The following is a 144,179-nucleotide window of genomic DNA, read 5'->3' as shown; positions in this document are numbered from 1 at the left end:
ACCCTGTACATCAATAAATAAATAACCCATAATAACGCTTATAATAATCTTCATAATGGACTAGTTTTTGCCAATATGTAATAAGTAAAATAAGCTATAAAACAAATAAATCAATTAATCACTAAAATATTAGTTATTAAATTAAAAATAAAACGTAAAACTCTTTAATCTTTAAAAATGATATATCTAATAAATATGTTGTTTGTCAATTTTAAATTAAGATTCATCTCATAAATCCATCACAATCTGGCAGCGCTGTCGCCATCGCTTGTCACTCAAAGTTGATCACGTGCATCGGAAATTGTTTTGCAATTACTATATTTAAATACATATGTTCTTTATTATTTGTTATTATATTTGTTAGTATATTTATTAAGAATATATAAAAATATAAGTCAAAATAAACAAGATCTAGCGAAATATATTACACCGCATCTTCTTGTCACAGAAGCCATAACTCTTAAACGAAGTAATTAATTTAGCTTTAAGGTTTTTAACACAATAATCCTATTGGACGTAGTAAATAATAAATACTATATCAAGAGATAAATTAATTATGCGACATTAATATACGCTTATAGCGTTATAAGTTTGGAGAATGCAATTAGATTATTAGATAAAATCAGTGTAATTCCGACACCAATCGCACGTTATAACTCATCATGCCGACTAATAAAATGGAAGTTAATATTTATCTTAACGGTTATATCGCGACAAGGCTTTTTTTGGTTTGTGACAAATAGCAGGGTATATTAGTGAGACGAATAAATAATTCCATTAACAAATTATAGCAATAATTTATAGTTTCACGGAAAATAAGTTTATTTCTTCAAGGGTCTTTATTTCTCCTATTAGGTCATATGTCACATTACAGTAAAAAATAATCTGAAATAATTATTTTACTTGGCATCTGAAATCTGAAATAATTATTTAAAAGATATTCATTGAAAGAAAAAGACATTTTACAGTGGAAAGAAAAAAATATTCAAATAAATAACACAACACTGGAAATAGTAGAAGATAGAGATGAGCAAAACTGCGATTTTCCAATCGCAGTTGAAACTGCGATTGTGATTTATAAATCGCTGCGACTGTAACCTGCGATTGCGATTTTGATATTTTTAAATTGGTACGCTGTAATCTGGGAAGCTCAATCCCAAAATTTCTAATAAAAAACAGAATAAATAGCGGAATAATTTTTTTTAATAAAAATTTACAAAGAAACTGTTAGGTGTTTCTGATGCCATGTGCCTTTTTAAAATTTGTAGTGCGTGTTTTTTATGATATTTTGCTGCACACACAATTGCACTTAAAATTTTCATCAATTACCTACCAAAAAAAATCCACAAATAACTTAGTTTCCTTTTTTTAAACATTTTTGATTAGAACAGACCGAATAAATTTAAAAGGGAAATTAAAAATACATAAAATGTTCAAAATATTCGAATGTGCTTTTAGACAGTAGGTATACTAACGAAAAATTTATTATAAAAAAAGTTGCCGCCAACCTTAATTCAGATAAGTAGAAAAAAAAACTGTTTATTTTATCTTGTTTTCTTTTAAAAACATTTTCTTTATATGTAACTCAAAAGAAGCCGACGCCGACGGCTTTGATATGGCCCGTCCAGTGCAAGTGCAAACTTTCGAACTTTTAGATAAATAAAAGGACAATATCACATTTTATATTTAAAATTTCTCTAAAATGAAAAAACTGATTGTAAAGGATGTATTTAAATTAACATAGCAGCGGATCCACAACTGTTAGTATATTCAGAAAATTATATTATATTATGGACTGTTATAAAAATGTTTATAATAATATAATATATAACAAAATATAATAAATAAAAAGGGATGTTTCTTTTCCGTGCTCTATATCTTCTAGTAAATAAAGGATAAAAATAGATAATTTTTTATAATTTGAATCCAAAACTGTCCTTATGAATCATTTTACCTGAATCATTACCTGGGAGCAACTGTAACTATAATTAGTCATAACCGAAAACAAGAATTTTTAACCTTCTCAATCCATAATTATATTATAAATCTAAAACTATTCTCAAAATTTAAAACTAATAAATTATATATATTATGCGGTATATAAACATATATAAGCCTATTTTCCAACGCTTCATAAAAATTACGGGGCTCTGATTGCGAATGTGATTTTGCGATCTAGTCTAGGCCGATGTGTTGGGAGCTGCGAACGAAAATCGCAATCGCCGCTCTTCGTTGGCGTGACCACTCCCGATGCCGCGCCGGTGCCAACGAAAATCGCAATCGCAATGCTGGGATGAGCTGCGATTTTCGTTCAGCTCCTCGTTCGCCTGTCCACTGCCGTGTTGAAGACGCGCCGCCGCCGGCCGGGGCGTACGAGAATCGCAATATTGCGATTTTCGTTCGCAGCTCATCGTTCGGCTTCTCAGTGCCGATGCCGTGTCGATGCAACGCCGGTGCGAACGAAAATCGCAATGCTGTGATTTTCGTTCGCAGCTCTTCGTTCGCGTGCCCACTGCGATTGCAAATCGCAACTGGTGTAATATTGGTTGCCTAAAAATCCAAAATCGGCAGATATATGTTTCAATCGCAAGTCGCAGTTTACTATGGAAAGGAATCACAGGTTGCGATTGCGAATTTACAATCGCTGCGATTAAATCGCAGTTTGCGATTTTCTGCTCATCTCTAGTAGAAGAATATACATTTTTTGGGATACTATCAGAAATTAACAGAAAAATTAAGTTAGCATGGAGCACTTATGGAAGAAACTCAATCATATTCAAATCTAGAAAGCTACTCTATCTAAAGAACAAAACATTCGACCAATGTGTATTACTAGTCATGACCTATGCATGCGAAACCTGGACACTTAAAACGGACATCATAAGGAATCTGCAGGTCACACAACGTTCAATGGAACGAAATATGCTGGGCATAACCAAGAGAGATCGTAAAAGAAGAAAGAGGATACGACAAAAGACCCAGGTAATAGATGTCATCCGCAGAATCTATCCAAATCCCCTTAACTGGCACCTGGTAAGAAGAACGGACATTTAAGAAATAAGCAGGGATAACTTGGGTCCGCATTAGGGTTTCTGGAACGGGAGCTGTTTTTCGAAACCGGGAATTGCGTTACCGCGCCTCTAGGAACCGGGATTTCCCACCCCATTCACTGACTAATTTTTGTTCAATGATTGTGCAGTTCATCAATAAGAAAGCAAGGGATGGTTTTTCAAAGTAAAATGGATAAAAAATTGAGATTTTTAATTAAAATACTATCAAATTATTAAGTAATCAGTCATGAAAAAGTTAACATGAACACAAAAGTTTTGGTTTTGAATTCAAGTAAAGAAAAAAGTATAGGTAACTGAAATTTCACACACTGAAAAAAAGGATCTCTCAGTCGAAATGAATATGACTTTGGCCCAAAAGATTGGCGCTTTTCAATAGGGCCAAGAACGACGTTTCTTTGCCCAAAGCATTAACTATCTTTTCATAAGCTTTAAAAAATTACTTTAGAGAATAGAAGAATCTATCTGTACAAAGTATTTCACTCTTGACCCACAATGAATATGCAAAGACGTTCTTGCTACAAGAACAATAGTCTCTTTGATTCATGCAAAAATTCTTGATTGAAAAGGGACATTTCTTGATTAAAGAGACACTTTTCTTAAACCAATAGCGAATACTATTGACTCAACTAAAATTTATTTTGATCTAAGAGAAGTCTATACATCATATACAGGCATATTACGAGGTATATTATTTTCTGATAAATTTAGGTTTTCCTGGTCTGTAGTAAGTAAAGTGATATTATTTTTCTCGATAGTAGTTATTTCTGCTTCTTCACTCCTTGGTATTTTTGGGGTGGTTCATCACTCTACAAATTACAAAAACATGTTACATCACGATTAATCAAAGTAAAGCAAATAAATTATTAAAATTATAAGCTTTGGTCACATTTTGAATTTTTTAATACGACGACTTGAAATTCTAAAATTTTTGTAATTATTTGCATAAAAAAATCGATACCTATATTCTTATTCTATCTATAGTCACGCATGCATTATCTAAACAGGTGCATTAGGTAAATGTCTCTTACCTTCAAATATAGCAAATAAATGCTAAATTAAAGAATCCATATATTCTAAAATTTGTCCATAAAAAATGACAAATGCATGTTAATAACGATCACTAATTTGTTATACAATATGCGTTTAAAAAACAAATTATGCAAAATTCCAAGTGGAAAATTCCAAGCAACAAAACCCGTGCGCACTATGATGTACGACTTATGAAATTCGACGTACGACTGAACGGACTGCCGACTGATTGTATATACCGTCCTTCGTCATCGTCTTTGTGTGTCGTTATTATTTTTCATCAAAAGAGTATTTAGCTATTGGAAAAATGGCCATGTTTCTTGAATGAAGTATTTCCTAGCGTATTTTTCTTATTATCTTAAAACAAAGTAACTTGCACTTGGTTGAATGAAAATAGATCCAAGGGAAATTCTCGAATTTTTCAAGAGAACCAGTTTTCTTGAGTTAAGAGAGTTTTTCTTCAGGCAAAATATTTTCTTTTACGCTAAAATAAATTATCTTGCCACTAAATTTTTTTTTTTCAAGAACCATGACGACTTTAGTTCAAGTCTATCTTTTTTATCAGTGCATCAAACAACATAATTGAATTTGAGAAAAAAAGCCCTAAAATATTGAATTAAAAATGCAAATATCTATTAAAACATAACATAATATATATTATAGGAACTTCAAAAGAGAAAAGAAGTAAGAACAATAAGAAATAGCATCATTACTTATTTAGAAGAGTTTGATTTCGACCGCTAGAAAGTATCAAGGGACTTTTTCACGTAAAAAAAATAATATTTTAATTATTGTTACTGAGGCCCGGTTCTGTGATGGCCAAAAAGATGTGATTCGTAACTGGTAGTATTAATTAGAGTTTCCGGAACTGTACTAAAATATTATCCTTCAATGATTGTGGAGTTCGTCAATTAGCAAGCAAGGGATGGTTCTCAAAAATAAAACGGATAAAAAATTGAGTTTCAAATGAAAATAATATCAAATTATTAAGTCGTGAGAAAGTAAACATGAACACAAATGTAAAAGAAAAGAGAACACTAGTAGCTTAAAAGTTACATCAAACATCAACCAACCTCGAAACCAACTTAACTAAATTTGAAAAGAAATAAACATTTTCAATTAAAGATGTAAATGCCTATAAAAACATAACACAAAAAAATATAACTAATACATTCAGCAGTATTATATTAAACAATGAAATCTTAATCAATGATATATTGAAACTTTAATAATTGCTAATAAACATTATAGAAACTTCAAAATAACTTTAGAAGTCAGAAGAGTAAGAGATAGCATCACTACTTATTTAGGAGAGTTTGATTTCGACCGCTAGAAAGTATCAAAAGTATTTCGCACGTAACAAAAAATATGTTTTTAACTACTATTACTGAGTACCGAAAGTACCGAAAGAACCGGGAATTAATAATTCGAGTCCCGGTTCTCTGAAGTCTCAAAAGAACCGGGAATTCCCGGTTCTTTCGGTACAGGGATTTTCCGGTTCTGCTCCCTATAGTTCGCATAGCCAATAATAGACAAGAATGGACTCAACTACAAAAAGAGTATGTGAGGGAGGTTACAACATAATTGGAAATGGTTGAATACGCTGAAAATGATCATGATGAATTATTTTAATAGATACAGATACCGATTAGAATTGTGACGTATCAATTCGCATTCGAAACTAATCTGTTTGGTAGATATTCCGGTACATTTCGTTAAAATGCGATAACATTTTCCTATTGGCCAGTGCTATCCCCAACTTTATGTTCCTCTCTGGAAATAGTGGAAATATTGGCTAGTATTGAAATATGCAATGGCGATGTTATTGTATTATATTTTATACCATTAATTTTATTTGTTTGCATATTATAATTCATACACACTTTCTAACAAATATTTTTATTTTTAGCAAATCATTAATGAACATTTAGGTAGATTTAAAGTAACACAATATAAAGTTTACTGGAAATACACACACCGGAAAAATCTAGGGATATCATTTTATTAAAGTTAAAAATAAATGTTTTGAATAAACAACCACATATTTGTAGGCCGATTCTTTCTACTTCGATTGAAACGAAGTAGTCACACTAGTTATTTCTAAATTTGGGATATTCGCAGAAGTGTTTGTGCATTTTTTGTCAAATGTATAAAAAGCACAAAGCATCAATTGTTCGAATTTAACCTGTACTGGCTATGTTTTTATGATAACTGACCAGAATTCATTCAAATAACTCTGTTTAGTATTAAACGACATTATGGAGCGTAGACATCTTAACAGAGACGAAATGCTAAGAGCCATGGGTATTCTCGAAGCTGGAATGCGCCAAATCGACGTAGCTAGAGCATTAAATACAACGCAAAGTGTAATATTGCGATTAAGTGCACTCTACTGTGAAAGTGGTGATGTTGCTGAAAGGCACACAGGGCGACATGGCATTACTACCCCTCAGCAAGATCATTTTTTACAATTAAATGCGCGACGCCGCGCGCCGTCTGACTCTTACAGCACCAGAGCTTAGTTTAATTCTCCAGGAAACACATAATGTAACCGTTAGTCCTGACACTGTTCGCAATAGATTAAGATAGGTCAACTTAAGAAGCAGACGCTCCTGGAGAGCTCAACCCTTAACGAGAGGAAATCGAGAGGTACGATATTTGTGGGCTCAAGATCATGTTCAGTGGTCGAATGAACAATGGGCCAATGTTCTCTTCACGGATGAGTCACGCTTTGGAATTCATTCGGATTCGAGAAGGCTTAGGGTATGGAGAGAACAGGGAAATCTTATTTGGTTGAATCATGTTCAGGAAGTGCACCCTTATCAAGGTGGAACAGTTATGGTCTGGGGAGGAGTCCAGTTAGGCCGAATTTCTAACAGGAATCACATATCGTGATTTAATTCTTGAGCCTGTCGTGTTACCATATGCCAATGATTTTGGGAGAAACTTCATTCTCATGCATGACAATGCAAGGCCTCATACAGCCAGAGTGGTAAGTAAGTTTATCAATGCTCATCAATTAAACATCTTATCCTGGCCGGCACAATCTCCTGACCTCAACCCCATCGAGCACGTATGGGACGCGGTCCAAAGAAGAATTTTGAGAATGGGTATGCCTCGTAAAACACAGTTTAGAATTAAAAAAAAATGTGTGTATTTTTTTGAGTTCAATAAAAATCAAGGTAAATTTGAAAAATTCTGTAAATTTCGCATTTTTATTTCCAATAAGTCCTGTAAACTATTTGTTTATTTTAATTTTATTATATCAGAAATGCTCATAAAATTACTGACGATGGCTGGATAAAATTAAATTAATATTTAAATAGGGTAATATCCCTAGACTTTTCCGGTCTGTGTATTATAGCAATTCCTGATATATTTTCATAAAACACCGCAAGCCTCTGGATATTTTATGAATGAAAGTAGTAATTTTTATGAAAACTGCGTTCTCCTTACCGACGCACCGTTGTTTAAGGTACGTTTGGCAAACTGTAGGTCGTTTTATTAAACGGAATTTCAGTGAAGCTCCGAAAGCGACTTGTGACATCCCGTAAAATAATCAATAACTAGGTAGTACCGCAAATTTCATTGTAATAGACCGTAACTTGGCCTGTCGGTAGGTACTTAATAGACTGCGAGTCTGCGTTATGTACCTGCTAGAAGGTGGTAAATATTGACTGCTTATTACTTAGTTGAGAAGCCAAACAGAATCCATTATTAGTCAGCCTTTTCTCGACCATTTCTGGACATAAGCTTCTATAATTGTTTTCAACAGTACTCTTCTTTGATTGGCTGGAATAGTTACCATCTAGAGAGAAGGCCAGAATAAAAAAAAATATTATAGTTACCGCAAACCGTGAATATATATCATTGCTAGGCGTTCTGTTTTCTAGAAGGTGATGTTCCCTCCATCCTATTTCAGTTTGTTGCAATTCCAAACAGAAAATATATTTGAAATAGGTATATAAAAGGAGGTCCATAAATCTTTATTAGAGGTTTTTGACAAATAATGAAATAATGATATTTCTATTGCTATGAAACTGGAGAGAAAGCTTAGTCCACCACGATTTTATTATATCTACTTATTTATTTATTGCAGGAGGGTTATTTAAATATTATAAAATTTATTTGCCTATTATTAAGATAACAATACAATTTTCAAAGCAACTTTAAAAATAGGAATTCGTAGTTTAGAAAGGTAAGAAAGGATAAGTTTGGTCTATTTTATGGTCGTTAGGTACCCGTTGGACAGACATTAATAAAAATGCTATGTTGCCAGTTGGCATGAAATTATTCTTTGCAAATCTGACATTTGTCATTTTCGATTTTATTATTTTTTTCTAATCGGACATTTGTCATTACATTTTATTTTAACAAATTTAAAATTGTTTTTGCGTTTTGTTTAATTAAAACCACTAAACAGATGGAATCAGCAACTTGTCTCGTCTCTAGTCAATTATTTCGAATAGGAATGGGATCATGGCGAGCCCCTTTGTTTAAACTGCATTAGAGAGGTAAAAAATGATACTGTTTTGCGGCTTTTATTGAAAATACATAGATCTTTCAGCGTATTTCAGCTGCGCTTAATATCAAGCTTACGGACTCTGAGTAGAATCTCAAAAAAAGTGGAGACTAATGATAAGTAATTAGAACCTTGCATGTGTTAGCCTTCATTTAGAACACTTGCAACTAAAGTATTAATACTAAATACTTACAAATTTCATTTAATTAGAATATGGTTGTATAATAAAATTATAGACAAAGTAATAATATAGAAAAATATTTGTAAAGGGTTTACATTACAGTTGGAGGTTGAAACTTTTAATGTTACTTTTAAAATTATGGACGCGATCTTCATTTCATAGCCGTTTTTTTCGATCATACGGTAGATTATAATGGAATTAGAGAGAAGTTCTAAAATAGCCAAAATTTGTTTTTTTCGAAATATCTAGTAAGCCTTGAACTTCTCCGAAAAATCCGAAATGCGCATATTTATGACCCCACAAAACTGCATTTATTCTTTCCCCAAGAGCTACAACAGACTCTCTATCTCCAGTAGTTTCCGAAATACCCATAGAGAACATCGTAGGAAACTCATCCTGTATAGTATGTAGAAACTATTAGAAACGAACTATTATTATTATTTGATTAGATTAATTTGATTAATAAGACTCGATTAATTTAATTTAAAATAAATTTGATCAGTTTTTTTTTCGTATATATTCTACTATCAGAAAACCAAAATTATATGATAACGCACTTTTCAACGAAGTTGAAGGAAAATATAGTGTATCTATCACAATACTTAATAGAATTACTACAATTAGAAGAAAAACAAAAAGAAAAAATACCCAAATACCTTCACCTACTACTCATCTACAAAATAAACTAATATAATCTCTTATAAAAACATTACACAACTACTTCTTGTATTCTACACTGAAAAAATTATCAAACTTACTAATTAATCAAACAAAAAGAAAAAATAACCAAATTATCCTTTCACCTACTACTTAACTACAAAATAAACTATAAAAACACTACTAAGCTATTTCTGGTATTCTACACTAAACATTATAATTAAACTTAATAAAATTAATCTAATTTTACACTACAACCACTACAACTACAAAGAAATAAGAACATATTTTAAAACTAGAAGAAACAGAACTTCGACACGTGCGACCAGTATTAATAGATCAAACGGACAAAGAATATAAAATACTTTAAAAATGTGCATTCAGAAAGAAAAAATATCTCCAAAGTTATCTAGGTAAACAAACATTTTTTTTTCTTATCAGTGAAAAGCATCGACCTCGTCGGCCTTGGGGAATTTGTCGGGTGTTTACAATGGTCGAATTGTATAATTACCAGCTTTTATAGCATATCTAATAGACAAAAAGTATCTGGTCGATTAGTAACCAATTGCACAGTCCGAAAATTATCGATTTTTATTTTCTCTGTTTTTATTGGTCGCTTCAAAATTCAGAGTAACAAAAAATATTTTTCTGTAGTAAAAGACTGTGAAATACGCCCCGCCATCTGGTGCTTTACATCCATAAACGTCTTAGGTTGAGCTACTTTAAAAATTCATATACAAGGGTTATACCAAAGTTGAACTTTGAACCCTGGCAGGTACAGGTTGTACCTGAAATGCTATATTTTTATATCTGTGAAAGGCTGTGAAAGCAGATCCTGTCCCTTAATTTCGCGTAGCAAAATGGATCATTCACCATCTTGGTGTTGGAAAAAATGAATTTTAAAATTTAGTGTTATATTATTATTGTGTAGACATTTTATTGCTGTTTTGGTTCCGATGGTATTGAAGTACACCCCTCATCTATAGCAATAGACGACTAATTGTAATAAAATAAAATTTTGGCTACAGTCTGACAAACGGGTCCGAAATAAAGAGGCCACGGTAAGGAGACAACAGTTTTCTAAAGATGCGGTCGATTTCATTTATAAAATATCCAGGGGCGTGCGGTGTTTTATGAAAAAAATTCGTGTATTAGAAGCAGATTCCACGTCATTCACTTGACACATTTGAATTTGTTTTCACTTGTGAATTTTTTAAAATTGTTTTGAGATGGGGATATTTGTAGTTACTATAGTCCTCGGGACTGTCTTCGTTTATAGCAGCGATCTTTTTAAAGAGACTCGGAAAGCACTATCGTTTTTTAGATAAATCTATTCTACGGTAAGTCGTGATACACATAATAAAATTTTATTTGGCATTGATATATTTTCCTTTTGTACAGGGTGGCGCTGTACGCCGCGTAAGTTTCAAGGAGAACGGTAGTTTATATAGAGAGGAAATTTTGGCAGCATATGTAGGTTAACTGAAGGCATTTTATAAAAATATATAGAATTATACAGGGTGTCCCCAAAAAAGTTAGACATCAAAGTTGTGTTTTTTCTAATGTAACACCCTATATATTAATTGATTTTCGGATTCTAGGAAAAAATAAAGATGAGTTTTATTAAAGAAGCATATACCTAAAACCTAAGGATTTTGACATATTTCGCATTTTATAAAAATGAAGAGTAAATTTTAAATTTCGATAACAGCTACCTAAATTTTAGTTGACCTTGTATAGCCTGATATTTAATTACAGTAACTATTGTATGTTAAACTAAATTGAAATTTGACCCGAAAAGTTATACAGGGTGAGACAAAATTAATATGGAATATTAGTCACTTTTAAAAGCTAGTTTTTCCTTTATTTTAAATGGAACACCTAGTATATTTTTCCGGTGTTCAATGGGGAATTTATATATCTATAAAATTAATTTATTAAGGTTGACGACCCCGCATGAGTAGATTTTTATTATTTGAAAAAATCTAGGTGGCTTTGTGATATACCTGTTGTTAATTTAACAAAAATTAAAGATTGTAGAGTGAATTACTCAACGGTAATAAAAATATACTCCTTTAAAACATATTTTAATTACTACAGAATTAAAACTAGATATAAAGCTATAATTATGTGACAAAAATTAGCTAGATGAAATCAAATGCTCAAAATGCTTCCTTTCCTGTTAACTGCATAAAATGATTGTCTTTTCAAAAGGATCATTTCATTTTAAAAGGCATATGTGGAGTTCTACCTCGAAAAGCAGCTACAATAATTTCTCTCGAGTTGTCGAGAATAGTTGGTCGAGTTTTGTAAACACTGTTTTTAACATATCCCCATAAAAACCCCAGACTAGATAAAATCAGGGGCATTTAAGTATTCTATTAATTGATGAATGCACACTGGGTTCACCAACTAATAGAATCATATCAATTCTTTCTGATGTAGGTAAGTTTACATTTTCGGCAAATTTATCATACTTTTTTTGTTTTAACTGACACAAAATGATAACTAGCTGTTAAAGTTGGACTAATTAGACAGCTATGTTCAAGTAACGCCAGACATATCACAGCCACCTAGATTTTATCAAATAATAAGGATCTACTCAGATCAAATCATGTAAGTGAAAATATCTAGGAAAATCTTTGTTTGAGGGTTAGGCAACCTTAATAGTATTTTGAAGAGACATGAACTTTTCATAGAATATCGGAGTAATATACTGGGTGTTCCATTCAAAATATAAAAGTAACATGCTTTTAAAGGTTAATATTAATGTTCAATATTAATAATTCTCACCCTGTGTAACTTTTTGGATCATGTTTTAATTTGATTTAAAGTACAATAGTTAATTTAACTACATATCAGACTATACCGGGTAAATTCCAATTTAGGTAGCTTTTATTGTAATTTAAAAATTGTTTTTTATTTCTAGAAAATATTAAATATGTCAAAAACGTTACATTTTGTTCATTTGTTTCTCTAATAAAACTCGCTATTATTTTCCTCCCAGAATCCGAAAATCAATTAATATATAGGGTGTTCCATTACAAAAAACACAACTTTGATATGTAACTTTTTTTGGGGACACCCTGTAGAACTCTCTATATTTTTAAAAAATGATCTTAATTAACCTACATATGCTCACAAAATTTTATTTCAATACAAACTGTCGTTCTCCTTGGAGCCTCCGCGGCGTATGAGAGGCGTCACCCTGTACTGTTACCACTGAATTTCTGAATATATATATTTTTTTGTTATAGCGGGATGGGTTTGCAAATATCTAAAAGCTTGCATTATTAAAGCATTTTCCCGGTGTTCGACATTGTTGTAGTTGCCACGATATATTTCATATTTCAAAAATCCCCAAAATTAAAAAGCGAGAAAAAAAAATAAAAATCCGGGAATCAGGGAGGCCATCATATGGCCATGGTCCATTGGTTCCAACTCATTGATATGAGAAATAATAATTTAAATAAAAAATTCTAATATTTTCAAAGTTGTGAGGGGGGCCCCATCTTGCTTAAAGAATATTTCACGTAAATGAAAGATTTACATATAGAGGTAGATAGTTAAGGTTCCCTAATGTATAAAGAATTTATTAGTGGCTCCCAAAATAAAACAAGAGACAGATAGCAGTATGTTTGCTTTTAATAATTCCTTAGTTTCTTTTATTATCAATCATGGCCTACTAATAAATATTATTTTTTAATAAAATTTTTAAATGTTGCAGTAAATAGTGACAATAAATATAGAGTGATATATATTTTTGAGAAGCTTATGGCAAGCCAGATCATATAATAATTTATAAATATACAGGGTGTTCCATTAAAGAAAACATAACTTTAGTTAGTTGATATGTTTACAAATATACTTTTCGTAGAATAACAGAGTGTATTCCAATTGTATTCTACGTAAAAAGTTTTACAACAAACAGCTTTCACCTTCTCGATATCTTTAACACTAACAGAGATACAGGGGGTGTCCCAAAGTGCAAAATTTTCAAAAAGAGCCTGTAGCTCAGAAACGAAGAGGGCTATGAAATTTTGTCTGCGGCATTTTCCGTCTGACAAAAAAGTGGGACTGGTTTGTGCAAACCGCACCCTTCTATCTTCACTAATAACGGAGATACCGTATGATTTCAACCAAAATGGAACACCCTGTACGGTTTTTTTTTCAACAAGGTGCCGTCCTCTGCCGGACACACTGCGACCTGTGAGGCCTATTGTGTTTGTCCCCTTTCTATATCTGCACCCATTCTCCTATCCCTGTGCCCTGCACTAACTTATGCAGGTCCTTGATAGGATGGGACCATAGTTCCTCCGGTTCTAGCCTAGCTTTCCCAAATAAAAAGTCTCGCTGGCGATCCAGAGCCTCGCAGTGACATATTATGTGCTCCGCTGTTTCAGGATCTTTATCGCAGAGTCTGCAGCAAAAACTTCCTTGATACTTTTTTAGGTAACACTTGACAGCCATGTGTCCTGTCAAGAGGTCTGTTGTAATCCGCACTTTATTCCTGCTTAGCATTAGCAGTTCTTTTGCGGTTTTAGAGCTAGGTCCTTGCTGTGCCTGTGCTCCTGTCTGTTTCTCCAGTGGACATTCTGCTTTTCCCTGATCCAGAGTTTTAATGCACTACGGGCCATACATTTGGGTATTCCCAGTACTGGCTCTGGACCAAGATAGGATGCCGATGATCCTTGCCCAGCTAGCTCATCGGCTTTTTCGTTGCCTTGGATGCCGCTGTGGCCCGGCACCTAGAATAATTTAATTCTGTTCCTTCGAGCCAGAGCTCCCAAGTTCATCTAGGCATTCCCTAGGCATTCACCTAGGCATTCCCAGACGAGTCTCGACGATACCATTGGGCTCATAAGCGCGCCAAGTGCCGCCTGACTGTCTGAGCATATATTGATGAGCTTACCTGAATAAGCTCTTCTATTGTTTTCTCTCGCACATTGTACAATGGTGAAGATTTCTGCATGGAATACGGTTGAGTGTTTATCCAAGGAAAAGGATAAACTTACCCTTGGTCTTTCCCCAAATATCCAGCTCCTGTTCCTTCAGCGGTTTTTGATCCGTCTGTATACTAGGTTAGTCCATCCTGAAGGAATGTTATATCTGTCCACATTCCTTGATCCATTTTGTTCACCTCGAATGGTTTGTGGCAGTGATAAAGAGGGGTCTTTGGTCCGATCTCATTTGGAGTAGAGGTCCCCCGATAGAATTTCCCATCGTTGAGTATCCTGTTTCTGTCCTATTTCCCAGAGACAAGACACTTTGTTGTCGATAGAGTCCCATTCTTGCCTCCGCCTGGATCACTATGTGAAGAGGCGGAAGGTCCAGAAGCGCCTCCATTGATGCAGTGGGCGTTGATTTCATCGCCCCTGTTATGCTCAGACAAGCAAGTCTTTGCACCTTGCTGAGGCTGAGCATTGTTGTTTGTTGCATTACCTTAGGCCACCATACCAAGGATACATATGTTACTGAAGGCCTCACCACTCCAGTGTACAGCCAGTGCACCATCTGTGGTTTGAGGCCCCAGATTTTTCCATGAAGTCGTCAGACTACCGCTAGTGTAGTCACCGCCCTCCTTGTGACATTTTCCAAATGTCGGTTCTAGGTCAGTTTGGTATCAAGCGTGATTCCTAGATACTTGACCTCCCCCGAGAGAGGAATTTCATCACCGCAGAGTCTTAGAGGGCCTAGTCCCGCAAGTATTCTGCGCTTGGTGAAGGGGATTATTACGGTCTTTGTAGGACTAATATTTAGTCCCTCCTAATCCCAGAGTGTTGAAACCAGCCCTGTTGAGACTATTAAGAGTATTACCTGTACGGTTAATATGATACGTCTCAAATATCAATTTTACCCTGTGTGGCATTTTATTTTTGTAAACATCTCCAGCACTAAACCCATCTTCGATTAGAAATATACAAATGACATCTCATAGCAACGAAATTGTCGTAAATCGCCAGACTGCGTATAAATTACGCATTCCGCATATTCGGAATTCCGGCGATCTTGCTTTATCAGTCGAGAGAGAATGAAAGCCATAAATTTACTTTCTCCCTAAAAGGCGCGCACCGATGATGATGACCGGCCGCGATGATGAAACGGACATTTTTTTAAAAGGCACGTCACGCACAAAACGGTTGTTTTATCGTGTCCATTTACTGGTCGAATTTGTTTTTGACCTTTTCAGTGTAGATAAATGGGGAAATCCGATTAGGGCGTCTGTCAAAAATAACGCTTTAATTAGCTTATAATATGATTGTTTTTGCATAGTAGATAGACAATGTTTTATTTGCAATAAAAGTTTCTTGAACAAATACTGGATAGTCTAATTTCGTTTTATTTGGAATAGGCCTCAAAAAGTTATTTGCAAAAATTTACCTTCAAATTACTAAAAATTTATAATACGGCCCAGAGAAAGCTACAATAATTAAAATACCAGCAGAAATATGATTTTGTCATTGTCAAATTCGATGTCACATTTTTTTGTTTACAAGAATTTATGTGGTTTGAAAAGGGTGGTTAATTTTTTTTCTGAATTGGAATTAGTTGAAGTGAGAATAGTATTCGCGGCGTACTCGCATAGGGCCTCGCTTATACCAGATACATCCACAATAATTTAACAAATAAAAGAAATATTTTTAACTAAAACTTTTTTCTAATAAACTTTATTAAACTATGCTAATTAATAAAATGTTTACATAATCCCTCATTCACAACCAAACAATACCCCAAATGATTGTGAAATTCACGTCTCACAATACAAAGCTGTTAAGGGGAGAATCTTTAGCATTCCGTAGAGATGTCGTTTTCAGTCCACCTAAATTTCTGTATTTAAATGCCCATAAAGACGGTTTTTGAGTGTGCTCTACAGGAAGAAGTCGTTCGGCGAAAGGTCCTGTGGTATTTTCCTACTGTATCTCCAATAAACAAACCAATGTTGTTTTCTTCCTGTTCAATTATTTTGGTCTTCACACTTCCATGTGCTTAATACCTTAGTGCCTTTAGTTTCAAATATCTGCTTTATTCTTTAAATTGTTGACTTATTAAGTATAAGCTTTTCGGAGACTGAGCTGCGAACATATCTAATACAGTGATAATACTATTTCCAGCAAAATGCTGTTTAACCATCGTAACTTGTTCAGAAGTTGGAAAATTCATAATTATTTATATGTATACAAAATTACTCTATTTGGTACTTTCAAATTTTTGTAAACAAAATGTGACATCGAATTTGCCAATGACACAATCAGATTTTTGCTGGTATTTTAAATGTAGTTTTCCTGGGCCGTATTATAAATTTTACTAATTTGAAGGAAGATTTTTGCAAATAACGTTTAAATGACTATTCCAAATGAAAGGAAATTCTAGACAAAAGTACAACTTTAACGCCTTTTCAAAAAAGCCTAATACAACTTTTTAATATAAATTATCTATACTATTTGATATTTTCAAAATTTTCATGTAATTTCTTTGTCCCGTGCTTCATGTCAAATGTTCCATGCCAAAACCATGACCGACTCTATAAAGGATGACAATCGTCCTATTGCTGCCAAAAGTCACTAACTAACATTTTTCCGAACAACCAAGTTCAATCACTAACTATGTTTTGAAGCGGAGAATCGATTGCAAAAGTCATTAACTACGATTTCTGGCTATTTATGTTTTATTTTATTACCGAATAGTTACTAACTATAACATCTTTATGCAATGCAATTTATTTTTAGACGCATTTTTCTCGGAAGTAATAAAAAGTAAGTTAGTGACTTTTGGCAGCAATGGGACGATATAAATTGAGAACTAAGGTATACTTTCATAAGACTAAAGCTTCATTCAGAACCTCCCAGTTAGTGGAATCAATTAGTGGTTTCAATTACACTTTATACTTTTTAGTTTACGATCATTCACAATGTCTAAAAAACACAATTAAAATTAATAAAATATCCTAGCAACAGCTTGCGGTAGTCTGTTGTATCCATAGAGAAAGCATAATATTTAGCTTATAAAACAATAAACTTTTAATTTCTAACCAAAATTTTTCTTGACGGGTAATAATCAAAGGCCAAAATGACATTCCTCGCAAATAATATAAGTTATAAAGTATAATTAGTGGAAAAGTCAAAAGTTTGTTAGCTTGTTCCACTAATTAATTGAAAATTAAGCTTCATTCAGAACCTCGAAATCAGTGGAATAAATTTGTAGTTTCAATTAGCCGTAGAAGTTTGTTGACCTAATTTTAATGTACCTAAGCATTCAGAACGTCATAATTAGTGGTAGTAATTTTCAATTATTGGAAAAAGTTAACAAACTTTTGACTATTCCACTAATTATACTTCAAAATTTGCGAGGAATATCATTTTGGCCTTTGATTACCAAGTCCACTAATTTATTCCACTAATTGGGAGGTTCTGAATGAAACTTAAGACTTTCATAATTTTATAAGAATATCCATTAATGTATTTGGAAACTAAACTTGTTGATACTAATTAGAGGCGCACATCAAATACAGATAGAAAAAAGAACTGGATAGAGCCGCTTTCACCAGAAGAACTCTGTTTTCGAAAATACAAACAAAATACAGAAACTTCGTTGTTGATGAAAATAGTGGCTCTAGCGAGCTAAAATCTCCAAAATATTTCACAGTTCCAGTTTTCTTGAAAACGACAGATTCTCTGATTCGCGGCGTTGCGTTGTCCGTTTAGTGGAAATCTGACTTTCGAAATGACGTTTGGGGACATTTTATATGTAACATTTAATGGTAAATATCGTTCATCGTTATTTATGTAATTTAATGTCATCTTTTCTTCCATCATGCGGCATTAGAGCAAAGAATGTTCTGACTTTGTAATTGAGCATTAATTTACTGACATTTTACTTTAACTTAAAGTAACATATCTGCCAACTATAGTTGTAATTAAACCTCTTTAATTACCTATTATAGATCAAGATTTAGTAGTAATTTAAATCAACTGTATCCAAATGTGAAAATACTATGTAATCATTTTAATGCATAACAACTGTAAAAAACAAAATAGAACATCAAAATATTTAAGAAATAACTTAATTAATGTAAGGATATAATAATATAATAGGCTATTTGAATATTTATATAACAATATCGTCTAAACACGAGTTTCTAATAAAATAAGCTAATTACGACCATCACAACATGTTTTTATTTCATTAATTAACATTTATTTTTAAATATTATTTTAATCGTAGCTCTTGAATAGTTCATTTCAAACTGGTATAAACGAACCTTCTTTTTTTATGAAATATATAATATCGGAATAAATTACATCTCTCCGAGCAAATATCACTATCTTAGCATTAGTAATTATCTCAAATGGCAAAAAACTTAATGATATGAAAGGAAGTAAAGTTGTGCCTTTCTATTAGATGTTTTTAATCATTGAAATTGATTGGTTTATTTTCCACGATGGACTAAATGTTGATAATGATATCAGTTGTTATTAACATAAATTATTAAGGAAATTAGCAGTATTACTATCACAGTTACCTCATGCAAAAAAAGTGGGAAATTAAGTAATATTAAAGGTTCTTTAGATTTTAAATTGTCGAAATTAAGAATTAAATTTAATTGGTTTTAATAGAGGACGTAATAAAATACAATTTATAGTGTTGTAGCAACCCGTCTTATAAAATATTAAATTAAAGACACTGAAGATGCATTGAAGTCTATCCTATGAGAGGATAAGTGACATTTGTTTGTCATTTTAGTAAAGAGGTAAATTTTATCATTCCTATATTTTTAGGATGCCGTCTATTGTCCTAGGGTGGTCCGAACTGTATTCCGGAAACTTCGGCAGCATATTCTGCAGATAAAAATAAGTAAAAAAGTTCGTATAATTGTATGTCCTAAAATGCTTCGTTTTGGAGATACAGGGTGTAGACGTTTCTTTTTTATTACGATTTTTTCCAAATAATTTATGAAGTAACGTCAATTTTTGATGAAAATTTGTGACTGGGAGTTTTTTGACATGATAAATTTGATTTTGATGTCAATATGACTCCTACTTGTAGGGGAGGCCACCTACATGTGTTTTAACGAGTAATAACTTTTCGTCCGTACCTGTATGAAACTAGTGAGTGAAAAAATATACATTTCCGTGACTTTTTACGTAAAAAGTGTCTCTTGGTAAAAATCACTGCGAGCAACCGTTCTGAAGATATTGGGAACGGAAATAGTCAATACATATGGCATTATTAACAAAAAATAAACACGTTGAGTAGATAGTTATTTGACTAGAATGATAAGTTTGGGCAATTTTTATTTTTTATATTAGTCACGATGACGATAAAACAGTTTCTGTTGAACTTTTGCCACAAAAATATTTAATATTTATGATTTCAGTCTAATAACTCTTTATCATCATGATTAATTTATGTCAGTGATGACAGGTATTGATAATTTCGATTCCAAATATCTCGAGAACCATTACTCGTAGCGATTTTTACCAAGAGACCTTTCTTATGTAAAAAACGTCCTACATGTACATTTTTTTACTCAGTAGTTTTATACAGGTACCGACAAAAAGTTATTATTCTTCAAACAAGTTAAAAAATATGTAGGTGGCGCCCTCTACAAGTAGGAGTCATATTGACATCAAAATCAAATTTCTCATATCAAAAAACTCCCAGACACAAATTTTCATCCAAATATTGAATCCGTTACTTCAGAAATTATTTTGAAAAAATGGAAATAAAAATGAAACTTCTACACCCTATATCTCCGAAACTAAGCATTTTAGGACATACATTTATATGAACTTTCTTATTTATTTTTCTCTCCAGAATATGCTGCCGAAGTTTCCGGAATACAGTTCGGACCACCCTGTATTATGTGTCTTCCGGGAATGCCTATATTTGGGGCATATACCAAAGAAGTGGAGAGAGGTAAAAGTGGTCTTCATACCCAAGGCGGGTAAACGAAGCCACTTTTTACCTAAGGACATCAGAGCTATTAGCCTACCATCATTTCTATTGAAAATACTGGAGAAGCTGATAGATCTACACATTAAGGGGACATTAGTGGTGTTTTTAGACATAGAGGGTGCTTTCAATAATGTAAAGACAGAAACGATAAAAAAAAGCCATGGATGAACTAAAGGTAGAGCAGTTAACCATCGACTGGGTGTTAGATATACTAGAGAACAGGACTATCACATATCACATCGGAGATGGGAAACAGCTCAACCAAAAAGCGCGGAACAAGAGGCATGCAACAAGGAAGAGTATTAGCATCTCTGCTGTAGCTGATTGTAATGAACCCGATTTTTAACTCTCTGACAATTAAGGGAATTAGGATAAAGGCTTATGCAGACGACGTGGAACTGATGATTAGCAAATACTTCCTTACGATCAGTGACATCATGGAACCTGCTCTGAAGAAGCTAACGGAATGGGCAAAAAAGAATGGTTTGGGCATCAACCCAGACAAAACCGAACTCATTCTGTTTACAAGAAAATATAAGATACCCAAGTTTACGCTACCATACTTGAATGAAAGACCTTTACTTTACGAAAGGTACTGTACTTGCCAAGGAAACAAAATATTTAGGAATCATTCTGGACTCGAAGTTTCCTGGTAAAGGAACAGGGAGGAAAGGATGATAAAGGGAATAAATACATTCTATGCATGTAAGGAAATGTTTGGAAGAAGATGGGGTCTTGAACCGTACATTATACACTGGATGTACACTGCTGTAGTTAGACCAATCATCACCTATGGAGCACTAGTATGGTGAGAAGCGGCACTTAAAGAGACTATTAGAAAAAGCATCACAAAAGTACAGCAATTAGCAGCTCTAGGTACAACTGGAGCAAGGAACAACACAGCGCAAGCTAGAAGTAATTCTGGACTTGCAATCAGTCGACTGGCTCGTGAAGGATCTAGCCGCTAAGTGTGCCCTAAGATTAAGGGAATCCAATCTGTGGAACCAGACCAACTAGAGGATATTGCCAATGATAGGGAAAATCATGGCGGACACTTGTCCACATCTGCTAGATCAGCAAATGGACTATATTATGCTCCTTTATTCCGGTGTTCAATGGAGAATTCATATATCTTCAAAATATTATTAAGGTTGCCTACCTCTCAAAGATTTTCCGGGATATTTTAATTTTTATAACTTTTCGTCAGTAGATCTTTATTATTTGAAAAAATCTAGGGGGTGGCGGTGTTAATTTAACTAAAAAAGGATTTTTTAAAATACTGTAATAAAAAGATACATGTTTAAAACATATTTTAACTATTACAAAATTAAAACTAGGTATAAATATATGTAACAAAAACTAGCTAGATGAAATCAAATGTTCAAAATGCTTCATTTCCTGTTTACTGCATAAATCTATTTTCTTTTCAAAAAATATTTTCATATTAAAAGGCATAGGTACGTGGAGTTCTACTTCGAAAAACAGCCACGATCATTTCTCTCATGTTGTTATCAATAGTTGATCGAGTTTTGTAAACACTGTGTTTAACATATCCCTATAAAAAAGCCCAGGCTAGATAAAATCAGGAGCATTTAAGTATTCTCTTAATCGGTGGTTGCATTGTATGTTATTGTATTTGTATCCCATAAGGGCTTTAAGCTCTCCACTATTATAGCTTTTATTGAAATTTAAAAATTGTTCCTTTTTAGAAAATGTTAAATAAGTCAGAAACCTTACATTTCAGTCATATACCTACTTCTCTAATAAAACCCACCTCTATTTTTCTCCTAGAATCCGAAAATCAATTGATATATAGGGTGTTCAGTTACAAAAAACACAATTTTGATGTGTAGGTAACTTTTTTTGGGGACAAAGTGCTCTGAATTTACCTACATATGGGCACAATTTCAATAGAAACTGTCGTTCTCCTTGAAGCCTCGGCCTCGTATGAGGGGCTCTACCCTGTATAATTAATTTACTTTAAGGTATACTAACTAAATATGAAACACTATGTTATATTCCTACAATGTACTGTAAATACACGGAAAGTTCTCACCTACATAATCAATCTCGAATACGGAGAGCATGCAAACTGGGTTATTAAAGGTAAACGGTCTCTTGCAAGAATTAGCATAGAAATATGGATCCGTCACGAAGTGCAAATTAAAAAGTGAAAGAGATACGCGATTGACAGTGCGTGAGAGAGAGAGAGGGGGGGAACGGAAATTATGAAGGGACATAATTGCAGCAACAATAAATAAATATTTATTAACACGTTTTAAGTGTCTCATCATATGGCGTAAAATATCGCCTCACTTGTTAAAGTGGACAGGTGCATTCGCAACTGTCTCGCTGTTTTGATTTATCGATTGGAAAATTATTCAAATATCATAAAATAATATGTTCTTATTGCAAAGACGTCTTTTTTAAGAGTTTGGTAGTGAAATCTTAAAAGCTAACTAACTAATAATTTACAAGTTTTTAGAATTCATTATACAACGATAATACATTAATTGTAGGAAGAGGTTGAGGTTGAAGAAGATATATCATTTCTTTTAAATTGTATTTAATATATTTTAGAACATTTCAAGACTGTCTCTTATACCTTTTCATACTTTTTATAGGTCATGGTTAAAAATTCAAAATAAATTTTTAAATAATGTCCTTATATACTTTTGTAGAAATTTCATTACTAGTGATGGGTGGTTTTGGTCTTGCACAAAAAGCAAGACTAAGACCGATCAGTGCAAGATTTACACAAGGCCAAGAAATTTTTATTTACTTATTTTTTTCCAAACAAGAGACCGTCGCCTGCCGGCTGGGATAGGAGAATGGGTACAGATAGAGAAGGGAGGCAAACACAATAGGCCTCACAGGTCGCAGTATTTCGAACTGTGAGGCCTATTGTGTTTGTCTCCCTTCTATATCTGCACCCATTCTCCTGTCCCTGTGCCCTGCACTAGCTTATGCAGGTCCTTGATAGGATGGGAGCATAGTTCCTCCGGTTCTAGCCTAGCTTTCCCAAATAAAAAATGTCGCTTGCGATCCAGAGCCTCGCAATGACATATTATGTGCTCCGCTGTTTCAGGATCTTTATCGCAGAGTCTGCAGCAAAGACTTCCTTGATACAGGTTGAGTTTGTTCAGGTAACACTTGACAGCCATGTGTCCTGTCAAGAGGCGTGTTGTAATCCGCACTTTATTCCTGCTAAGCATTAGCAGTTCTTTTGCGGTTTTAGAGCTAGGTCCTTGCATAAAAGCCTTGCTGTGCCTGTTGCCCTTGTCTGTTTCTCCAATGGACATTGTAATTTTCCCCGATCCAGAGTTTTAGTGCACTACGGGCCATACATTTGGGTATTCCCAGTACTGGCTCTAGACTAATATAGGATGCCGATGATCCCTGTCTAGCTAGCTCATCGGCTTTTTCGTTGCTTCGAACATCATGCCGCTGGGGCCCGGCACCCAGAATAATTTAATTCTGTTCGTCGTGCCAGAGCTCCCAGTTCACCCAGGCATTCCCAGACGAGAGTCGACGATACCTTTGGGCACATAAGGGCCCTAAGTGCCGCCTGACTGTCTGAGCATATATTGATGAGCTTACCTGAATAAGCTCTTCTATTGTTTTCTCTCGCACATTGCAAGATTTACGCAAGGCCAATAAATTTTTATTTACTTATTACTCTCCCCCTATATTTTATTAAATAATAAAAAAAGTATCTCCGAAATTATTGCCAGCGAACATATGATTTATCGTAGCTGTCAACAATAAGCCATATTCGCACAAAAGTTAAAATTAGTTAAGGCGCTCATGTATTTTGAACTAATCAATTAAATAAATATCATATAAAAAATTACTTGCTCTAAATTATTGTTTTCGTTTATTGCGAATGGTGTTTCCCCGACACACGAAAAAAAATGCGATTATGTTACGTTTTTTGCTTTTTTTAAATTATATGTCACGAAATTTTGCTACCAGACCTCGGATTTGGATTCGGCACTCCAAAAAACTCTAAAGATGAGAGGAATTCAAACTACATCAAAACTTTCCCAGCGCAAAATTACAATTTTATTAGACTCCCTATATCGCTTTATAGTTAGTTCTAAACTAACTTTTATTAGTACTTTAAATTATATTTTACAAGTGGTTTTATTATCAAATATATAAAGTGTGGGACCAGGTTTTGTAATAAAATATCTTTGGTGGTCTCTACCAAAGGCCACGGTATCTTTATGGTTCTAAACCATTTAAGAGGTATTAGAAATAGTATAAGAACACCTTTCTTATCTTTTTTACTGTTATATAGACAACGGTTTTGATTTTTTTTCAATAATGATGGTTTTATACTTTGGTAAACATTTGGAAATCTTTTACAAATATTTTTACATTTTATCAGTTAAAAATAATAATTATGCCAAGCAGGAAGGGCGGCATAAATGGTGTAATCATTTAGGCTGTGGCAATCTAGTATAGATGTGCATCAAGTACATCAGATGGCGTAGGGGCAGGAAGCGGGAAGAATGATTACATTTGTTTCCAATGTGGTGACATTATTTTTTAATGTCACCTTTTAATATCACCGTTTCCTGAAATGTTTCGATGCGGAATTAAAAGGAGGAAATGTTTCGAAACATTTCCTGCAATTTGTGTCCAAGATGTTCCTGTTTTCAGCAGCCACTGTTTCTAAATCTGAGGAAACAAAATACGAAACTAAAATAGTCTATGTCTATGTGTGGATTTCAAGATGAAAACAACCATCAACAATGGCGACCTCCGCCATCATTTTTTTGTTTTAAAATCTTTGTTTTTAGGTTTTTTCACAAAATTGACATGGTGTCGAACACAAATCATCTACATTATATCATATTTGTGTCTAAAAAGAAAGAAACCCGTGTTTCGAAAATGAATCGACAATAAATGGAAACCTTGTTTCCAAAATGTTTCGATTTAGCGCTATCTCTGTAGAAATTTCGAATTAGTCACTTGTCACTTGTCAACAACGCCAATCAAAATTATAAAATCGTTAGCATAAGAAAAATAGCTATATATGTACTCACCATATGTCCTTCCTTCTGCTTTTTTAATTATAGTACTATAAAAACTTGAAGAATGCTTAAATGCAAAAACTGCAGAACAAAATCAAAACAATAAAGTAACGTTATGTTCTCATATATGACAGAATACCATATAAATTATGGAAACTTTTCAGGCACAAAACGGGTACGAGATCTGTAAATGTGAGCCACATCTACACTACATTCTTTCTAAAAATTTCGAGAAATTTGTGACTCTAAGATCTTTATTATTATAGCTTATGTAGCGAAACTATATTGGTAAAATGTTTCGAAACAAAAAGCGATTTATATTAGGAAACATATGTATCAAAAATGTGACGAAACTGTTTCGCAATGTTTCTCAGCAGAGATTTTGTTTCGATTTTGTGTCTAAACACTAAACATGCTACTTAGGATACAGACATAAGTTTGAACTAAAAAGTGTCAAAAAATATTTTTGATTTATATGTATCCTTTAATTTCATTTTTAATTTTTTTAAACTCTATCCCGGATACACGTGGATATCATTTCATTCCAATTTACGTACCTATATTTGTTTAAATATACCTTTAACGTGAGAATTTGGCATACTGTGCTTTTAAGCGAGCATAAATAATCCATCAACGAACATTAAAACACGCGTTAATAATACCTTTAAAATACCAACAGGAAATTTCGACAAGATAGTTATAATATAACAAACGATTATTATAAGTATCGTCTCCATATTTATAATAAGCCCATTTCCATTCCGTCCAATAATAATATTCGTTATTTTTATCGATTTTTTATACGTTCACCGAGCTTTTAACGAAGTAGAAATGAGATGTTGTCGAATATTAGCTTTAATCAACTAACGTATTATTTTAATATCGAACAGAAGTCGTATGCGGACCAGTCATTAACAGGCGACGATGTTTTGCAAGTCAGAATTGTATCTAAACGAGTGTGCAAATTAATAATGTGCCATATTTATTCATGGCATCGATTAAAAAACATATTAAATTCTCGAGGTTGATTTATTGAGTGAGATAAAATGTTAGAAGGAAATTGTCAACTTAACGACATGTCTCTTAATGTACAGGTTGAATGTGTACAGAGTGTGTACTAATTATAAATGTATGCGTATCTCCGCCATCATTTTTTTGTTTTAAAATCTTTGTTTTTAGGTTTTTTCGCAAAATTGACATGGTGTCGGACACAAATCGTCTACATTATATCATATTTGTGTCTAAAAAGAAAGAAACCCGTGTTTCGAAAATGAATCGACAATAAATGGAAACCTTGTTTCCAAAATGTTTCGATTTAGCGCTATCTGTGTAGAAATTTCGAATTAGTCACTTGTCAACAACGCCAATCAAAATTATAAAATCGCATAAGAAAAATAGCTATATTTATACTCACCATATGTCCTTCCTTGCTTTTTTTATTATAGTACTATAAAAACTTGAAGAATGCTTAAATGCAAAAACTGCAGAACAAAATCAAAACAATAAAGTAACATTATGTTCTCATATATGACAGAATACCAAATTAATTATGGAAAATTCTCGAGGTTGATTTATTGAGTGAGATAAAATATTAGAAGGAAATTGTCAATTTAACGACATGTCTCTTAATGTACAGGTTGAATGTGTACAGAGTGTGTACTAATTATAAATGTATGCGTATCTCGAAGAAATAATATTTTTATGGGTTAAGGTGTATATTATACTGTAATAATATTGGCATTTGGGGTTCTATGTAGATTAGATTAAATTTTTAAGGTGATTTTCGGCCTGTTTTACAGCGACCTTTTCAGAACTATTGTGGTCATTTTCTTATTTTTAGGTTGCAAGCTCCAGTCCTATCCTTTCCAAGAAGCCAAATAATTTGGAGACTAAACCCTCAATATAGCTCTTTGTCTGAATGGCCATATCATAAAGCCCAATACAAGAAAACTGCATTTTCCAGGCTGCTGCACTGACATAAAATGTGTTCTGTTTTTAGGGTTCCGTACCCAAAGGGTAAAAACGGGAACCCTATTACTAAGACTTCGCAGTCCGTCCATCCGCGTCAGTCGGTCTGTCACAAAGGTCACATCTTATGAACCGTTATAGCTAGACAGTTGAAATTTTCACAGATAATGTATCTATATTGCCGCTATAAGAACAAATACTAAAAACAAAATTAATTAAATGTTTATAAATAAAAAAGTACTTTCACTAAACATTATCTTTTTAGTAAGAATTTTACATAGAATCTTTCAAGTCCTCGGCTCGGTGGCCGCGTGGTTAAAGCGTTAGGACTTTACGCTGCTATGACGTTGGAGCCGTAGTAAGGCAGGTTCGAATCCTAGTCAAGGCGACTTCTTTTAATCGTTTTTTTTTCATTTTACATATTTATTATTGATTAATACAATTTTTGGTAATGTGTTTCTTCATTTTTTTTTAAATTACTTATACGCCCATTTAAAATTTCAGCTAAATCGGAAAAAAGGTTTATAATAATATAGTGTCTAATGTTGTATAGATAATGAATGGTACGGAAACCAAACCAAACCAAACCAATTTTTTCTTATTCTGATTGTCAATATATGGACATGGCATCGTCCCTCAATGCCATCAGTTTTAGAAGCCTATGTCTAAATTAACTCTAAATTTCGAACAAACAGATGGAGTGAATCTTCGGAGAAATAAAGAAATGTCTACAAGTCCCAACCTAATCCAATTGACTTCGGAAAAATTATAAAAGAATGTTTCTGACAAAAAAACACATTGAGTAAGAGGAATTTCTTCATTGTTTTCGCTATCATACTTAATATTATCACAGATTATACAGATTATACAGTTTTTTCTTTATAGTTTTTCGTGGTTCCAATTTTCGGAATCGGGCACTAGTTAGGTTACATAGGAAATTTTAATCGTTTGCTCATCGTCATAAAAAACAATTTTCGTACCACGAATTAGGGATAAGGTTTTTATCCGTATGTAGTATACCTAATCTGTGATATTATCCTCTACATTAGGATCTTCTTTATCTCAGTCAACTTTCTCAAAACCTTCAACATTATTATAAATAAAAATTGGTTTTCGTTGTGAGATACATAGAGTAGTTTAGCCGATATGTCATTAGTAAGCCCTATTTTTTTGGATTTTTATAGGATCAAAATATATCACCTTTAAAATTAAGATATACATATAACAATACTTCAAGAAGTAGTGTGCATATTTATACACGGTGTGTCAAAATATGCACATGGCATCACCCCTCAGTGTCATCAGCTTTAGATGTCTATTAAACCAGGCCTTGTTATTAGACCCACTACAATTTTGACAGTCTTCATAACGTACAATGCAAGACATTCGCCATTTATTTGAAGATTTTGTAATTGTTTTAAAATTATAACACAACAACTATAAATAGTTTCCAAACAAGTTTGCAAACTTTTTATATATTTTCTGTAATGTTGCTTTAACATTTAACAACGATTTCAAATAGCTTCACTAGTAATCAGCTATCATTAATAAATTTTTCAAAATCCGGAAATAGATTTTTTGAAATATTTTCAGAAATATTTTATGGTGCATTGGAAATGTATGGAAATTTTGGAAACAAACTAGAGACTAAAAACATATAAGAAAAGAAAAATAAAATAAAAGAAACTAAAAATATTTTTACAAACAACAACAAAAAATAAAGTTAATCTGTTATCAGTCGTTTGGCAAAATAACTAATAAGAATTATGCAAAATAAACAATAATGATACTTGCTGTACATTTCTGCAATAGAGATCCCTTGTTTTCAGTTAATCTTCAAAATACCTAAATGAATACTAGTTAGATTGCATAAAATATTTTATGCGGGATTGGTAATCCTAACCTAAATTTATCGAAGCACAACATTTGTTGAACTTCTGTCACAAAACAGTTTAAAGAATATTATATAATATATAACTGTGATAATAGCACAAAATAGTGATGATTCTGTTGATGAGAGTATGGTCAAGGATGATTATTATAAAGAACTAAAATAATTTTATTCTAAAAGACAGCAAAGTTCCACAAAGAAGCAGCCTTAGACACAAAATCGAATTACTTTATTACTAATTAATCGAGTATAATAATTAAATTTGTATTTAATATATTTTGTATTTAAAATTATGTTATTTATAAAAAAAGTCCTTTGTGTCTCGGGTATAGAAACCGACACGTCGTGGAAGTAGCTCGAGACAAAACGAAATTATTCGTGACAACAGAAAGACAACCGAAAGTTTCGCAAAAAAATCACCATACGCCCTTCTCTGCAATTATAGGAGTAGTGTCGAGATGTTTTTAAAAAAATAAGACAAATGGAAACAAGCCGAGACAACCTGAGATAAGTCGAGACAAAGTTAGACAAGGAAACACGGAATAACCGCTTTACTATTAGACCATGATCTACTTTGACCTATTTCGCTCATAGTGTAGAGTATTTATTACCTATCGAATTTTGACCTTTTGTTGAAAATGCCGGTGTTTTATAACATGCCTCGTTTTTTGCAGAATGCCGGATTATTCTATACACCTGCGACATAAATATACAGTTCATACCAAATAAACTTTTAGTCACGTGATAAAGCTTAACCGGCACAGCGTTGCCCACCTTTATATATTTTCTTTTAATCAAAATATTTTAACCTTCAACTGGCGTGGTGGATTTTTGTACAGCTTATGGTTCTGGGGTCCCCAATTGGTATGGACCCCAATTTTTTTCAGTTAAAAATAAATGATTAAGAGATTTTATAAAAATTTTAACACTGTTTACAATATGTTCAGACTTGTGAACAAAAGTTCTCATTCATTTTCAATAAATTAATAAGAACGGTCACAAAAATAAAGTAAAACGCATTTTTTAGGAATTTTTGACAACAGAAGTATAACTTGGCTAAGAAACCCATAGAAATTAAAAACATATATATTTTATGATTTTCCTGTATTATTGAAAGTACAGGCAACTGAAATGTGAAGCTAAAATATTAAACATCATTTATTTTCAACAAAACTGCAAACTCTGAATGTACATAACTTTTTCAAATACAGTTCATTATAACATAGGATCTGCAGTTGCCGTACATGAATCGTGCACATTTGATTCATGAGATTTTTGTTTTTTGTTATTTCTCCGTGGGCATATAGCACATCTCTCTTATTTCTGGTATTGACTATTCAATTTTCTCTCTTCTATGCGTAAGAGATTCAGAATCGGAGTTATGGTTACTCTTCGGAGAGAAATCAATGTCTCCGATGATCTTCATATCACTTAAGTCTCTTTAAGTTCATCAAACCATTCAATTAATGCTTACTCAAAATTAGCGTCCCCATGATGCACACTTTTTGAACTACTAGGAACAATACTTGATAAAAACAAGTGCGCCTTAACAGTTGCATATGGGTACTCTAACTTAAAGGTAAATGGCGTGGCAAGTGTTGTTAAGTTAGTAATGTTAAAAGTAAAAATTTTACAGAAGTTTAAATAGTGCTTGGGGTCCGCTAGACCCCACCACGCCAGTTGAGGGTTAAGGAAACAAAAATAAATTAATTATAAATATACATATAAACAGTTATTATTTATATCAACAAAACTCATTTTCTTAACAGCACTTAAGGGACATAAAGGGCCATTACTACCGCTTTCCCGTTCAAAAACGTTCAAAAATTCGAAGTTGCGTTGAGTTTTTTACGGCTATTAAGCTTATACACTTTGAACTAACTTGCTATCTTATACACTTTGAACTAAAAGAGGTTCTAAAAAGAACAATGTTCGACCGCAAGGTCTGCTACTAAATATTTTTAAGCTTAAAGTTTCACAACACTATTTATTTAAACCAAAAACTCGTAATACAAAACTAAAGTGTCAAAGCGAATGACAATGTCAGGAAATAAGTAAATTAATGAGGTAATTTGACATTTTTTACAGCAGAGCTACCACCTGAATCCCCAGCGCGAAATTTAAATTCCAGTTAGTCAGCAAGGCGCCGAATAAGTCCATGGTTAGCAACAATGAATTTAAACAGATCGCACCCTCGATTACATATCTAAAAGTTTAATTGATATTATATAAACAGGGGGAGTCTTAAATAAGTGCAAATATTTTCAGGGGTGGTATATTTTGACCCCAGGAATATGTCTATGAGGTTTTTTCGCTATAAAAATATGTTGAGAATCGTGCATTTTCTTTTAAATTTCCCTGTATATTTTTCGAAAACTTTTTAGAACTGCCTGTTCACCGCAAATTTTCCGACGGTATAATAAAGTTAATCTCTGATATTACCATAGTTACGGCTTTACTCTATGGTTACGGCAATAAAAGGGATGTAAATATGTAAGAAAAAATCCGGCGGCTCTCAATTTTTTTTTAATTCTCAAACAAAAAAATAGTAAAGAGAAAATATGTTTCTTTTATCGAGATCTACCAGGCCTGAAAATATTTGCACTTATTGAAGACTCGCCCTGTATATTAGAAGAATTTATTGATATTAATATTTTTCTAGTGAGACGGAAGCTGGTTTCTTTAAATTTCATTGGGAAAATCCCACACCGCCCAAAAGTACCATTAGGGTAGACGTTCACCGATTCATGAATAACTCGCATCATTCGAAGATACAACCGTAACCAATCGTTAAATATGCGGCTACCAGAATTCGAATAAAAAAGGCCGAGGGAATAAATTAATTTTTCTCAAAAGCGACTGGCCACTTTTTACGGTCGTAACTCATACGACATATATTTATAACTCTCCGCGTCCTCTAATTTAAATAATATCTTTTTGTCGCTTTTCGGAAAACCGGTTGCCCTCCTAACCATTATGCATATTTTTAGTTTTATACGTTCACACACGTAGATATATTATTATTATTTTTAGTTTCGATATTATTATATTAAAGTATGTATCTACGAGTATGTATCTATTATTCAAAATAAATACAGTGTGCAGTGTACTATAAACAAAAAGAATGGACAAAATTCGATAGGTAATAAATACTCTACACTATGAGCGAGATAGGTCAAAGTAGATCACGGTCTAATAGTAAAGCGGTTATTCCGTGTTTCCTTGTCTAACTTTGTCTCGACTTATCTCAGGTTGTCTCGGCTTGTTTCCATTTGTTTTATTTTTTTAAAAACATCTCGACACTACTCCTATAATTGCGGAGAAGAGCGTATGGTGATTTTTTTGCGAGACTTTCGGTTGTCTTTCTGTTGTCTCGAATAATTTCGTTTTGTCTCGAGCTACTTCCACGACGTGTCGGTTTCTATACCCGAGACAAAGAACTTTTTTTCATAACTCTTAGTGAATTAAGTATACCTAGACTTTTTTCAAATATCTGTTGTTACGATATTATTTTTTTAATTACATCTCGTTTTATGTTAATATATTTTTCACAAGATTAATATCTTTGAACATGCGTTTATAATGGATATTTAAAAACAAAAATTTTCACTTAATCTGCAGGAATATAATTACAATACTTTTATTATTTAATTTTATTATAATTAATTAATTTAATTTTATTTTATAATGAATAATATATACTAATATATAAAATCCTTAAGTGACTGACATACTGATTAATCACGATCCTGCTCAAACCACTCTACGTAAGAAGCTCAATTTTGGCATACAGGTTGATTCTAGGGTGTAGAGTGTAGAGGTTCAATAAGAAGGGATTTTTCGAAATTCCAGTTCCAAGGGGGCGAAACCACCCCTCAAATATTACAATATTTTTTTATTTAAAAAACGGTCGTTTCCGAAAAAACGCTTAAACACGTATACTTTATTTTGTTTTTTTACATATTTTAAGATTTTTTAAAAGTGAATACAGGGTGTTTCGAAAAATCTTGTCATTGATTAATCACGATCCTGCTTAAAGCCCTTGACGTAAAAAGCTGATTTTTGGAAAACGGATTGACTTTAGGGTGTAGAGGTTCGATAAGAAGGGATTTTTCGAAACTCGAATTCTAAGGGGTGAAACCACCCCTCAAATATTAGAATATATTTTATTTAAAAAACGGTGAGTTTTTCGGAAAAACTCTTAAACACGTATACTTTAATTTGTTGTTTTACATATTTTAAGATTTTTTAAAAATGTATACAGGGTCTTTCATAAAATATGACCATTGAGTAATCACGATTCTGCTTAAACTGCTTGACGTTTAAAGCTGATTTTTGACAAACGGATTGACTGTGGGGTGTAGAGGTTCGATAAGGAGGGGTTTCTCGAATCTCAAATTCCAAGGGGTTGAAAAAAAAAACCTCAAACATTACCATATTTACACGCATAATTTATTTTGTTTTTTTGCATATTTTGAATTTTTTTAAAAAATCATACAGGGTGTTCCAAAAAGTTGGGTAATTAATTAATCACGATTCTGCTTAAACTGCTTGACGTAAAAAGCTTATTTTTGGCAAGCAGATTTTTCGAAAGTCAAATTCCAACTAGACGAAACTACCCCTCAAATATTACCAAGTTATATAATAATATCGCCATATTGTTTTTACTCATGCTGGCGTAAATGTGAGAAAATTTTATCCAGTTTGTATGTTAATGGAAATTCTTCCTTTGCTTTATCATCACCATTACAAATAATTAATTCGATGCGAACGAAGTCGCGGGGACACGCTAGTTAGTATATAAAATTGCAAATGCTATGATTGTTTACGGCTTTAATTGATTAATATAACAGTAGAATTGCTTGATGTGCGATACTGATAGCATCATCAATATATCGAGCTGATTGGGAAAATTATTGATTCATCTGATGCTAATAAAACTTTTATTGACATGATAGTCAGACAATAATTATAAACCATATTTTTATTATAAAAGTATGGTCCACGGAGTTTATGCAAGGGCGCCGCCAACATGTATTTTAACTGTTTTGAAGAGTAATCACTTTTCGTCCGTACCTGTATAAAACTACTGAGTAAAAAATGTCTCTTGGTAAAAATCGCTACGGACAACCGTTCTCCAGATATTTAGAAAGCAAATAGTCAATACATTTTAATATTGTCAAAAAATAAACATATGTTTAGTAGATAGTTATTTGATTAAAATGTTAAATTAGGGAACTTTATATTGTTTTAAATTAATCATAAATTTTCCGAAAAAAAGTGTGGTAAAACAGTTCTTGTTGAACTTTTGAAACAAAGACATTTCAAAATTATTTTAGTCTATAATAACTATTTAGTCAACATGTTTAATTTATGTCAATGATTACAGGTATTGCGATTCCAAATATCTCGAGAACCATTACTCGTACCTATTTTTACCAAGAGGCCGTTCTTATGTTAAAAACGTCATAAATGTATATTTTTGTACTCAGTAGTTTTATACGGGTACGGAAGAAAAGTTATTACTCTTCAAATCAGTTAAAAATATGTAGGTGGCGCCCTCTACAAGTAAAAGTTATATTGGCATCAAATTCAAATTACTCATGTCAAATAATTTTGGGACTCCAAATATTCATCCAAATATCGACGGTAGTTCAGAAATTATTTGCGAAAAATCGAAATAAAAATGAAACTTCTACACCCTGTATTTCCGAAACTAAGCATTTTATGACATACATTTATACGAACTTTTTTATTTATTTTTATCTAAACAATATGTCTCGTATAAGTGAACCGCGTAAAATGAGTCACTGACGTCAAACGTGCAAACGCGTATAAGCCAGACCGCGTATTTCACGTAAAAGGGGGGACTTCTGTATTAGTTCAATAAAAAAAAGCAGTTTTGGAAGCATATTCATGTAAGGAAGATAAAAAAGCAGCTGCTAAGGGAATAATAGCTAAAGTTATGATAACAAATTGGGTATTATGAGTTTAAGAAAATCCTACATACATCTGGGTTAGCAAGTAACTCTACTTAGAGCTACTTGCTAACTAAAGAACACTTGTTTCCAATATCATTCATCGATTATTCCATCAACAAATGTAAATAATATCCAGCCTTTTTATCAGAAATGAACCCTACACAAAGATGGCACTACATTATGTTAATCAATGTGTTAAAACAAGAAATTAATAATCCATTAATTACTTCGGCAATATATTCTCCAGATAAAAATAAATAAAAAAAAATCTTATAATTGTATGTCCTAAAATGCTTAGTTTTGGAGATACAGGGTGCGTAGAAGTCTTATTTTTATTTCGATTTTTTCCAAATAATTTCTGAAGTAGCGTCAATATTTGGATGAAAATTCGTAATAGGAGTTCTTTAGTCTTAGTCGATGTGACTCCTATTTGTAGTGGGCGCCACCTACATGTGTTCTAACCATTTTGAAGAGTATAACATACATATGTACATACTGTCATTACTCGCTGACGAGTATTTGGCACGCATCAGAAGATACCGGATACGTGCTGATGTTATCTGTCTACCGCACTCTGCACATTCAAAAATCTCATTGCTTTGTTGCCTCTGTACTTTTTGGTTGTCGCTGTTAACTAAGTTTACAATTGTTCTCCATTCCGTTCTATTGTGAGCTGCTTCTTCCCACTCCTTCTGCATGTTAATCCCCTTTAAGTTTTCGTGGAAAATATCCTTGTATCTCTTGAATTGTCCACCCGACCTCCTCTTCCGTCTACAAGCTCACCGTAAAGCAGATATTTTGGTATGCGGTTTTCTTGCATTCTGCGTACGTGACCAGCCCATCTTAAGCGGGATTTTGTAATCATGACTTCAATACTCTCGCAGTTAGCTTTTTCAAGGACCGATACGTTTGAGACATGATGGAACCATTTGATTCTTAAGAGTTGCCTAAGATGTCTCTGTTGCAACTTGTTTAATGCGTTCATGTGTCGGCGGTACGGCACCCAGGATTCGCTTCCATACAACATGGTGAGAATTATTATTGCTCGGTACACTGCAAGTTTCGTTTTTGTGCTCAAGTCATGATTGTAGAAAATCCTGTCTTTTAAGTTTCAGAATGAGCTCTTGAGGCGCTGCTAATCCTGTGCTGAATTTGAGAGTCGATATTGTCCTTTTCCGAAATCAAACTGCCGAGGTAATTGAATTCCGCTGCATATTCTAATAATTCTTCTCCGATTTTTATAGCATTGTTGTGATCTTCCGGGGGAGTGCACATTATTTTAGTTTTATCAATGTTCAGCTTAAGTTCCAAAGCCTTGTATGTCCAGGTATATGTGTTCAACATTTCTTGCAATTGCTGTAACGTATTTGCAACTAGAGCACAGTCATCAGCGTATTGAAGTTCAGTGATGAATTTTGTACGTGTTTTTGCCTTGAGTCTGTTATATGTTGAACATACTGCCGTCGTATCTGTATCTAATGACCAAACCTCTCTCCTGCAGTTTGCTATAATGGAGAGCTTTGCCATGAATATGTTGAATAGGAGAGGCGCTAAAACACATCCCTGCCTAACTCCTGTGTTTGTTAGGAAGGGATCGCTCAGTGATCCATGATGGTGACACTCTTGACTTGTTGTTCTTATGGAGGCTTTAACACACTGTAAGAAATTTGTTGGGTACTTCGAACTTTCTGAAGAGTAATAACTTTTTGTGCGTACCTACCTGTATAAAACTATGGAGTGAAAAAATATACATTTCCGTGACTTTTTACCTAAAAAATGTCTCTTGATAAAAATCGCTACGAGCAACCGTTCTCAACATACTTGAAAAATTGAATGAAAATAGTCAATACATGTCATTATTGACAAAAAATAAACACATTGAAAAGTCCAACAGAAATTGTTTTATCATCATTTTCGCAGAAAAATTTATGATTAATTTAAAAAAATAAAAATATCCTAAATTTATTATTTCAGTCAAGTAACTATTTATACTTGACTGAAATAATAAATTTAGGATATTTTTATTTTTTTAAATTAATCATAAATTTTTCTGCGAAAATGATGATAAAACAATTTCTGTTGGACTTTTGGCACAAAACATTTCAAATTTATGATTTCAGTCTAATAATTATTTAGTCATGATTAATTTATGCCAATGGTGATAGGTATTGATAATTTCGATTCCAAATATCTCCAGAACCATTATTCGTAGCGATTTTTACCAAGCGACCTTTATTTACGTAGAAAGCTTTGTAAATGTTTATTTTTTTACTCAGTAAGCTTATACAGGTACGGACGAAAAGTTATTACTTTTCAAGCCAGTTAAGAATATGTAGGTGGTGCCCACTACAAGTAGGAGTCATATTGACATCAAAATCAAATTTCTCATGTAAAAAAATTCCCAGGCACCAATTTTCATCCAAATATTGACTTACATCATAAATTATCTGGAAAAAATCGAAAATGAAACTTCTACATCCTGTATCTCCGAAACTAAGCATTTTAGAACATACATTTAGACGAACTTTTTTACTTATTTTTATCTACAGAATATGTTGATGAAGTTTCCGGAATACAGCTCGAACCACGCTGTATATAGTTTATTTTGAAAAATTCATCCAATTGACTAATATTGGGTAAAAAATGTACATATACAGCCAAAATATCATTATACTGCCAAGCGACTGCCAATAACTGCGAAGAAAACTGCCTATGTCTTCCATATAATTATAGTCGACTGCTGCAAGACTGATGCCAGCGACTGCGAAGACAATGTACAGGGTGGGTCAAATTCGACGCTTTTAAATGGAAACACCCTTTTCTAAAGGAGATAGACGAAAATTAATATAGGTATCTGGAGCTCTATTTTCATCAAAACCATGATGGTGAAAACCGCACATCAATATCTGTTACCGTTTCGGAGTTACGAGGTTTTTCAAAAATGTGCATATTTAACAAGTCGCTGTAACTTTTTTGCTATGGAAAATTTTGTATTTCTATGAAAACATTTCCAAAGCACCTTTTTACGTAGAATTTACTGGTTTAACTATAATTTTTTTAAAATTAATAATTTAAGAGTTATCAACAGAAAAATTGATTTTTTATTTGGGACACCCTCTATATTTTCAATTAACTGAAAAGAATTTAAAATTACCTTTCCAAAAATATAGTACACTTGATATTTTGTTATAATCCCCTTCGAAATACAGAATTTTTAAAAGTTCGCCACTTTTAACTTAGTAGGCTTTGGACCCCTTATTGATAATATGCCTTTAATGGAACTCGAAAACATATTTTTCCAGCAAGACTACGCACCTGCCTCTGAACTCTGAAGTTATCAGCAAATTTTTGCAGCCAATTTCAAGAATAATTGAATAGAACTACCAAGATCTCAGCCGTTGGCCGTCGAGGCCGCCTGAGTTAGTGCCCATGGATTTAATCCTATGGATATATTTGCGGAAGAATAAAGGTTCCTTATTCTTCCGTATAATCTAGACAAGATTTAGAAATACTTAGCAGTTATGAGAGGGTATCTTTCACCCCCACTAAGTTAATGAATTCCGCGAGAAATGTTCAAAAACTGCCCCGTCTTTCCATAACAGAAGACGGTTGATATGTCGAACACCTGTAGCAAAATATCATTTCTTGGTTTGCTATTTATTTTTATTGTTATTAGATATAGTTTAAATGTGTTGATGTTGGTTAAATATATTTTAAATTATTATAAAATTCTGCATATCTCTCATAGCAAATATTATTTTCGTTTGAATTGATGCTCACAGCTAGAATTTTTTTGCTTTACAGCCGGTGCCGTTCAAAGCCTACTTATTTAAAGCGGTCGAATTTTTATATACTCTATATCTCGAAGAGGAATCGAGCAAACTGTCAAGTGTGTTATATTTTTGGAAAGGTAATTTTAAATTCTTTTCAATAAATTAAAAATATACCGGGTGTCCCTTATAAAAATTCAAATTTTCTGTTGATAATTCTTAAATTATTAATTTAAAAAAAAATATACTTAAACCATTAAATTCTACGTAAAAAGGTGCTTTGGAAATGTTTTCATAAAAATACAAAATTTTCCATAGCAAAAAAGTTACAGCGATTTGTTAAAAATGCATATTTTTGAAAAACACCCCGAAACGGTAACAGATATCGATATGCGGTTTTCACCATCATGTTTTTGACAAAATTGAGCTCCAGACACCGATATTAGTTTTTGTCTATCTTCTATAGAAAAGGGTGTTTCCATTTAAAAGCGTCGAATTTGACCCACCCTGTACACGTAATTCCAACAGTGAGATACCCTTCGAATTGATTTAAAACCTTTTTGAATTAATTTTCAAAATCTGAGATTAATTCAATCCCCTTCATTAACCTTACTAACCAACTTTCAATTTCATCTCTTCCTTATTACGACCACACATCCAAACTCATCGTTTCCCTCAGTCTCGCCCCCAAATTAAAAATGTATCAATCTAATATCGATAAGGGATTTATAAGGGGCGATGAGCCGCGGCCCGGTCCCGCTTAACGAACCTTCGGGGAATCGCTCGCTCGGGCCCCAAAACGAACGATTCCGCCCCGTTGCCCCTATTATTCCGGGGGCTCGGCCTGGCCGCCGGACCGGAAAATCATTTTGCGACCGCATTGTTGTTGCGACGTTGCGGATTTGCAAGGAACGGCCGTCGAGGGCGATGGAAAGGGAGTGAGTATTCCACACATCTGTGAGGTGTTTACGTGGCTCCGTTGTCTGAGCGAATTGGTTATATTATAGTTCTCTCGATGTTGGATTATGAGGGGGGGTTTATGGGTTTCAGATCGCAAATAATTTATTTAATAAAATATAATAATAGTAATACTTTATTTTGCATGACAATCCTTTACAACAAAAGTAATTTAGAAAAAAAATTAAAACCCTCAACTGGCGTGGTGGGGTCTAGCGGATCCCAAGCTCTATTTAAACTTATATTATGTAAAATGTTTACGTTTAGCATTTAAGCGCCGCGCTACTTACCTAATTTAAGTTAGGGTACCTATATGCAACTGTTAAACGCGCACTCGTTTTTATCAAGTATTGTTCCTACCAGCGGCAGCGGAGGTTAAAGCTGCATTGGGGTCTGTATGGCATCACCACTCCAAGATTGTTTCGTTATTAGCATGGTGGGTAGTTCAAAAGCATGGTGGGTAGTTTGTATTATGGCGACGCTAATTTTGAGGAAACATTTACCGAGTGAACTTATAGAGACTTATGTGATATGAAGATCATCGAGACGATGATTTTTCTCCGAAGAGTAATTATAACTCCGATTCCGAATCTGTTACCTGTAGAATTATTATTAATTACCTGTTTCAGACACTTTATTAATAATAATAATGTTATTATAAATAAAGTGTCTGAAGAACAGGTTTTAAGCTTCCTCAAGAGGATGAAATCTAAGGGAACCGTTGGCCCTGATAAAATTCCATCTTTTCTTCTGCGTGACTGCGCTTGTATTTTTGCTTGTCCTTTAACTAGATTGATCAACTTATGTCTGCATTCGTGTCAGTTTCCAAGCATGTGGAAAATATCGAAAATTACACCAGTGTTTAAAAAAGGCAATAAGAATAATATTGAAAATTACAGACCAATTTCGTTAATGTCAAATTTTGCCAAATGCTTGGAGATGGTTCTTTTTGACATATTCACTTTTGAATATAAGAGTAGTTTGGCATCTCAGCAGCATGGGTTTACTAGGGGTAGATCGACGACCTCAAATCTCATGTTCGCAGTTCATTGCCGACTCTTTTGACCATCGACATCAAGTAGATGTAGTGTATACCGATTTCTCAAAGGCATTTGACAAGCTGGATCACAGCGTTTTGATTTCCCATTTAGAGACTTTGGGGTTTTCCCTCAATTTATTAAATTTTTTAAAATCGTATTTGAGTGACAGGAAATTAATTGTGGAATGCTGTGGTCAAATGTTTTTTGAAGTGAATGCGACCTCTGGGGTTCCCCGGCGGCCAATTTTGGATCCTCTTATATTCAACATTTTTATGAATGGTGTTGTTGAGCGTTCGAATGTCAACATTTTATTGTATGCGGATGACATCAAGATTTATTCACGGGTCAGCTCTGTTGATGATTGTCGTAGGCTTCAGGAATCGCTGGAAATAATCGTGGACTGGTGTACAGATAACAAACTCTCCTTAAATATTGAAAAATGCTCTGTCGTTTCTGACACTTTAAAATAAAACCCAATTTTGTAAAAATATTTATTATATAATGAATAAATTCGACGTGAAAGGACTGTTCGTGATCTTGGAGTTGTGTTTGATTGCAGGCTGTCTTTTGTACCACACATATCGGAGATTGTACAGCGGTCTTTTAGAGCCCTGGGCTTTATTATTAGAAACGCAAAATAATTTTCCAGCCCTGACGCACTTACGCTATTATATTTTACATTTGTTAGGTCTAAACTGGAGTACGCATCTGTTATATGGTCACCATGTTACCAGACACATATAAATAACATCGAAAGTGTCCAGCAACGGTTTCTGAAGTTTATTAGTTTTAAAATAGATGGAAATTATCCTTGTATAGGCTACCCTCATGATGAACTCTTGGAACGTCATTCGTTTTCTTCTTTGGTGGATCGCCGCGGAATATTTGACATTAAGACGCTGTATGGTGTTGTTCATAGTAAAATGGACTGCTCAGATATTCTCAATAGGCTGAATATTTTTGTTCCGAGAGCAGTAGCTCGACACTTCAATATATTTTATGTCGGCGCTTCTAGGACTAACATTAACAAAAACTCACCAGTTAATAGAACGCAACTAGCCTACAATCAACGCCAGAGCAGTTTGGATATATTTTCAAGTTTCAACTTTCAGCTTTAAATACTAGTATCTTTTTTATCAATTTTTTTGTGTCAATTTTGTTGATCTGATCTAACAGTTTGTTTTTTACTTTGTATATATTTTGTTTTGTACCTTTTATTATAATTAATTTGTTTTTATGATCTATAAATTGCTTAATTTTAATTTGTAATTGATACAGTACGACTAGGGGCGCAACTAGACACCGGCTGTTGGGGGGGGCTCAAGCCCCGAGACTTTTAAGGTAATATTGGTTTGAGGATAATACCAATTTTAAAGAAACAGTGATTTTTTGTTCATAATATTTTTTCGTTTTTTATTTAATAATACCATGAAATTAATACTATCTTAATCTTAACCAATCTTTATTATGTACAGGGTGGGTCAAATTGGACGCTTTTAAAGGGAAACACCCTTTTCTATAGGAGATAGACGAAAACTATTGTCGTCTAGAGTCGGTCTCTGGAGCTCAATTTTTTTATCAAAAAGATGATAGTGAAAACCGCATATCGATATCTGTTACTGTTTCGAAGTTACGTTTCTTATTCAAAAATGTGCATTTTTAATAAATCTCTATAACTTTTTTGCTACGGAAAATTTTGTATTTTTATGAAAACATTTCCAAAGTACCATTTTTATGGTTTAAGTATAATTTTTTTAAAATTAATTGGACCCCTTATTTGACGATCTGCCCCTAATGGAACTCGAAAACATATTTTTTTCAGCAAAATGAAGCACCGCCCCAGAACACTGAAGTTATCAGCAAATTTTTGCAGCCAATTCGAGAATAATGAATAGCTAACCAAGGTTCCAGCCGTTGGCCGTCGAGGCCGCTGGACTTAGCGCGTATGGATTTTTCTATTTGCGAAAGAATAAAGGTTTTTATTTTCAAATTGCCTGTATAATCTAGACAAGAATTAGAAGTAATTAGCGGTTATACGAGGGTATCTTTCACCGCGACTGAGTTAATAAATTCTGCGAGAAATGTTTAAAAACGGTCCCGTGTGTCCATAATAAACATCGACATGTCAAACACCTGTAGCAAAATCTCTTGTTTGTTATTTATTTTTATTGTTATTAGATATAGTTTAAATGTGTTGATGTTGAGATGTTGTTAAATATAGTTTAAATTGTTATACAATTCTGCATCTCTCATTGCAAATATTATTTTCGTTTTAATTGCTGTTCACAGCTAGAATTTTTTTCTATCGCAGGCAAAATATCAAGTGTGCTATATTTTTGGAAAGGTAATTTTAAATTATTTTCAATGAATTAAAAATATACAGGGTGTCCCATATAAAAAATGAAATTTTCTGTTGATAACCCTTAACTAATTAATTTAAAAAAAATACGAAAAAAAATTGCATGTTCTATTTAAGTAAAAATTATTTTTTGTGTCTCGCCTGAAATGCCAAATTTTATTCATAATAAAATATTATCAAAAACTTAAAACTAATAAATATCAATAAACTTTGGTGATCAACCATGAGAACCTGACGCTTGTTACTCAGCTTTGCTCGTAGAATCACACTATATCGCGTGGTTTTATTGAACCGCACCAAACATCTGGGAGGGCTAATTTTGGGTCTAGGGGGCTAAGCCCCCCCCCTAGCCCCCCCCCCTAGTTGCGCCACTGAGTACGACCCATTCTGTAATTGGCGCTTGCTGCTGAATGGAATACATCAAATAAAATAAAATAAAAATAAAATAAATAAAGAAGAGAGAATTGAATAATCAATACCAGAAACGACAGAGATGTGATATGTGTCAACGAAAAAATGATTAAAAAAAAATCTCCTGAAACAAATGTGCACCATCCATGTACGGTGCCTGCAGATTGTATGTTAGCAAGAACTGTATTTGAAAAAGTTATATACATTCAGAGTTTGCAGTTTCGTTGAAAATAATGTATGTTTATTAATTTAGCTTCGCAGTTCAGTTGTTTGTACTTTCAATAAATAATACGAGAAAACCAAAAAATATATATATATGTTATTAATTTCTATGGGCTTTTAGCCAACTTATATTTCTGTTGTCAAAAATTCCTAAAAAATGCGTTTTACTTTATTTTTGTGTCCGTTCTTATTAATTTATTTAAAATTAATGACATTATTAATTCACAAGTTTGATTAGTTACAAACTTTTTATAAAATATCTTCGTAATTTATTTTTAACTGCAAAAAGGAATTGGGGTCTATCGGACCCCAGAACGCCATAAGCGGTACAAAATTTCACCACGTCATCGCCACTTGAGAGTTAAGAAGGACATGCAAAAAATGAAATAAAGACAATTAATTTTAGTTAACTTAACAAAAATATGTGTCATGTAGCTATATTGTTTTTTTTTAATATTTTTTAAAAGTAGCTCACTTCTATAACATTTTTATTTTTTCAGATAAAAATCGAGATTTGGTACGTTAGTATATAGATAAACCAGGATTAATTGACATATTCAATTGATTTCGATCACTTCCACTTTCATCGGAAATGACTCCAACTTTAGATTTTTAAATGGCACCCTCTGTATTTTTTTACTTTCTGCGATAAAAAATGACAATCTGAAGAGAACGACATATCCTATGTCACCTATTGACATTTTCGCATATGGTTTATTTGAAATTAGAACATGCGGTTCATAACGACAATTTGACCCAAAATACCAAGCGTGTGATATCAAATCATTCGTTCCATTTGAAAAAAAAATAAGTTGTGATTATAAATACGATTTGAGCTTCATTTAACCGACCAGGAAAATTTACCAAAAACGTTAGACGATCAAATCTATTTTTCTAAGGCTCTTTGATTAAAAATTGGTGTTTTTAACGATTTTTTAACCTGAAAATATCAAAAGTTTACATGTGATATGCCATTCTATTCCGAGTCTGATTTTCTACGAAACAAAGTAAAAAATAACGAGGGTGCCATTTAAAAATTAAAAGTTGTAGCCATTTCCGGTATTATTAGAAAACAATGGAATACGTCAATCAATCCTAAGTCATATACTAACAAACCAAATATCGTTTTTGATATGAAAAAATTAAAAAGTTATAGAGTTGAGCCACTTTTGAGAAACACCCGGTATACATAAGTAAATTATATACAGGGTGTCCCAGAGTAAGTGCTAGTATTTTAAGGGGTGGTAGATCTCGATAAAAGAAACATATTTTCTCTTCATCGTTTTTCAAATAAGTCCAAAATAACGGAGTTATTTTACTTTGAAAATTTCCAAAAAAAAAGATTTTTTGCTAAAATTTTGAGTACCACTGGATCTTTTCTGGATTTTGTTTCTTGTAAATTTAATCTAATACTTATGTTGCCATATTATAAAGAAATTATGTTTTTAAACCAAAAATTCCAAAAAATTTCGAATGTATAATTTTTTTTGGCGAAAAAAAATTCAAAGGCGTGTTTCTACGGTTGAACTATACTACCGCTTAAAATGTACTTATTTCTGGGACATCCTGTATAGTACTTCGATAACTAAAAAAATTATATTTGAAATTCAAAGAAATAAGCATATCGAAAAGTGTTTTAATACGAAAATAATTCGGTGACAAAGAAAAACTAAGAGGGAAGACTGGGAAGAGAACTATCTAGAAAGTTTTTTCAAGTTAATCTTAAATTCAGCAGTCTGACGGTTCATCTTTTCTACAGGTAAACAATAATTATTGTGGAGCTTGGAAATGTTATAGACATCTAGTAAACAACACCACAACACATGGTTTTATGGGATGGTGGAGTAATATTCCATTCAATAAACGTTTTTTCTCTACCAACAAATAAGAGACTGAATGGCATATAATTGACAAACGAACCAGAAAAGCCAGCCTTTGTGCGCTGGTTAATGTGGTCACAATAATAATAGAGATTTTTCAGGAACCGTGTTCCGTAATAATAAAAATTCTAGGTAAAATGTAGAAAGAACAGACAACCATAACCAAGGTAATAAACGGAATACAACCTAAAATTTAACTGATAATAATTATTATACAGTTTAAATTTTTGTCACGGTTACGATTTTCTTAAAGTGAAACTATTATATTAAAATTATTCTTTTAAAACTTTTATTAATTACTTTACTGGAGAACTAGATAATTTAGGTATAGAGGACATGATACTCTGAAAATCAATTTTACCATTATTTGGATTATTTATACAGGGTGTTTCAGAAAATATGTGCCATCTCTCGTGGGGAGATTCCACATGTAAAAATAAGGTTTATTTTTCATATCAACATAGGTCCTATTCTGCTTTGTATCGTAGCTATAGGGTGTTAAACCCTTAATATTTTTCGATTTATTATAAATTTCTTCTAAGTACTTGTAGCGATTCCAATGAAATTTTGAGGGTAAAAGTTACTATATAAATGCTACATATTTTAAAGCTAAAGAAGTGTCGACAGATTCACCAGGGACGTGCACATGGGTTATCACTGAAATATTTTTTTTTAAATATCATGTACGCCACTGACTTTTTTTCTGTTGTTAGCAAAATAGAGTAAACAGTCTGATGCCTATTAAAAGTTGTCTCTTGATATTTTGTTGATTTCGGCCTCCTTGATGAGACAAACGCAATTTTATTAATTTGCCTTGATCCAAGTCTAATAGGTAGCAACCTTTAAAATTTTTTAATATGATTAACCTGCGAAAGTTTTAAATAAGTACTCATTGGTTCCTCATCAAAAAATATGAAGAAAAGTTCCTATAAAAATGGGTAGGGAAATGCATAGTTTTAGAGTAATGTTAAAACTAATAATTAATGTTGTTTAGAGGATGTTAAAACATTTTAAAATTAGGTTTTTTCTAATTATCTTAAATACCATTATTTTTTTATTTGAAATTGCTGTAGGTTGGACTAATAGTAATAATAACTAATAGTAATAATATTTAATAATAAATTAAATAAAATAATTTTTATTTTTATTTTATTAATTGTGATTAATAAAATTAAGGAGGCCGATTGTGTCAAAATATCAAGAGACAAACTTTAATTGTTTAATTGGCATTAAACCGCCTACATAATTTCATACCAAAGGAAAAAATCAGTGGCGCACATGTTTTTTTATAAATATTGCTGTGATAACCCATATGCACGACCCTTTTTTTCCGACTTTTTTAGCATTAAAATACGTAGCACTTATAGTAACTTTTACTCTCAAAATTTCATTCGAATTACTAAAAGTAAGTACTTGGAAGAAAATTATACCTAATAAATCGAAAGATTATTAAGACACCCTGTAGCTGCGAAACAAAGTAGAATTGGACCTATGTTGATATGAAAAATAAATCTTATTTTTACGTGAGGAGTCTCCCCACGGAAGGTGGCACATGTTTTTTGAGACACCCTGTATAACATACAGGGTGTCCCAATATTCCGTGGACATAGAACTACTACGTATTTTTGTAGTCAAAATACAATTTACCTCTATGCAAAAGTGCTTCATTTGTCCGTTCAAGGACATTAAAAAAAATAAACACATTTGTTCAGATATTTCATAAGAACCGTTATTTCGATTTGAATAAGATTTTGGGTGTCTATGTTTTGCTAAGTGCTTTAACATTTGACTTTCACAAAAATCAAGAAAAAGTACGGGAAGGGTAACTACCCCCACCCCTACATAAATTTTAGTATATGTGCAAATATTTTCCAACTGAACCGACGACGACCGATTCATTTTTTGTAAAATGGCCCTTCTATTATTTACTACATTTTTTGTCTCTTGTAAAAAAACGCCATAACACAATTCACACCAATTGCAACCCAATCAAAACTAAAATGCAACAAAACAAAAAAATAAAAATTTATATATCACTGCCATTTTTGACAGACTTATATGCAGTATAGTACAATTCAGCAAAATATTTGAAAAATATAATATATAGCACACTAGAATAGTTGCACACAAAACTCAAAACCTGCTGGAAAAAATTTCACTCAGTTAAAAATAAAAACACCAATGTTAAATATACGAAATACCTTGTAAAGAATACATAGGGCAAACGTCGCATTATTAAAAAAAAGAGAGAATCAAGGGCCATAAATATGACAAAAAAAATAAAACAACCTCAAACCATGAGATATCAAAAAAAATTAAAACCGGAAAAAAATACAAAAAATAGAGAATTTCTAGAAATGATTGGAATTCAAAAAATAAGTCCATAAATGATAAAAAAGACGTTAGCCGTCTAACCGGACTATACATTCCACTAATATAGATATATCAGTTGTCGATCCAGCGTACACAAAATATGTACAATATATAGAACATTTGTACAGATGTAAAAAGAAATTAAATTATTTTAAATGTTAATATAACAAACTACATGTTTAATGTTGTGTTTACAATATGTGACTTATTATGTGGACATGGGTAAGTTTTTATTCCTATATATATGTAATTTTATACTTTATGTATGAATTGTGTTAAATTATTGTAGATAAGATTATGAAAAAGGCCAAAAATAGGCCGAAACTTAATCTCAAATAAAATAAAAATCTCTAATATGCAATATGCAAGACATTTATTAAATTACTAGCGTGTACCCGCGACTTCGTTCGCGTCGAATTAATCATTTGTAATGGTAAAGCAAAGCAAGAATTTCCATTAACATACAAACTGCATCAAATTTTCTCACATTTATGTCAGCATGAGAAAAAACAATATCGCGATATTATTATATAACTTGGTAATATTTGAGGGGTAGTTTCGTCTCGTTGGAATTTGACTTTCGAAAAATCCGTTTGCCAAAAATAAGCTTTTTCGTCAAGCAGTTTAAGTAGAATCGTGATTAATTAACTACCCAACTTTTTGGAACACCCTGTATGATTTTGTAAAAAATTTTAAAATATGCAAAAAAACAAAATAAATTTTGCATGTCCAAGCGTTTTCCCGAGAGACTAACCGTTTTTTAAATAACAAATATTGTAATATTTGAGTAGCGTTTTCAACCCCTTGAAATTTGAGATTCGAGAAACCCCTCCTTATCGAACTTCTACACCCCACAGTCAATCCGTTTGCCAAAAATCAGCTTTAAACGTCAAACAGTTTAAGCAGAATCGTGATTACTCAATGGTCATATTTTATGAAAGACCCTGTATAAATTTTTAAAAAATCTTAAAATATGTAAAACAACAAATTAAAGTATACGTGTTTAAGAGTGTTTCCGAAAAACTCGCCGGTTTTTAAATAAAAATATTCTAATATTTGAGGGGTGGTTTACCCCCTTAGAATTCGAGTTTCGAAAAATCCCTTCTTATCGAATCTCTACACATTAAAGTCAATCCGTTTTCCAAAAATCAGCATTTTACGTCAAGCGCTTTAAGCAGGATCGTTATTAATCAATGACAAGATTTTTCGAAACACCCTGTATTCATTTTTAAAAAATCTTAAAATATGTAAAAAACAAAATAAAATTTACGTGTTTAAGCGTTTTTTCGGAAACTTGACCGTTTTTTAAATAAAAAATATTGTAATATTTGGGGGGTGGTTTCACCCCCATGAAACTGGAATTTCGAAAATTTCCCTTCTTATCGAACCTCTACACCTTAGAATCAACCTTTATGCCAAAATTGAGCTTCTTACGTCGAGTGGTTTGAGCAGGATCGTGATTAATCAGTATGTCAGTCACTTAAGGATTTTATACAGGATGTCCGGAAATTAATGCAACAAAATTTGGTCATGGATTCTTAAAAAAAAAATAGGTGACCCGTATTTTTTATTTTTGTCGGGTGGTTAGGTTAGGTTAGTTTAAAATAATTTATTATTTTCCAAAATCTTGTTTTTATTACCTAAGTGCGAACCTAAATGTTCAAAAACCTAAATTGTCGTTTTTTAAATTTTGCTATGAAAATTTACATTAAAATTTTAGCGATTTGGTCATGTATGAAAATGGTTCTTATTTTTTTTACGCGAAAACGGTGCAGCGTACGAAAAAAAGTCATGAGATCAAATTTGTTTCCAATTTAATGTAGATTTTAAAAATAATTTTTATTTAAAAAAAAACAGTGGCGTACCATTTTTTTCTTCAATAATATTTAGTTTAAATACCGTAGGGACGCCACTGATAAAAATAAAAAAAAAATAATAGCATCAAAAATATCATTTTATGGTAAAACAACGTGTACCAAATATAGTGATTTTCGTCCAACAGGGCCCTGAGATATTAAAAAAAACTCTTTTTAGGGGCGAAATTTAGGGGGCTGTAAATCCGAAAAGGGGGACCACTGGCCAAAAATAAAAAATACGGGTCACCTATTTTTTTTCAAGAATCTATGACCAAATTTTGTTGCTTTAATTTCCGGACACCCCGTATATTAGTATAGATTAACGTACTTGATATTCGAAAACCAAGAAAAATACACAAAAACTTAAATATAAAGTAGGAATAAAAAAAACTAAATAGAAACATATTTTATATCTGAATAGACTTAACTTCTAAAAATTAACGTGATCTTGAATAATTGTATTTGCACATTTTAAATAATTTTGTCTTTTTGTTTTTTTTTCTAAGCGTAACCCCTGAAACGTTACGCATTTTTGTAAAAAATGTAAAAAAAACGACAAGCTGGTTTCAGTTTGGATTCGACTCAGTGGTGTTTACATTTTTTTTTATTTTGTAGATTTTACTTACAGTGGCGAAAACCTGATACTTTTTTCGATAGAGAAGTTTATTAGAAAAATATGGGAAATAAAAGTATATACAGGGTGGTCCGAACTGTATTATGGAAACTTCGGCAGCATATTCTGCAGATAAAAATAGGTAAAAAAAGTTCGTATAAATGTATATCTTAAAATGCTTAGTTTGGGGGATACAGGGTTGCAGTTGCAATTTCATCTTTATTCAATTTTTTCTAAATAATTTCTGAATTAACGTCAATATTTGGATGAAAATTGGTGTCTGGGAGTTTTTTGAGAAATTTGATTTTGAAATCAATACTCCAATTGACTCCTATTTGTAGGGGGCGCCATCTACATGTGTTTTAACTTTTTTTTGAAGATTAATAACATTTCGTCCGTAACTGTATAAAAAAGTATACATTTTCGTGATTTTTTTACGTAAAAAATGTCTCTTGATCTAAAAAAAATGAAAATGAAAATGAATAAATCTCTTCTTAACCCGCCATAACTAACGTGCCTGAGTACCACAACTTTACTAACGTAGGTCTGTAAGACCGATAATATAAAAAACTGGTAATTTGAGTTTTTTTGTGTTAATTTGTATTTTTTTGCTAGAAGAACATAATAAAAAAGACAACAATAAACAAAAGTCATTAAAACCCAAAAGAAAAGTTAACATGAAAATTATACGCTAAAAATAAACTGGGTTTCCTAAAGGGCAACCAAAAAAAATTGTTTTTGTCAAAAAACAGAATTCATTAAAATGTTGATATCTTGATATTTCACTTCGTCATCCGATAAGCTAATGATGATTGTCCTCAATTTCTGAGTCTGTCTCTACTTCTAACAATTTTTGTAAATAAACTTGCGTTTTTTAAAAATCATCTGCCATTAGTGATCCTAGTTTTTAATTCGATAAACGCAAAAAGGCGGGGGAACTTCCCGCACTAGTAGTAAGGGCACGGCGGGTTAATCGCTACGAGCAACGGTTCTCAAGATATGTAGAATGGAAATAGTCAATACATGTCATAATTGACAAAAAATAAACATGTCGAGTAGATATCTCGAGAACCATTAGGTAGGTACTCGTAGCAATTTTTACCAAGAGACCTTTTTTACGTAAAAAAACGTTGTAAATGTATATTTTTTACTCAATAGTTTTATACTGGTACGGACGGAAAGTTATTACTCTTCAAATCCGTTAAAAAATATGTAGGTGGCGCCCTCTACAAGTAGGAGTCATATTGACATCAAAATCAAATTTCTCATGTCAAAAAACTCCCAGACACCAATTTTCATCCAAATATTGAAGTCATTTCAGAAATTATTTGGAAAAAATCGAAATAAAAATAAAACTGCTACATCCTGTATCTCCGAAACTACGCATTTTCAGACATACAATTATAGAAACTTTTTTACTTATTTTTATCTATAGAATATGCTGCCGAAGTTTCCGGAATACAGTTCAGAACACCCTGTATAGTCTACAGAATAAGCGTAAAATTGAATGAAATAGTAGCATCTATAATATATTTATATGTAATTTAATTTACTATACCGGATGCGGTCTCAAAAGTGGCTCACCCCTATAACTTTTTTATTTTTCAGATAAAAAACGAGTTGTGTCATGTTAGTACATGACACAAATTAGGGTTGATTGACGTATTCAATTGTTTTTGGTCACTTCCTGTTTCACCGGAAATGACTACAACTTTTGATTTTTAAATAGCATCCCCGGTTTTTTTACTTTATTCGATAGAAAATGACATTCTAAATAGAATGACATATCATATGTCAACTTTTGACATTCTCCCTTAATAAAATATTGTATTTTAAAATTCAATCTAGAGTGCCATGGCTATGTTAAAAACACTAATTCTTAATCAAGGAGCCTTGGAAAAATAGATTTGGTCGTCTAATGTTTTTAGTGTCTTGTCCTGGCCAGTTAGAAAATGCCCAAATCGTATTTTTTATCATATCTCAATTTTTTCAAATGGATCGAAAGTGGCTCATTAGCATATTTGGAAAAAGCATTTTTTTAATAGTTTGATACCAGACACTTGGTATTTCGAGTCAAATTTTCGTTACGAACCGCAAGTTATAATTTCAAATAAACCTTATACAAAAATGTATGTCAAAAGTTGACATATGATATGTCATCCTAATCAGAATGTCATTTTCTATCGAATAAAGTAAAAAAATACCGAAGGTGCCATTTAAAAATCAAAAATTTTAGTGATTTCCGGTGAAACAGGAAGTGACCGAAAACAATTGAATACGTTAATCAATCCTAATTTATGTCATATACTAACATACCCAATCTCGTTTTTTTAACTGCAAAAATAAAAAAGTTATAGGAGTGAGCCACTTTTGAGACGCACCCGGTATATTAGGACTTATTTTTTAATAATATGTATTTACTTAGAGGGAAATCTGAAATTATAAATGCTAATTAAAAAAATCAGTTCGAAGTTCTGATGGAACGAGTATCGACACCAGTGATTTTTATTCGTCGAAGTTGGATTTAAGGCTTTAGGCTTCGTAAAAACACAACTTAATCCGATTTTCTTAACGTAGTTTTCTTGTAATTAAGTCGAACCGTGCTTAAATAAAAAAATAGATAAGAGGAGTCTTGTATTAATCAATTAAGTTCCATGCAGCAATCCTGTCGACGTTATTTTTTTAGATAAAAAGTTGAAAAATGTAAATAGGGATTTTTGCTATAAAATTAATATCTCTAAGCAATAAGCTTATAGAGAAATAACTTTGTATTTTTTTAAGTTGAAGATTGATTTCTCTAAGAAGTGTTTCTTGGACAAACATGTGCAAATAATATCAAAATATATCTACCTGTACAAAATATTTATATGTAGTGCCAGTGGCGTGCATATAATGTAGGCCTTGATATAGGTCTTGGGTAGGCACTGCGTACCACCTAACCGTGACAAAATAAAAATACTTTTTCGTATTATTACATTAGAACTCATTACTAATCCAACAAATATTCGCAATAAGTATTTTGTAGCTTATTTTAGTTCTATAAGAGATTACATAAGATATACAGGGTGAGTCTTAAATAAGTGCAATTTTACCGGATCGTAAATGTTTACATTACTTGCCAATGAATCATACTATTTTCTCTAATCGACTTTAAAATAGAGTGTTTTAGCATTACTAGATAAATAAATAGAGAGTTTCCGAATTATAAAACCATTATTATAACCAACTTATTTTCCAAGTTTTACATTTAGGAAAATAGACTCAGATGCAAAAAAAAACGCTGCGGAGAAATTTTTGGTCAAATTTTTAGTGTTATATTTTTGTTATTTTTAGCCCTACTTTCATAATTTTTTTAGCAAGCTGTATATAATTATATCAATTTTAATTCGTAAACTCAGCTTTTTATAAACTTTAGTATTTGGAATATTATACAGGGTTAACTTTAAAACGCCCTGTGTAATAATTCCGTTTGTAAATTTTCCTAAAATATAATTTTGCAGTCGGAACCATAACTCCTGAGCATTTTGTTTTTTTATTCATGTCAAAACATGCTTTGGTTAATTTTTAAGAGTGAAATGGACTGATAACGATCAATTTGCATTTTTTATCATTACTTTTTGATATAATTTTTTAATATGACGAGATGGTTTTTGTGACTATTTTCGTAACGTCATATTACGCTGCATTGAATACTCTATACTAAATTAAAATCTGTATCTGTACTAAATTTAAAAAAAAAACGTTAAAGACTAACGATCTAGTCCGGGTTTTAATAAACATTAATAACCGATAACACTAACTATAGATGTTAGATAATAACGTTAGTTATTATCTAACATCTGTAATACTCAAGTATACAAACAGAAAAAAAATTGTAAAAAACCTAATACATTGGATTGACGCCCTTGGCTGCTACAACTGCCTGTATATGCCGATGCCGGTTCGTACTGCCATTGAGGCTGAATATATCATATTATGTTATATTTTAATTTATCTTTAAGTATCAAGCGAAGTTCATTTAATGAAGCTGGTACTGCTTCGCGACCTCTAACCCTCCTGCCAAGCATTTGCCAAACGCCGAACATGATGGGCAGTTGTTTGCAAATTGTTGGTGGCAAGCTCATTTCGCTCTTAAAAATTAACTAAGGCATGATTTATTGACATGATCTAAAAAACAAAATGCTCAGAAGACATGGTTCTGACCGTAAAATTAAATTTTAGGAAAGTTTACATACGAAATCATTGCACAGGGTGTTTTAAAGTTAAGGTAAAAAACAACCACTCGATTAACCCTGTAAAATATGCCAAATATCACAATTAAACAACTGACTAAAATTATAATTCGTTAAACTGACTAAAATTTATGTATGCAAATAACTATAGAAAGCTACAATTATTACTATTTTTTACATTTACACCAAGCATTAATTTAGAACCAGTTCCAGCTGTAGAAAATATATACATAAAAAGGGATGTTTTGCAAGGCAGTTTATTAGTTACTTCCAAACTAATTGATCTCATTTATTTTTTGACGTAGCCTGGTTATGTAAATCATCCGCGTTTACCAGTAATAAAACTATCGACCTTTCTTCAGGGTCGGTGACAATAGGGGTTATATAATGAACAAAATTATTAATAATTCCGATCTAAATTCTCGGTTCGATGGTGGTAGGCAGTGCCTCGATCAATTCTTCCGACAGGAATTGCTTTCGAGTCGATTAATTGGATGACACAGGTGTGGAGTTCGGTCTCTTAGACAAGGTGTTCTGTGAAAACGTGGCCGTTTTTATGAGCCGTTTTTGTTTGAATATCATTCAGTAGTCTTATACAAGGCATAAAATATAGTTTAGCAAATTTCAGTTGGTGATGTTGCAGATAAATATAAAAGAAAATGTGCCTATGAGCATATGCCCGATGCGCGAGATTTTTTAATTTTAAGTAGTTCAGATTTTCATAAATATATTTTGAACACCCTGTAGCATATAATTAATATATCTTTACATACCTATATCTTGTTCTTTATCTTTATAAATTTCTCCTACCAAATTTTAGTTGTCCAGCTTCAGAAACAATGGCATCACTGACAATTTTTGACCACACTGAAATCTAACATTTGTTGAAACAAGATGAAATATTACAAAAACTATTAATTTTAGGTGTATAATATTATACACAAGAAAGTTATAGAATTTTACGCAAATCTAAAGATAAGATAAACAATAGGGTGTTGCGTTTAAAAAAATATATGTTATATCCGCCACACTTTTTTGAAGCACGCTGTATATTCTATAATGATTTTAAAATGTGTATCTTAACCTTCCTTCTTACAGGGTGAGTCAACAATAAAGTCCATTATTTCATTTGTTTGAGGTTTATAAAAAAAATGTTTAATATAAAAGTTATAAATAAATATATATAATAAATATAATAATATATAAAATATATAATAATAAAATTATTATAGAGTATACAGGGTGCTTCAAAAAAATGTGGCAGATACTTATAACTATGTTTTTTTTTAAATGCAACACCCTCTTTTTTATTTTATTTTTAGATTCTGCGTAAAATTCCATAAGTTTTTTATATATAAGTGTTAATACCTAAAATTAATAGTTTTTGTAATATTTAAATTTGTTTAAACAAATTAGATTACTTAATTGTTGACGACTAGTGATATACGAATTTTCTTCGACATTATAGAGTGAATTTTTTTCATAGTAATTCTGTTTTATAAGTCATTTCGTAAAGCCAATATACTGCCGTTAAACCGTCCCGTTACCTATACTGTGAAAATAATATAATACAAATATGAAAATGTTTTCTAGATAATCTACATCTATTCTTATAGTACTTAGCAAAGTACTATATTATTATATACTTATAGTACTGAACCAAAAAATATGTTTATCTTGGCTTGTTTGTGTATATCAGCACCGAATAATCGGTGATATCAGTCATTGACTAATTCTTTTTCAGGGAATTCTGTAACTATTATCTCTACCTTTTTCTACCATTCATACTTATTGTTACTTACTTTTACTATTACAATTTATACTTATACATGTTATAGCGTAATTTCATTAAAGATGTGGGTAAAAAGAGAAAAAAATTGGAATAAATCGCAAACTATTAAGAATGGGTATATGACATACTTAATAAAAGTTGAAGAGCTTTGCAAAATCTATATGAGTTAAAATGAAAATATATAGGGTGTACCATTTAAAAAATTAGTGATTTTTTAATTTTAAGTAGTTGATATTCATAAATATATTTTGAACAACCTGTAGCATTTAACTAGCATATCTTTACATATATTTTTTTTACATCTCTATAAAACTCATACCAAATTTTGGTATTCCAACTTCAGAAACAATGGTATCACTGTCAATTTTTTATACCACACTGCAATTTAACATTTGTTTAAACAAATTTAAATATTACAAAAACTATTAATTTTAGGTATATAACATTATATATAAAAAAGTTATGGAACTTTACGCAGAATCTAAAAATAAAATAAAAAAGAGGGTGTTGCATTTAATAAAAAAACATTATGTTATATCCGCCACACTTTTTTGAAGCATCCTGTAATCTCTATAATCATTTTAAAATGTGTATCTTAACCTTCCCTATATATTTTAAAAAAATTTGTAAACCTCGAAACAAATGAGATAATGGAATTTACTCTATCGTTGACTCACCTTGTACAGTATGATAATAAAAACGGCATCAAAGAGGGCTGGGGAATTAAAAAGGATGATAATTTTAGCTGGGTCAATTTCTAGCCGACATATGTACTAAAAAATTACATAAAACTTGTCAAAAATAAGCACTAATTATAGAAATATTAAAAAAGGATAGAACAACTTCCAGACAAATAAATTTATTTCCACAAATTACACCATTTAAAGATCATTTTTATACAATATGAAATATAGATAACGTTCCATTGAAACATAAATTTCTACGCCAAGTAAATAACATCTAGGGCTTGACCTCGCTAAAATTATCATCGATTCTCATTCCCTAGCCGTCCTTGACGTCGTTTTTTTTATCGCATGCAACAAAAGAATATCATAATGAAACAAAATCACATATCCACAGTTTTGTGAATAAGGTTGATTTTTTTAATTTTTATCCGGTTTTATGCTACGAGTCAGCAACTCTAGTCGGCCTAAAAACGCCACCATAAAGCAATTTTATTTTTCTGCAGCGATGCTATCAGAAAATAACGACAAAAAACAAGAAAGGGGCTTTAAATCAAGGAGTCCTAAAAAACAGTGGCCGGTCGTCGCTTTAGGGCTTAAGCGATCGAAAAAAACATGACAATAAATCACAACAAACTTCGCATCGTGACCCTTTTTACTCCACCCTCCCCTGCACAGATTTTCCACCCCCTCTTTCATTCCAGTGACGACTCGTAAGCGATTTCTAATTTATGATTTTGCCTCGCTTTTCATAGTTACCTATGTCTTTTTGCAATTTCTAAAGTAGTATATAATAATTTTTTTTAGTAAATAATAATTTTAAGTTAACCGTCTTCTTATTTCTGTTGGGGCTAATCTGGACGGGGCCTACTTTAATTACGAGGAGTTCGAACCGCGGTCCTCACGATGTAAGGGTCTACCAATTTAGAGAGTTTGTAAATCTACTTTGTGTGTACTTCAAGTACTTCAGTTTTTGGGGGATAGTTTTAGTTAGGTTGTGTATTTTTAGGGAATACATTGGTGAGTGGCTATTTTTCTAAAGAGTGGTTATTTAAGAAGATTAATTTATATAGAGACGCTAGTTTTTAAAGGCGTTATTTCTAGGGCACATTATAGGCGTTAGTTTCTGAGGGAATGGTTTTTTAACGAGGTGCTTCTTGAGAACAGGGATTTCAGCGAGTAGTTTTTGGGGGGTGTCTTTTTCCTTGCATTTTGGAATTTTCTCAATGTTCCATATTCAACACTAAAACAGCAGCCAATTTTCTTTGTTAATAGAGACGCCATATTTATTTTTTTCTGTTTAACGTCGCTTAAAATTGGTGATTGATTAGAAGCACTGAAAAAAATATAACGGTTTATTTGGAGAATAGTTCTTAGTATTAAAAAATATTATTTATTCCCTCTTCAGTAAAGTTTCAATGTTTCATATACAGGGTCCGGCAATAAAGTGTCGGGCATTTGTAGCTCCTAGAATAAAAAACTTTCAACCTTCCTTAACGTTTTTTTTAATGAAGGTTGAAAAATGTATATTTTTTATTTATTTACTACTGTCTCTGAAATTATCGAAATATATTTACTCATATCTTAGTGTTGTGTAAAGTGATCTGAACGTAATAAACCAAAAATGCACTAATATGCAGGGTGTTCCATTTAAAAATTATCCCGATCCACTCACTTTTTTGAGCTGCCCTATAAAAGTTAAAACATTTTCCTGAAATACATCCACGGACATACCTACTTTAGGTTTGTACCTACTTAAACAAAATTCTAAAAAAAATTATTCTAGGAGCTACAGAGGCCCGACGCACTATTGCCAGTCCCTGTAGGTATAACATCTTTTGTATTACCAAACTATACAGGGTGAGTCCTAAATAAGTGCAAATATTTTAGGGGTAGCATATATTTCCACCCCAGAAACACTATTATGAGTTTTTTGCGCGAAAAAAAGATCTTGAAAATTTGGAATTTTTTGAAAAAAAATTTGAAAATTTTTTTAGTTTTTAGTTAAAAATATACTTTGTTGATAATATGGCAATATAGATAGTAGATTAAATTTACAAGAAAGAAAATCCAGTGGTTATCAAAATTTTAAATGTCAAAAAATGACAGCAAAATGTCATTTACATATTTATTTCTGAACTAGAATGACAGACAGCAACTGTTACTATCATGTATCCTCTTGGTAATATTTTTAAACCAGTTTTTTTTTAATGTAATTATACTTCAATGAGTTTTTAATAATTATTTTTTTGGTATTATCTTAAAACATATTTTGAAAACTTTAATATCTTTACACTGTACAATTTTTTTAAAAAAATACATATTTTCATAATAATTGTATAAGCCCTGTGTATTTTACTAAAGATAGGTATCTCTGTATTTTTTACAATTTTCTCATAAAATTTATTTTTTGAGAATCTGGTTATCATAACCCCCAATATGATGACAAATGAAAAAGGACTAAAATTGTTGTGAACACATATATGTCATGTATTACTGATGGAATTTAAATAAATATTCATTAAGTGAAATAATTTATATAGTCTGTCTCGGCATAAAAATACTTGGCAATTGTTTTGACAATTTAATTTAAATGTAAATTTTTTTGTCAATTTCTGGATGCCATCAAATATGTGTTTTACACTTTTCATTCTAGCATTTTTTGACAAAATTGTGTTATAAAGTATATATTTTCCTCATTTCTCTATTTTACGTCAAAATTTGATTCTTGGTTACATCAAGCAAACTAAGTACACATTAAACGTTTTTATTTCGGTATTCATTAACAAGGACAAACATAAACACAACAAAGGAGTATATTTCATAATGTCTACATTTTTGTCAGTTTTACTACTTAATAATGATGATTAAAAAAATATATCTACTGGTCGCTACTGTTTAAAAATCGGTAAAAATAAATAATATATGAATATGTATGTATGTATACTTTGGCGTAACTTTAACTATACGCGATTACGCCACTGTCAAATGTTATCTCTCTACTCTACTATCATCCGGCAACGAATAAAAAAACGACAATAAAAAAGCCAAACAATGAAAAGAAGGAAGAATAATACATACACACATCGAACTGGCGGACAAAAGGACAGATCCACGAAAAGAATTGCCCGTAGTAGTAGACGACGACCGCCGCTTCCAAACGTCAGCTTGTTTTATTGACAAGCACGACGTACCCACCGTACGTATAAATAAAAAACAATCAACGACCCAGCAGCTGCCAGTGCGGTGGGAGACCAGCACCCTAATGACGTAGCCGGCGCGTGTTGGGGGCGTGACCCGCGACTCCTCCCACAGCTGTCTATTGGCGCCGATCCTTCTCCCCACTATCTCAACAATGACCCGCCCACCGACGAGGGGGCACTTGGTTTTGGAGGGGGTTTGACGAGGTCCAAAGGCAGAAGAGGCCGCAGAGGCTGTTCTGTGTTTATTGTATGGACGGAAAATAACTGTTGCGGTAATTTTCGAACGAGTTTGACGTTTGCTGTTAGCGAGAGGAAGGGAGGAAAAGTTGTAATTAATGAAGTGGTTGAATGTATTTTCGAGCAGAAACGGGTTGTTTATGTTTTATGGAGTTTGAAAGGAGTTAGGAAAAGCGGAAATTTTTAATTTTAACACGTTTTCATTAAATATATGATTGTTGTTTATGTTTCAAATCATCTTTTTTGATCATTTAAAATATTTATCCCTCGTAACGTTAAACATAAATACCTTATTTGAACAAATGAAAATTTGACTTCGAAATAACCATACTAGGGCTCAAGTTTCGTTTACTTGAAATCAGTTATGTAAGAAATATTTGTTTATTTAGTATTTGGAAGCCTTTTGGAATAGTAGGTATTTCACTAAACTATTTCTACGGAAATGCAACTTTTACGAATTTTCAACGTTAGAATATAGCTGAAATCACGGCTACTTTTTCTACTTTACTTGAAATCAGTTATGTAAGAAATATTTGTTTATTTAGTATTTGGAAGCCTTGCATTTCATACATTTTTTTGCGGAAATCCATCCTTTCGAGTTTTTCAAGTTTAGAATAGCTGAAATCAGAGCTACTTTCGTTTACTTGAAATCAGTTATGTAAGAAATATTTGTTTATTTAGTATTTGGAAGCCTTGCATTTCATACATTTTTTTGCGGAAATCCATCCTTTCGAGTTTTTCAAGTTTAGAATAGCTGAAATCAGAGCTACTTTCATTTACTTGAAATCAGTTATGTAAGAAATATTTGTTTGTTTAGTATTTGGAAGCCTTTTCAGGAAGCCTTGCATGTCATACATTTTTTTTGCGGAAATCCATTCTTTCGAGTCTTTCAAATTTAGTACAGGCAGTCCTCGTACTTACGGCAGGTTAGGTTCTTCAAAATAGCGCCTTAAGTCGAAACGACGTAAGTCGAATCTTATTTTGTCATAAGATCCTATAGAAAATGGAGAAGTTAGGTACTTTTGTAAGATAAAAATTCGATAAAACAAAGAGATGTGCGTTTGTCTATATTAATATTATGGTATTTTTAAATAATTGGGGTATGAGAAACAGTGTATTGTAATGTAGTTAAACTTATAATAATACAAGAAACAAAAAAAAACAAAAAAAAAACAAAAACATACATATAATAGTAAATACAGGGTGGCCCATCGAAAACGTTCCGCAAGGCATAACGGCCAGGGTAATTTTTCTTTCAGAAAATTCATAAACACGTCAATTTTGTTTGTGAGGGGGACAACTTTTGCCCCAAAAATTATTGAAAAATCTTCAACCCCCTAAGCGGGGGTGTCATCCCCCGCTTTTTTTCAAATGGGAAGGGGGGTCAAGTGGTACCGCAATAAAAAGGGCTTTCTATTCTCTATACTTTCCTGCTTCGTTTTTGAAGATCGGTCAAGTCGCTGGGAAAATATGAAGGATGGAAATTTGAAAAGTTTATTTAAACATTTATCAGAGTAAATGATAAGGATAAATTCCTTTGACCAATTTGCTGTTTTTTCTTATTATTTCTAGATGTTTGCAAACGGGTTGCGCAGATATTCAATGAACACCTTTATGGCAAAATTGTTCGCCAGTTAGTAGCAAAATTTCGCGAAACTGGTTCCGTTATGAATAAAAAGAGGCAGAGGGAAAATCCTGTAGTAAATGAAGCTATGGAGGTATTCGTATTGGGCCAAGTTGCCATGGACAGTATTCTGAGTACAAGAAAATTTGCCAATGAGACAGGCGGGAATCGTACAAGTTTACAAAGGATATTAAAAAAACACAAGTTCCACCCGTACAAAATTCAGTTGGTACAAGAACTCAACGAAGACGATTTTGATCGTTGCTTGCAATTTTGTGAAGCTATGAGTGAACGAGTGGCGAATGATAATAATTTCCTATTTAATGTGTGTTTTTCGGATGAGCGTACTTTCTTTTTGAACGGTGTAGTAATTGGCACAACTGTCGGTACTGGGCTGAGGACAACCCCAGGGTTTTTCACGAGGTGCACACAAAAAACCCTCAGAAATTGAACGTGTGGGCTGGTATTTTTGGAAATTCTATTGTGGGTCAGTTTAACGATATCGAGAAGAACTTCAACGTACAAGTGACAGAATAGCTATCTAGCAACTACCGCACGTGATCATTCAACGTTGTGACAAGTGAAAAAATGCGTAAACATCTAGAAATAATAAGAAAAAACAGCGAATTGGTCGAATTTATCCTTAATTATCATTTACTCTGATAAATGCTTAAATAAACTTTTCAAATTTCAATCCTTCATATTTTCTCAATGCCTCGACCGATTTTCAAAAACGAAGCGGAGAAATATAGAGAATAGAAAGCTCTTTTCACTGCGGTGCCACTTGACCCCCCGTTCCATTTGAAAAAAGTTGGGGGATGACACCCCGCTTAGAGGGTTGAATATTTTGCAATCATTTTTGGGACAAAAGTTGTCCCCCTCACAAAAAAAATTGACGTGTTTTTGGATTTTTTGAAAAAATAAATACCCTGGCCGTTATGCCTTGCGGAACGTTTTCGATGGGCCACCCTGTATAATACATATACTAATATGGCAACTACAGAAATACCAGAGAGTAAAAGAAAGTATATATTTATTTTTTTTGGTTGGAACTTTTATTGTGGTTATCGTCAAAATCGTAATAGTTGCTAATTAAGTAATGATCAACACTGTCCCGCTTTTTCATTACGAGGATCTGTCAACCCTGCTTGTATGTTACTAAAATTTTATTGTTTATGTCCAGACTTCTTTTAAAATTTGGATCGTTCTTTTCAAAAAATGACGTAACTCGAAGCAGTGGGACGTAACTTTGAGGAATAGTGAAAAAAAAATTGTTCGACGTAATTCGAAACGACGTAACACGAAACGACGTAAATCGAGGACTGCCTGTATAGCTGAAATCAGAGCTACTTTCGTTTACTCGAAATAAGTTATGTAAGAAATATTTGTTTATTTAGTATTTGGAAGTAGGTATGTAAACTTTAGTTACTTATATGGACTCGTTACTACTAGTTACTTTTGGTAATAGGACTCGTTACTTTGGACTCGTTACTTTGGATTCGTTACTTTGGACTCGTTATTTTGGACTCGTTACTTTGGACTCGTTACTTTAGTTACTCGTTACTTTGGTACTTAGTATCGTTATTTTATAATCGTTGTTTTGTGTACAGGTTGGAAGACTTGGGCTTGACTTGGAACTTCGTTACTTATTGTGAGTCGCTTGGTTTAACCTTTACTTTCTTCTAGTGTAAGGGTTTAATAGAATAATTTCAATACTCGGTATTCAAGTACTGAATAATATGTTTTTAATAATATGTATAATATTTTTATAATGATATGTTATCACTATGTACTAATAAAATTAAAAATAAAAGAAAACAAATCAAAGAAAGAAAATATGTGTATAATATAAAGTTCTTTTTTCTCTGTCTCTTTGTATTTTACATTAATAATTTGCAAAAATTAAAGAGTAAAAATAAAAAAATGTATATATTTTTGATAAAATGTAAAAATATTTAAAATATGTCTATTCCTCTTCCTTGACGGATTCATCTCTTCAAAAAAGTCCTTTGGATTAACGCAGCATTGTTTGGTTTGGTTTGGTTTACTAAAAATTACTATTTTTATTTTGTAGATTTTCTTATAGTGTAAGTGGCGAAATTATAACGTGAGTTTATTTTCCCAATAATATTTCTTTTAATTTCTTTTTTCTTTAATTTTTCTTTTTTTTTATAATATCTATTCTTTTTTGAAGAGGAAAAATATTTGCTCTGCTTTTTCAGATGTTAACATTTTTTGTGAATAACGTGAATCCATTTTTAATTAATATCTAAGACATATTAATCTAAATAAACAATTCTATTCTTTGCCCACCGAGCAACTATAGTTTTTCAACGTTAGAATATAGCTGAAATCAGAGCTACTTTCATTTACTTGAAATCAGTTATGTAAGAAATATTTGTTTATTTAGTATTTGGAAGCCTTTTTGAATAGTATGTCACAAACATTTTTCTGCGGAAATGCATAATTTTCAGTTTTTCAACTTTAGAATAGCTGAAATCAGTTACATGTAAACACGTTTCTGTTTTTCATTCTAGAAATTTTTCTAAACATAGACACGCAAAAAAAACTTCTTGCGGTAGTGTACCATTTTTATTTATTGATCAACGATTGTAAAATATAGCAAGATTTGAAAAGTACTCGGTAATTGGAATTCGTAAACAGACGCGTTTTCGCTTACAGCAGCGTGTTTTGGTTGCTTTGGTTAGGTTTGTTGGTTCATTTTTGTTTATTTTCGTTTTTTCTCGGTACAGTATTGATGTGTAAATTACAGTATCTACTAGATTAAGTTCGTACCTACACAAGAAAAGTGTTTAGAATGTAAAGCAGGAACACGTTTTCATGTAACTGATTTCAGTTATTCTAAAGTCGGAAAAAAAGAAAAAAGAGAATGAGAAATTTTTATGATTTTGTGTTTGGGGAGGCTTCTATATACTGGATGCTTTGTTATTTTTTTTATAAGTAATTTCATGTAAAAATCTTCACCCCATACTAGCCCTGGTTGCTTTATTTCTGTGGTCTGTACTTTAATGTATACGGTAATAATAGGTAATAAAAAAATATAGAGGGTAATATAGTAAATATAGATAATAAAAATGAGATAACAAATGCTTATTTGTTGAATTAGTAATGAGTAATGAGTAATATTATCAAAAAAAATATATTTTATGATTTTGTCTGGGGATGCCTTATTTTTCTCTCATTATATACACGCCCCAAGTGTCCTCTCCCAGTGACCTAAATCCTGAAAAAGGTTCAAGGTTATCAAATAAGCCACTCAACAGTTTCGGCTAAACAAATTCGTCGGAAATAAGAAAGACTAAGCCCGAAATCGTAATAGAGATTGAAAATAATCCCGGCCAGTCAGCGATCCCATAGCGCGCAAGGCAAACAAGCGCCGAGAGGAATTATTCGGGATAATCAGGATAAACTAGTGTTAATGTACACAACTAGGTAACTAAAGAAGCACAAAGGCACGTGATACGTCCTCGATGGCGGCAGAAATCCTCTTAGACGGCAGCAAATTTATGAATTGAGTGACTCTTTAAATTGCATTAGTTCGATGCGGCACGGGAGTTTAATGGAGGCTAAGCGGAGTTAAGCGGATAATTCTGCGGAAACATCGTTATATAGATATTTATCTTTTTCTTTCGTTTGTGTATTCGTTAATTTACCTACTTTCAATGATAGGTATCAGGATTCTGGGAAGGACAATTGATGAAAGAAAGACCACTGCTAGACTGTTTTACCAGAGAAGAACAATCGTAGAGAGACGACAAAACGAATCCCGCCTAAAATTTGGAGTGGGAGGTAAACCGGTTAACTGTCATTCCAACGTGTTTTTGGAATACGACCAGCGTTGCCATTGTTAATGATAAAGTTCTGAAATCTTACTATTTTTTTATTTGTGCACATACCTAATTTATTTTTTTGAATTAATTAATCTATATTTTATCCTTACATTATAATAGGTAGTACTTAAAGAAAGAAACTTTCAGAACTAAATATTATTAAAACTTAAAATAGATGCAGATTTGATAGCGTTTAATAAAAAATAATTAGAAAATTAAAACTATTAGCAAATGAAATATTTTATCGCATATACCTACAGGGTGGTCCGAACTGTATTCCGGAAACTTCGGCAGCACATCCTACAGATAAAAATAAGTAAAAAAGTTCGTATAAATGTATGTCCTAAAATGCTTAGTTTCGAAGATACAGGGTGCAGAAGTTTCATTTTTATTTGGATTTTTTCCGAATAATTTATGAAGTAACGTAAATATTTGGATGAAAATTGGTGTCTGGCAGAAATTTGATTTTGATGTCAATATGACTCCCACTTGTAGAGGGCGCCACCTACATGTGTTTTAATTGTTTTGAAGAGTAATAACTATTCTCTCTCATCCGTACCTGTATAAAATTATGGAGTGAAAAAATATACATTTCCATGATTTTTTCCGTAAAAAATGTCTCTTGGTAAAAATCGCTACGAGCAACCGCTCTCAAGATATTTAGAATGAAAATAGTCAATAGTGTAGCGCGGGGCAATAAGAGCCACCTAAGGAAAACCTGAAATAAAATCAGTATCAGTTCTCTGTTTTAGATAAACATTACTGGTATGCAAAAAAAAACTAAAACCTATCATTGGCTCTCATTACCCATAACAGTGGGGAAATCGGAGCCACTTTATTTTACATATTTAAATATGTTAAGAACATTGTCAAACAAAATTTGAATTATTTTAGGTAAAACACAAGAGAAAAATACATATGTCTGAAATATTTTAAAATAAAAATTCAAGTTATTTCAGTTGATATATTATATATTCCACTCTGGCTCCGATTACCCCGTTTGTTTACATATTTGCAAGTTAAAAATAACAAAATTAAATGCGCTAACAGAAGCAAAACAACTGCGCAGATCGAACTTTCATCTAATGAAATCGAATGCTTCAGTAGATTTCGTTTAACACCGCTATTTTGTTCTAAAGCAAAATATAAATACAACTTACCACTAATTTTTTAAAACGTGCACTGTATAAGGAAGTCCCGTAAACACGATGCGTTTTCTACAGACTTGGAATCGTACTAAAACAAAGCGGTGGTTGCTTTAGGAAACATTTAATGGGGGATCCCGCGTATAGCAACTGTCAGTGCTCAGATCAGGGCGCGTTATTCAAAATTACACAATGGCTCCCATTACTCAATGGCTCCCAATACCCCGCGGTACCCTACATGTCATTATTGACAAAAAATAAACACGTTGAGTAGATAGTTACTTGACTGAAATAATAAATTTGTGAAATTATTATTTTTTTAAATTCATCATAAACTTTTCTGGGAAAAAATGATGATACAACAGTTTCTGTTGAACTTTTGGCACAAAAACATTTCAAATTTATGATTTCAGTCTACTAACTATTTAGTCGACATGTTTAATTTATGTCAATTATGATAGGTATTGATAATTTCGATTCTAAATATCTCGAGAGCCATTATTTGTAGCGATTTTTACCAAGAGACATTTTTTACGTAAAAAACTTTGTAAATGTATATTTTTTTACTCAGGAGTTTTATACAGGTAGGTACGGACGAAAAGTTATTACTCTTCAAACCAGTTAAAAAATATGTAGGTGGCGCCCTCTGCAAGTAGGAGTCATATTGACATCAAAATCAAATTTCTCATATCAAAAAACTCCCAGACACCAATTTTCATACAAATATTGACTTTACTTCATAAATAATTATTTTGACAAAATCGAAATAAGAATGAAACTTCTACACCCTGTATTTCCGAAACTAAGCATTTTAGGACGTACATTTATACGAACTTTTTTACTTATTTTTATTTGCAGAATATGCTGCCGAAGTCTCAAGAATACAATAATTCGGACCACCCTGTATAATATATTAGCGACGCTAATTTGAGTTGTGTTATCTTTAATATAGGTAATATATTATTTTATGTAAAATATGTTTTTTTAATATACAGGGTGAGACCTAAATAAGTGCAAATATTTTCAGGGCTGGTAGATCTCGATAAATGAAGCATATTTTCTCTTTACCGTTTTTCAAATTAGTCCAGAATAACCGAGATTCTTTGAAAGTTAAAAAAAATGCTCACATTTTCAGAACCGCTGAACCGTTTTCTTTCTAGTAAATTAAATCTACCACCTTTTGTTTGTTTTGTTTGTTTTAATCATCTTAGTTTTAATCATCTGCTGGTGCACTGCAGTAGTAAAGTGTTTTGGTGCTCTAGCAATCGAAACATGCTGTAATTTAATTCGATTTGGCAGTAAATATATTACTTTTTGTTATTTTATTAAAAACTTCGCAATATAAAAAACGAAAAAATAAAAAACGTTAAGCATTTTTTTGTCCATTAGGCAAATTTGTTTATTAGTAAACCACTGCTGACCATCAGTCTCTGTTGGATTAACGCAGCAGTGTTTAAAAAAAATAACTATTTTATTTTGTAGATTTTCTTACAGTGGCGAAATGCCTATAAACCCATAGTACTTTTTTGGAGAGATGAATCCGCCACAGAGGTATAGACATTTTGTGGCAATATAGTTGTAAATGCTTTAATTCCAAAACCATAACAAATGACACTACAAAATTCACTTTTAATAAAATTTCTCAAACAGACAATATACCGAGACAATATTAATTTTATGTCCGTTCGTGGAAGTGAAGTGCCGCCAGTAGCCAATTTATTTTTATATTACGCCTTTCTTCTGACTCGTTTATTAGCATCATTTTTAAAATTTTATGGGGATGTTAGGATAAAATTCGAGCAGAACTAATTTTGACTATTATTATTTTTTGACTAACGTTACCGGTTTGAATATAGTCTCCTGTGGCGGGTATAAAATTTGTAGTATGACTTCTCTAATTATACTAATGTAGGTAAATCAAGTTGTAAACTTTACAAGTACCTTATTGGGGAATTTCTATCCATGACTTTACATAATTCTTTTTAAACTTGATTTAAACTTTACAACTTAATAAATAAAATTAAGTTGTAAACTGATTGTCTAGACTTTCTATACAATCGTAGTAATACTCTTCTTTTAAGTTATTGTTTAATTTTTCTGAGAAGAATATTAACAATACCTTTTTCCTTTGTGTATTACCTACCTGAAATAATTATAGTATAATTTTAAATAAATCCAGCAGGGTTTCTTTGAAATTATTTTAGTATCACAGCTAGCACAGTTTTTGTATGAGACTTAAGCTACGTATAGACTTGAATGTTGCACCGAACAACAAACGCAATGGCAAATGGAGGCGAAAAGTTTAAAATTTATTTTATTAAAAAGTTTAGATATTATTAATATATAATACGATTTGGACATCTTTTAACCGCCCAGGATAAGACACTAAAAACATTAGACGATCAAATCTATTTTTTCAAGGCTTCTTGAATAAAAATTAGTGTTTTTAACACAACCATGGCACTCTAGATTGAAATTTAAAATATAATTTTGTTTTAAGCGAAAATGTCAAAAGTTGATAATATATCAACATATCAATATGTCAATCTATTCAGAGTGTCATTTTCTATCAAATAAAGTAAAAAAAATAACTAGGATGCAATTTAAAAATCAAAAGTTTTAGTCATTTCCGGTGAAACAGGAAGTGGTCAAAAAGAGTTGAATACGTCAATCAATCCTAATTTATATCATATACTAACATACCAAATCTCGTTTTTTTATCTGAAAAAATAAAAAAGTTATAGGGGTGAGTCACTTTTGAGACGTACCCGGTATGCTATGAGAGGATAAAATATAATTTGCAATATTAATGGTATACTTTTAATCAACTTATAGCGAAACTTATGCCCACTTATTACATTAGCCCCAATTTGGCCTCACTAGCAAAACCGATTATTAAAACTATGCTCGCTACCGCAGTTGAACTCATCTAAAAGGTTTTTTAACTGAAATAATAAATTATAATACAAGTAGACCTTCTGAAGATATCAAAATATTTGCTTTTTTAGTTTTATTTTTATAATTTTCACAATTTATACTTCCACACTTCTTCCAACACTTCGTATAGTTGCTATTTAAACCCGTGTATTTGTATACGCTAGTTTTTTACGATATTCTCCGATGGTGGCAAACACCGGCGGAGAATGCACCAAGCCTTTCGTTTGAATATTAAAATGTATCTATGATACTAAATTTCAGGAAAAATGATTAGTGGCTGTTCTTCAGAAAAAAAAATAAATATATATCTGTGTTTATGTTTAAATGTAGCTGAGTATACCGGGTGCGTATTTTCTCAGATAAAAAACGAGATTTGGTATGTTAGTATATAACATAAATTAGGATTGATTGACGTATTCGGTTGTTTTTGGTCACTTCCTGTTTCATCGAAAATGACTACAACTTTTGATTTTTAAATGACACCTTCGGTATTTTTTTACTTTATTCGATGAAAAATGATATTCTGGATAGAATGACATATATCATATATCAACTTTTGACATTCTGGCTTCATAAAAAATCGTATTTTAAATTTGAATGTAGAGTGTCATGGCTATGTTAAAAACACTAATTTTTAATCAAGGAGCATTGGAAAAATAAATTTGATTGTCTAATGTTCTTAGTGTCTTGTAATGGTCGGTTAAAAGATGCTCAAATCCTATTTTTAATCATATCTCCATTTTTTCAAATGGAACGAGAGTGGCTCATTAACATATTTGGAAAAAGCATTTCTTACGAATAATTTGATACCACACACTTAATATTTCGAGTCAAATTTGCGTTATCAACCGCATGCTATTATTTCAAATAAACCATATACGAAAATGTCAAAAATTGACATATGATATTCATTCTATTCAGTGCTATTTTCTATTGAATAAAGTAAAAAAATACCGAGGGTGCTATTTAAAAATCAAAAGTTGTAGTCATTTCCAATGAAACAGGAAGTGACCGAAAATAATTGAATACGTCGATCAATCCTAATTAAGGTCATATACTAACATACCAAATCTCGTTTTTTTAATTGAAAAAATAAAAAGTTATAGGGGTGAGCCACTTTTGAGACGCACCCGGCACTTTTTTCCGACACAGACACGTCTTTTAACACCGTTGACATAACACCGTTGTGATTAATATATTAATAACTAGCATTTTACCAAAAATAACTAGAAAAAAGACGTTATAACACAAATGTTAAAGACAAAGGTACTGCAGGGTTGCCACCGTTCAAAAAAAATAGAGAACAAAAAGAGGGTAAATAAGCGCCGCGCAGGCGTAACATTTTTTTTTAAACTTAGCCCAAATGTTAAGAATTTACCCGAAAGTTATGTAAACGTTATACGGTTGATATTCCTTCATACTTTCTTATAAATATTTATACTCAAAACTTTAAAAACCATCAAAATATATCAAACGATTTTCTACAAAAAAAATTACATAAGCTAAGAGTAAGTAAACATAAAAAAGCTAAACATGCTTCCACAAATGCCGTATGATCGAGAAAAAAAACGGCATCCAGTTGGCTTGGAAATGAACATAGATGACATTTCCCATATAATTTTACACTCGATTTTACCTTTAAAATGACAGCAATCTTCACTTCATAGCCGTCGCTGACGCCGTTTTTTTCGATCATATTGTGTTTCTTGAACGTAAATATTTATTTTCTGTACGAACGAATAGGAGTAACCGAAAGACACATTGTTTCCAAATTAATAATTTTATTAAGAATTTTGGCGATAAATATAATAATATATATAATATAAATAAATATAATAATAAAAAATAATATAAATATTTTTATATTTTAGGGAACTGAGTGTGTAACAAGAGAACTTTTTCGATACGTAACGTAAGAGAACAGTACCACCACAGTACAATCAAAAAGAGGAGTGACCTCTGGAATAAAGGATAGTTGGCAACCCAAGGTCAAGGTTATTAAAAGATAAGGTTGTCTCGTAACTCGATCCGCCATTATCGAAAACGTCATCTACTACGTCATAGGAATGACACCGCTCATAGATAAAGGGATATAAACTGCCCACAGTCCGACAGTGCATTTCCGAAACGATATTCATTGTGTACTTTATTGTTTATAGTGTATGGCGTCAATAGTTTTCAGTTGTTTGATATGTGTTTTATTTATTGTATTGTCCATTTATCTCTCTTTGTCGGTTGCATTTTATTTTCTATTCTTTTTATCTATGATTTTATACGTTCTATCTACGTCAGAGTGATGATATTCCGCTTCGCTCCTATTGGTCCAAAAGTTACGAGACAACCTTACCTTTTAATAACCTTGCCCAGGGTACAGACAGTAGACATTATTTGCCCGTAAAAATGTCACCGTATCGAGACAGTCAGACTTTTATTAATATATTACCATTTACCAATATTAAAACTATTGAATCTTTCATAGAATGCGATGCTATGAATAACACTCAGGTAGTCCAAGATGACCAAACCTCATTCTAGATAACAAGCCAATAATAAATTGCAAAAATATTCTCCCCCCGCCCTAAATTTTCTTGTAACCTTTCCGATAGGTACATTTGTTTCCTCGCTGTTCTATCCTATTAATAACTGTATACATTTTTCTGTTACTATGACTCCATCTGACCATCCCTTGATAGTCAGGTCACCACCCCCTCACTATTCCCTTGCCAATATCTCTTGATCTACCTGCTTAGTAAGGGCTGTTTGACGTTCATAGTTACCTTCGAGTTCTTCAGTTCTCTTTGCATCGCTTCGGGATAAGCTGGCTTTAGTTCTCTCTGTGGTGTTCCGAATTCTTCGATATTTTACGCCAAATACTTTTTCTTGTTTTGGTGTTCAAAACAGTTCGCTCAATTTAACATTTTTCGCGAGTGCTGGTACTGTGCTAAAAACAATTTTCAATTTGTAAGCTGCTAAGGAGGGTAGGAGAAGAATTTTGGGGCTTAACAAGGTAAGATTAGATGTCTTTATGACTAACATAGTTTTGAAATGAAATATTTTGTCTGTACTGGCATTGTGTTTAATTTTGAAACTAACACCATGTATCAACTACTATATGTTTCACAAATTGTTATCAAGTACAACCAGCATACTATCAAGATTTACTTGACAATGGCTCGTGATTTGGGTTCAGAACCGGGACTCGTAATTATTAATTCCCGGTACTTTCGGGACTCGGTAATAATAATTAAAAACATATTTTTTGTTATACGTGCGAAACGCTTTTTATATTTTCTAGCGGTGGAAATCCAACTCTTCTAAATAAGTAGTGATACTATCTCTTGCTGTTCTTACTTCTGAAGTTATTTTGAAGTTCCTATAATGCTTATTAGCAATTATTGAAGTTTAAATATGTTATTTTATTATTTAGTATAATATTGCTAAATGTATTGGTTATATTTTTTGTGTTATGTTTTTATAGGCATTTGCATCTTTAATTGAAAATGTAATTTTTTTTTCAGATTTAGTTAAGTTGATTTCGAGTGTGGTTTATGTTGTTTGATGTAATTTTTAAGCTACCTATAATGTTTTTTCGTTTTTCTTTTTCGCTTGTGTTCATTTGCGTACATGTTTACTTTATCATGACTTAACAATTTTATATTATTTTCATTTGAAACTCAATTTTTTATCGGTTTTACTTTTGCGAACCATCCCCTGCTTCCTGATTCGATTCTGCTGCTTGACGAACTCCACAATCATTGAACGGGAACGAAATTCCGGAAACTCTAATTAATACTACCAATTACAGTTCAAATCTTTTTGGCCATCGCAATTCCCGGTTCGTTCGGGACTCGGTAACAATAATTCAAAAAATATTTTCTGTTACGTGAGAAAGTCCTTTGATACTTTCTAGCGGTCGAAATGAAACTCTTCTAGATAAGTAATAATACTATTTCTTATTGTTCTTGCTTCTTTTCAGTTTTGAAGTTTTTATTATATTTATTATGTTATGTTTTAATAGATATTTGCATTTTTAATTCAATATTTTAGGGCTTTTGTCTCAAATTCAGTTAAGTTGGTTTATGTTGTTTGATGTGTGAGATTTAAGTCACCTATATTTGTTTCTTTACTTGTGTTCATGTTAATTTACTCATGACTGATTACTTAATAATTTGATATTAATTTTATTAAAAATCTTAATTTCTTGTCCATTTTACTTTGAAAAACCATCCCTTGTTTTCTCATTGATGAACTGCTCCACCATTTAACAAAAATTAGTCAGTAGGTACCGAAAGTACCGAAAAAAACGGGAAATCCCGGTTCCTAAGAGGTGCGGTACCGAAATTCCCGGTTCCGAAATACAGCTCCGATTCTGGAAACCCTATACTTATGATTGATACAAGTCGAAACGTTGTATATCGTTTCAAAATTAAAGGCATGGTCAGCCCAAGAAGATATATTGTTTGAAAATTCGAATCTCGAGAAAGCGAAACGCGAAACTCATGAATCTGGAATATCTATCCGCAACCTGGAATGGGAATCCTCCAACGCTTTAAGACACTCGAAGAACTTTCTCAGAACTACGACCGAGAAAAATCAAAGATTTTTCTTGATTTAAGTAAAAACAATCTTCGGATTGTCGCGGGGTTTGTCAACAGGATACTGTCCCCTCAACGAACAGTTCAGTGAATTGAAGCTAAGAAGCAACGGCGAATGCAAATTCTTTGGGGAAAATGGAAATCGGGGAAGTTAGCAACTCATTGAAAGCAGGAATTATAAAATATCCGATCCTGTTTGGGCTGCTACAATCCTGCTTTATCCTAGGGGGCGCCAAATCATAATATAATATCACAGAATATCTAGCTACGCAAATAATATGGTTGAAAATAAAAAAAAATGCTCCACAAAGCGCCTAGTATGCACCTTACGTTCTTCTATCAAGTATTCATTTTATTTTAAAACGCCTAGTTAGTTTTTAAACACATTCTAAAGTTTCATTTAGAACCTCGCAATTAGTGTAATAAATTAGCGGTTTCAATAATTACGCTTTTTACTTTTTAGTTTACGATCATTCCCAATGTTTAAAAAACACAATTAAAATTAATAGAATATCCTAACAACAGCTTGCGGTAGTCAGTTGTATCCATAAAGAAAGCCAAATATTTAGCTTATAAAACAATAAACTTTTGATTTCTAACCATGATTTCTCTTGACGGATGCTAATCAATGGCCAAAATGACATTTCCCGCAAAATTTGAAGTATATTTAGTGGAAAACTTAAAAAGTTTGTTTACTTTTTCTACTAATTGAATATGACTACCAATAATTTAGACGTTCTGAATGCTTACATTGAAATTAAAGGAACAAATTTCTACGCTAATTGAAACCACTAATTTATTCCACTAATTCGGAGGTTCCGAATGAAGCTTAAGGGCTAATTCTGTCCCGTTTACGAAAAATGTCTACCTATATCTAGATATTTGTAAGTTTTTTAAATTAATTTATTGCAAACGCTGGAGAGAGGGGGCGCTATAATCAATTTTTTGCCCCGGTTCACAAAAATTTTTGATCCGGGGCCTCACCTGTAAAATGGGGAAACACCAGAACACCTGATCACTTAGTGCTCCGAGACGATAACTATTCGTACCATGAACTTTGGCATGACTGATATCGGAGATGGGGAACTAACCTTTGTAAAACCGTCTCAGACACTGATGGCTTTTGTCAAAGCTCTGAGATTGTACGATGAGTTATAACGCAAGAAAGGGGGACACAATAGATCTAAGGTCGCGGTGACTAACCCCCTCCCATACATTTTAGTACAACTAGTTGAAAAAATGAAGGTATGAAAAAACACTTAAAATAGTCTGTTTCCCAACTAATTGCTTACTTATTAACTTGCTTACTTACAACTAGTTGCTTACTTATTATAAATATATTATACTTATTTTTTTCAATAAAACATTTTTTCCGACATTTTCGAAACATTTTCTCTAATTAATTAACAATCAGCTCAAACCTCTATTGATACAACCACCAATTATTTATCCAATATAAGCCCCTTTTCTTGACCGATGGAAACGAGACAACGCTGAAAGACAGCAGGCCTTCGTTCAAAAAAAAACACGCCACAAACGTAAAGTAACTACGGCTTTCCTCCTCGACGACAAATCTGCTTAACAAGTCAAAATATTTCCGAGAAAATCGAAAACCAACGATCGAAAATCTAATCCCACAAAGGGAAATGTACCGACCGAAGAAAAAAAAATAAATGTAAAAGACGAAACCGCCAAAATAAGAAACTATTTTGCTTGTTACCTTTCTAGGTCCTAATCTGTGTGCATTGAAAGTTGGGGTGTACCGAGAAAGGTAGCCAAGCGTAAGAAGTAATTTCTGTAAATCTGATTAAGTGCCGGGAAGGTACAAAGATGGACGGCGGGAGGTTAAACGAGAGGTGGAAGGTGAATTGTTGTGTTTTCAGTGCAACCGTTGAGTAAAGCAAAGCAAATATTAAATAAACGTACTGGCCGAAGATTCGTTTCTTTAATTACCACTACCATCCTTTTCTCGAAGGTATTAGCGGCACTTTTGACCACCCTGTAACTTCGTTGTGGATAAAGCAAGAATATTAATTTTCACTACACATGAAGACATAATATAGCCTAGCTAGGTTACCCAAATATCTATATAATAATTATACCTCATAGTTTATGAATTATCGCTTCTCAAGTTTCTTTAATTTCGACATTGACTCACTGACATCATCAAAATTCTAAGGCACTTCTAGAAGAGTTACAAACTTCAAATTTTGAATTTTAGGTAGCTTTAAGCTTATAACCCAAGGAAAAAATGAAAAATCTCAAAATATCCTTATGGATTAAAACTTTGCTGTCTAGCCGCTAGCGGTAATTGACTTTAAAGTCGAGAAAAAGGTAGAAAACTAGAATTAATCGAAGCGGTCTATTCTGATTTTATTTGTATATGAATGTACCAACAATAATTGAAAGGTTATGAATTTTTTCTAGTCAAACTTTAACTCTGCCAGTGACTCACTCGCCCTCATCAGAATTCTAAAATATTTCTAGAAGTGTTACAAACTTCTAAATTTGAATTTTAGGTAGCATTAAGTTTATAATGGAAGGAAAAAATTAAAAATCTCGAAATATCCTTATGGATCAATAGTTAGCTGTCTAGCCGCTAACGGTAACCGAATTTCCGGCGATGGTAATAGGAGGACCGGTGATAGGATTGTTTTGAAAATTTGAATTTTATTCAAATCAATTTTCAAAATCAAAATTTTATCAGCGTTACCAGTGTTGCCGGATCATTTAAAAAGTGGTAGCATCTTTGTTATTTAAATGGAACACCCAGTATATTATTAAATTTTTGGAAACTACTCTCATATTTCATAATTTTTCTATTATACTAACCTATACCTATCTTTTATAGTTTTTGAGACAAAAAATAAAATATGTAATGTAAAATTGACAAAAACATGATTTTGAATAAGCATTGGTAAAATCACGAATTGGACATTTTTAAAGGTGACATTTTGGTTAGAATGAAAGTCGGAAACACAAGTCGATAGAAAATTAAAATTAATCCATTTGAGATTTATGACTTTATACGATAATTCAAAGTATGAATTATTGCCCCCCCCCCCTTTTCGCTAACCATCATCAGCAGATGATCGGATTGAGAAATAAGCATCTAATGTAAAAAGTAAATTGTTCTGGCGTGTTGTGGTGAATTGGCGTTTTATTTTACCTAGTATAGTTTTTAGTTTTAATTAAGTTATATTGAATGTTCACAAAGAATCTGAGAGTTAGTGGGGTGGCAGTCGGAAGGGTTTGGACTGCATTAATACACTTTGTTAATTGCCAAGCTTTCGGAATTTATCTGTTTCATCCTTAGGAGATTAACGTGGTAGAACCTTCTATAAAAACTACATTAAAAAATTGGCTTAGCGGACACATTAACGACTTCACAGCAAAAAGATCACTAACTAATCAACCACATTGTGGGTGATAATCGGGTGATTAAATGGCGCTAAAACGCGTTTAATTTTTTAATGCAGTTTTTATAGTACGACATATCTATATAGTCGATATGTCCTACTACCATGATCCAGAGAAAGATCTGAGAAGCTAAATAAACAGAGCAACGGCCATGTCAGGATGTCTGAAGCAAATAGTGTGGTCAAACCAATTCATCACAAGACAGCAAAATTAAAATTTATAAGACCTGCATCAGACCAATTATAATATATGGCATAAAAAGAGAAAACAAACAAAACCAAAAGCATGTTAGAGTCCCTGAAATGAAGAACCTAAGAACCATAATGGGGAAGACTAGAAGAGGTAAAATTAGAAATACAAATATCAGACAACAATGGGGTAGGCAAAGAAAAAGACAATGGTTCGCATACGTAAAACGCATGGAAGAAAACAGGCTACCACTCATAGCTCTTGATGGGAAACCCATGGGTAAGAGACAGCCGTTAAGACCTCCAAAAAGATAGAAAGACAGTTGCCAGTCCATCTCCCAAGAACTCCTACAGAGGCAACCTTAAAACTAATAGATCGATTAGATCTTAAATAAGTAGAAGAGAAAGTTTTCTAGAAGGTGTTACCACGTTGATGTCCTGAGGATGGAATAAATAAATTCCAATAGCTTGACAATTAACAAAGTCTGATGTTCAATTCAGTTTCCGACTGCAACCCCACTAGCTCTTAGAGTCTTTTTTCTCACTAGTCATCAGTCGTTACTACGGTCTGCTTAAATTTTTGCTGTATAATATTTTAGAAACTTCAAATGTACATATTTTGTTTGATTTTTTTTAGTTGAATTATTATCTTTGAGATTCTTAATTCAATAAAATGTTGTCGCGTAGGCTTTACGTAAATCATTAATATTTATTTTTCTTTTTCAGTGAAAAATACAGGCTTCAAAATTACGCAGCTGGAGCAGCCAGGCCAGAGTGGGTGCTCTATACAGCACCCAGCGGTCGCCTCAGCTGGGCATAACAGCCTGTACGACCACCAGCAGCAGCAAGTGCATCAGCAACAACAACAGTGCCTCAGGGCAAATGGACTAGTTAACGGAGTAGCCAAGGGCATACCTCACGCTAGCCCGCTCGCAACCGCTGCTCCCACTCACAGTTTCTTTCCGCAGTTTAATATGGCGGCTGCCTGGCCAAATTACCATTCCCTAAGACTGCACCCGTTCGGCAACATACCAACAGTGTCAGCATATCCGCCAGGTAAATACAACTTTTCCTATTACAATACAGTACAACTAGTTCCAAACTGGAAAATCGGGTTACCTACTGGTTATAAAAAAATACTTAGATTAGCAAACTTTGAAAATGATATATCACGCAATTGTTGAAAGTCACATTAGATACGATATAGTATTCTGTATTCTATAGTAGTTGTGGTGATATTGAGAAATTCTCAGATGCAAAAAAACGGGCCTGATGATGGGAATAGTTTAAATTATGCCCCCTTGCTTTTTTAAGCATTAAAATTTAAATTAAACAACTTAAAGATTATGAGTTATTGTCCTTTTACCCGCCTTGAAAGGTTTTGCTTTGATGTTACATTTTTGTTATATTTAGCCCTATTTTTATGAATTTTTTAGCAAACTGTGTATAATTATATCAACATTAATTCGTAAACTAAGTTTTTTTATATACTTTAGTATTTGGCATATTATACAGGGTTAGTCGAGGGGTCGTTTTTTTACCCTAACTTTAAAACACCCTGTGCAATAATTGCGTTTAAATTTTCCGAAAATATAATTTTACTGTCAGAACCATGACTCCTGAGCATTTTGTTTGTTGATTCGTATCAATATATCCTTTGGTTAATTTTTAAGAGCGAAATGAACTGATCACGATCAATTTGTAATTTTTTCAATTATCATTACTTTTTGATTTAATTTTTTAATATAACGAGATGGTTTTGGTGACAATTGTCGTAATGTCATATTACGCTGCCATTTGATACGTTACTAAATAAAAAAAAAATGTTAAAGACTAACGATACAGTCCTGGATTTAATAAGCACTAATAACGATAACAGAACTAACGATATTAAACAAAGCATTTGTAATACTTAAGTATACAAACAGATAAAAAAGTAAAAGTACCCTAATACTTTGCGTTGCTTCCCTTGGCTGCTATAACTGCCCGTATACGTCCGTTGTTGACAGTATGTCATTGAGACTGCATATATCATATTGCGTTATACTTTCCCATTCTTCTTTAAGAACCAAGCGAAGTTCATTTAATGAAGCTGGAAGCGACCTCTAACCCTCCTGCCAAGCATGTCCCAAACGTCGAACATGATGGGCAGTTCATAGTAGTATACAGTTCACAATAATCACCATAACCGGCTTGTCATATTGAAAAATAACTTCAAAAAGAAATGATCATTGAAAAAATTACAAATTGATGGTGTCAAGTTCATTTCGCTCTTCAAAATTAATAAAAGCATATTTTGACATGATCCAAAAAACAAAATGCTTAGGGGACATGGTTCTGATCGCAAAATTATATTTCAGGAAAATTTACACATGAAATTATTGCACAGGGTCTTAACTCGATTAACCCTGTATAATATGCCAAATACTAAAGTGTATAAAAAACTGAGTTTACGAATTAAAGTTGATAAAATTATATACAGGTTGCTAAAAAATTCACACTTTAAATTTGACCAAAAATTTTTCCGTTGCGTTTTTTTGCATCTGAGTGTATGTCAAAAAAGGCATTTCGTATTATGCTAAAAGTACAAGTAAAGTAAAGATTTCAGTTAACGTCTCCTTTTTGCTGCCAGGGCTAATCTGGACGGGGCCTACTTTGTTTATGCGGAATCCGAACCGCGGTCCTCGGCCATATCATGGTCAGTGGTCTACCGACTTAGGAAGTGTCTAAATTAACTCTTACTCACGATATATCCGATCTCATCCGGCCTCGAACCGGCGTGAATGAGCAGTGTGTATCAATAGATTTCACACATTTTCCCTTGGACAACAGCATGATACAGAGTTTCGAACCGGTCACCCGTCCATTCACCAGTATCGCCTTACGTCGCTTAACTTCGGTGTTCTAATGGGAACCGGTGTTTCAACGTAGCTAGACCGTTGCCCGTATTATGCTAAATCTTAAAATAAACGCTGTATTTTGCCGACTTAACTCACAAATTAATACCAATTACCATATAACGCCTTAAAACGCCTTAAATTACATTATATTGATTTAAGTCTTTACGAAAATGACTAGACTTGAAAGAAAATGACTTAAGTCAAAGACTTAAGATCATTTAAACTTTATGACTTAAAGTTAAAGTTGACTTAATATTTAAATAATTTTGATTTTAAAAATTTCTTAAGATTTAAGATTTTAGTTATAGTTACAGATTTATTGACAGTATTAGGATTAAGACATATTTATATTTTATTGTTTTCATCAAACGAAACGACGTTGGACTATGTGCCATCTTGTTGTACATTGTCAAAACATTTGACCAAATCAGTCCTTCTAGTATTTACTACATTTTTTGTCTATTGTAAAAAAACAAAAAAATGACGAGTCATGCTACATAAACTGGGGTGTTTCGTCCAAAGATTTTTTCATCAAGCGTATTACATATATTACACATTTTAATATGGCAACACTGTCGCTTTCAGTTCCATACAGTCTTCGATTTGCCTTCGCTAGCCGAGTTAGAGAAAATAAATGTTTTGTGCGTTGGCCGCAGAACGAGTAGAGGCTCCACCGTACAGCATTTGAGACGTAAGGGGAAATCAAATCAGCCTTGTCACGAATTCGCCCATTAGGCTGCGTATCTTTCCAATTCTTTCAATCAACGGTTCAATTCTCTACAAGAATATGTTTCTACCCAAAAAGTCAAAAATCTCGTTAAACAGTTAAAACATTCTAAAGTTGGAAAAAATAGTCCCATGTTAATCAAATGGAAACTTTTACAGTAGGTATTTTCTTCGTCATTTCCAAAAACATGTTCGATATACACTCAGATGCAAAAAAACGCAACGGAGGAATTTTTGGTCAAATTTAAAGTGTTATATTTTTGTTATTTTTAGCCCTATTTTCATTAATTTTTTATCAACCTATACATAATTATATCAACTTGTACATAATTATATCAACTTTAATTTGTAAACTCAGTTTTTTTTAAACTTTAGTATTTGGCATATTATACAGGGTTAATCGAGGAGTTTTTTTTTGTACCTTAACTTTAAAACACCCTGTGCAATAATTTCGTGTGTAAAAATTTCCTTAAAATATAATTTTACGGTCAGAACCATGTCTCCTGAGCATTTTGTTTTTTGGATCATGTCAATATATGCCTTGGTTAATTTTTAACTACCAATTTGCAATTTTTTCAATTATCATTTTTTTTTGAAGTTATTTTTCAATATGACAAGGCGGCTTTGGTGATTATTATGAACTATATACTACTATAAACTGACCATCATGTTCGACGTTTGGGTCATGCTTGGCAGGAGGGTTAGAAGCGGTACCATTGCAGCTTCATTAAATGAACTTCGCTTGGTTCTTAAAGAAGAATGGGAAAAGCATAACGTAATATGATATATGCAGCCTCAATGACAGTATGAACGGACGTATACAGGCAGTTATAGCAGCAAAGAGAAGCAATGCAATTAGGATATTTTTTACAATTTTTTTTTCTGTTTGTATACTTGTGTATTACAGGTGTTTTCTTTAATACCATTAGTTCTGTTATCATTATTAATGTTTATTATAACCCGGACTGTATCGTTAGTCTTTAACGCTTTTTTAATTATTTATGCATTTTTGATTATCTAATGCACTGTAATATGACGTTACGACAATAGTCACCAAAACCATTTCGCAAAAAATTACATCAAAAAGTAATGATAATTGAAAAAATTGCAAATTGATCGTGATCGGTTCATTTCGCTCTTAAAAAGTAACCAAAGGATGTATTGACATGAATTAAAAAACAAAATGCTCAGGACTCAGGAGTCATGGTTCTGACGGTAAGAATATATTTTAGGAAAATTTACACACGAAATTATTGCACAGGGTATTTTAAAGTAAGGGTAAAAAAACAATCCCTCGATTAACCCTGTATAATATGCCAAATACCAAAGTTTATTAAAAACTTAGTTTACGAATTAAAGTTGATATAATTATACACAGTTTGCTAAAAAAATCATAAAAATAGGGCTAAAAATAACAAAAATAAAACACCTTAAATGTGACCAATAATTTCTCCGTAGCGTTTTTTGCATCTGAGTGTAATTAAGAAAAGAAAAATATTTTTTTTTAAAACAGTCTATTATATAATAGAAAAAATGAAATTTGACGAAACGTACAAGTCGAGGGACTTCCCTGGTGGTGTACCGAGGGCTCCAGAAAGTGCACGTCGCGGCTTTCGGCTATAATCCCCGATAAATGTCGGGAGAGAAAGGGGGATTGCAGCTGGTTAACAAGGCCGGGCCTAATCCCCTGAAACACGCACATAAAGACCAAAAATTGTTGGCTGCAGCAGCCTCTGTCCCGCTGCCCCGCCAGCTCGCGCACCAGCTACCGGTGTTGAGTTTTATGTGAATCCTCCAGATACAGGTCTATAAATTTCGGTCGTTGTTCGTTTATTAATGTCGCATCGGTTTCTTTTTTGGTCGGTTGGTCGGTCGTATTTGGTCCTGCTGATGCTGCTGCGTCGTTATGGACCGTGTCAAGAGTAATCAAAGAACGAAATCGAAAAGAATAAAGTTTATTTAAAATTACAAAAAAAAAACATTTATTAATCTGTATTTTATTTTTCATATATGAAATTATTAGTGTTAGTATTAAGAATTTTCTGTGTCCTAAAGCCGCGTACAGACTTGAGCGCGAATGTGTTGAGCACGTATGTTTAAAGTACGTCTACTGGATCTGTACCTATGAAAGGAATGCTGACAAAAACATTTAAATAAACTGCAATATATTTTATAAAGCGCTACCTAAATAGAAGCGGAAGAGGGTCCACGTGGACTTGACGAGTATATCACCACAAAACACTCCTCCCACTCATTTCATTGGCTACTTGCAAATTTGTCGAATTTTTATTGATGGGAATCGTCGTCTATTTTTTTACGAGAAACATCTAGAGAATGGCGTTTCCCCCCTTACGGACGCCCCATAGCTACAGAACAGGTAGACGTACTGTACGCGTGCGCTCACAAATCACGTGTGCTCATTTCATGTGAAAGAAAGCACATACACACGCATGCGTGTGTACTCAGATTATTCCCATATTTTGTTCTTCTGAAAAAACTACTTGTATATGGTCAAGTCAGTATTTTGATAAAGGAAATGTATAAGTAGTGATATAAAGGGTAATATTACCGCAAGACCGCTTTACTCTTTCCCTTTATTTTTGTGAAAACAAGATGGAACTGCTTTGTTACTTGTATAAAAAGCTTTTTGGGCACTAAACGCTCATTAAACACACTCACACACAGAGTTGATTATAACCCAGATATTTCTTTCTGATGTTCTTTCACCAAACACTGTAAGTCTTCTATACTGCCAAACGAATTTTGGCTACAAATACAAGCAACTTATAACTTGTTTAAACCAATCTCTAAGTGGATACCGATTTTTGAAGCTAACGGACTAACAATCTCAAAAGATTTATCCGTTGCTATGTCGGAAAATAAGAAAATGTGTGCATTCTGAAAAAAACGGGCAAGGAAATGTTTAACACCAGCTCATCTTTTTGCCTACTTATTATAACCAAATCTACGCATCAAATATTTAACTGAAGCTGAATATTTAATTGCAACGGAGATCATCTATGAAACTGCAAGGCATCATCCAAAGATTTTTTCACAAATAGATTTCATTATGGAAGCACTGACTGGCACAATACAAAATTAGAGGTAATATTTTTGCTAAAAAGTTCGCCCTTTCCAGTGAAAAATCTATGTCGGGGCCGGTTTAGTCATGGGCAGAAATTTGCTCCAACTCTAAAATAAGCAAGTTGACTATAGACAATTTAAATTTACCATTGTAAACAGCCCCTCAACCGAAATAACCTTTAGTACTTATGGATTTGTCACTCAGCTAAGAAGAAACAAACTTATCTATTATATGAAAGGGCCGGAAAACTTACTTATATTGCTCATAATTATAATTTACTAATTGGAGAAGCACATCCTATAATGGTACAGGCTGCTGAGAAAGAAATGGAAGAAGGATATATCGATTTCAAAGTAATAGACTTCAATTAACGAAACAGAAAGAAGAACCATATGACAATATTGAGTATAATTTACCATTGTCCTCTATAAAGACACACTATAATGTACTATAACATAGGCCACTCTATCTCTGACTATCTTAAAAAACGTTCTTGCCTTTTGTTGTAATGGTTTTACAGTTTTGAAATAAAGAAAATAATATTATTTAAAAAGCTGCTTTTGGTATAAAATACAAATGTTACCGTAATATTACCGATTTATAAATTACCCTTACATCACTATGCATAGGCATTCGTAAGTAGGTAGATGTAGATAGTATATGAGGGGCAAGTTAATCACTGCGAACTTCAAGATCTAGTATGTCCCCTTTTCATGAGTTATTACTCATTTATTTATTATACTTTGAGAAAAGCCATTACCTGGAACGGTTTTACAGAAGTTAGTTCTCCATCTCCGACATCAATCGTACCAAAGTTTATCACACGAATGGTAGTCGTCTCGGCACCCTCAGGGATGAAGTGAGTTTATAAATGTTCTGGTGTTTCGACACAGACCATTTTCCCCACACCGAGATTTTTTCTACCGAGGTGTTAGGAGGCAGAGTCCTGTTAAAAACCCCGTGGCAATCCAAATATTGTTTTTACTTAAATCAAGGAAAATCTTTGTTTTTTCTCGGTCGTAAGTTCTGAGAAATTTCGTCGAGTCTCTTAGACCGTTGGAGGATTCCCATTCCGGGTTACGGATGGAATCTTCCAGGTTCTTGAGTTCCGCTTTAAGTTGATTTCCACTTGCGAATCAGAACGGTTCTGGTCCAGTTAGTGGAGTGTTCGCTTCTTTTCTAGCTAGATCATTTGTTTTTTCATTGCCTTCTATTCCTTGGTGGGCTAGCACCGAGGCTAACACCCATAGTCGGAGGACTTTATTTTCTTTGCCTAATTTGTTCAGCTTCTCTAAGCATTGTTTGACCAACTTCAAATTGATGGTTTCCTAACTAGATACTGATCGCCTAGATGTAATTTAAAGAAAGTGAGTTTAAACGGACTCCTTATGTGATTCTGAAGGACAATTTTGCAAGAGATGTCTATACTTTAAAAATGCGAATTTAGTACCCTATGATGTAAGAAACACAACTGCTCAAAAAGAATAGGCTTTTGATAAACTTGGGATCACTGGATAATAAGATCAGAGCTTGTCACAAAAGATCGAAGCATGTTAAAAGCATAAATGACTCAGTTATATTTATATTTATTTACGATCAACTACCAACTACATTACAATAAATATAACTTCATAACTTTTCTACATAAATATTTCAAAAAGTAATATTAAGAAATTTATCAAATTTAATAAATACCACCTTTATCGTTATTTAACAAGAATACAAAAAACTCACTATACAATTGCCTTTTCCGTTTTACTACTGGAAAGAGCTCGGGACTGGCGCTATCTCATCCACGTCGCTGTAAGCAATCGGTCGCCATAGCTACGCAACGTACTACATATCTATCAACGAAAAACAGGCAGCGGTCGTCATGGTAACGGGGCGCCCAACCACCCCGGTAATCGGCTCAGGCGACGTGAAGGCTCCGCGTCTCAGGAAGGAAGGCAGGAAGAGAAAGATGCAGTAATGGAGAGAGTGGAGAGTTCGGTTGTTGTTACGGTGACGAGGGTCTCCACGGTGGTGGAGAGAACGTTGGGAAACGACCGGTAGTTTTGGACAACAAGGAAAATGGAGAGGAACTAGGACAGAAAAGTTGGGGGAAGATCATTTTGAGTTTTAAGTCATTTCCACCAATGTTATAAATTAAAACTAAATGAAGAATAACTCCAAAAAAATCCTATATGGGTATTTCGCCACTGCAAGAAAATCTACAAAATAAAATAGTTATTTTTTGTAAACACTGCTGCGTTAATCCAACGGAGGCTACTTGCCAGCAGTTCGGTTTGCTGATAAACAAATTTGCATAACGAACAAAAAAATGCTTAACGTTTCTGAAAGTTTATCTCTTTCCGAAAAATTACAACGAATAAAGAAAAATAACAATTTAAAATATTTAAATGCAACTATTCCAGAACACTTTAGTTTTTAAAACAGATACGTCTACAAAAACCGTTGACGTTCTGTTAAAATGACATTATATCAAGTTAAACTTCAAAATTAACAATTACTACCTGATAACAATTACTGATTAATGAGGTAAAACCAAAAAACCTCAAACTTTCTGTACCTATGATTATTTTTAATTTGTTTTTAATTTTTACGTATGCTATGTTCTTTAAAATAAAAGAAGCGATTGCTATACATTACTAAAATCTTCAGATGCATAAGCAATACGTTTATTTTTATTAGATTGTATTAAAAAGGACTCTTTTATATTTCTTTTGGAGGCTATCGCTTCTTTCATTATAATTTTGGCGTTGTTAAAATTTATACTGTGTCCTGTGTAGGAAAAAAAATCTAAAATACTAAGCAATGCAAATTATACACAGTAGCGGCACGTGGTTCAGTACCCCGGAGGTGCACAAACTTCGAAACAAAGTTGTCAAATCAAAACACCAATACAAGACTGCAAAAAATCTTATTTTATTAAAAACACGTCTACTAAAATTTATTGTCTCTAAATATTGCATGCTAATGTCATTTTTGGTCTTAAATAGAATCAAAAGTCTCTTAATCGGACGGTGATAATTCCAATCGCGAAATGCAAGCACATGAATTATATACAGGGCAGCCCATTAGTGCGAAAAAAATCCTATATCGCCGCTGTTGACAAAGATATAAAAAAAGTTATATATAGATGTTTCATTGTTTCTAATGGAGCATATTCTAAAAATATTTGATTGTATACAGAGTGTCCTAAAAAAGTTATGATAGAGCTTAAAGGTTTTTTAAATTGCACCCTCCATTTTTCTGTACATAAATGGATTCAACATAGAATTCTGCATATAGCATAAAATTCTGTACACCATTTTTATTTGAAGAACTATGCGGTGTTGCCATTCTATTTCTTATTTACTAAAACTTTAGTACAAGACGCTATATACGAAAAGTGGTTATAAACTGGAGTGAATATAACTTATATCATGCCTAGATAAATTTTGTCAAACGCAAGATACCATCAACAAAATTTTCAACCTCTCGCAATCTCATTCATTTTTGAGCTACTATTTCTGAGGGTCTTTGCAAAAATTTTGCAATTTGGGATCCCCCTGTATCTCTGTTATTGTTAAAGATATCGAGAAAGTGAAAACTGTTTATTGTAGAACGTTTTACGTAGAATACAGTGGCGTAGTCTGTTATTCTACGAAAAAAATATTTTTAACCGCTAAACCTTTTAAAATACTTTAAAAAACAAAAAAAATATTTTTAATTCCCTAAAAGTTTTGTTTTCTAAAAGAAAAACAATACACAGGGTGTTGCATTGTTGGCGGCACCATAAAAATTACTCCGTATAAGATAATGTAAACTATCCTTTGCAGGCTTATTTTCCTATCCTTGTTGTTTAAGAAAATATAGCTAATTATTAATAAAGTTGAATTCACTCTAGTTTTTAATCGTTTTTTATATATAGTGTTTAACCAAAGTTTCAGTAAATATGAAATAGAATGGCAACACTGCAGAGTGCTCAAAATAAAAATTGCGTACTGTATGCAGAATTTTATGCTGAATTCAAATCTGAACAGAAAAAATCGGAGTGCAATTTAAAAAAAACTTAATAAATATGATCATAAAAATTTTTGGGATGGTTAGACTTCAAGAATTACAAAACTAAAATTTAAATATATTTTTAAAACATCCTGAAGAATGAATTCTCTAAATAATTATGCTGTATTTTATAAAGTTAAAGTCCTCAAATAAAATATATTATTATGCTCTGCGGCACTGTTAGCTCTTGCTCTTTCCCCTTGATACTTTTTCTCAGTCGTTGCTCCCATGAATAAAAGCAGAGCACTAATAGATTTGTAAATATTGGACGTATCCTGTCCCTAAGGGGGTATCATGTGTATTTTCGGGGGTGGAAATTTGATAGCGTTACATTCAATTATTTATATAAGCTAAAGGACACGAAGTGAATGCTATTACATGCCTTTTATTTATTCTCTTTGACACGAAAAGTGTATTAAACAAATTAATTGTTATTGAGCATCAAATAAAAAGGGTGTAACAGATTTTAATTCACTTATTTAGCTAGAGGCTGAGAGCTTATAGCTAGAGGTGTTTCAGTTAATGCATTTGCTCAATTATTTCAATAAGTAAGACTATATGCTGTGTTACAAAATAACTCTGCAATTTCTGTTATGTTTTAAGGTAAAAATATTTACTGAATAAAACTGTTTAATTTTTTGCAACTTCTAAGTGAATGAATATGCCTGTGATTAATTGCTAGCGATGATTGAAGAAATAAGAAGATGCGCAACCTTATGGGCGATTTCGTGGTGCAAAACATGTCCGAGATGTAGCTGGCGTTACCGTCGGCCTGTCCGAGATTTAGTTTAGCTCTCCGCCGTTGCGCGCTGATAGTCGTTTACAGCGCAGCAGATAAAGAATACTGTACCGTAGTTCTGCTTTCAGTCGATAGAGTGGGTGGTTGCCGGAAACAGTATTGCCAGAACTATGGATTAATTCTTAGATTTACGTATTTTACTTTTCTCGGTTTAATTTGGCGCTATTATCGCTATAATTTTTTTTTGTGCAATCGACATGATTTTTTGACATCAAACATTTATGATTATTAAAAATTAGGATTATAAACACTAACAGAAATATCAAAGATTCATAGTTTTATAACATAATATAACACTGATTACAAATCATGTGTAAGGAAAAGAGGGACATCCTGTATACAGGGTGGCATCTCTCATACGACGCGGAGGCTCCAATATAACGAGAGCACTTTTCAAAAATATAGAGAATTCTACAGGGTGTTCCCAAAAAAGTTATACATCAAGGATGTATTTTTTGTAATGGAACACTCTATATATTAATTGATTTTTGGATTCTAGGTAAAAAATAAAGGTGAGTTTTATTAGAGATATAATTAAAATATAAGGGTTTTGACTTGTTTTTGAAACATTTTCTAAAAATGAAGCACAATTTTTAAATTTCAATAAAAGCTACTTAAATTGGAAATACCCAGTATAGCCTAATACGTAGTTAAAATACCTATAGTACTTTAAATCAAGTTAAAACTTGACGCAAAAAGTTATACAGGGTGGGACAAAATTAATGTTGAACATTGGTCACCTCTAAAAGTAAGTTACTCTTTTATTTTAAATGGAACACCCAGTATATTATTCCGATATTCAATGGGGAATTCATGTCTCTCCAAAATACTATTAAAGTTGCCTACCCCTCAAAACAAAGATTTTCCTAGATATCTTTATTTTTATGATTTAGTGTCAGTAGATCTTTATTATTTGATAAAATCTAGGTGACTGTGATATGTCTAACGTTACTTACTACAACATAGCTGTCTAATTAGTATTTTGTGTCAGTCAAAAGAAAAAAAATTCTCAGAAATTTGCCGAAAATGCAAACTTATCTTACATCAGAGAGAATTCATACGATTCTTCTATTAGTTGCAGTGTGCATTCTCCAACCAATTCTCCAACCGAAATTAATAGAATAGTTAAATGCTCATGATTTTATCTAGTTTGGTTTTTTTATGGGGATATTGTTAAAGACAGTGTTGACAAAACTTTACAAGACAATAATTGTAGCTGCATTTCGAAGTAGAACTGCACATATGCCTATAGAATGAAAAGATTTTTTGACAAGAGAATCATTTTATGTAATCTAGCTAATTTTTGTCACATAATAATAGGTTTTAATTCTGTATTAATTAAAATATGTTTTAACGTGTTTTCTTTTACCTTTGAGTATTTTACTCTACATCCTTTAATTTTTGTTAAATTAACAAAAGGTACATCACAGCCACCTAGATTATCTCAAGTAATAAAGATCTACTGACGCAAAAACATAAAAATTAAAATATCTCGGAGAATCTTTGGCTGAGAGGGAGGGAACCTTAATAATATTTTGAAGATTATATATGAATTTCCCATTGAACACAAGAATAATATTGGGCTTTCCATTTAAAATAAAGGAGTAACTTGCTTTTAAAATTGACTAATGTTCCATAATAATTTTGTGTCACCTTTTATAACTTTTCGGGTCAAATATTAATTTGGTTTAACATTTAACATACAATGGTTATTGTAATGAAACATCAGGTTATACTGGGTAAATTAGGTAGCTGTTATTGAAATTTACTCTTCATTTTCACAAAATGTGAAATATGTCAAAATCCTTACAGTTTAGTTATATGCTTCTTTAATAAAACTCACCTTTATTTTTTTCTAGAATCCGAAAATCAGATAATATATAGGGACACTATAGACTTTTTTGTAGACACCCTGTATAAATCTATATATTTTTTATAAAACGCTTTCAATTAACTTACATATGTTCCCAAAATTTTATTTCGACTACCGTTCTCCTTGGAGCCTCCGCGTCGTATGAGAGGCGCTACCTTGCATACTACAGTTAACACTCGATACGTTAAAAAATCACTTTGGAAACAAAGCAACGCATGTTTTTAATCCCAATGCATCCGCTACTGTTTACCGCCCCCCAATTTGTAAGCCCTAACAAGACAAGAGAGAGATAGGCCGATATAAACACAACTCCGGGGAATCAAATCGAACGGAAGTGCGGCCCGTTGCGCCACTTTAGTGCGTTTCCGTGTATTAACACTTTCGGTTGTTTGTTTTTTGGCCCGTCCTCAGGACCGGAGGGTGTTTGCGGACACCGTTTCGCGTTCGAGGCATTGCCGATATGTTTTCTTTCGGGGCACGTGACTTTTAAGTGGCCGAGGGACGATGAGACAAGTGCTGTAGTAAATTGGCGGAGGCAAATTGCTATACCTATAGCAAAATCAATAAAACTTGGCGTGCACGTCATCAAAATATGTGACGAATATTCGTTGCAATGTTGTCACGGCTACTTTTTTTAAACTAAGCAGGATATAAAGATTATTAGAAAAAGGAAAAAGTGTTCGATCGGTGTCATTTTGTATGTAAAATTATACGGGTGAATGTCATTGATCGTCATTTTCAAGCCGATCGACGGTTGTCTCGACATCATTCATGACATATATTTATTTCATTTTTACCTTTGGCTATCTTGTTTCAAATCTATTTATATAGTCTGTTATATAAAAGAATATGTTGTCTGGCTCATATCAGATCTACAAAGCAGCAAACCACAAAATTGTAAGTTTTCAGAAGTAGAAAAATAATTGTAGATTCATGCCCACATAAGAAAGTCGATTTGAAAACTAGCTTCGCTTCAACTTGTGATATTAATCTGTATGAACTTTTTTCTCTGAGTCCGCTTTTATTATTACTCGTGTACTTGACAAACACTTGCTTTTGGCATATACTTGCCATGTTTTGTGAGTGGTTTACTTGTGCAATTATTTGCCACTTGTCACGTCTTGTGAGCGCCAAAATTTCTAATGTTTATAAAATGGTATACTTGCCAAGTACGCGAATATTGATGTATTTGCCAAGAATCACAAGTCGTCTGAGTCCGGCTTCACATGTTTTTAGAAATAAAGTATCTGATATTTATGGTGCAATATTCAATCACATACATACTACTTTAGATAATCATACTGCCCTACTATTGATTATAATATATAGTTCATATCAAATAAATTTTTAGTCGCGTGATAGCTTGACCGGCACAGTGTTGCCCACTTTTACATATTTTCAATCAAAAGTAGTAAACAAAAATAAATTAATTATAAATATATCAAGAATAGTTCAATTTCTTTCACAAAAAGTATTTTCTATTTATTAATCTTATATTTGACTGTAGTAGACAAATATACTCAAGGTCGTTATCTTCCTTAGGTGGCGACTCGCTGGTCGCTCTATTCTATAATATAATATAATAAATATATATATTTTATCTAAATAAATACAGCCACCAGGTTGGGCACCAAACTGCAACTCGTAACTTGTAATTTTTTAAACAATTAGTTTTTTGGCGAATTGAAAGTTAATATTGAGAATCTGACAACAATCGAATGCGTTATGCTGTAAAATCTCCCTATTGGTTCAAACGCATTAATACAACGTTTGTAAAAAATCCCTTATTAAGCCTTGCTTTTGTTGGAGAAAAAAATTACAATTTTTTAAATTTCGAGCTGGATTAATCGTGGCGGTGGTATTTATTGTTTTGTGTTCGGCGGTTTTTAATGAATGGAACATGCAAAAATCAGGCCTAAATGCAATTGAGTGAAAACATATAACATATTTTGGGCAAAAATGTATAGATTGATACCAAATGAACTTTTTTTCCAATTTAGAGTTGGAGATGAGAACTGCAATTATAATTTCTATTAAAAAAACATAAATATAAGTATGACATTCCTCATTTACTTTCAACTCCATCTACGGTTACGTAGGTGAAGCAATCTTAAGTATGATCTATTTAAACAAGCTTTTAAAATTGGTTATTGCCCTATTTTTTTAAATATATTTAATTTTTGATATTTATTTTGGTATGTATTAAAAATTTTTGTCGTGGTTTTTGAAGATTTTTTTCGAATGCTCTTTGTTGTTCTAATTGCTGATTTTCCCAAGATCTTTTATTTATTTTTTAGTTCTCAGTTTAACTTCTTTCTTCAGTTCTCAAAGATCATGTGCTAATACTGTCGCGACCTAGCTGGGGGTTGTTTGCTAGGGTCGCTATACCAGGTTCTCTCTCTCAATCAAAACAACCATTGAACAAAATACACATTTATTTAACATAAAGTTCACAGTATAATACAATTTTGGGGAGCGCCAAGACTTAATGGTTTAGTTAACTAAGTACTTACAGGAACATCTTCAGTCTGCGCTGTCTTCTGCTAATGGACTGATGACGCGAATTACTAACTGTATAATACGACTCACATCGATGGACTAACCTCCTCGACTCTCTTCAGCATACATTTTTATATTTTCTATCCCTCGTGGTCATCGCCGGTTACGTCGTTCAATCTGTTTTCATCTAATTACATTCACCCGGCTATGACCATGAGGAAATCGAACTTTGGTAGCCTGCGTTTGACTATCGACCCGAGATTGTTGTATTTTAATTGTGTAATTATCAATGTTATTTAAAAACATATCTGTGTCGATGTCATGCAGGTAACCGATCTCTTGGGCCTATATCAAATTGGTTTACTCGAATTATATTTTATTTACTAGGATTATATTATTTGTGTTTTTTCCCCAATTTGATCTAAACCCAAGTTGACATCTATTTAAGTCTTGACAATACTATATTGTTGACTGATGTCTTTCTTCAATTTCATTCTTATACTCCTTATATTTCAGTATTTCCTCAGTATATATTCAACAGTAGATGATTCCTGATGCAAAACATTAAATTTTTCTTCTTACAATGTCCTAAATCAGCAATTTATTTAATTTGATCTCTAATACCAAGTATCTGCGCTATATAAAAAGTGTATTTTTACCCCTAATTGAACATACTATTTTTTTAAACATTACAAATATTTTTTTAATCAATTTCAAATATTGCAAATAATGTAAACTGTAATCGAGCAACAGTTTGTACACTCGTTGAATTTGACACTTAATATCAGTTTAATAATATATTTTTGTACTTTTGTGCTTAGGCATAACAGTACTTTACTTTTATGTCTACGGGTTAAAATGACAAATATTAATACTTTTGAGACGTTTGAAAAAAAAATCCTTTTGATCTGAAGCGAACGACTTTTTTTGCGAAATATATTGGTGACCGATGTGGAAAAATCACACGCCCCGTAGAATTGTTAATGTTATCGGTATCGGGGTATAGATTTAGCCATTTAGGATAGGACTTTAGTTGGAAATAAATCCTAGTCATTTGGAAATCCGATTTAAATATTGTTTTGAATTAAAATCAAAAAAATCTGATTTAAATAAAAAAAATAAGATTTTTTTGATTTTTTCCAACCCTGTTTCGATTTCATTCTTTAATAGATTGTTAAATGCTACCGAAAGGATGATAATAGTTATTGGAAAATGTGATACTTTAATAACAGCAAAAAATATGACGTTAATCAAAATTAATAACAACCATCAATCAAAGAATGGAATCGAAATTATATTACCATAGAAACGCCTTTTGATTTTTGGGACTTAGAAAAATACAATAATATTATCATATATTTTTTATTTTTTTCTAAAACGGTTTTGTTACACGGCGTATAAACATGTCGCTTATTACGAGGAACTCCTGCATCTATAGCCAGCTATTTACAATTTATATAATTATACTCAAGAATGCCTGGACCGATTTGCATGAACTCTGATTTGTTGGATTCATCCCCCGCCCCGAATAGCAGAATAACTATTACAATATATGAAAAAGTCGAAAATAATAATATACAGCAAATTATATTTTAAATAAACTTCGTTTGAAACTCCGCCAATAGAGCTGAGGTCGCACACATCATAGCTTATTTCAATAAGACATTACAAGAGTAGCAATCGAACGGGAAGTAGTGAGAAAATAGCTTATTCAAATCTATAGAAAGATATTTAAATAAGTATATAGAAAATGCTTAAATCGAAATGTGAACAAAAATATCAATCAACTGTCAAATCGATTGGTCTAATCATTCCAGATAATTGATCGAATCAATTAGTCATCCGTATCATAATATCGACAAAAAAAAGAATATTTTACTTCACTGTTAAGCTTCATACTCACTATGTGTTAATTCATCGATTTGGTACATAGTGAGTATGATGTGGTTCGTCGGTGCGATTCAATTTTTAGTTTAGAATTCGTCCATTGTGTTCGTGATATTTCTTTTGATGGTTCTCCCAAAAACCGACATTCCGCCCGAACACATCGCATCAACGCATTGGTGCATTAAAGCGATGCATTGACGAATCGTATCGACGAACCACGTCAACGAATAGTGAGTATGGGGCTTTAGGTGGTACAAAGTTAGCCGGATTATTGTTAATGCCTATGTAATTAAAAATAAGTTTTATATAAGGTTTCAATAATTTCAATGAGTCAACTTGTATCCAGTACAAACCTCATTCGTTTCAGTCTCCTCTTTAATTCTTATTTCGGCCTTCCCGATGTCCTCCGCTGCCGTCGCGTCCGACGGTATGAATAAAAACTCCATTTAAAAATCTAATTTTAAGCTTGAGCTAGCCTATATATCAGAATTTTCTGACAACGGGCTCTACGTTGATTTGCATTTCGGTAGCCGGCGAGGTGTAAAAAAACCGAAAGAAAAAACGAAAATATTAAAGGTTCAAGTTAACAAATCATCGGACGGGGGAACGGTTTTCTTCAGACGTGTCCGTTTAAATGCCGGAGACAATTATTATTTATGCGTCTTGGCGGTGTACGTCCGTATCGAATAAACGCAGTAGCGTAGGACGAGATTCTTTGCCGCTTTGATATTAATAAATAATTATAAAAAGAATCGTCGTAAATCACGAGCTTCCTTATACGAATGACGTGTTTCTTTTTCGAATATTATTAATTATGTTTTTGTTTATAGCCTGGGCAAACTCGTTTTTGGAAATGGAATGTATAAAGTTATATATGAATTTGCTGGTTTATTGATTGGAATAAATTATTCGTTTCGTATATTTAAATTTAAATGAATATACATAAATGGACTGGAATGTTATAATCCACGAATAATTCTCTTTATTGTTTGACTAGCTGATCAGGCTTAGTTCGTACCGCCTAATAGTAAAGTGAGAGTTTTTTTTTGTCAATCAGTCTGGTGGTATAAATAACGGATTGACCGAATCTGGAATGATTGAGACATTTCGACTTAAATATTTTCTGGATATACTGTGACATAGAAACTGTAACACTCGGTAAATGTTAATATATTTTATTAATATTTTGGGTTAAATAGTTCGGATAAATATGATGTAGAATGTTTAGGAGGGGAGTTAATCACCGCGACCTTATAGATCTATTGTGTGTTGCCCTTTCTTGAGTTATAACGAGTTATAACTCATCATACAGTCTCAGGGCTTTAACAAAAGCCAGTATCAGAGACGGCTCCACAGAGGTCAGCTCTCCGTCCTCGACATCAGCCGTACCAAAGTTCATGGCACGAATGGTCATCGTCTCGGCGCACTCAGTGATAAGGTGTTCTGGTGTTTCCCCATTTTCCCCACATAATCTGCATTCGTCGTTGTTTCTCAGCTTCAGCCTACTGAGGTGTTCGTTGAGGAGACGGACTCCTGTTAGAAACCCCATGACAATCCGAAGATTGTTTTTACTTAAATCAAGGAACACTTTTGATTTTTCTCGGTCGTAAGTTCTGAAGAACTTTTTCGAGTGTCTTAGACCGTTGGAGGACATCCATTCCAGGTTACGGATGGAGTCTTCTAGATTCTTCAGTTCCGCTTTCAGTTGGTTCCCGCTTGGAAAACAGAACGGTTCTGGTCCAATTAGTGGAGTGTTCGTTCCTTTTCGAGCTAGATCATTTGCTTTTTCATTGCCTTCTATCCCTTCGTGAGCAGGCACCCAGAGTAGGAGGACTTTATTTTTATGCCTAATTTGCTGTAGTATATGATACTATTCAATGACATTTTCAAACAAATTTATTGAAAATAATTCTTAACATGAGTAAGTTTTACTTCCAACTAAATTTTGACATTTTGATGATCGATATCTTCCTGTGGTAGGTTTTCCCAGGCTAGTGTTACCTCGTGACGTAGACCTTGTACATCCTAAAAGATATGGCAACCGACTCAGCCTTCTACCTCTCACATCCCAGACATGCGTAATAGGCGACAATTTTCATGACTATGCGGGCGTCGGAAGAAGGGTTACCTTAGCTTGTCGGAGGAAGTTTCTAGTAACTGCAGCGGTTTCTGTTCTGGCATTGTCTTGCTGGAAAATTGGATCTTGCAGTTACTGAATGTACGACAACGTAACATGTAGCACTTTATTAATGTAGGAAATCACCATCTGTAAAATTGTCACAGTGAAATAAAAATGATTTAATTTGATGATTTTTTTTGAAAATTGCATTTAAATTTTATAAAAACGGAAATAATTTTTTTATCTCCCTGTTTGATATCCATTCGGTTGATTTAGACAGGTATAATATGTCGCATTCCCTTATCCCTTATCGAACTTATAAACCAAGTATCAGCTTTCAATATGCTGAATTTATGATTTTTTCCATAGCAACTGTTAAAATTGCCTTATATCTATCAAAAATTTAATAAAATACCATTTTATCGTCTTGTATAAAAAATATCTATAACCAACGCCTATTCAAAATCATGTATTTGTAAATTTAACACGTTTTATTTTTTATTTCACAAACTGTTAAGAATAGGTATAGGTTAGCATAATAGAATAATTATGAGTTATAAAATTATTTTCGAAAAATCTTATACCGGTTCTCTATAAACGTCCAACATACCATGGCCGTGAATCACCCTGTATTTTACACATTTTACTGTATTTAATTCCAACAGATCGAAGAATGTAGACGATACATACTTGAAAACCTCAAAAGTGCGCTGGATACTGTGTCCAAATAAATGGCTTCTTAGCGTAAGGTAACTGATACCCGTAGGGTGTCGGAAACAGGTTGATATCCAATTTTCAATCGATTATCGATTGCTGCCATAGAATGTGTGCTCCTTGTTTTTAGTTCAACAACAGAAACCCTAATTATTTTACCTTTACACAACAGTACATTTTAATCTTTTAATATATTTTATTATGCAATAAGGAAAATGAAGTGGTAATCATATATTTATTAATTATGTAATACTAGCTAGACTTGAATTGAGAGATTTTCGGTTTCCCATCGATTTTCGGAAATCGCCCATAAGGATGCGCATCTTCATATTTCTTTAATCAACGGTTATATATTTAGATTCAGTCATATTTAAGTGCTGCAGTGCCGCTACTGAGTTTTCTAGCATCGTTTAAACACCATAATTTTATAGATTTCTACCGATTTAAATAACTCAAAATTACAAATTATTATTTAATGTTAATTATTTTAGTTTTTTCGTATAATTAATATAATTTCTCTTGCTTAGTGTAAGATGCGATAATGACGATCATACCTAACCTAAAAAAGTAGTATTAAAAAAGACCGAGATAATAAATTTATATTCGCTTCTTGATTACTAATCGGATTACTAATCTTATTAAAAGTCATCGATCATTTTTCGCCTCAAGGCGTATGAAAAATTAGGTTTTTCATTATAAAACTTTTTTTAAAGTGTTTTTTTTTAAACTTTGCCAAAACAGCAAAATTAATTTTCTAATCCGACGTTTCGAATTCCGGAGACCAGTATCAACTTACTTAATTTAAATACGGGTCTAGATTTTATCTTTGACGCTTTCAATATCCTTAACTGTAATATAAATTATTTGATTTTTTTGAGAAAAAGCAGCTTTATTTGGAAGATTTAGAAATAACACCATCTAGTGAGCACTATGCAAGTCATTATGGTCCTCTATATGAGTGGAGAATTTTTGATTTTGTGTTTTCTTATTTCTTCTTCTTTGATATTTCAAGTTTTTTTACTTTCAAACTTGAAAATCATTTACAGCAATTTCTCTTGGCGGATTTATTTATTTTTTCCATAACAACTGTTACACTTGCCTCATATTTATCAAAAATAGTAGATAAAATAGTACTTTAACCGCAAGGGTAGATTAAATGATACTTTAACAGCGACGATAGGTTAAAAACTTTATTTCTTCTCGCACGTTTTTTAATTGCTTCCATTTTTGAAAATTTTTGTATTCGTTTTCATAAGTTATTCGGTATTTAAATGGAAGTAGTTTGAATATGGCATTTGTCACCTCAGCCGGAATATCTGTTGGTAATTTCCTTATTTCGTTTTGAGCCATTTCTGGCTCCAATTCAATCAGCAATCGACACGAAAGAGAATTAAAAAGTATTGACTCAAAGCTGACAACTAAAGAGACAGCTTTATTTATTTGTCAAATTACATAGAAACCAATGCCAACCCAGCACAATATTTTCCTACTCGTAATAAATTCCTTGAAATAATAATTTCTGAAAATTTTTTAAAACGTAACTCGCTATGGAAAAAAATATTGTTTTATATTCATTCAAAATCTTTTCGGTCGACGATAAAATACCATTTTATCGTCTTTTATAAAAAATAACTATTATCCACCATACAATAATTCGGGTTTCATCCACTCATATGGAACATTTAAAGTGATATTTTATCCACTAGTGGGATAAAGTTATTTTTTTCGTTCTTTAGACTTCGCAGTCAGTAAATGGGTGGTTCCTTCTTGAGCTTATGCACCAGTTGCTGCAGGAATACCATCATTACCTTCTTGCATTTTCCATGGTTTTTAAAAAACCTTTGCAAATTCTTATGGCACAAGCTCCAAATTTTACTTTTATTAATGACTATTACTTACTTACTAAAATTGATACAAACATTCTAAAACACATAGTTACCATAACAACAAACGCTATACTCTGTTTCTAAAAGCGTTATACCACAAGACCCTCATTATAAATACAAAAGGCGTTTTCTTGTGTACAGTGTGACATGCCAAAAGATGGGACCAATAATTTCATTTTCAGACAACTTTGACACGTTTGAAGATGGACTTCGCAATATATTTATAATTAGTCTGCGTCCTTTCCCGGAAGCGATTTTCAAATCAGCCGATAATCCTTCTAAAAATGTTTCACGAGTATTGTGTTGCCAGATTTGTTTACCAGAATCCTTCCAAAATCCTTCATTCAGCCCAGTTTCATCTAGGTAGAAGATAGATTTTCCTTCCCTGCGTTATTTACAAATGTCCTTTAGATATTGCCTTCTCCAAAAAATTATATCTTCCGTGTCAATGAGTTCAATCACTTCGGGTTTGACTTTTCCTACGAGAAATCATCTCCTTTAAAGTTGTCCAAAGTTTTTTTCTTCCCATGACCGGCAAGTTTTCGTCTTCATTTACAACTTTCTGAACTTTATGAAGAGTTGTTTAAGGAAAAGGCGTGCAGATGTCTTCTTTATGCTCTCGAACAGTCATCAACAATCAGTTCTACTTTTTCTGTCTTTCAGAACGCAAGTAATGCACGCAATTTTTAAATATATTTTTACAGGTATCTATAAATCGGGAGGGGGGGTTCTTAACCTTAATGTGATCAGGTAGCTATTATACCACAAAATAACTGCAGAACAACATAATAAAAAGCCAACGTAATAAAAAGCGAACCATTTTATTGCTGCAATCTATTGCGGGCTATTCAAAAGTGAGCAATTTATTTTATTAAATAAGAAAATCGGCTGATGGAATTTATAAAAGTTGTAGCGCCTATGGTTTATGATGTTTTATGGCCCTGGCCCTTCTCGCTGTGCTATCAGGCAGCTTTTTCTGTCTTTCAGAACTCTATAAATCGTAGCTTCTCCAACTCCCGTATTATTTGAACATTTCGTAACTAGACTTTTCACAGTAGCTGAGGAAAAAGTATATTTTTCGCTCTTAAATTAAGAATACCTTTTATCTTGCTTGGAATAAATTTCTCCATGTTTGCAAATCAACACCGCAAGTAATGCACGTAATTTTTAAATGTATTTTTACAGGTACCTACAAATTGGGGTAGGTTTGGTTAGGTATATTAGAATATATAGTTTTATAGTAGAATTTTGAACATTCTGTATGATTTAAGATTACGATATTTATAGAAAAGTACAGAATATCTAAAATAAATACCTAATATAGTTTTGATATAGGGGCTGTTCTTGTATTTTTAATATATATATTTTTTATATATATTTTTATTTACTGTCGAAACATATTTACCCATATCTTATGATTATGTAAAGTTATCTGAAAGGAAAGCCAAAAATGCAATATTATAAAGGTTGTTCCATTTAAAAATCCCCCGATCCACTCACTTTTTTGAGCCATCCTGTAGATGTTAAAATATTTTCCTAAAATACATCCCAGAACATACTTTAGGTTTGTACTTAAACAAAATTCCCAGGTTTTTCTTTATTCTAGGACCTACAGATGCCCGACGCACTATTGCCGGACTCTGTATAAAATCTTGCGTGGATAAGATGTTCTCTAAAACACATATAATAAATAAATATTATTTAGTTAACAGTTAAACAACTAACAGTTACAGACGATGTCCACTATTATTGGAATTTTGAACATAACCGTGGATGTTATTATCCTCATATCGTTAGATACAAAATAAAATTTGAAACTTCTGACATCTGTCTAATAATAATACTAAAAGACTCTAAATGATAATAAGACTTTGCTACGGAGCTATATTAGAATCGTCTATGTATATATCTTGTTTGATAAGGAAAGATGAATTATTACTTTTTAGTGACTGAGTTTATTTTATAAAGAAAAAAATCACCGTTCCCTCTACAAATACCCGACGTTCTCTACATCTCCCTCGTTTTCTAGTGAAAGATAACATCAACACAGCCGACTGTGCCCATGTACACATACTATCGACACCCCTAGCCTCTCTAAAGGGGGGAAAACCGCATTATTTGCGCCCCCCGAACTAAAAATTTCGGTGGGAACCAGTCAGCTGCCGGCCAATGAACGAGAAGGCGCGCTGCCGCAGTTCGTGGGGTGTCAAATTCAATCAGCGCCGTTTTATTGGGGTACTTTAACCGTGAATTTTCACAGCCCCTGGTGTTGTGCAATGCGCGAAATGTAAACTATTAAGGGCTGGGACGGTTGGATTCGTTCCCCTTATTTTCTCAGAGGGTGCTTCCGCGTTAAGAGTGACGATTTTCTTAAGTTTTGTTTGTTTTAAATGTGCGTTTCCATTAGTTTTTGTTTCCCAATTTTGAGGAATGGTTAGAGTAGATTAAATTTTTGAGGTAGCTGCCTGCTCCACTGTGATCTTTTCAGATCTATTGTAGTTCTTCTGATCTCTTAGATTGCATTCTCCAGTCTATCATTTTCAAAAAAGTCTTCTAGTAAAAAGAACTGCACATTTGCCAGGCTGTTGCACTGACTGAAAATTTATTATGTGGTCTTCTTCTGATTGAAATGAACTCTTTCGCCTAGGCGATTTGTTGGTCACCCTCTGATTTGTCGCCATTCTTGTGACTGCTTTTGCAACGCCGCAGAAGGGTTCTGGACTTAAATTAGATTAGCTATTTTTCGATATATTTGGACAATTGGTATTTTATCTACTAATGTTTACCAAATATCTCTGTTGTATACCGGGTGCGTCTCGAAAGTGGCTTGCCCCTATAATTCGTTCATTTTTGCAGATAAAAAACAAGATTTGGTGTGTTAGTATTTGACATAAATTAGGATTGATTGTTGTATTTCAGTTGTTTTGGGTCACCGGAAATGACTACAACTTTTGATTTTTAAATGGCACCCTCGGTATATTTCTACTTTATTCCATAGAAAATGACACCCTGAATAAAATTACATATCATATGTCAACTTTTGATATTTTTATTTAAAAAAAATCGTATTTTAAATTTCAATCTAGAGTGCCATGGCTGTGTTAAAAACACTAATTTTTAATCAAGGAGCTTTGGAAAAAAAATTTTGATTGTCTAATGTTTTTTGTGTTTTGTCCTGGCCGGTTTAAAGAAGCCCAAATCGTATTTTAAATCATATCTCAATTTTTTCAAAGGGAACAAGGGTGGCTCATTAGCATATTTGGAAAAAGCTTTTTTTACGAATAATTTGGTACCACACTTTTGGTATTTCGAGTTAAATTGTAGTTATAAACCTCATAATACAATTTCAAATAAACCATATGCGAAAATGTCAAAAATTGACATATGTGTCATTCTATTCAGAGTGTCATTTTCTATCCAATAAAGTAAAAAAATACCGAGGGTGTCATTTAAGAATCAAAAGTTGTAGTAATTTCCGGTTAAACAGGAAGTGACCAAAAACAATTGAATACATCAATCAATCCTAATTTATGTCATATACTAACTTAAAAAATCTCGTTTTATCTGAATAAATAAAAAAGTTATATGGATGAGCCACTTTTGAGACGCATTCGGTATAGTATGGTTGATATTTATGGATGTGCAGTAAATCATTAAACAGAGCTACTACAGAATACCGAAACACATATACATAGTACTTATTTTTTTGTTTTAGTTAAAATGTTACCATACAAATATCAAACGTCAAGCTAAGTAAAATAACTGCGATTTAGGAAAGCATTATTAATTAGTTTAGGTTTTATTTAAATTGGGCATTCTGTATGTTTTCAAATATAAAAAAAATATTTTTTTAGTCTGTCTTTTGTCAAATTGAACATATTATTTGTTTTTCTAAAACATCCCAGTGAGCATTTTATTCCTTTAAGGAAAATGTGTTGTAGGTGACATCGTTGTTACGTTATCAGGCCGTAATGTTATCAGATACGTAACTGTTCCCTAATGTCACCTAAATGTGACAAAACTTTGCTCACTGGGATTGCAAGTTCGACATTTGTTATTTCAGTGGATTTATATTGGAATCTGGAATGTCATATACTAAATTAGAATAGATATTATATTACAACATCGATTTCCATATCGCTCAGATTATCTGAGCTGTTTCGTAGTCTTCGCATGTCATTCTCTAGCGATCTTGGTCTGGTACCTACTACCTAGCGATCAGACCCGAACAATACCGCTGTTTTTATAGACTTAAGCTGGCAGCATCCGAATCATTTAAATAGAATGGTAGTTCAACATGTAAATAATAAAATCGATCAACGGTACGAACGGTAGCGAACCAACGGTACCAATTTTCTTTCTTAAACCTTAGAAAACCATGTCATGTCCCTTGGATTGTATAGTAAACAAACGTATTATGTCTTATGTCATTATTATTTCAAGTCACATTCATATATTTTTATACACGAAAAACTCCATGAATTATAATTTAGTTATTTTATTATTTAACGACGGAATTTATTTAGCTTAAATGTATACAGGACGAGTTTCCTACGATGTTCTCTATGGGTATCTCGGAAACTACTGGAGATAGAGAGTCGGTTATATGGGGAAAGAATTGCAGTTTTGTGGGATCATAAATATGCGCCTTTCAGCTTTTCGAAAAAGTGCATGGCTTACTAGATATTTCCAAAAAAAACAAATTTCGACTATTTTGAAAATTGTCCCTAATTCCATTATAATCTATTTTAGACAAAACGTTTTCAGATAAAAGTTGTAGATAATCACATCCTTAATGAGATTGTGTTCTTTGTTTTTTTCTAAAGTCTGTCATTTTTGACATATGACACAAACATATGTTTTTTAAATGGAAACCATAGTTAGCTATGACTTTATAAAAAGCGCCATATTTTAAGCTTTTCAGCGATATAAGCTATAATATGTTTTCTTCAAAAAATTACTGAGTTATAGCCAATTCTTATAATTTTTAAACAATTTCACTTAGTTAGCCATGGAAACAAGTTCAATCGCCGTTGCTCTCAGAAATGTGAAGCTGTCACATCCAAACTTTGTAAATTAAAATAAACAAAAATTGTAAATATGAATTTTTCAAATGAAGAAAAGCGTGTAGATACTCGCGCATCAATAGAGTGGTTCCAACTTGACTTTCATTATGACCCTCCCTAAAATGAAAGAAATGTTAAACATTATTTATATCATAATTATTTAGACTCAGGGAAGAAAGAGGTGGACCAATTGCATGGGACTCGATTACCTAACCTATCCATTTTAGATTTTTTTTATGCGGTATGGTTAACGAGAAGGTTTACAAAAAACTAAAAAAATTTATGAATTAAGAGAGGCACTCGAAGTGGCGGTACGAGAGAAGTTTAATTAAGTCGACCGGTCCTTCTGTGAGAATAGGTAGTAATTCAGTTTTAAAAAGATTCAACTAAAAACAATGGCGGATTTTTTTGAACATTTTCTAATATAACTTGAAGTGTATGTAGTGATATTATTTTTTTAAGTTTTAGTTCGTGTAATGTACATTGTAAAGAACCGTTTAATAAGATATTCTGACATTTATAAGTTATAAATTATAACAGAATAAGAATACCATGCAATCTAAGTGAAATTAGTCAAGAAAGATAAGAATTGGCTATAACTAATTTAACCTTTCTAATATGTCTTGAAAACCTTTCTCTAAAAAACGCAACATTCACCGGTCAACGTATCCTCGAAAATGTATGGTCAAGAAAAGTTAAACCAATAATAATCCTACACACATTTCCTCAGTTGAAAAATTGATATTTACAATTTTTGTTTATTTTAACTTACAAAGTTTGGATGTGACAGTTTGATATTTCTTAGAGCAACGACGATTGAACTTGTTTCCATGGCTAACTATGTGAAATTGTTTAAAAATTATAAGAATTAGCTATAACTCAGTAATTTTTCGAAGAAAACATATTATAGCTTATATCGCCGAAAAGCTTAAAAAATGGCGCTTTTTATGAAGTCATGGCCAACTTTGGTTTGTGTCATATGTCAAAAATTACAGGCTTTAGAGAAAAACGGAGGACACAATCTCATTAAGGATGTGATTATCTACAACTTTTAACTGAAAACTTTTTGTCTAAAATAGCTTATAATGGAATTAGGGACAATTTTTAAAATAGCCGAAATTTGTTTTTTTCGAAATATCTATTATGTAAGCCATGAATTTCTTCAAAAATCTGAAAGGCGCATATTTATGACCCCACAAAACTGCAATTCTTTCCCCATTTAACCGACTCTCTATCTCCAGTAGTTTCCGAGATACCCATAGAGAACATCGTAGGAAACTCGCCCTGTATATATGTTTGTTGCTATAACAGAACGTTATACAGATCTATAACAAAACATCGAAAAATTTCACTTTAACGGTTTCTTATAATACTAAGACGAGTGGATCAGTTTAAATTTGGAGGTGATTCAATGCTCTTTAATGTTTTATTCTAAGTGCCATCAACACCCCCTAATTGTATGTACAATGAAGTAACGTTTACTGAAAACTTTTAGTAAATTTTATCCGCACTAGAAAAATGCTATCTAGATGTAGAATTTTTTCAAAATGTTTAGTTGAAGAACAGCCAGAGACGCTGTGTATACGATTTCATTTTTATCTCCATATAATAATGTTTCTTACTCTGTCGGTACTGTCGCCATTGTACTGAGACTGATTTCGTTGTTTGTGGGGTCCGAGTAATCCGGATTTAAAGCGAGCTGCGCGGTGGTTCTACGGGACCCAGACATGGTACTGGACCCGCCGTGATGGCGGTACCATGAATCGATGACACTCCTTAAGGCACACACATATTTCTCGGATCGGTTTATGAAATATGTATGGCGCACGGCGCGCGGCGGGCTTCTATGGAAATAGAGATCTAATTATTTGGAATTGAAGCTTGGCAGATTGATAGATTACGATACTGGGGTGTTGTGTGGGTGGTTTTTAGATAAGCTCAAGATAAGTCAAAGTGGCATAATATCTTTTGTGTGTTTATACGGAGAGATTCAAAAAGATTGAAATAGTTGGCTATTCTGATTATGCGCATTTGGTTGTCAACGAGCTTGGCAATAAATTTAAAAAAAAACGATTATTTCTCAGCTGTTTTCGCTAGTACAAACTAAAAGTTTTAATGAAACGGTTACATTTTTAATGTTAGTTAAATTAGTTTTCCATAATAGTGACGAGATGAGAACTAAATGGGTTTAACTTGGAGATTTTCTAATTTAATATTTTTAAAACTCTGTCTTCTATCATATCTCATCATTTTTCTATTATACTAAGCTGTATCTATCTCTAATAGTTTTCGAGATAAAAAACAAAACATGTGCAAAATTGATAAAAACATGATCTTAAATAAGCATTGTTTAAATCATGAATTGAAGGTTTCTAAAGTTGAAATTCGGGACATTTATTAACAAAAGTCGATATATTGATCTGTCTATATCAACCGATTGGATATTAACACAGGGAGAGCAACAACATTAATTAAAAATGTAATAAATATCCAGGATGTTTCGATTGACGCTAATAAGGATGTTACCACTTAGTAGGAACCAGCAACACTGTAACGCTAAAAATAATTTAGATACCTAGATGGAGTAGGTTCCTGTATCTAAAAATTCAAAATTTCAAAAAAAAAATGACCAGTTTTCCATAAACGTATAACCACAGTATAACCCACCATCGCCATGAATCACCCTATATAATAGATAAGTTACGTGCTCATAATCATCATCATTGCTATCATTTTCAGCTTATTAAACCATTTCCAATTATGTTGTAGCCTCTCTCACATATTTAGATACTCTGTTTATAATTGGGCCTATTATTGTCCATTGTTAGCTATGCGGGCGCAAGTTATCTCTGGTAATTTCCTAATATCATTGTTACATCTCAAGTTTGGTCTTCCTCTAGGTCTCTTAATTCCTCGTGGGTACCATTCTGTCATTTTTGTGATCCATCTGTTGTCTGTCCTTCTTGCCAGGTGTCCTATCCATTGCTACTTGAGGGATTTGATTCTGTGGATGACATCTGTTACCTGGGTCTTTTGTCGTATCCACTCTATTCTTTTACGGCCTTCTTGGTTATTCTCAGCATATTCTTTTCCATTGAGCATTTTGCAACCTGCAGTTTTCTTATAACGTCCGTCTTAAGTGTCCAGGTTTCACATACATAGGTCATGACTAGTACACATTGGTCGAATGTTCTCTTCTTCAGATAAAGTGGCGTTTTAGATTTTAATATATTTCAGTTTCTTCCATGCTCATAATAAATTTTGGTAATAAAAAGCATATTAAGGTACCATAAACTAGTATATTACAAATAATTTGTTAGGTGTCCAACATACAGTATGATATATTTGAAATTAGATAATGGTAAAGAGTTCTACATATTTATATATTTTTTTTATATGGGCTTATTATATTGTTATATCTTCTGTTGGTACTTCCTGGTAACTGTGCTCACAAATTACTTACTTGTACTGGCTATTGGATGCTTATGTCCAATTTCTAACCTTGCTTTGAATACCGGGACGAAATAAAGCCTCTATTTTCTAAGTATTCCGTTTCAATATTGAGAAATAAGACGATTTTACAAATAGCATAGTTAAAACTTTCAAGAAGAAAAAGAAAAGTTTACAAAATTGACTTGAATTGACATAATTTGCTAAAGTTTCTTGATCGGAAATTTGGAAATCATTGGGATTTCTCCGTACAATCGAAGATCAATATTAATGAAATTTTGAACCTCTAAATATAATAAATGTGTCCAAAAATTTGAAATGGAGTGAATAAAGGAACTAAATCTAGTTAATATCATATATGACTTCAGAACAAGAAACTGGGTTGACCTTGAGATTTTAAAAGATTTTAATACCTACTCGTTTTCGTGACTCTTTCATTATTAGACTTAAGGTAGTATCAGACACAGCTATAACGTTTGTTGCGCAGTTTTTATGCAGCAGCTGCCTAAAAAAGTTGCAGGTCGACACTACATGCTTTTCATATGTTCACATCAAAGCGCTACTTTTGCAACATATTTTGGTAGCCGCAGCCTTGGAGGGGCAACATTCAACAGTACACCACCCACAGCTCAAGGTATCGTGTGTGTACCTTTTGGGAGACGGTTGCGTTTTTTTTTAAATGGATGAGTGGATGTGTGGATGAGTGGATGAAATGGATGAGACAGAAGCAGCGACAAAAAAAACAAGAGTGTGGGCCGGGGAATGGATAAGAAAGCGCGAACAGTTGGGTGCATTCAATAATTTACTTACTGAATTGCATGCTCAAGACGAGTGGCACTTTAAAAATTCTATTAAACATTTTACTTGTTCTCTGTTCCAAATCGCTTGTTTTGACTACGACGACATCGCAATTGGTCGGTTAATTCTTTACTAAATACCTACATATAAATCCTGGAGTTAACTGAAAAAAAGTGTATACATTTCGGGCATAGAATACCAATAGATATATTGCTGATACATATACCAACAGAATACTGTACCGATGTCCGCAGTAAAAGTTTCAACTAATTAGTAATCTATTGCTGCACTTGCAACCTTCCTCAACAACTGTTCACACACGGCTATTTCTTAAACTGAGCGCCACAAAAAAGTAGCCTATGCAACCAAGCTGCGATCGTAACGTTGCAGGTTGCCTAGGTATTCAGTATCCACACTTGCAGCAGATCAAGTTGCACAGTTTTTTAATGTGCTGCGCAACAAAGGTAGCTATGTCTGTTACTACCTTTATACTATTCAATTCAATGTGAAACCAGCATAGAAACGTAGTGGGTATCTAATTAACTATTTGATCATATTATCTACATTTGCTACTGGCTCTATAATAATCAATAGTATGTTCGTATTTTCCAGCCGTTGCGGCAAGAAAACAGAGGCGGGAGCGGACCACTTATAGCAAGGAGCAGCTACAAGTCTTGGAAATTTTGTTCGACAAGACCAGGTACCCCGACATTTTTATGAGGGAAGAAGTTGCCGCTAAAATTGGGGTAGCAGAATCCAGGGTGCAGGTAAATACCGAAATATTATAGATGATAATAATAAAACTAAAGGGACTTAAGGCACGTTTTCACGAGCCAAGTGAACTGTTGAAGTCGCAGGAATTCAACTTACTGGAAAGAATGTTCGGCTTAAGCTGAAAATTTCTTTCCCTAATTTTGTATTTCGGATTCTGTGTGTTCCATATATCCTCATATTTTTCATTAATATTAAAAAAAACTCCACAGAATTTTCTTCTGCCTATCTACCAGTTATGGTATCAGTAAGTTATATATGCATTATCTATACAGGTGCATTAGGTAAATGTCTCTTACCTTCAAATATACCAAATAAATGCTCTAATTTTCATTTTTTTAGAAACTCCTTTAAAGAATCCATATATCCTAAAATTTGTCCATAAAAAATGACAAATGCGTGTTAATAACGATCACTAATTTGTTATACGATATGTGTTTAAAAAGCAAATTATACAAAATTCCAAGCAACAAAACCCATGCGTACTATGATGTGCGATCTGTGAAATGCGACGTGAGACTGATCGGACTGCCGACTGATTGTATATACCGTCCTTCGTCATCGTCATTGCGTGTCGTTATTATTTTTCATCAAAAGAGTATTTAGCTATTGGAAAAATGGCCATGTTTCTTGAATGAAGTACTTCCTAGCGTATTTTTGTTATTATCTAAAACAAAGTAACTTGCACTTGGTTGAATGAAAATAGATTCAAGAGACATTTTCGAATTTTTCAAGAGAACAAGTTTTCTTGAGTTAAGAGAATTTTTCTTCAGGCAAAATATTTTCTTTTACGCTAAAATAAATACTCTTGCCACTAATTTTTTTTTTCAAGAATGATGACGACTTTAGTTCAAGTCTATCTTTTTTATCAGTGTGCGTAACGCTATTTCTGCTCGGCTTAAGCTAAACATTTCTTTCCTTAATTTTATATTTCGGATTCTGTGTGTTCCATATACACTCATATTTTCCTTTAATATTAAAAAAAATCACAGAATTTTCTTCTGCCTATCTACCATTTATCATCTCCATTATAAAAACACCACTAGAACACCAAAAGTCCCCGCCTTATCTAGTCAACTGAGACATGAATCAACTCATTTGAACAATTTTTATAATGTTACTTGGTTCACGAAAACGCGCCTTTAGTTAAAGAAATTCTTGTTAAAGGAAACATATTATATGTCATTATATTGAGAGAGTCATTTTCTATCGAAGTGACCGAAAACAATTGAATACTATGTAAATCAATCCTAATTTATGTCATAAACCTATTAACAATGTCAACTTTTGACATTTTTGCTTAAAACAAAATTGTATTTTAAATTTCAATCTAGAGTGCAATGGCTGTGTTAAAAACACTAATTTTTAATCGAGAAGCCTTGGAAAATTATATTTAATCGCCTAATGTTTTTAGTGTAATGTTTTTAGTATAAGTCTTTAGTGTTGCCCTGGCCGGTTAAAATATGTCCAAATCTTATTTTTTTATCATATCTCAATTTTTTAAAATGGGGGTGGCTCATTAACATATTTGGAAAAATCATTTTTTGCGAATAATTTGGTACCACACACTTGGTATTTCGAATCAAATTGTCGTTACGAATCGCATGTATTTTCAAATAAACCATTTTCGACAATGTCAAAAGTTAACATTTGATATGCCACTCTATTCATTTGAACCACACACCATCACTGGTTTGAACTGAAAATGCTGGATATTTTGATATCACCGAAAAAAAAACTTAAAATACACACAAACCTTTCAGTGGTTTTTGAAAAACAAATTTGCAATGTATCACACTAAAAGATATAAATAAGGAAAGAAAAATCTCAGCGTCACTCTCACAAAAGCGAATCGAATCTCCGAAAGTGTCAGCTGGACAAAGGCCTGTTTATGATTATTGTGATGATTCGGTACAGACCGGGCAAACTAAAAACGCATATGTTACACACATCTATCTCCCTTCTTTCCTCTCCGTCCCTGTAACGGTGCTTTATTGCGGCGTGTCGATGACAATGCCATAATGCCAAGGGCGGTATATTTGCTCTGCCATCGGTAATGATTCAATTTAGTGCCTGGTTAGTCTTTTCAGAGAGACGTGCAGCTGCCTGCTTGCTGCCTCTCTCTCTATGTCGTGACGTTTGTGCAATGTATGGGGGGCGACGGTGTAGCTATAGAGCTATTCATCATCGGAATCGTACAACAAAACAAATAAGAACGGGGTAGAAAAATTCATAAGTTTGGGTTGATACATGGTAGGAATTATCCACTAAATTATACTATAGATATCAGAAGTCCTAATAATGTTACGCATTAATTGCATCTGTCACCGTTTAATAGGTTGATGGAAGTTCGAGCCATTTTTTTCTAAAAAATTACAATTAATAGACAAAAAACACAATGAGAAATTAAGTTTTTCTATTTAACCAATAATGATCTACATTTGAGTATTTAAAATAATACACCTTTTGGTTTACGATTTTAAACTTCATTTGATTAATTTGATTTTTCTTCTGATGATAGGAAATATATTTAAATCTACCTATAATCTGTTAAATTAATAGCAAATGAAAAAATCATCAGATTTAAATCATTTCATTTTAATTTTTTCTGGTGGTTTCAGAAATAAATATAATTTATCTACATCATACAATAATGGTAGTTTTATCTATTCATATCAAGAGTTTAAAGCAACGACTGAAGAATCCAAGGACATATAACACCCGAGACCAAATTGTTACCATGGCTCCAAACAGTGCCGTGGCCATATATTTTTCTTAACTTAGCTGCTTAAAGGGATATTTATATTTTTGATAAATGTTTTAACTAGGCCTATGGTGTAGGCGGTGGTATCTTACTAATTAATTACGAAAAAAAACTATTAAAATGTTCAAAAATAAAACTAACAAAAGGTTCAAAACTAGTATCGACGATTAGCACATATCAAGTATATATAGTATCAGAAAAATAATTAGCAAATTCAATAAGAAAACGCTAAAAAGGCGGAGTGGACTGTTTATTTACTTCTGAAACGCAACTCCTGGCTGTTTCTTATCATTGCGGCTTTTACACTTGAAAGCTGAACACATCACCATTGTAATAAAGTTTAAACAAAGTTCACTACACACAAAAATTATTAAAAATCGCTAAAATTGTCGCCGTTGACGAGGTGGTGACTCATCCGTAGGCTCTATTATGATGGCGTCTAACGTAACAAATTCTGCTGCAGCTCCTATATGGGCGTTACATATCCTGGTATTTTTTAGTCATTGGTTAAAGTAATTTTATTTAGGCTTCCAAAAAAGCTTTATATTACGTTTTTGGTTGAATGATAAAGTACAGTCTGAAAATATTTTTGGCAATATACAGTATGTCCCTGGATTGTCTTGACAAGAGGAAAAACTTTTTTAATACTGACATGTATTTTTAGTAAAGAATTTTGCTTGTTATACTTGCGTTTATAGTTTTCCTTGTTTTTATAATAATTTCCTTGTTTTTTATAAGTTTCCATACCGTTTTAGAGGAAATTAAAAAAAAAAACATGGAAATATTTAAAAAATTTCCTAAAAATCAAAAGGCGTTTCTATGGTATTATTATTTCGATTTCATTCTTTGATAGATAGGTACTAAAATATATATATATCCCTTTTAAAATTCTAAATTCGAAAGAATTTTAAAAATTTTTAACAGGAAAGTACCCACTGAAAAGGAAGTACCTACTGTATAATAGTGTCTTCTTCAAAATTCGGTCTACCAAAATTTGCAATCTTGTTTGATATATACAGGGCGAATCAAAACTAAATGTTGTATTTTTCTCCACTATTTTAAAAACATAAGGTTTATAAGGTTTTGATTATTTTGTTTGTGTTTTATTCAGCACTTCCTATACCTAAAATCGATATTTAATGAGAAATTTTTTTTTGGCATATATAAAACAATATCTGACTTTCGCTCTTTCAATAAGACAATATCTGAGTTTATCATTTATAGTGTCATACCTATTTACTACAGTGTGGACTATCTGTCACATAATATTGAATATTACGCCTATTTAGTAATCCATTACCTTTAAAGTTGGCTTCATAGCAAAATATGATTTTAGTTAAATGCCCCAATCTTCATGAACTGTATTAAGTATATGCATTGCGGAATTAATTCTATTCATAGTCATTTAGACCTTGATGTAGTTCCAATTGATAAAGATTGCAACCCTACTCTGAGAAACGTCGGTTTGAGCCGATGTTTCTGGAGAGGAAGCATTACGATTTTCTTTTCCTAATAATAATAGTACATTCAGCTTACTCTCTTCTTTTATACAACATCTAATATATTTTAGTATAATCCACATTGCCTGTACTATCAAATCTTTGTTTTGATTTTTTGAGTACGGATACTTGTGGTGCCCTTAAATCTGGATATCTTTGATGATAACTTCTTCTCGCTTAAAAAATATTTTAAGCTACTCCAATATAATAAATAATATTTATTAATTTGTCACGTTTAAAATTGATTATTGGATTAATTAAAAGGTGTTTCTACTTTGTTAAAAAACCTTACTTTGTTGTAGTTTTAATAATAAACGCTATCTATTCAAAAAATGTTCTAATAAAATATCGGTTTGAAAAATATTTCCAAAATGTGCGTTACCATTGCTCCCATACTCTACAAAAATTGAAATGAAATTGAAAACCAAAAACCTCTTACAGAGCTTTTTCGGAAGCTTGAATCACCCTGTTTATGTTTCACTCGAGGAATACTGAAATTAGAAATACGAAATTTTTAATCATATTTCCCAGTATCATCTATGTTTTTGTAGACTTATAAAGCAGCTTTTAACATTGAATAATTTGACCACATGGACGAAATTACGATTTTTTTCTTGATATTTAAAAAATACGACCACATAACATCTTCATAGTTGCTTCTTGACCTAACCTAACTTCCTTTCTTGAGGAATACCATCATCATATTCTTGCATTTTCCGTGTTTTTTTTTTAAAAAAACCTTTGAAATAATTTTACTTTTGTCAAGCTTTTGTTTATATCAATACTGTATAATATGCTGTATAACAACATGGTTGCCATAACAACAAACGCTATCTTTAATTCCATTTTTATAAATACCTAATGCTTTCTGCTAATTTTGCCTATCAAATTTTTATAATTTTAACTAAATTTTATAAGTTTATAAGTTTTTGGATAAAACTTTGTATTAGATTTGTCTTTTAGTTCCACTTAGACTCAAGATATCATAATGTTATGTTAAAAATAAGGGAAACATTGCAAATAATTTCTGTAGTTCGATGTCAGATGCTATATTTTCGAAAGTTCATTGGACAATACAATCGAAAAATAAAGCCCAATAACAAAACCCGGATTATATATACAGGAAAAAATAAAAAGCTGCAACTAGGTGGATGGACGTTAAGGGACCCGGCACAAAAATATTGCCCTCCCTTAAGGAACCAATTCGATTGCAATCATCCCTTCTTTCGAACGTCGAAATGGAACATTTCAAATTTTGAAGTAGAAAAAGAAAGAAAAAAACGGGCAGAAGTTAATCCCTTGCTTTTATAAAAAATCGACCACCCTCTTTACTTCACCTTCTTCGCAGGCCCATCTATCTAGGGATTCAAAAATATACAGGATATTTATCAAATAATACAGTGTAATTGTGTCAAATTGTAAATAAAAAAAGGTATCGGCCATCGATGAGAATAAAAATTAAGAACAATAATAATAAATATGAGATGCTGACAACGTTATCAAGGAACATGGCAATGTTAGAAAACACTCAAAAAATATTTCATCTGTAAAACTTAACGTTTTAACATAAATAGCTATACACATTCACCGGCACGAAAATCCCACCTTAAAATTTCCATGTATTTTAAAGTTTTTAGCCGATTTTGATTATATTTTTGAGCAATATGTAGCTAAGTTATTTGACTTTTTATTATCTCATTATAAATTAAAAATAATTAAAAATAAAATTTTTCATCTATCGATTATACGAGAGAGCAAACAAAATGTTGATATTTTGGTGAAAGTTTGAAACACCCTGTGGAATATATTAAGACAGCAAGGAATTTAAAACTTCTTTTATACATCCTTTCTCGATAGTTCTTTTTTGTTCATCTCAATAGCTTTATTTTTGTGGGAGTTATTCTTTTGAAGAAGACACTAACACTTTTTCGTAATTTTACATTAAAACTATGCCTTTGCTTTTGGTCCTAGTCAACAGACTTAGTAAATTGTGGTCCCGAAGCAGGCCTTCTTGACATAAGATTTGCTTCGTTGAATTTTCTTTTTGCAGTCTGTTCACTTACATGTACGTTCCTTAAGTGCAATTCATTATAAATTTGGAAAACTAGAAAACGGCGGGTTATCTAAACTTACGATTAGTCGATCGTCTCGATTCGAAGTTCTCAAACGAAGGTTCCTGGATGTGTAGCAAGTGAACTTGTATCGAGGAAGTGACTGCACTGTACTTCGTGCATACTGGCCAGTTAGAAAATGCTCAAATCGTATTTTTAATCATATCTCAGTTTTTCCAAATAGAACGAGGGTAGCTCATTAGCATATTTGGAAAAAGCATTTTTTTACGAATAATTTGATACCACACACTTGGTATTTCAAGTCAAATTTTCGTTACGAACCGCAAGTTGTAATTTCAAATAAATCATATGCGAAAATGTCAAAAGTTGACACATGATATGTCATTCTATTCAGAGTGACATTTTCTATCGAATAAAGTAATAAAATACCGGGGGTGCTATTTAAAAATCAAAAGTTGTAGTCATTTCCGGTGAAACCGGAAGTGACCGAAAACAATTGAATACGTCAATCAATCCTAATTTATATCATATACTAACATACCAAATCTCGTTTTTTTAACTAAAAAAATAAAAAGGTTATAGGGGTGAGCCACTTTTGAGACGCACCCGGTATATTAAATTTTAAAATAAATCAAAATTTTAAGGTGCCCGTTTTTCGTGCCGGCGAGTGTACGACGGTACTATGACACTTATACTCATTAAGTTTAAAATATTTATTCTGAATAATTCAGTACTGGTCCCGTTTCCAGCTGGGCAGGTAGAATGTCTACTCCATAGTTTCCCCATTTTTCAGAATCTATATAGGCACTTAACTTTCTATTTTCGAGAATACACGCAATCGTGTTTACTAAGGTTTCCAGAACCGGAACTGTTTCTCTGAACCGGAAATTTCGCTACCACCCCTTTAAGGAACCTCGCCAAAATTATCATCGATGTGTGTAGGTATCGTATAACTAATACATTGAACATTATTACACTAAATATTCCCGATGTCGCTGATGTTGGCTTCTGCTGCTTCCTCTAGTCCCTCCAATAAACCTTGCCCTGAAGCGTCCGTATTCCAGTATCAGACAGTGGCACAGCAGGTGCTCTATGGTTTCTTCTTCCTCTCCGCATTCTCTGCAGTAGTCGTCGATGGAAATCTTCCATCTTACAAGGTTTACCCCCGTAGGGCAGTTTCCAGTGATGACACCTACAATTGTGCGACTAGGTTCTTTTAGTGCTCGACTAGTTTTTTTGTCTTTTTACGATCTACCACTGGCCACAGTCTTCGAGCTGTAGCGCAGTCCTCACGGTGTTGCCACGTCTCTTGCAGCTTCGCCTTGATGGTAGTTCCTATAGCTTCCTTCACTGTGTTGATCGTCACAAGCAAGTGGTGGGTCATCTGCCATGGCCTCTCCCCTGGCCCCCTCACTCTTTGGCGAGTCTATCTGCTTCTTGACTGTTCACAACATTGCTGGGGTCTGGCACCAGCACAAAGTAGCCCGACTTGGCGCAGCTTCTCGGCGCGGTCCATCACAGTTTTCGATCTCACTGATTGCATGGTGATTTTTCGACAAAATTCGGCTTGAACAAATATGTAAAGAGTTTTCGTTATTTTCCTAATTATTATCTAAGAAAAATGAGATGTAGATAAAAAAAACCGCAAAAATGCAAGGCTATATATTATAGACCAGCTCATAACAACTATTGACACGCATTATAGTACTACTGATACCAAATGAACTTTTAGTTACGGCATCGAGGGCGCGATTATTAAATTCATTGGTACATATTCGGTGCCAGGCTGACTAACTGGAATTTAAATCTCTCGCTGGCGATGCAGGTGGTAGTTCCGCTGTAAAAAATGTCATATTTATTTACTGATATTTTGAATAGTTTAAATATTGTACTATAGATGTATTTGCTTAAAATTTTGTACTAGCACTCAAAAATTGTTCTGTTTAGAAGAGCTTATAGTGCGAAGCGTACAAGATGCTAAAGCAGCTTAACGGCCGCTGTAAAAAACTCATCGCATCCTTACTAGAATATTTCGAACGGAAACGCGGTAATAATGGTCCTTTGCGTTGCTTATGTGCTGTTAGGAAGGTGAGTTTTGTTGATGTAAATAAAAACTGCTTATATATTTACAATTAATTAATTTTTGTTTCCTAAAATATTTTAATTAAAAGGAAATATGTAAAAGTTGGCAACCGGCAACGCTGTGCCGGTCAAGCTTAATCACGTGACTAAAATGTTATTTGGTATGATCATATACATATAACTAAATATACTCAGTCTAATCTCTAAAAAGTGAAGCCCAAACAGTGAAAGAGAAGTATGGACTTCTGCATAAGTCTATTTCACCCGGATATTCATTTAACTGCACCTGCACATGCAGAAGAAGCACTTACATGAAGAAGTTTTCATTGGTCGGTGTTTTTAAAGGGAAGTGGTTGACTGACATTTTACCTAACCTTTTTTTTTCTTAAATTTTATTTATATTTTTATTATTTATAACACATTATCATGGAGTTGGAAAAATATCAGAAAATAGTTGGAAACAATAAACTAAACAAAATTACTATTTTACGCGCACAAATCAAAAGTAATCCAAACAGAACTAAAATAACAATCAATCGGAATTTGGCGCAATCACAATTCAATCGATATATGGGTGAAATAGACTTATGTAGCATTAATATGAAGCTGAGTTATGTTTCACGGGGTTAAATAGGGAACACTGAGTATATTTAGTTATATGTATATGGATATGATCTATAGGTATGACAAATAAATGAGAGGCCACCTTTGTATAGAACATAGTACTGTGAGAAGACGAGAAGTTAAAGCAATTATAACAAACGAAAAATTGTATGTAACAAAATTATTGCTAAAGCAACCTTCGCCACGTATAGGCAATAGCTTTTGTGCTATTGTGTCTCGCAAAGTCTTCCACTAGCGACGACAGCTTTTATTTTGCGAAACGCGCTGTATAAGGACCGCTCTTCGGTCCCCTGTTTCAATCGGGGCCGGGATAACTGTATATATTTTATTCAATACAATAACACAATGAGTCGGAACGGACCGGTGCCGGGGTTGTTTTCCATTAGCGCTGCGGATTAACAGGGGTCGTTTCACCCCGCCTCCTCGCTTGTTCGTTCGCTCGCTCCCCCTATGAAATAACTATTATATACAGGGGGAATGGCAAAGGGCGGCGCGGCGCGGCGCGGGGCCAAGTATTACGGAGTTAGTCCGCGCTAATCTCGGCTTAGAGTCGTTTTTTTCCTCCTTCCGGCATCTTTGACTTTTTAAGATGATGACGACGATGAGTCGCGGTGGTCGGTATGTTTGTTTATGGGATGAATTTTGGGGTTAGGTTAAGTTATACAGACAATTCCAGAACACGTGACTTTGACAGATCCGCCATTTTCGCTGGCAGGCATACAACTGTATATAAACCATTGGTTTGCATTCATCTTATTGCGTTTTTAGTCTTTTTTAGCGTTATACTAAGGGCTGGCAAAGGTTAGTCTTGGGTCGAGATTTCCGTATGTAAGAAGAGTACAATGCGTTTATAATGTACTGAAAAAAGAGAGGACAGTAAACACGTTGCCAAACGTATGAAATAAACCGAGAAACTGTGCACATCGCTAAGAGACGTGGAAGGGGATATAGCAGATTTGTCGAGAAGTGTCTAGCCCTAGCAGTCAACTATTAAGCTTGACCAATCAGGTTGGTCAGCGTGGTTATTTGAAGGGTGTTAATTCATTTGTGTTTGTCAAAAACTCTAACGTGATTGGTCGGGTTTAATAGTTGCTTGCTAGGGCTAGACACAAGTGATTTGTCGCAGTTGACCGGTCGACCGGTCGACCGCAATCACTTGTAATCAATATCTCTGTCAGTACGTAAAGTTCTAGGGAAAGGTGTACGTCATGCGTTCAGCTTCACGATTTAATTACGTCTCGTGATACTTAATATGTTTATTTTTTAACGAGTTGTTGTAATTTTTCCTATAGCTTGATTTTTTTAAGTGCAAGCTAGAAACACTTGCATTTTTGGTAAAAATAAGTGGAATTGAGTAGGTGTTTGATAGTGGTCGCGCTATTAGAACTCTGAATTCAAAAATCGATATCTCGAAATCTATTACAAATAATAGATTGTAGTTTTTTCAAGAACTTTGTTAATATTTCTGCTTTATTTTCTTTGTAGACAGTATGTGAAAATCTTTATCAATAAAAAAATTACACGATTGCTGAAAATTGCTATGCTCTAAAAGTAAATGGATGGATTGTTTACAATTTTTGAATGGAAAAAACAGCCTTATCGAATTTTTCTTATGTAAACATATTGTAAAATATCCGATCTTGAAAATAAAAAAAGTTTCAATATCTAAGTGGTTCTTGAGTTATGGCCGGTTATGTGTTAAAAAGTTGAGTTTTTAAATTATCGCGATTACTGAGGTTTTCTCGTTTTAAAAAAAATGACACCCTAACGATATCCTTATAATTCCATTTCAGATGCTCAGAAACATGTCTAATGATTTTATCTAGTTATCTCTTGAAAAAAATAAGTCTTTTAAAAATAAGCGGTTTGCGATCGTGATTTTACTTTACTTGATAGGGAAAGGCGTATCGGCAACGCCGCAACAGCACACCGTCGCGCGTCGCGTCGGTCGGTCGCATTTCTCTCACTCCGACTTAATAAGATCCCTATGCGATTTACTTCCACACATGTAAATGCCGACCCAAAAGTAACAGTTGCCAGCACGGTAGACATATTTTCTTTAATTCTTAATTTCCTTTAAATCTCAATTTCCTTTAATTGTCAATTTTAATTGTCCTAGAATCAGTAGAAGATAAACCAATTAAGGGGTTTGTAGAATGTAGAATTTTTAGGAGACGAGTTAATCACCGCTACCTTAAAGATCTATCGTGTGTTCCCCTTTCTTCAGTTATAACGAGTTATAACTCATCAAAGAGTCTCAGGGCTTTAACAAAAGCCAGTATCTGAGACGGCTCCACAGGGGCCAGTTCTCCGTCTTAGACATCAGCCGTACCAAAGTTCATGGCGAACGGTCGTCGTCTCGGCGCAGTCAGTGATAAGACGTTCTGGTGTTTACCCATTTTCCCCACAGAATCTGCATTCGCCGTCGTTCCTCAGCTTCAGCGTACTGAGGTGTTCGTTGAGGAGACAGTGTCCTGTTAGAAACCCCGTGACAATCCGAAGAAAAAAAATTAAGTCGTAAGTTCTGACGAACTTTTTCGAGTGTCTTAGGTTGGAGGACTCCTATTCCAGGTTACGGATGGAGTCTTCTAGGTTCTTCAGTTCCGCCTTTAGTTGGTTTCCGCTTGGAAAACAGAATGGTTCTGGTCCAGTTAGTGGAGTGTGCGCTCCTTTTCTAGCTAGATCATTTGCTTTTTCATTGTCTTCTATCGCTTGGTGAGCGGGCACCCAGAGTAGGAGGACTTTATTTTCTTTGTCTATTTTGTTCAGCTTCCTTAATTAAGGGGTATTTTTATGAGGCAGAATTGAGGCAGAATTACAGATGACAAAGTCTCCTGGTATTGATCTAGTTGAAGTAATACTAGATCACTGGTAGAAAAATAATATTAAACAGTTTTATGTGAAGTGGTTATGCTTTTCATCCAGGTTTAACTCATGGATTGATGTTTCACATATTATTTAAAATTTATAATATTTAAACTTTATAAATGAAGAGTTATACAATTCAAAATATTTTTTTTAAATCGTATTATATTTAAATAAACTTACATTTATTAGTATATATTTTATATGACACTGGCTGGTCTTCCAGAAGTGCAATCCTCGTCATATATTTAGGCTTATGGTCTTCTATCTCAGATTATTTAAATTGAATAAAATTGATTAATGATTGGAGGATTATGAAAATTCATTAGTCGATTTTCATCTTTTATAGCAACATGCGCTAATTGTAAACTCAATAAATTATAATTTTGAGAAACGGACTCACCAGTGCCTCGAACTCGTTTGTTTTTAAAATCGCTTTCATACAGGGGCCTTCGTTTTAAGCATTTACCCCTTTTAGCTACTCTTCTCTTTGAACTTTAGATAAATCATTTAAATTATCTCCTCTGTTAGTCAAATCAGCAGGAATTTGGACAAATAAGACATTATCACGCATTGAACACTTAATAACAGAACAAAAATGAGGCTGTTTTAACTTCGTTTGAACCTTGGAATAAGATGTTTACATATGGACAACGTGAAAATGAATTATTTTGTGTGCCTCCCAGCAAATATGGCCGACCTGTCAGTGACTGTCATTCTGGAATAGTCTATAGGAAAAGAGAAGTCCTTTTAATTTTATATTAATATTAGCTGACCCGGCTAACTACGCACCGCCTTACACTAAAGAGTTTTTCCTTTTATCAATCTTGTTGTACGGTTGACTAATTCAAGTATTTTCTATATATTTAAATCTCTTCCTAGATTTGAACTTCCTGTAATTTTCCTTCTATTTTCCGTTAAATTTCTATTCTACAATGTCTAGTATGTCACTGATTTACAGTGTTATCAATTGCGGAAGATGGTGGATTTCCAAACCTAATTTGTTTATAAATAAATTTTTTCTATAATTTTTTTCCGTGAATTTTTCCGATATTTTAATAGTTATTCGGTCAACAAATCAGAAAATATTAATATTGGTCCAGTTTTTGAGTTATGAATGATATGACTAACCGTAACGTTTGATTTTACTCTTTCTCATTATTATTTTATGATCTTTGTTCCATCAATGTTGAAATATTTTTTAAAATAATTTATATATATATATATATATATATATTCTTTAATATGAATATTTGAAAACCTAAATATTTGGCTAATATTGTCAAGACTTTTCAATTTATGCCGACTTTCGCTTATGCGCCAATTTGAAAGGGGTAAGGGATCAGTTACCTGCATGACGTCTATTTAGATGTGTTTTTAAAAAACATTAATAATTAAACAATTAAAACATAACAATCAGGTCGACGAAATCAGACGCATGTCACTGAAAGGTGAATTCATCACGGTCATCGCCGGGTGAGTGGAATAAACCGTTAGTGCGCTTGCGCACACACCGGCAAAATCGGTGCCGGATCCGGCGCCGGATTTGCACAAGTTCCGAGAGTTGTATTTAATTATATTGCATTTGCCGTCCGCAGGACTATTTTACTGGATTGGAGTGTATGTGAAGGAGCTAATTTATTTATATTGTAATCGATTTCAGCATCGACACCGGCACCGATTTTGCCATTGTGTGTGAAAGCGCTCTTAGACGACATGACCGTCGACGATCACCATGAGTCAGAATCTTAACGAGTTGTTAATGAGTCGATCAGTTAGACAGTCAATGAGTTGATAGTTGATCGCGCACAGTCAAAATATGTTGGCTAAACTGTAATTAGTTCAGCATACACTTTGTTTTACCTTTTCCCAAATTGTCATAAAATCAGGTCTGCATAAATTGAAGTTTTAATAATATTACAACTAATATATTTTTTGTCGTTTTGTATTTGATGGTTTTCTTTGAGGTGGAATATGAATTTATGACCAGGCGGATTTTACTTTGACAGATATAAACAATTCTAATAGAATTTTCCATAGTAATTGTTTATCTTTTATCCCGCTTATCACACTTGACGATGAAACTTTTGGATAAAACTTTTACTTTTTAATAATACATCGTACTACCGAAAAATTTATGACCAAGCGGATTTGACTTTAACAGATATAAACAATTCTCATGGTATTTTCCACAGTAATTGTTTATCTTTTTTCACGCTAATCACACTTGATCATAAAGCTTTTGGATAAAACCGTTACCTTTTAACAAATAACAATACATCGTACTACCGAATATTTTATGGCCAGGCGGATTAGACTTTGACAGATAAAAACAATTCTTATGGAATTTTCCATAGTAATTGTTTATCTTTTATCCCGCTTATCACACTTGACGATGAAACTTTTGGATAAAACTTTTACTTTTTAACAATACATCGTACTACCGAAAAATTTATGACCAAGCGGATTTGACTTTAACAGATATAAACAATTCTCATGGTATTTTCCACAGTAATTGTTTATCTTTTTTCACGCTAATCACACTTGATCATAAAGCTTTTGGATAAAACCGTTACCTTTTAACAAATAACAATACATCGTACTACCGAATATTTTATGGCCAGGCGGATTAGACTTTGACAGATAAAAACAATTCTTATGGAATTTTCCTTAGTAATTGTTTGTCTTTTACCACGCTAATCACGCCTGATCACGAAACTTTTGGATAAAGCTTTCAGCTATTAATAACTATATTTTTTTATTTATATTTTTTATCTAATATAAATTTGAATTACCCTGTACATATAATATAATTCATATTTATTGCCTCGATGCTTACGAGTATTCTTTATCAGTTAGACAGTTAACGAGTTGATAGTTGATCGCGCACAGTCAAGATATGTTGGCTAAACTGTAAATAGTTCAGCATCAAAGACATTATAAATATAGACCGAACATCTCATTCATAAATACTCGTTGGTAGTGTATCAAACATTCCAATGTGTCAAACAAGGACAGAAGAGACAGAGAAGTCTAAAATTTTCGACCCCGGCAACTAGGCTCATTTGGATTGTTTTAATGGCCAGTGGCGTATCGTTTTTTGGAACGAATTTAATTAGTAAAGTAAAAGTAAAGTAATTAGTAAAATGTTTACTCCATATTAATATACTACATTAACACTTTTTCGTCAGGTGAGTTTTGTTATAAGGTCTAATATAATAATATAATTAATATCCCACATATACTTATGTTGAAACGTTAGTAGGTCGTTTTCGAAAATCGCTCCAACGTCGATTTTCAATTTAAACTTTCAGTTAATTCTATATAAACTTTCAGTTACTTTTGAATATTTACAGGGTGACTCAGGCTTCCGAAACAGTTCTATATTAGGTTTGTGGTTGGTGACTTTTCTTTCAATTTTTTTTTCAGAATATGGAGGCAATGGTAAAGCACGTTTTAGACATTTTTGTAAACATAGATGGCCGGAACATATTTTCAAACCAAAGTTGTAGATTTGCCATTAAATTTCCATTCCAGAAATACCTAGGGTTGCCACCTGTCCTTTTTTGAAAAGGACAGTCCTTTTTTGGAATAACTTGTCCTTTTGACTTTTTTTGACTTAAAAAGTCATTTTTATTTACGTATTTTCCCTGAGAAAATTACCTACAACAAACAGAAATATTATTTTCGTCTAAATTTAATTAGAGATGTTATAAAACTTATAAATAATTTTTTCTTGTTTAAAATAGGCAACATTATTTAGAACTTCCCATTTAATCTCAAATGATAATTTAGGTTTTAGTTTTACCTTTTTTGATCTTAAAAAGAACTTTTTAAAATTAGTAATTAGTAACGATTTAGTTAGTTCGCAATCGATAGCTACCTGTAAAGTACTGTGTAATAGATGTTTATTATTAATAACTTTCTATACCCAAAATCAATATTTAATGAGAAAATTGTGTTTTTTTAAAAATATAAGACAAGATTTAACTTTCGGTCTTCTTCTTGTATTATGATGGCCCTGATACGAGGCAATTACCTTTTAGTCTCTCAATAGAAGGCATTTATCATTAAAAGTATCAAATCTGTGTGCTACAGTATGGGATTTCTGTCGCATAATAATGAATATTACGTTTATTTACAAATCCATTACTTTTAAAGGTAGCTTCATCAGACAATCAAATTTTAGTTAAATGTCCCAATCTTCATGAACTGTATTAAGCATATGTATTGCGGTTTGAATCACCCTGTATGTTGACAAAAATATTTTGAAAATGTGCGTTACAATGGCCCCGATTTTATGTAAAAAAATGGAATAAAAACCAAAAACGTAATAGGTATAAAGCTTTTTTGGGGGCCTGGGTCACACTGTATATAGGTATGTATAAAACTAGTAGCCTAAGAATTGTTTACAGTTCGTCCCATTCTAAAAAAGGTAAACACACCGTACAAATAACTCTAGGAGAGGTATTTGTACGGTGGTAAAAAATTGTTTAAACGAGGCCGAAGGGGCAGATAATGCAATAAAATGTAAAAAAAGGGCGGGTAAACACCTTTGTTTATTTGTTGAGCAAAATTCCTTTAGAATATCGTATATAATGACCAAAATATGACGCAATTTTAAGAAAAAAAAAAATGTCACTTTCTGGCTTATAATAAAGTTTCAAATGCAACGTTTATATTCAAATTTGTTATGATCTACAAGAGTTAAGTAGTAATTGAGACGAATTATAATTCAATTACCGGCTACTACGTTCTTGTTTTAATAGCTCAAAATTCAACAAATATAATTAGAAATTATTTTAATTGTGAGAGGCTCCCTTGTGAGACGCCTATGTATGGCGATTACGGCGCGGCGGAAACAATACCTACCTGTGAAAAGACAAATTCGGGTAATTTGAGCTTATTTTTCCACACATTTGACACTGTCGTACCATATTGAAAATTCGCAGATTCAAAAGTACGTTAAACAAAAGCAAAAACTACTGAAAAACACTGAAAAGTTCACTTCGAACTTGATTCCGACTTCAAACATACCGTAAGCTAAACGTAGTACGCTATAACGGACCAAGGGCCGTCGCGAGGGGTGGTGGGACGGACGGCTCATTTCATTCTGTAAGACTAGCAGCGACGTTGCCAATAGTTCTAGACGTTTCAGCACATTAAACAGTAAACATGTCCTTTAATAGTAACGCATATATCCTCTGGTTAATAACATATTATTACGCATGCTTCTTTAAAAATAAACTATTAATTTAATTAAAAAATTGAGATTTATTGATATCCGGTGAAGGTTTTAAAGTCACCTTTTCTGCAAATCAAACTAAGTAGACAGGCGCAAATTTGAGATGTGGCAATGTCGCTTTCTCTATCTCAGTTGGTTTTTACAGTACGTAGTCAACCTCCGATTGTTTGATCGGGTTAAAATGCAAAATGTGATATCTGTTCTTCCTAAATCTATGTTCAGCATACACTTTGTCTTACCTTTTCCCAAATTGTCATAAATTAAGGTCTGCATAAATTGAAGTTTTAATAATATTACAACTAATATATTTTTTGTCGTTTTGTATTTGATGGTTTTCTTTGAGGTGGAATATGAATCTATGTGTATTTTGTGGCTATACTTGAACAGCATATTACATAGTATTAGCATTAGTATCTCTATAAAACGATCTTAAATCAGTCAACATTTTATTTCTTTTTACATAGTGTCTTTAGTTATGTTTAGCTCTAGATTTCATTAAATGTTTCTATAGTCTTTAAGAATCCATCTAAATAGTGTGTTTTCTTTCAGGTATGGTTTAAGAACCGACGAGCCAAAGCCCGTACGCAACAGCAGCAACACGAGGCAGAGAGGAACAAGCCGAAGAAAATGCGACGCCCTTCCGCATCATCGGCAACATCATCTTTGTCGCAACCGTCGACTTCTGTGTCTCAACCGTCCACTTCCGCTTCTTTGCCACAACCGCAACAAGAAGCCTCGATAGTAGCCTCAACTGCCATACTACCGAAAAAACTTTCGCCCCCGTCAAATATGCTGACGCCGACAAGCAGCATATCGTCCCCTCCGGGATCAAGTTTAAAAACAGATTTACCTGGCCAATCTGTTTTAGAAAAGATGACGGAGGTGTATGGTTGCAGCCCTGACCTACCGACAACGGGGAGTCCATTCATTCAACAAAACTCCTCATCGCCATTCGGACATGCGACACAAGGCTCACCGACTACGCAGGTCTCCCAGATTTCGCCTCAGTCATGCGTGTCACATCTAAGCAATACTATTCAAAATTTTACCCTGGGAAGTAGTGCGGGGAGCGTAAGCCCATCCCCGCCTACGACACCGGGAATGGCTGTGTACAACCACGCTCCGAATGTTGTGCCAACGAACTATCCCCACGCACATACTCAAACCTACCAAACTGATTTAAACAACCATAATGCTTGGTATGCGAACCAGGTCGCTCAGACCAATTATTATCAAAATAACCAGAACCACGGGTCGTATCCTAATCAGGTTCTGAATGTAGATTATCATCACTATCAAGCTTACCCTTATCCAAACGGAAACCACTGGGGTAATATTCACCCACACCCGGGGTACAGCGTGCCACCCAGCACCTCACAATGCTATCCCAACTTTGATAACCAAAATCACATGCAGCATTAGTGAATGGATAGTATTTTTGTCTGACGCAACGTGATTGATAGAACACTGACAAAAGCTGATTGTCATTTTTAATAGTAATATTTTGTATCATATGTATATAGGATGAAACGAACGGAAAAATCCGTTTATTTTTGTAAATATTACAGTGTCTATAGCAATTAGGTACCACACGACACCAAAATATTATATGATCAAATATGCTTTGACTAAGACAGTTAAAAAACCGCTGTCATTTTGAGAAGCATGTTTCGTCATAAATCATTTTGACCATTTTTTCAATTTGTAATTTTGTTTATATATTTTTTGTTTACATCAGTTTATTTCATACATTTTATTAAAATTTCTGTTCTTTCTACTGCATAGTCTAAAATCTTGACTCGTACATAATCCTGAAAAGTTTGGATTATTCAGATATACAGGGTGACCCAGAAATAAGTGCAAGTATTTTAAGGGGTGGTAGATCTCGATAAAATAAACATATTTTCTCTTTATCGTTTTTCAAATAAGTCCAAAATATCGGAGTTATTTTACTTTGAAAATTTTCAAAAAAAAAATATTTTTTACTAAAATTTTGAGAACCACTGGATCTTTTCTGGATTTTCTTTCTTGTAAATTTAATCTACTACTTATGTTGCCATATTATCAAGAAATTATTTTTTTTTAAATAAAAACAAAAAAAATTTCAAAGTTTTCAAAAAAAAGTTCGCGAAAAAACCTCATAGGCGTGTTTTTGGGGTTCAACTGTACTACCTGTTAAAATACTTACACTTATTTCTGGGACACCCTGTATATTTAAAAAAAAATAGCCCAGTAAATGCTGCTTTCTCATTTTAATAGTAAGCTTTAAAATCTGAAATATTCAGCATTACAGTTTTTTATTTGACTTTGACAGATATAAACAATTCTCATGGAATTTTCCATAGTAAATATTTATCTTTTATCACGCTAATCACGCCTGATCATGAACATTTGGATGGCATTTTCAGTTTTTAATAATACACCGTACTACCGAAAAATTTATGACCAAGCGGATTTGATCTTTAACAGATTAAAATAATCCTCATGAAATTCTCCATATTAATGGTTTATTTTTATCACGCTAATCGCGCCTGATCATGAACATTTGAATGAAATTTTCAGCTTTAAACAATACAACGTACTACCGCAAATTTTATAACCAGGCGGATTTGACTTTGCCGGATAAATACAATTCTTATGGAATTTTCTATAGTAATTATTTGCCTTTTATCACGGTAATCACACTTGATCATGAAACCTTTGGATAAAACTTTTACCTTTTAACAATACATCGTACTACCGGAAAATTTATGACCAGGCGGATTTGACTTTGACAGATATAAACAATTCTCATGGTATTTTCCATAGTAATTGTTTATCTTTTATCACGTTAATCACACTTGATCATGAAACTTTTGTATAAAACCTTTACCTTTTAATAATACATCGTACTACCGAAAATTTTATGACCAGGCGGATTAGACTTTGACAGATAAAAACAATTCTTATGGAATTTTCCATAGTAATTGTTTGTCTTTTATCACGCTAATCACGCCTGATCACGAAACTTTTGGATAAAGCTTTCAGCTATTAATAACCATATTTTTTTATTTATATTTTTTATCTAATATAAATTTGAATGACCCTGTACATAATATAATTCATATTTATTGCCTCGATGCTTACGAGTATTCTTTATCTATATACAAAAACATTTTATAATATTTTACTTAAAGTTTTGTTCCTAAGTCTATTTGACTATGCGTAGTAAGAACTAGACTAAAAATTAGTAGGTTATTGGAATTCATCCACTAAAAAGAAACGATCACCCGGTTAATCTTTTGTACATACAATTTGTAAATTTCTCCAATTTAATAGTGGCCTTTAAAATCTAAAGCGTGTAACATGTTTGTGTTTCTCCCGAAATAACATTTAACCAATATAACATTAAATTGAATTTTTAAAACGTAAAACGTTACATTACTCTCTCCATTCTTTTTGGTTTTAACATCTGGAACGTTTAACGTTACATCTTTTAATATCACTAGAATCTGTGAAATTAAAACTCTTTATGATCAACGGCTTTGATCTGACAAATAAAAAGTTGTCATGTAATTTTTCATAAGAATTGTTTATGTTATCATATTAATCACGCTTGATCATAAAGAGTTTTCATCATGTATATAACAATGTAAATAATATATGTACATATCATTTTAGGCCATGGGAAAGTAAAAAATACAAAACTGTCGATAATCCGGAATTGTCGTCTATTACAAAATATTTATTGTCTGTGCTTAACAATTTAAAAATATTTTTTAAATGCAATGATTTGTCCAGATAAAAACGTTAGAGGAAAAATTAAGAAGTTGAAGAACATCAGATGAATATATGTTCACCAAGAAAATGTATTAGCTCATATCTACATAGATATAGCCGTTTTTGTCAAAGACCAACGATTGATGTTTTTAGTTTTTACACCAAATAACAGATCAAGTTAGTCAAGGTTATATACTCAAACAAAAATAACTGCTTTTAGAAACAGAATTAAACATTAAACATAACGCAGTGACATGTACATGAGAGGTTTAGAACAATGATCAAATCAAATCTTTTTATTAGGCTCCAATATACAAAATATACAAAATACAAACCATACTTTGGCTGACTAATAGTCTAATAGCCTAATAAGGAGTGCACCGTGATTATAAAACCGATTCACTGATTGCCAAAGGCATCAGTGTCACACACTCCCTGTAAAAGATAACTAAACAGAAATATCAGAATTTCATTTTTAATACAATAATATACCTACAACAAATAAACCCGTAAGAAAAACGGAGGACCACAGGCAAAGCAAAAAGAAACCCCGAACGCACATGATGCGTATATGATCATCATATGATGAAAAATTATGATTTGCCTTAAATTATAGGCTCTAATTAATCTGATGATGATCAGATATTCCTTTTTTTTAAGTTTTTTTTTCTGGGTTTTAATGTCAAGCTCTGTACAGAGCGTAGCCAAGACCTCTCGATGGGCGCACTAATTAACATTTTAGATAAACGTATTTCTTTAAATAAAGAAAGCCACTGTTCGGAATCATCAGATCCGAAATCAGAGTTAAAATAGTAAAGTGTCAAAAATAGTGGTCCTTCCAGGGTAACCTAAAAGGTTTTATTTTATAGGCTATGTTCCGGTAACTTAAAGGCTACTTATTTAGATTTAGATAAGTAAAGTTTGTGACCAAACTAATATGTTTATGTTAAAAATTAGGTTCGTAACTGGCTAAATTGATCTGTTTTTTGGATATTTAACTAAATGGTGTGCATACAGTGGTGTGCGATTTTCTGGTTAGAACAATAAACTTTAAACTGCGAAACATCATGATTCTTTGCCCACGGGAAATCATGATTTTTAAACAAGAAATCCAAAAAATATATTTTATCTTTGAAGACAAGCAACACAAAGTAAAGTAGGAATAAAGTATGCGAGTAATGTGGAATAATACGAGTAATCTTAAGAGAGTGTAATAACAGATAACAGTTATTATTACTATATTATTATACAGGGTGTAAATAAATGAATTAAAAATAAGTTTTAAGAACCGTAGAGCTAAAGTATGTACTCAACAACAGCAACACGAAGCAGAGGATGGAAACATTAAATCTAAGAAAATGAGACGCTTTTCCTCATCATCAGCGACTTCTTCTTTGTCCCAACCATCGATTTTTTTGTCTTAACAGTCAGCTTCCACCTCTTTGCCACAAGAGCCACAAGACGCATCGATAGTATGGACTCCGATACTACCCAAAAAGCTTTCACCTCCGTCAAATATGCTGAGCCTCTCCTACTACGCAAGTGTCGTAGATATCCCCTCAGACGTGCGTATCTCAACTGAGTAATATCATTCACAATTTCACTCTGGGAAGCAGCGCATCTAGCGTAACCCCCTCCCCGCCAAACGCACCTGGAATGGTCGCGTACAAACATGCGCCGAATAACGTCGTTGCAACTAACGATCCGCACCACATACACACTCATACCGAACCATAAATATTATTCATAATAATTATTATATTGTCATTGTTTAAATGCATTCGGCATGGGTGTGAATGTGGATGCGACCATTCCAGGTGTGTTTGGCGGGCAACAATGATCATCATATGATGAAAAATTATGATTTGCCTGTAAATTATAGGCTCTAATTAACCTGATGATGATCAGATATTCCCTTTTTTAAAGTTTTTTTTTCTGGGTTTAATGTCATGCTCTTTACAGAGCGCAGCCAAGACCTCTCGATTGTCGCACTAATTAAAATTTTAGATAAACGTATTTCTTTAAATAAATAAAGATTATGCTAGATGTACAGCTTCTCAGTGTGAAACTGTGAATATTACTACTCAGTTGGAACACACACGACTGAGGGGAAATCTGCGACACTTACGTAATATGAGAGGCTCAGTATATTTGACGGTAGTGAAAGCCTTTCAGGTAGTGTCGGAATCGATACTCTCGATGGTTCTTGTGGCTGTTGTGAGAAAGAACCGGAACTTGACAGTTGAGACCTAGAAGTCGATGCCGATGGTTGAGACAAAGAGGACGTCGCTGACGCTGCAGAAGGGCAGAAGTAATTGACTTAAGTATTTGATAGTAATCAAAGCAAGCAGAATCGCATATTCTTATCAAGTGTTAAACATAGACTACCACCACTATTATTGCTCTTGAAGTAGACAACATATACGTTACAACAACATACTCAGACATACATACAACGACTCAGACTACATATACTCAAGCAAAATTCCTCGTCACCGTCGGGCATGCTACTCAAACATCACCGACTACGCAAGTGTCCCAGATTTCCCCTCAGTCGTGCTTGTCTGAACTGAGTAAAACTATTCACAATTTCACACTGGGAAGTAGTGCGGGAAGCGTGAGCCCGTCCCCGCCAAATACACCTGGAACGGCACTCTCCGAACGTCGTTCCAACGAACTATCCCCATGCGCATCCTCAATCCTACCAAACAGACTTAAATAACCACAATACTTGGTATGCGAATCAGGTCGCTCAGACCAATTACTATCAAAGCAACCAGAGCCACGCGTCCTATCCTAATCAGGTTCTAAACGTAGATTACCATGACTACCAGACATACCCTTATCAAAACGGAAGCCACTGGGGCAATCAGTACCCACACCCGGGGTACAGCGTTCCTACCCAGCAGCTCACAATCAGACAAACTCCAACAAGTAGCATATACCGGAGTACGGATCACCTGTTTGAAACAAATGACTCGTCACCGTTCGGACCTTAACAGTCATTATTTGACATGTAACTACACAGAATTGTCCCAGATCTCAGCCTCATTTCGTGCGTGTCTCATTTCACAATTTCACACTGGGAAGTAGTGCGGAAAGCGTAAGCGTAAGCCCATCCCCGCCACCTGGAATGGTAATTCCAGGTTGTTTTGATAATGGCAATGGGCTTATACTTTCCGCATTACTTCCCAGTGTGAAATTGTGAATATTATTACTTAAATGAGACACGCACGACTGAGGCGAGATCTGGGACACTTGCGTAGTCGGTGATTCTTGAGTTGCATGTCCGAATGGTGACGAGGAGTTTTGTTGAATAAATGGACTCCCCGTAATCAGAAGGTTAGGCGAACAGTATACCTCCGTCATCTTTTCCAAAGCAGATTGTCCAGGTACCTCTGTTTTTAAACTTATTCCCGGAGGGAACAATATGCTACTTGTTGGAGTTTGTCTGATTGTGAGCTGCTGGGTAGGAACGCTGTACCCCGGGTGTGGGTACTGATTGCCCCAGTGGCTACCGTTTTGATAAGGGTATGCCTGGTAGTGATGGTAATCTACGTTTAGAACCTGATTAGGATAGGACGCGTGGCTCTGGTTGCTTTGATAGTAATTGGTCTGAGCGACCTGATTCGCATACCAAGTATTGTGGTTATTTAAGTCCGTTTCGTAGGACTGAGGATGCGAATGGGGATAGTTCGTTGGAACGACATTCGGAGCGTTCCATTCCAGGTGTATTTGGCGGGGATAGGCTTGCGCTTCCCGCACTACTTCCCAGTGTGAAATTGTGAATAGTATTACTTAAGTGTGACAAGCAGGACTGAGGCGAAATGTGGGACACTTGCGTAGTTAGTGATTCTTGAGTTGCATGTTCTCGTTGCCTTTCGGACAGGCTTGTCAAGTCTCTCCTACTGCGCAATCTCTAAGTGTCTCTAATATCTCCCCAGTCATATGTGTGCCTCAATTGAGTACCAATATTCACATTTCACTCTGGGAAGCAGCGCAACTAGCATAACGCTTCCACCAGTCACACCGAATGGTCGCTTACAATCCTGCTGTGAATAATGTCTTCTCAGCTAATTATCCACATCTACATTCATACCAAACGGAGTGAATTGTGATGCCACCCAACTATTTACAATACTTTCCAAACTTTGATATAATCGAAATCACTTGCAACATTAGCTGAACGGCTAGTATTTTTATTCTGTCCGACTGACGCGTGAAGCGACGATAGAAAATTTATTATATGTGGCTGATGAGATCTTTTCTACAATTTGGGTTCCTAGATGGCTAAATTTATCTGCTTTTTTTGATTATTTAACTAAATGGCTGTGCGATTTTCCGGTTAGGAGACTGAACTTGAAGCGGTGAAAAATCATACGATTCTTGGTCTGTTAGATATCATGATTTTTAAGACAGAAACCTAAAAAATTATATATGTTATCTTTAAAGACAAACCTAACATAAAACTAAGGAAGAATACAGTATGCGAATAATATTAAATAATACGAATAGTCTTTTATTATTGCTATATATTATTCTTATTATACTTCTTGAATTTATTTATTTACACCCTGTATTATAACGAACATTTCTGGATTTATTAACTTGAGTTTTTTAATTAGTATTGTATACCCTGTGTAACAAATATTACGTATTGTAAATTTATTTACTACTGGATAGCTATTTTTTGGGATTTCTTGTGCCTTTTTCTAACCATTCGATTCTAACATAAATGTTAATTCTTTGTTTAGTCTATCTAGTTTAATAATAGTAGGTTGAATAAAGAATCATTGAATTACCAGATTTGTTTAATTTAACAAAACATAAACTTGTTGTTTGTAATTTACTCACAACCTAACCCCCCCCCCCTCTTCGTTAAATCCTAATGCAGTTCCAAAAATTCCTAGTGTAGTGTCATGTGGGCAAGCATTTTATTTGGTGGCACATTTAACTGGATATTACTTTTTTTTCTTTTTGTAGATATAACATTCATTAAGAAACAAACTTTAGGATTTTTTAGAATTTTTATTTCTTATTAAAATACAATAAAAAATATAATACTCTGTCAAATGTCACAGTTATAGAGTTATAGTATAATCTCTCTATTATTCTTAAGTTGAATACTATGTATGTTAGAAGTATATCAGATAGCACAATTATTTTTACTCAGTTCTAAAATATATATCGCACATGCCCTAAATATCTTTTTAAGTCTTATTTAAATTTGATAAAAAATGTGTAAAAATTGTGTACCCTCCTATCTAAAACAATCTGTCATCTGTCTCAAACTAACATACTTATACAGGACGTCCCATTAAAAAATATCATTTAACCGATAAATGTGAAACTTGACAGGGTACGACATTTTTGGTAATATGCTATAAAACTTGACTGAAAACCTTACGATTAGTCTTTTTAAGGACCATTGTATCTTCAAAGATAATGAATAATGTTGGAGAAAATAAAGTTTTATTTTGGCGTTTTATCATGAAGTAAATCGAAGACTTCTTTAAAAATTACCATTTTTAATATTGAAGTTTTCCTTAACATCCTCCCCATTAAAAATATTTAACTTTATGCTGTGTTGGACATTCTCCCTAGTAAAAATATATAGAGTATAAAATATATACGGTATAATTTTGGATATAAGTACTTCTTTCTCGTGACTTTACAGAAAATAATAAATGTAAGAATCTATCTTTTGTGATTTTTTTCGAAAGAAATAAAAAATATTGTATAGATATATAAAACATATACTAATTTTGTTGCGTATTAGAATTTGAATGTTTTTTCTTTATGCATCTATATTTATATTTTGGAATCTGTATATAATGGGTTAGCGTCAGAATTTATGTATAGTGTAAAGAATTTATAGATATTAATATTACTTGACGAAATTTTTTATGTATATAATATAAATTTTCTTTATAAAAATTACTATGGACTTTTCCTATTATTATTGATATTAAATAAAATTAAAAATAAACACGTTAGTATTTTTTTTTTGCCCTATCCAAAAATTTCATCTTAAACTGGTGACACATTGAGCGTTTTTACGGTGCCGTTGAAACTCATCCTTTTTTATTGCCGCCGCACCAATCATAATATACAATACACAGGGCGCCGGTACTGCGACAGTATCGCATAATGTGCCATGTCTCATAGTCTCATATAACACTCTATAATGTATGTGTTGTCGCCATCTCTGCGTTTCTGCAGCAATTGCAAAAACGCACAGTGTGCCACAGCGCTTATTGTTAATTTGGTTTGTTAGTCAAAATGATAAAGAATGTTTTTTTTTAAATCTATAAAAACAGTAAAATCTAGGTATACACAAATAGAGAGGTACATTATCAATCTCAATAATATGCAAAAAAATAATCAAGGCAACTCGAAAATTTTATAGATTCTTAAGGCAAAGATATTATGGCACGTATACTTTGGTGCGCTGCGCCGCGAACACGCGGCGCGCGCGCAACGATTCGCCTCTATTGGTACGTGTTTTCAAGTTGCGCGCAAACAGCTAGCCGCGAACCATCTCCAGTCGGTTTTTCGACGCTCCGCTTTGTTTGTTCGTTGTTCAATTGGGACGGCCGGTGAAGACACCGCGCGCATTTATCAGTGACTATGTGTGTTTTCTTTGAATAAATTCACTTTTTTTTGTTTTTCTTTGAATATTATTTATTAATGGAGTGTTTAAAGAATCGCACTAGTCATGATTAAAATTGCGTAGTTCTTCTCGGACGATAGAGACATGATTAACGACTAGACGAATGTTCGCGGGATGTTCGTTAGAACAATAAAAGTAACGCGCGAACAACGCTCTGCGCGTTCGTTGCAGGCATCACGTTGCAGCTTTTATTTCTATCAGAAGATCTCCAAAATTAGTTAAATATGCTTGATTTTATACGAAAATAGCGAACAAGTTTGGTGGTAATTCTCGGAATTTGTGTCAGAGAATATTCAGATGGTACTCGTTGAAATTTAAATTAAAAATTAAAATTATTACAAATTGTAGCACTACTAACTATATTTTTTGATACAATTTGCTGTTACTACATTTTGCTGTTATAAAATATACAGGGAGTTTTGAGATTCCATGGACATAGAATAACTAGGTATTTTTTGAAACAAAATAAATTAATTGCATATAATTTACCTTTATACAAAAGTGCTTTGTTTACCCATTAGAGGACATTAATCAAAAATGAACCCGAACGTTAATTAATTTAAAATTTATTAATTTTTTAAGCTTTTTATGAAGCTTATTGTCAAATATAATTTGTGATATCAACATAAAATTCCATATTTTTGCCAACTGTATTATTAAGAGCAAAAAATATTTTATGCGCCCCCATGTATGTGACAAAAAAACCATTTTTTTGGAAGTCAGCTTCGGAAAATATTTTTTTTCCTCAAAAAGTATACGCGGTGACGTTTTTTTTACAAGAGACAAAAAATGTAGTAAATAAAAAAATAAATCGGTCGTCGGTTGAATTGAAAAACATCTTCTACTTTTACTTATTAGAGATCTAGTCGATCTGTTAATTTTAAGGTTGCCTCTTTAGGAGTTCTTGGGAGATGGACTGCCAACTGTCTTCCCATCTTTTTGGAGGTATTCCCGGTCTCTCTTACCCATGGGTTTCCCTTCAAGAGCTATGCGTGGTAGCCTGTTTTCTTCCATGCGTTTTACGTGTACGAACTATTGTCTTTTTTTTTGCCTACCCCATCTCACTACGTCCTGTATTCCATATTGTTGTCTGATATTTGTGTTTCTAATTCTGTCTCTTCTAGTCTTCCCCATTATGGTTCTTAGGTTCTTCATTTCAGCGACTCTTAACATGCTTTTGGTCTTGTTTGTTTCCTCTCGGATTTCTATGCCATATGTCATTATTGGTCTGATGCAGGTCTTATAAATTTTAATTTTGATGTCTGTTCGCATGAAGGTGTTTGTCCACACTATTTGCTTCAGATATCCTGACATGGCCGTTGTTCTGTTTATCTGGCTTCTCAGATCTTTCTCTGGATCATGGTAGTGCGACATATCTGTTCTAGGTATCTGAACTGTGATACTTGCTCAATAATTTTGTTCTCTACTAGATACCAGTCTGCATCTTACCGACTCTTTAGAGAAAGTTAAGCATTTAGTTTTTTTCTGTAGAGATAATCATATTTAATTCTCGGCTAACTTGAAAAAAATTTATGATATAAAATATATATTATAAAATTTATTTATGTCTCTGTCTCCGCGATAATGACTGCATCATCGTAACACACCATGCTAACTCTGTTGTGTCCTATTCGATAACCGATATTCATCGAGGTCACCTTTTCTATGATGATGTCCATTAAGAGATTGAATAAGAAGGGACTAAGGCTGTCTCCTTGTCTAATGCCTCCTGGTGTTGGTATGTCTCGTGTTAGATTATTCCTTGCTTTCACTTGAGTTGTGTTATTGATATTTAGCTTTCTGATGATTTTCACAATATTATCAGGCACTTTTAGTATTGAAAATACTTCTGGCCGCGTTTATATGGGATCCATCTTTGAAAAAACGACATGCTAGAAGCAACATGGGTTCAATAACCTGCCTGTCAACAAATACTTTAGTCGATAGAGCCGGCATTGATGAGGGCAAGGCCGTTCAAATCTGGACCGGCGGATAAAGAAAGCGATATTATTTTAAAAGAAAATATGTCAAGGCATGGGTTGTTAGGTACAGTTTGGCTATTTTAATCTAACTATTTCCGTAAGGGGCAAATTATACGAGAAAGAGCAGAATCACATAAATAATAAATTTAGACTAATTGCCATATTTTTTTATATGATTATTACTTTTTAATTAACAACTTAGGACAAAGAAAAAGCTTGCATGGTTTCCACCGCCAACAGGTGTTAAAACAAATGAATCCAAGGCGTTGTCAAATATTTATTGGAATAAGTTGATAAGTTTTTACCGTTTGAATATTTTTGTAAATAATAATTATTATTATTTAATTAGTGCTAACTTATCAAAGTTCACAACACGGCGAAATTTCAATAAAATCGGCCAACGGATCTTTGAGATATTAATAAAAAAATGTCTATTAGGAAACATCTTCACACCCTGTATCTTTAAAATTATGCATTTCCGGACACATGTTTAAATTAACTTTTTACCTTAAAAACACTCAAAGAATCACCTCCTGAAGTTGGCCAGATACTATTTAATTAACACCCTGTATTTAAAAATGGCTAGCTTATTTTAATAGAAAAAAAAAATACATTTCATAAAAAATAAACAAATCCATAATTCAATTTCTATACACTAATTAATTAACTTTAAATATATCTAAATAGGCACTTTAATAATTGAAAAATGAACATGAGCACTTCATAGAGTATACCAAATATGATAAAAAAATTCCAATAAAAATCGACAAATGGCACATTAAAATCTGCATTATCTGAAATCAAATTATAGGTACCTAAACGGCCAATCAGCCAGACAACAGTGACAAGACGCCGACATCGATAACGCGATGAGCAGTTTTTAATAATTATTTCGAGTTAATACTTCAAGTAGCATTCCTTCAAATAAAATTTAATTTAAGTATTGTTAACATAGTCATATTAATGATTATAGCCTCTATGATTTCTAAAATAAAAAATCAAGCGTGTTTTTATCAGAATAATTATTAAATGATTAAATAGAAATAGTTAATATTTATTAACTTCGTAAGTGTTACATTTTAATATAATTATGGATTTAATAATTAAATAATTATCTTAAGGTTAAATTGTGGTAAACTTGTTATGAGTTTCAATCATTTATATTTAAAATCTTAGGGAGGCAATATAGATTTTAGGCAGAAGAACTCAAGGGAAAGACTGTGTAATTAGTAATTAAAACTTTAAATTTTTTTACTTGCCATTTTTCTTGTCATTCACGTTGCACGTTGACTCTTCGTTGTGTCACACACAATCTGAATTTCGGATATGATGCAGAACTGATAAATTAGACTAAATATATTAATTGCAAGGTATGCAAAGAAATATTTTTGTTAACTTTGTAAATACTTAAGGCATGCAATAATTTTAAAAAAAATTGACGTAAGATTACCAAATAATTCTTAAAAGTCTTGGATGATAAAGATTTTAATTATTATGGGTCTGTTTTGTTTAAGTAGCTAATAAATAATTTCAAAAACTCAACTATCAAAATATAATGATTGCGAAAATTGGTGAAATTTTCTTGTACGGCGAATTTAAATTTATGGGCCCTTCATAAATTTACACCGTAAGTTCGAATATTAGTTAAACCTAGGAATACGCAGGTAATAGCCGGAAATATGCAAAAGAAGGGATGAGTTTAGGTTAGAGTAGAATTAGGTTTGAGTTGGTTTTGAATTAATAAAAATAGAGACCTAATCTAAACTTAACCGAAACTGACCCACTTTTTGGTATATTTCCTACGTGGGCAACTCTACGTTTAACCAGTATTCGTGCTTTTACGGTAACATAATACTCATTCTGATTGGTTTAATCTGGCTCCATAACAAAACTGTAGGTTCGAGGTGCTATTGCAAATTAATGCAATTAATTCTATGTATACACTTTCATAAAAAGCCATCATGATAAAAATTAAATATCAAAATTATTTTACGTTGCGAACTTGTTCACTATATATCTGTATTTGCGAATATATTACGATGGTGCGTCCAGACCTATGGAGACGAGCGCGAGACATTCCAAATCCGCTGTGTGGACGAGTCTCGCGAGAGCCTCGCGAGTCAACCCACGGAGCCTCGTTGCTATCCGTCCCCTGTCGATTTTTCAACGGCCGATCAAAGAAAGCTCGAAAGTCTGGACGTGTTTTTGGTAGGCTCGCCCGACTGTGAGATATTACGCCTGATTTATAAATTTCGACTATTTAAAATTAAGTAATCTCAAATTTTTAAATCGTACACCGTATGTATTATCATTTTTTCTGATAGAATTTACAAATTTTGCGTCACTGATAATTTTTACTCTACCGAAATCCAACATTTCTTTAAACAAATAGAATTATTACAACATCTATTAATTTTAGATATATAATATCAAAAAATGCAAGAAAAGTTACCGAATTCTTCGTATGTATAGCCCAATAATAATAAAAATAAAGAAAATATGTTATTCCGCACACACTTTTGAAGTACCCTGTATACTCTATAGTAATGTTAAAATGTGCTTCTTAACCTTATCAATAACTTTTCTATTTAACATTTTGTTCTAAAAACATTAAAAAAAACCTATTATGTAAAAAAACGTCGTGTAAGGGATAAAGGGGAAAACAGCCAAAAGGGGAAAACCGACGATGAATACCATGTTAAAGATCGAATACCATATTAAAGATACAAAAATTTATTACTGTATGCGTTATTATTTGGCCATCGTTTGTTGTATTCAATTGCAATTTAATATGTGTTTGGCTTCCTTTCACTATGATCCCACTCGGCTTGTCTCGTGGCAGGTTTGCATAAAAAATGGATAGAAAATGTCTCGCTCTCGTCTCGCTCTTGTCTCGCTCTTGTCTTGCTCTCGTCTCGCGCTCGGCTCGTCAGGTCTGGACGCACCATAGACTGCCGGAGTGCTAACGTCACGAATGTCAAATTGCTTTTCAAACAAGGTTTAGTTCTTTTATATTTCTATTGAGCTCTTCCAAATGACGTCACAAATTAATATAAAATGTAAAAAAAACAGGTGATTGCCGACAACCGACGACTTGTGTATGGTATTTTCAATACGCCTGTGATTGTTGCGCATGTTGCAAAATCTGTGAATTTTTTCTCTTTCAATATGTATACAATGTCAGATAGGCGTACTTTATCGACTGCTTTAGTCAAGTCGATGAAACAAATATAGGCTGGTGTATGAAACTCTATTCACAGATAACATATAATCCTCTATTGCTTTTTCTTTAATTTGTTTAATGATAA

The 144,179-nt window shown here is 33.0% G+C and overlaps 1 protein-coding gene across 2 annotated transcripts; it reads left to right on the top strand.

Moving 5' to 3' along the window:
* The first annotated feature begins 48,394 nt into the window (after positions 1-48,394).
* On the top strand, positions 48,395-130,337 carry LOC115885671 (homeobox protein OTX1 B-like). Of its 2 annotated transcripts, none has more exons than XM_030904653.1 (4): positions 48,395-48,532; positions 79,413-79,742; positions 111,148-111,302; positions 129,007-130,337. In XM_030904653.1, exons 1-4 carry the CDS (start codon positions 48,493-48,495, stop codon positions 129,877-129,879), a joined length of 1,398 nt encoding a protein of 465 aa, XP_030760513.1. In that variant the 5' UTR covers positions 48,395-48,492; the 3' UTR covers positions 129,880-130,337. The 2 variants fall into 2 exon arrangements, with proteins under 2 accessions (XP_030760513.1, XP_030760512.1); XM_030904652.1 differs by having other exon boundaries at positions 111,130-111,302.
* The last annotated feature ends 13,842 nt before the right edge of the window (positions 130,338-144,179 follow it).

Source organism: Sitophilus oryzae, unplaced genomic scaffold (genome assembly GCF_002938485.1).
Source record: "Sitophilus oryzae breed Bouriz unplaced genomic scaffold, Soryzae_2.0 scaffold_41_pilon_pilon, whole genome shotgun sequence".
Classification (NCBI taxonomy): Eukaryota; Metazoa; Arthropoda; class Insecta; order Coleoptera; family Curculionidae; genus Sitophilus; species Sitophilus oryzae.
Note: the sequence above shows the minus strand (reverse complement) of the source record. Positions and strands in the feature narration are given on the sequence as shown.

Coding starts and splice junctions, on each gene's coding strand:
- LOC115885671 (XM_030904652.1), top strand. CDS start 48,493: ATGTTGTGTTTACAATATGTGACTTATTATGTGGACATGG. Junction 48,533..79,412: donor GACTTATTATGTGGACATGG/GTAAGTTTTTAT, acceptor TTTCTTTTTCAG/TGAAAAATACAGGCTTCAAA. Junction 79,743..111,129: donor AGTGTCAGCATATCCGCCAG/GTAAATACAACT, acceptor AATAATCAATAG/TATGTTCGTATTTTCCAGCC.